This window comes from Schistocerca cancellata, chromosome 4, assembly GCF_023864275.1.
Source record: "Schistocerca cancellata isolate TAMUIC-IGC-003103 chromosome 4, iqSchCanc2.1, whole genome shotgun sequence".
In the NCBI taxonomy this organism is placed as follows: Eukaryota; Metazoa; Arthropoda; class Insecta; order Orthoptera; family Acrididae; genus Schistocerca; species Schistocerca cancellata.
This window is the reverse complement of record NC_064629.1, coordinates 777,418,642-777,553,986: the sequence shown is the minus strand read 5'-3', so window position 1 is coordinate 777,553,986 and position 135,345 is coordinate 777,418,642. Positions and strand designations below refer to the sequence as shown.

At 38.9% G+C, this 135,345-nt stretch overlaps 1 protein-coding gene and 1 non-coding gene across 2 annotated transcripts; one reads left to right on the top strand and one right to left on the bottom strand.

The window, feature by feature from the left end:
* Positions 1-4,132: 4,132 nt before the first annotated feature.
* On the top strand, positions 4,133-4,207 carry Trnat-ugu (transfer RNA threonine (anticodon UGU)). The gene has a single exon. It is a non-coding gene; the product is annotated as a tRNA-Thr (tRNA).
* Positions 4,208-43,940: 39,733 nt separating this feature from the next.
* Positions 43,941-106,807, bottom strand: LOC126184609 (protein Pixie). The gene is made up of 11 exons (XM_049927062.1): positions 106,636-106,807; positions 98,964-99,183; positions 88,703-88,918; positions 82,799-83,006; positions 59,141-59,327; positions 58,916-59,037; positions 58,398-58,682; positions 55,542-55,657; positions 48,488-48,684; positions 46,963-47,197; positions 43,941-45,904 (listed from the first exon to the last, which is right to left on the bottom strand). Exons 2-11 carry the CDS (start codon positions 99,174-99,176, stop codon positions 45,857-45,859), a joined length of 1,827 nt encoding a protein of 608 aa, XP_049783019.1. The 5' UTR covers positions 99,177-99,183; positions 106,636-106,807; the 3' UTR covers positions 43,941-45,856.
* Between the last annotated feature and the right edge of the window lie 28,538 nt (positions 106,808-135,345).

Here is a 135,345-nt window from a genome sequence, read left to right as displayed (position 1 = left end):
TATTAGTGTTGTGTGTGAGATGTAGTCAAAGGCTTTTCTGAGGTCACAGAGTGTCAGTGCCACACTCTCTCTCTTCAAAACTCTGTCGAATCATTTTTAATAAGTCCAGTGTGGTTGTCACTGTTGATCTCCCTTTGCGGAATCCATGCTGTGTGTTTTGGAATAAGTTGTTTTCCTCAAAGTAATTCAGTACCTGGCAGCGCATCACAGACTCAGTAACTTTGGCTGGTACTGGTACCACTGAGATTGGTCTGAAGCTGGACACTTCACATGGATCCTCCTTCTTATATATTGGTACTGTGCGTGCCAGTTTAAGGAAGTCTGGGAAGACACCAGAAGATAGACATTTGTTTATTACTATGGCTAGTGGCTGAGCTAATTCTGCAATAAATTTCTTTAGCAGTGTGCAGGACATGCCATAGATGTCTACACTTTCTGAGTGTTTGTAGGAGTTTACAATTTTTATCATGTCTTCAGGGTGTACTTCCTTCCAGTTTTGAATACTGCAACTATCTGCATTTCTTATGTTTGCAGTCAGATCTAGGTCAGAGTGTGGTATTTAACTCACAGTCTTTTCCACTATTCTGACAAAATATTCATTGCAGTCATCAGGGCTACATGAATTTAAACAGGAGGTAATCTTCTTTCTGTTCTCATTTACAAGATTCCAGGCAGCTTTACAAGGATTTTGGGCCTCTTTAATGTATATATCATTATATTTCTTTTTTGCTTCCTCTACTGCCTTCCTATAAGCTTTTTTGGCTTTTAGGTAGTTGTGGTGATGTAATTCTTTAGCTGAATGTCTAAAGCTGATTTCATTCGGTCCTTACACATTGTTACAATACACTTCAATTTATTGAGCTCGGGTGTGTACCATTGTTTCACATTGATAACTTTCTGCCTGCCTTGTGATTTGTCCACAGGATCCTTCACTGGTCTTACCAGAAACACGTCATCAAATATTGCTTTTAAGGTTTGGAACAGACGTAGGAAAGTATCACTGCCTACTAACTCTGCAATGTTCTGCTGCCAGTTTACGCAATAGATAACTGCTTTGAGATCATTTAGTCTCTCTCTTTTAACAAATCTTCTTTTGAATGTGTAGTTTGAATGCCATGTGCCTATCTGCAGTTTGCTCCTCATACTGGTTTCCATTACTAGCGCACAGTGATCTGCTATCATAGGTTCAACTACACTGAGTTTATAATTCCAGATGATGAAGTTAGTGATTATGGTGTCCAGGCATGCACCACCCCTTGTCGGGAGCTTATTTGCAATAAACAACCCATAACTGGTAATTAATCTCATAAAGACCCTCTGTCTGGCATCTCCATCTCCCCAGTGCCTTGGTCTGATTTCGACGCATCAGTGAACCAGCTACTGTCCTGTGTATGGTGTCGAACTGTTTTTTCCCACTGTATCCTGCTTTCAATTATTATGTTGTAAGGCTTGTTGAAGCAGTTGAGAGTTACTATATAGTCAGCCAGCATTTCCCCAGCCATTCCTATATTTACCTCACTCACCATTTTAGTGTGTGATTCTGGATATCCCAATGAGATCCAGTTTTTACCAGTTTTGAATCTGTAAGCACCAGCTGCTGCCTTCATCTTGACCCAAAGGTATAGTGGAGGCATGTCCAGCATGGCTTCCATCCCAGCAGTGGTGTGCTGCTAATTCTGCCTGTTATGGCTAAGCAGGCCAGTCTCTGCACCTTAGCAAGCTCCGTAGCTGCAACCTGCTGTTCTACCTTCTTCCACCACACTACTGCCCCGTAGGAGATCCTAGGTCTAACCACCATGGTGTATATCCAGTGGCATACCTCTGGGGCTTAGTCCCCACTTTTTGCCATAAGCCCTTCTTTTATTCACTAGAGTACTTTTGCATTGGAGCAGATACTCTTAATGTAGGGGGTCCATGTTAGTTTCTCATCTAAGGTTACCCCTAGATATTTCACTATCGCCTTCACAGGTAGAGTTTCATCGAAGAGCTTTAGATTCCAACTTGAGTGTTGGATATGCTTCTTCATGAATGGTACCACAACAGTCTTCTTAGGATTACCCTTAGATCCTGTTTAATGCACCAGTCTTGCACAATGTCCAATGCATCTTGTGCATATTCCTAACTGCGTCAGTAAATTTGCCAAGTATTTCCACGGCAAGGTCATCTGCATATCCTTGGCAAAAGCACTGTTAGGAATTTACTGCCTCAATGAGTTTGTTCACCACTAGATTCCACAATAATGGGGACAAAATTTCTCCTGTGGACAACCTCTAGTGGTGTTAATTACCATTTTTTCATTCATCACGGTGGCCTCTACCTTCCTTCCACTAAGCATGGCCCTAGTTCACCTACATACAGGGTGTTACAAAAAGGTACGGCCAAACATTCAGGAAACATTCCTCACACACAAATAAAGAAAAGATGTTATGAGGACATGTACCCCGAAACGCTTAATTTCCATGTTATAGCTCATTTTAGTTTTGTCAGTATGTACTGTACTTCCTCGATTCACCGCCAGTTGGCCCAATGGAAGGGAGGTAATGTTGACTTCAGTGCTTGTGTTGACATGCAACTCATTGCTCTACAGTACTAGCATCAAGCACATCAGTACGTAGCATCAAGAGGTTAGTGTTCATCACGAACGTGGCTTTGCAGTCAGTGCAATGTTTACAAATGTGGAGTTGGCAGATGCCCACGGGGCAATAGCCGTGGCGCGGTACATTTGTATCGAGACAGATTTCCAGAACGAAGGTGTCTGGACAGGGGAAGACCAAGAACGACGAGGACACCTGCAATGGACAAGGCAATTCTTCGTGCAGTTGACGATAACCCTAATGTCAGCGTCAGAGAAGTTGCTGCTGTACAAGGTAACGTTGACCACGTCACTGTATGGAGAGTGCTACGGGAGAACAAGTTGTATCTGTACCATGTACAGCATGTGCAGGCACTATCAGCAGCTGATTGGCCTCTACAGGTACACTTCTGCGAATGGTTCATCCAACAATGTGTCAATCCTCATTTCAGTGTAAATGTTCTCTTTATGGATGAGGCTTCATTCCAACGTGATCAAATTGTAAATTTTCACAATCAACATTTGTGGGCTGACGAGAATCCGCACGCAATTGTGCAATCACGTCATCAACACAGATTTTCTGTGAACGTTTGGGCAGGCATTGTTGGTGATGTCTTCATTGGGCCCCATGTTCTTCCACCTACGCTCAATGGAGCACGTTATCATGATTTCATACGGGATACTCTACCTGTGCTGCTAGAACATGTGCCTTTACAAGTACGACACAACATGTGGTTCATGCACGATGGAGTTCCTGCACATTTCAGTCGAAGTGTTCATATGCTTCTCAACAACAGATTCGGTGACCGATGTATTGGTAGAGGCGGACCAATTCCATAGCCTCCACGCTCTCCTGATGTCAACCCTCTTGACTTTCATTTATGGGGGCATTTGAAAGCTCTTGTCTACGCAACCCCGGTACCAAATGTAGAGACTCTTCGTGCTCGTATTGTGGACGGCTGTGATACAATACGCCATTCTCCAGGGCTGCATCAGCACATCAGGGATTCCATGCGACAGAGGGTGGATGCATGTATCCTCGCTAACGGAGGACATTTTGAACATTTCCTGTAACAAAGTGTTTGAAATGATAATTAATTGGACACCCTAGCTGCAAGCAGGCGTTGATATACTTCATTGGGGACATGTTGAAAATGTGTGCCTCGACCGGGACTCGAACCCGGGATCTCCTGCTTACATGGCAGACGCTCTATTCATCTGAGCCACCGCGGGCACAGAGGATAGCGCGTCTGCAGGGACTTATCCCTTGCACGCTCCCCGTGAGATCCACATTCCAAACATGTCCACAACACTACATTCGTAGTGCGCCTAATAGATGTTTGCCCATAATACTCATTACTCGTGGCAGATTAATCTACCAAGTCCCGTACGAGTTCGAGCATAGCGTGTGCGTTCGCACAAGAAGGTCAAAGGCCAGGAACCCATATTTTTAACTATATATTAGGCGCACTACGAATGTAGTGTTGTGGACATGTTTGGAATGAGGATCTCACGGGGAGTGTGCAAGGGATAAGTCCCTGCAGACGCGCTATCCTCTGTGCCCGCGGTGGCTCAGATGGATAGAGCGTCTGCCATGTAAGCAGGAGATCCCGGGTTCGAGTCCCGGTCGGGGCACATATTTTCAACATGTCCCCAATGAAGTATATCAACACCTGCTTGCAGCTAGGGTGTCCAATTAATTATCATTTCATTTCTAGCAAAGCTGCATGGTCATTGACGGTAACTGTTCTTGGGAACAGATACTACCGTCATATATACACTCCTGGAAATTGAAATAAGAACGCCGTGAATTCATTGTCCCAGGAAGGGGAAACTTTATTGACACATTCCTGGGGTCAGATACATCACACGATCACACTGACAGAACCACAGGCACATAGACACAGGCAACAGAGCATGCACAATGTCGGCACTAGTACAGTGTATATCCACCTTTCGCAGCAATGCAGGCTGCTATTCTCCCATGGAGACGATCGTAGAGATGCTGGATGTAGTCCTGTGGAATGGCTTGCCATGCCATTTCCACCTGGCACCTCAGTTGGACCAGCGTTCGTGCTGGACGTGCAGACCGCGTGAGACGACGCTTCATCCAGTCCTAAACATGCTCAATGGGGGACAGATCCGGAGATCTTGCTGGCCAGGGTAGTTGACTTACACCTTCTAGAGCACGTTGGGTGGCACGGGATACATGCGGATGTGCATTGTCCTGTTGGAACAGCAAGTTCCCTTGCCGGTCTAGGAATGGTAGAACGATGGGTTCGATGACGGTTTGGATGAACCGTGCACTATTCAGTGTCCCCTCGACGATCACCAGTGGTGTACGGCCAGTGTAGGAGATCGCTCCCCACACCATGATGCCGGGTGTTGGCCCTGTGTGCCTCGGTTGTATGCAGTCCTGATTGTGGCGCTCACCTGCACGGCGCCAAACACGCATACGACCATCATTGGCACCAAGGCAGAAGCGACTCTCATCGCTGAAGACGACACGTCTCCATTCGTCCCTCCATTCACGCCTGTCGCGACACCACTGGAGGCGGGCTGCACGATGTTGGGGCGTGTGCGGAAGACGGCCTAACGGTGTGCGGGACCGTAGCCCAGCTTCATGGAGACGGTTGCGAATGGTCCTCGCCGATACCCCAGGAGCAACAGTGTCCCTAATTTGCTGGGAAGTGGCGGTGCGGTCCCCTACGGCACTGCGTAGGATCCTACGGTCTTAGCGTGCATCCGTGCGTCGCTGCGGTCCGGTCCCAGGTCGACAGGCACGTGCACCTTCCGCCGACAACTGGCGACAACATCGATGTACTGTGGAGACCTCACGCCCCACGTGTTGAGCAATTCAGCGATACGTCCACCCGGCCTCCCGCATGCCCACTATACGCCCTCGCTCAAAGTCCGTCAACTGCACATACGGTTCACGTCCACGCTGTCGCGGCATGCTACCAGTGTTAAAGACTGCGATGGAGCTCCGTATGCCACGGCAAACTGGCTGACACTGACGGCGGCGGTGCACAAATGCTGCGCAGCTAGCGCCATTCGACGGCCAACACCACGGTTCCTGGTGTGTCCGCTGTGCCGTGCGTGTGATCATTGCTTGTACAGCCCTCTCGCAGTGTCTGGAGCAAGTATGGTGGGTCTGACACACCGGTGTCAATGTGTTCTTTTTTCCATTTCCAGGAGTGTAGTTTAAAAGTGTTTGAAGTCACGCTGGTACGTTCTGTTGCTGTGTGCTTCCATTCCATGATTAATGTGATGTGAAGAGAAGTAATAAAATGAGCTCTAACATGGAAAGTAAGCGTTTCCGGACACATGTCCACATAACATATTTTCTTTCTTTGTGTGTTAGGAATGTTTCCTGAAAGTTTGGGTGTACCTTTTTGTAACACCCTGTATAATGGTCCCTAGGTCATGCACCTCTGCTGTCCTAACCATGGAATTGCACGTTGTGTTACTAAAGGCCCCATCAATGTCCAGGAAGATGCAGAGAGCTATTTTATGAAAGTGAAGTGCTTTCTCCACCCTCCCAGTGAGTTGATGGAGAGCTGTCTCACATGATTTACCTGGTTGATATGTGTGTTGGTTTGAATGTAGAGGAGCCCTAGTTAGCCTCCTCTGCCCAACAGTATATTAACCAGTTTTTCCAATGGTTTAAGAATGAAGGAGGACAGACTGATTGGACTCATATCCTTGGCCTTAGTGTCATCAATTCTCCCTGGCTTTGGAATAAAGACAACCTTCACTGCCCTCCAGGCATTGGGAATGATTTCTGTTGCTAGGCTAACCCTGAATAACCTGCATAGGACTCTTATGAGATTCTCTCCTGCCTGTTGCAGGAGAGCTGGATAGATTCCACATGCGCCAGGTGATGTGAACTGTTGGAATGTTCCCACAACTCATTGGATCTTATTGAAGTCGACACACTCCTTGGCCAATTCCCAGTCCTCTCTTTGAGTATCTGAGAACTATTGTCTCTCAGGGATCCCATTCTGTCTATGTTATCTGCCAGAGCATCTTAAGGAAAGTGAGTTTTGAGAAGCAGTTCCAGCATCTCATGTGCTGTCTTTGTATATCCCCCATCCTCCCTCGACAAGCCTCCTGGATTAGTTGGTACTCTTGTGAGAATTCTGTGACATCTGGCTTGAGCAGCCATGCCATCCACTTCCTCACAGAATGCCTTCTGGGGTGCCTACTTTGCTTGTCTAATTGCATTGTTGTAGTTGACAAGGGCCTCATGGCATTTTGTCTCTTACATTACAATACGTTGTGTTACAATATTTGTCCTTTACGTCTCACAAGATTAAACAGTCTTCATACCTGTTTTCTTTGCATTTCCAAGTTATTGTTCCACCAAGGCACACTCCTATTTGTGCACTTCTTGGTGATTGCACAGTTGTCCTGGTATGAGGTCACTATGGCAGCTTCCTCAAACACTACTGGATTCCTCATCATGGTTATAATTTCTGATAAACTTTAGCCAAGGTCCCTCCTATGAGTCTCCCAGTCTCTTTTCCTGGGATTCCTATAGACTATGGTCTGTCTGATTCCCATTTCAACTTTGAATTTAATTACATGTGGTCTGATGAGGATGCCTCTAATGCCACATGCCATTGTTTGACATAGCTGCCCACCACCACAGAACCAAAGGTTATGTCAATTACTCCTTCCTTTCTGCTATTCCTGAATGTAGGTTCATCACCCCTATTCAGGACCTCCAAGTTGTTGCACAAGAGAAATTCAAGATGGTGATTACTTCTACTGTTGGTGTTTTTGCTGGCCACACTAAGTGTGGTTCGTCACCTTGACGATGGCAAGCTTCTGTCGGTCTCCTCACCTCCAATGGAGGAAGAAAGCTGTCTTCATACGGAAGGTATTCTGAGGCCACAACAATTTATCTCATGCTACCTTCCTCGCATTGCTGCATCCTGATGGTCACCAGGACACTGGAGCAGAAATCCATCATTGGCATTAAAAAAATTCCATTTCTCGCATAGATGCATGTTTTGGAGTTTTTTAAATTTCTAGCATATATCAGTTTACCTCCAGTGCCACTGAGGCCCAATACATCCCCTTTATATAAGTAGGGTTCTTATGTCAGGGCCATGTCCACTTCCTGTCTCTTCGGACAACGGCTCAGGGCAGCAGTGGCCCCTTTACTGTGCTGCAGATTAATCTGCAGCACCTCCAGTCTCCATCTGGCTGCCATCATTGCCTTGTAGATCTTTCATTACCCTGACAGCGACCTGCAAGAACCCTAAAAACAATTTTAGGTCTTCCTCTCGCATCACCTTCAGGGACTTCTCTCCGACCTCCACCACCAGGGTTCGTCCTTCTGGTACAGACCTCTGGTTGATTACTCTTCAATCCTGTGTCGAGACTTTTGGGTTCTGGGCCCCTATTTTCTCAAACAGAGTCTTTGGGGAGATATCCTTAAGGATCTTTGGTACCCATATTGACACATTTGTGGTCTTAAGAAGCTCAGCTGCCATCTTGACTAGCAGCTTCACATCCTCCCACGGGGAATATCATAGGCACCTTGTCCTTGAGCCATTCCACTGTATGCATCCCCTTGCAGACAAAAATGAGGACACCGTGATCTAGATAGACCCTCCTGAAATTGGGTCATGGGCCAGTCTTGCTCCTCCTGCTGCGAGGTGATGCCTACCAGTGGATAGCCTTCCTGGATAATTGCCATCTTAAAAACCAAGACTGCAGTACTATAGGTCTATTTCCTTATTTCTTGCCTTGGCTCTTTCTGGGCTCACTTATCCTGAGAGGAGGGAGTCTTACATTCCTCACTTATCTGCTTGTTACCTGTCTTTGACGTTGTAGGGGTCTGTGTATCCCCTTCAACCTGAGACAGTTTTTTCTTGGGGGTCTTGTGCTCAAGCTATTTTATTTCCCTTCACTTATGTTTGGGAAGCCATTCTTTTCCTTTCTTTTGTTTCTGTTCCCTGAGAAGTTACCTCCTCTGGGTCCCAGACAAGGCTTTAATCTTGATCTGGTCCTACTTCCCAGTCACAGTTCCTACTTCTTGCTCTGGTCTAGAACCAGATTCAGTAGTGGGAGTTCATTCCATCAGTTGTGACCCCAACAATTGGGTGTCTGAGGTCTCAGTTTGCCCCTCAGTTTGTTTTAATTTATTTTCATCTATCGTATCCATCTTGGTCCCATGAGATTTAGGGATCTACGTGGTCCACTCCATGGCAACCTCAAGCTGTGCAAGGCCACTTACTCTGGGAAGTCGTCCAGTATACCTGAGGCTCCATTTGCAACACATCTTCCCATGTGCCACGCACCCCTCGGCTTGGATTGCTTCACACCTTGGGTTGGGGAAGAGAATTAGGTAAGGACTAGGAGTGGATAAGGAAAACAGGACGTTGTGGGACACACATAGTATGATCCATCAGCTAAGGCCTTTTCGTCAGTAGGTCCTCTACCTTCGGCATAGCCTTCAGCTTCCTGCAGATACGCAAGCCTCTCCACCTGCACGGACAGTGCTTTGTCAATGTGCAGCCCAGAGCGGAAGCTGGAAGCTTAAGATATGTGCTTGAAAATGACCAAAGGTCGAAATTGGCCAATCGCATAGATAATAAAAAATAATAACACAGCCTACCTGGATGAAGTTTTCATTCACAAAACTTATTTTCAAGTTAGGATTCCCATGATTATTCCTAGTCATCCAACCACATATGACACTGAAATTGTACACACTATAAGCATCTTTCATTCAGTATTGTATACCTTTACTTAAGTGATGACCTAGATTTCATTCAATAAATCTAGCTGTGATGTAAAGCATCAAAGACTCACTTCCCTTACATGGCACTTATTTTGCTGGAGTTATCAAGTGATTCAAATATTTCTCATTGACCATGTCAAGCTAGTCAGCTCATTAGGTCTCACACAAAGGTCAACAAATTAACAAAGTGTTCCGATTGCATGTGCAACAGTATCAATGTGCCACTTCTTGTGTGGCTAGAATGAGAAGTAAAAGATTACGTATATACACTACTGATTTTTCTTATTTATTTCATGTGTGCTCATTAATTTCATATAATCCCAAAGTAAACTGTTGGGGAAGGGGAAGGGGCAGATAGAATTTGTATGTCATATATTAAAATTATGGTTCTTTGGTTAGGTCAGCTAAAAATGAAAGAGTTTGATTCCTCTAAGTATGATACTTGTCTTATACTTTATAGAAAATCCTTTTGTCTTCTTTTGAAATGTATAAGTGAATTTATGCTTTTTGTAAAATGTGTGCATACATTATGTAAAGAAACTTGAGAACTTTTCACCATTTATTTGTACTTAGTTCTAGTAACTGCTGGAATTCACATCTTGTTTAAAGCCTTTTACTGCCATGAACAATTTTTCCTTTCAAACATTTGTTTAAATCTGCTGAAAAAATGAAACTAGAGGAAGGGACATGTTGAGGGAAATTTGAATACTGAAATGAACACAAAGAAGAAACTCAAAGAGAATGTGGTGAAGGACACCATTACTTTGAATTACAAATGGACCAGAAAGAGGATGAGTAAATGACAGAAGCTTTTATACTGATACTAATAATTATGACATTATTGTTATTAGAATCAGCATACAACTATGGTTAATAACAAAGAAGAAAAGTTTTGGAGACAGGGATCAATGACAAAATTTTGTAATCTTCTATATTTTATTTGTACTAATTTAGGTGAATATAAATGAACACTAATGCATGAACAGTGGCGTGAAAAATGAAAAAATCATAATAATCTTTTTTTATAATGCAAGATAAATTTGCTATACTTTTTTATCTTCCGTGCATGTAAGTTAGGAAAAGTCTAGTTTAAACTTCATATGAGTATGATCTATAGTTGCACAAAGATTAGTAATATCTGTGTTTACTATATAAGTATACCACTATACCACTATCAAGATAATGAAAGTGAAACAGTCAACAATTTATATGGTCAAATATCGCCAGTTTATACTATTCATACAAAAAACTGTTTAAAATCTTGAAAACTGGAATCAAAGAAAAAGTCCATGGGATAAGCAATGCTATTACAATATATTTATGTTCCATAGCCTCACACAACTCCATACATAATTCTGAATAGTAATGTGTGTGTGTGTGGAGGGGGGCAGGGATGCATTGAAAAAAAACTATATTTTTATGATATCTGTGCAGTAGCAGACAATAATATAGCTTTGTTGTATCACTCTCTCGATAGCATTTTACTATAATGACATTTCTTGGCATTGGCAAAATTTATTTTCTCTTGTTTTCAGATCTATTTTGATGTTTGACAGCTATTTTTTGGAATTTCATTTATAATTATTATTTCGGAAATTAATTTCTTCATATGTATATCTTTTTTCTGAAAACATTAATTATCCGATGTGATCGTTGATGGTGGATAGGGGTGTGGACAAATCTAGGGATATGTCTCTATTGCATTTACAAAATTGTAAAAATTCTGTGATGTACATATAATGTTTATATTCAACACTGTTTTGATTTTGATTGTGGTAAAATACAGAGAAGTGTGAAGCTGAAAAAGAGTTTCATTCAAGAGTATTTCTTATTTATCCAAACGTATTATTACAAAAGTGAACAGAACTTGATTACTAACAGTACTGTTGCATCAATCATCAGTTTCAGAAAAGAATTTTGTACATAAAACGATGGAGAGCAGACCCCAGTCTCTTAAAAGATAACAAGCAGAGCTAATTTCTAGAAATCAAGAAAATAAAGATTCCATATTCCATACAGTGAACAATATAACTTTCTGCGTTTGTTTCTCTATGCATAAATGTTGAAAAAATAATTTTTGCTAGTTAATTATCATCAATTTTATTTTATTTTTCTATTTTCTGTTAGGACCATTTGTGGATGGTGATTTTTTTAAAACTTGGTAGTTGCTGCTGAACTTTTATGTTCACTTTAGGTAGAAGAGTTTCACATGGTCCCATTATCAAAATTGACAATCGTGTATCCCACACAGGTTATGACAGATGACTTTCTGAATGAGCTCACAAAATTTTTAAAGGGTTTTCTGCAAATTCTTTAGCACTCCATGTAGATATCACAGGCAAACTGCTGGATGCAACATCCTTAGCAGTGTTGAAGTAAGCATAGAAAATATAGGTTTATCATGGGATTTATTAGTTTATGTGCCACCAGACAGAGCACCAGCCATGCTGGAAAATAAACCAGGATTCGTAGAGTAATGGAATAGCAAAATAAAAAAGCTTTCAATACCCTATGCCCACTTATCTGCAGCTTGAAGTAACTGACATACAGCACAAAACAGCATATAAACATGTTCTAGATTTCTCCAAGCATTTCACTCAGGATTGATTCTCTTGTTTACACAAGTCTCCACACAGCACACCATCCTATTCCCTAAGACAATAGAAGGTATTATAGTGCTCAATACTTGCAGACCTGCACTCACCATCTGCTCGTGGAGCACATTTGCTGTGAAGCCCTGCTTTAGTACATAGCCTTCATTTCCAAGCAGAACATGAAAGTCTCATCTTCGTTCCTGGAATAGTGCAGTGGTGTTAAACACCTAGCAATCTCTCTCTAGTCTTCATGGCAAGGCAACAGTGAAAAAGACTCACCACAACTCTTTTTCAACATATCATACAATTTAAAAGCTAGACCGACAGGTCTAGACCAGCTAAGGCCTGTATGTTAACTGAAGATTAAACCTGTTTATAATTTCTGAACATAATATGTCTATTGTCACATGCTTGCTGTACACACACCCACAAAATTTTGAAACTGCGATGCCTCTCACCACAGCCTTCTACTATTGTTTCAAGTTGAACTTTATGTCACTGACTGATGTCTATGGTCCTCTGGCGGTGTAAAACATTCAACCTTCCAAATCAATGCTATCAAAAGATAGAGCCATTTATGTTACATATTTTGAACTCGTAAACTCTCTCCAAAATAAAACCTATACGATACTTTTCGTTGTATTAGAAGCATTAAATTTGGGAAGAAGTGAGATTTTCCAGTACAAGTAAAAACCCAAAAATTATTACTTTGTAATTATATCACATTAAAAATTATTTCTTCTGTCATTTGTTATGTGAAGTCAAACTTGAAATTAAAATAATCACCGGCCGGTGTGGCTGAACAGTTCTAGGTGCTTCAGTCTGGAACCGCGCAACCACTACAGTCACAGGTTCGGATACTGCCTCGGGCATGGATGTGTGTGATGTCCTTAGGTTATTCAGGTTTAAGTAGTTCTAAGTTCTAGGGGACTGATGACCTCAGATCTTAAGTCCCATAGTGCTCAGAGCCATTTGAACCATTTTTAAAACAATCAGTAATTCTGCATTCAGGCACACTGGGTCACAATGGTAAAAATCAAACATCAGGCGACGAGTGACTTTATTGCCAACATGATTTGTTTTGTAATTTATCCATCATCAAATATATAGCAACTACATGTAGATATGGTGTTACAAACACAACCTTAAAGGCTCCTGGATATCTGATGATGGATAAATTACGAAACATGTCATATGAACAACTAAGTCTTTCCTTGCCTGATATTTGGCTTTTACCATTGTGATCCAGTCCCTGAAAGGAGAAATACTGATTATTATAATCATTATCCACCTCCTGCATGACTTTTTGTCAAATCTATAGTATTGAAATCAAAACCTTCTTGAAAATATTAGAGTCCCTGGGACCAATACCCTGGCAGTAACAGGCAAAATATTAAAGATTCTCAATGCCTGATATGGATGAACTGTCTGTACACATAATTAACTTTGAAAGGAAACCTCAGTGTGTATGTCCTACTCGCATTTGGCCAATTTTTGTGGCATGGGCTTGCTCAACAGTAGTATATTTATGACAATTCTGGACCTAAGAATATATTTAGTCAAAATTCTCAGATTTAAAAACAAGATTTTAGTTTTTCTATTTTCTCCAATTAAAAATTTATTTATATCTGTGAACCAAATTTTCATTTATTTAAAAAATAGAAATATGATATTTTTTCTTTACAAATAACAGACAATTTTGCAGGTGGGGCAAACACAGCTATGAGTATTCACCCTGGATAATAATACCACTTCAGCTGTATTTGGTACTTTATTACTATACCACTGCTGGTTCCATGGCACTAAAAGCCACATCTTCTTGTGTTATATGATTAAAGCAGAAAACCTTGGAATCATTTCTCTCAGTATTTGTTGTCCATCAGAACAAAACACTGCTAAAAGACGGTATATCATGGGTGAAACACTGCCAGATTCCAATAAAGTGAATGGGTCCAAAACAAATTCTGCCCTAGTGATCACTTCTCGGATCTGTATGGAACTGCATACAGGGTTTGTGGCCACATGCTCAGTCATACTCTTATGTTTTAATCATATATCACCTGAAGCTGTGGCTTTTAGTGCCACAAAACTGGTAGTGGTAGAGTAATAATGAACCAAATACAGCTGAAGTGGTTACTAATACCAAAGACTTTCTGAAATAAGCTCTGTAAAACCTAGTCTATCTATATCATTGTTCTAAATATTAATTAAAACTCAAAGTTCCTTTCCATCATAAATGTTTTAATTTTTTTTAAAGTTAAGAGTTAAATTTTTACAATATAAATCAAAACAACACAAATTGTACTCCAAAGATGACCTATTTTATCACTTAGCAAATTATTGTAAAGAAAAACATGGATTAAGTTATACTGATTTAGAAAATTTTTGTAATGAAAAAGGTTAACCAAATGTTACTAAACAAGATCAAGAGGAATTTAGTGACTATTTTAATATGAAAGAAATAAAGAAGAGAGAATAAAGATGTAAAAATATTATATAACAATTACTAAAACAAGAAAATTAAAAAGGTTATTCTAAACTTAATAAAGAAACATAATACCTCTTATTCTAAAAACTGTTAGAAATATTAATAGTAACGATTACTAATTGAATAAAAAAATTTCAAAGGAACATCATGAATTGTGTAGGACAAAAAATTTAAAAAAATTATTCCAGACGTAGTAAACAACAATAATCGCTCATATCAAAGCATCTGAAGACAATATTAATAGTAACTATGATGTACTGAATAAAAAAATCTTTAAAAGAACGTCATTATATCATAAAACGATAAATTTAAAAAATATTCTGAGTGTAATAAACATTAATTAATGGATCTTATCAACAGATCTGAGGGTAATATCATTAATATCAATATCAATAATAATTTTCGAAAACCTCTAGTAAATAAATATCAAGAAATTAAACAAAAAACTATCAGAAAAATTTATCTGCTTTCAATTTTGTAGAAAATGATGATTTTGTTAAATAACCTATACAAATGACATGTGAAATTAATAATGTCAATAATATTACTGAACCACAAGACGTTTTTAATCAAATTAAAAAAGAAGTAATCAGTAAATGTAAGAATATTTTAATACAAAGAAGAGCGATTAACGCTAACAAGAAATTTTATACCCAATTTTGAAAGACAGTGCGAAATACAAGAATCTCATTTTAAAAAAAGTGTGGGAGTCGCCAAAAGAAGATCTGTGAATGCACAATGGGTTGCAGCATTATTCTGTGTCAATCAGCCCACTGACAATCTGCTTTACTCTTTGATTTTTATAAGTATTCTTTGTAGTGACTTAGGCTTCTCAGTTGATTGGTGTTCGAGCTGGAGTAAATAAAAAGTTATTGCTTGACTACCAGGCTGCATCTCTTCAGTAGACAGAGAAAAGTTGTAGTTGACCAAACAAGTAATGAAGGTATCTTTAGAAGACTATTATCAAAAACCAACAAATAAACTATTGACTGAAATGGAAGACCTGCTGAAAACAAAACTCTGGTTGATCTTTATATGTATAAATAGTTTAGAATTAAGTGTTAATAGACACAGTCAAATTCTGGTTTTTCTTATACCCATTTACAAAAAGAAATTAAAAGCTTTTTTAATGCAAAAAAGAACATCAAAATGGTTTGCTTATTCAATACAATCAGCTTTATATCCAGAAAATTGATAATGTGAAAAGAGTTAAAAATTATAAAAGCAAGGATTAGAATTCGGTGAAATTTTTGAAAAAGACAAAATTAATTTTCGTATTCAGTTAACATATATGATAAAAGATTTATCTAGATTAATTAATTCACAAGCAAGTAAACATGATGGAAAAATTTATCCTTGTGATAGATGTTTAAGATATTTTCATTCATACGAAAAATTAGACAGTCATGAAAACGATTCCAAGGAACAAAAAGCAGTATAAATAAATATGCCATAAAGAGAGTAAAAAATGAAATTTGAAAATTATAATAATTTATTATACATGCATATTGTGTTTTATGCAGGTATCAAATGTTTTTTGAAAGAAATTAACGCTTATCAACCAAATCTTGAAAAATCTTATACTTATAAATATCTAAAACATATTCCATTTTGATTTAGTTATAACAGTGATTATAAAAATCCTGTTACGTATACTGGTAAATATCCAGCAAAAAAATTCGTTGAAATATTAAAACGAGAATTTAGTGAAAGCTAAAGAAATATATGATCGAAATATTCCAATAATAAAGAAAAATGAAGAATAAATAAATTTTAAAAGTTAAAAAAATTGCTTTATTTGTGAAAAGAAATTTTCTAAAGCAGAAAGAAAGTCAAAGTTAATTGCCATTTAAGAGGAAATTATCCAGGAAGCTTCCATGAAGACTCTAATCTTAATTATCAAAATCCTAATTTTACTCCTATTTATATTCATTACACTTACAATGTAAAAGATAATCAAGATATTTATGCTATTACAAACAATGAACAAAAATATATTTCGTTTGTAAAAAGGTTGAAGATGGATTAACATCAACATTTTTAGATATGTTTAAATTTATGGATTCAAGTATTGATGAATTACTTAACATCTTCCAAAAGATTAATTTAGAGAGAGAAAAATTATTTGAAAGGTGATAATTACATTTAATAATTAAAAAGGGTCTATCCCTACAAATATATGGATTCTGAAGTAAAATTACAAAAAACAAACTTACCTAAAGAAAGAATGAATAAAAACTGAATAAAGAAAATATTTCTAATGAAGCTTATAATTGTGAGGAAACAGTTTGCAAAAAATTCGATGGTAAAAATTTAGATGTATATACAAGAGTCTATTATAAATCTTACATTTTCATTTTAATGGATATCATCGCTTTTGTTTGCAAAAAATTCGATGGTAAAAATTTAGATGAATATACAAGAGTCTATAATAAATCTTACATTTTCATTTTAATGGATATCATCGCTAATTCTAGAGATACTTGTATTATATCTAATAAACTGAATACATCGTGGCATTTTACAGCACACCTGGTTTATCTTGGTATTCGATGGTAAGAACGAAAAACGGTGAATTAGATTTATTAAACGATTATGATATGGTTTGATTACTTGAAAATGGACTATGAGATGGAATATCATGAGGTATTAGAAGATATGCTACATCAAATAATAAATATGTAAAAAATTGTGAACCAGAAAAACAATGAAATTACATTGCATATTTAGATGAGAACAATTTATACGGTTGAACAATCAATGAACTTTTACCATTCGAAGCTTTCAGTTGGTTAGAACCAAAATATATTAATTCTGAAAAAGTACTCAAAATAACAGACATTAATAAATGGTAATATTTTAGAAGCTGATACAAAAAAATTACATGATTTACACAAAGATTTACCATTATCACCAGAAGGAGGAAATAAATTATTAACAAAATCAGATTAAAAGGTAAAATAATTTACATTATAGAAATCTTAACAATATTTAAAACTCTGATTCAAATTACCAAAATTTCATAGAATCTTAACACAACAACAAACAGATTGGTTGAAAAATCAATTGATTTTAATACAGGAATGAGAAAAATGCTGTTAACGAAAAAGGTTTCTATAAGCTGAATAATTTAATATTTGGTAAACGATGTAAACTGTTAGAAAAAATACTCAATAGTGACAGATCCAGAAATATATACAAAATACACTTCAAAGCCAAATTTTGAACATACTACTGTAATTTCAGGTAATCTAGTTGCAGTTCATTTGAAAAAACAATAGTAAACTTCAATAAAACAATTTATATTGGAATGAGTATTCTAGATATTTCAAAAATAATGATGTATGATTTTCACTGTAAAGATATCAAATCACAGGGTAATATTTATTCATGTCATATGGGTACAGATTAGTTTATTTATGATACAAAAACTAAAGATTTTTATAAAAATGTTAAATAAATGAAAAACGAATTTGATTCAAGTTATTATTCAAAAGATAATATTTATGGAATTCCACAAGTAAACAAAGAAGTAGTAGGAAAAATGAAAGATGAAAATAATGGAGAAATTATGTTATAGCATGTCAGTTTAAGATCCTAAATGTGTGTTTAAAAATCTGGTGATAAAGAAGAGAAAAAATCTAAAGGAGTTAAAAACCTGTTCTAAAATTTGAAATTGGTTTTAGTGATTATAAGAATCATTTAGACAACAGAATAAAAAAATATATATAAATGAATTTTATTAGATCATTTAAATTTGAATTGTATACAGCTGAATGTATATATATTATTTTAAATTCTGGCTTATTATATTTCAAGATGGAATTGATACATTACCATATACTACCTATAAATTAAATTCAATAAAATAATAGATGATTACATTGATTTATTACAAAAATTAAAGAGTTCCATAGAAGAATAACTAAAACAAATAATGACATAAAAATCAATCAATTTTTAATATTTTTTCAAGACATGTTAATTTTTAATGTGTCTTCAGGAATAGTATACAAATTGACAAACTGCCTATCGGCTCCTGTCTCGGGTTCTTCGGCCGACGTGCATCTAATGATTTTTCTGACGTTTCGCCAGCACGAGTGGCTGGGTTTGTCAAAGCGTCACCCTCCATTGCCGGTGGTGAACTGGAGGTGAGATCGCGGCCGCAGACTATATGTACCTGGCGCGCCAATGTCCGAGGGCTTCTCCGCGATCATTTCCGGTGCGGTTCTCCTCTTGCTACCTGCGACGGTCGTTCGCTGCAGTACGGGAAGCCAGGATCCGTTTACCTTAAGGCTTTCCTCTTTCTTGTTGAAACTGTTCGCGTGTTTTTGGATTTCCACAGCTTCTCTGAACAAGCGCGCGTGATAGTGCTTCTCTACAGCCAGAACTTCCGTGTCGACGAATTTTATTACGTGGTCGGTCTCATTCAGTGCGTGCTCTGCCACGGCCGATTTCTCCACCTGCCCCAACCTGCAATGTCGCTTATGCTCTTTGATCCTGGTGTTAATGGATCGTCCAGTCATTCCGACATAAACTTTTCCGCATGTGCAAGGTATACGGTATATTCCCGACATTGCAAGTGGGTCTCTTTTCTCCTTCGCCGCTCTAAGACACTCTTTGATCTTCCTTGTCGGTTTGAAAATCGTCTTTACGCCGTGTTTGCGCAATATACGGCCGATTCTGTCCGTCACTCTGGGAATGTATGGCAGAAAGGCCATACCCGACATTTCTTTTTCTGGTTCCTTACTTCGCCGAGTGTTTGGCTCTGTTACACTTCGAATGTAATTTGTGGAGTACCCATTGCTTCCGACAAGGAAGATCAAAGAGTGTCTTAGATCGGCGAAGGAGAAAAGAGACCCACTTGCAATGTCGGGAATATACCGTATACCTTGCACATGCGGAAAAGTTTAAGTCGGAATGACTGGACGATCCATTAACACCAGGATCAAAGAGCTTAAGCGACATTGCAGGTTGGGGCAGGTGGAGAAATCGGCCGTGGGAGAGCACGCACTGAATGAGACCGACCACGTAATAAAATTCGCCGACACGGAAGTTCTGGCTGTAGAGAAGCACTATCACGCGCGCTTGTTCAGAGAAGCTGTGGAAATCCAAAAACACGTGAACAGTTTCAACAAGAAAGAGGAAAGCCTTAAGGTAAACGGATCCTGGCTTCCCGTACTGCAGCGAACGACCATCGTAGGTAGCAAGAGGAGAACCGCACCGGAAATGACCGCGGAGAAGCCCTCGGACATTGGCGCGCCAGGTACATATAGTCTGCGGCCACGAGCTCACCTCCAGTTCACCACCGGCAATGGAGGTGAAGCTTTGACAATGCCAGCCACTCGTGCTGGCGAAACGTCAGAAAAATCATTAGATGAACGTCGGCCGAAGAACCCGAGACAGAAGCCGATAGGCAGTTTGTCAACAAGTGGCCACGAAAGCCTTAACAATTTTGTATACAAATTAATTTACGACAAAAGTTTTCAACTTTTTCATAATACTTTTCTTTATATTTTTAATTATAGTTAGTGTTATGATTATATTTAGAAGAATTTTTGATTTATTTTTATAATTGTGATAAATAATTCCTTATTGTTTATAAATAATTATTCCTTTCTAATAAGTTCCTTATATGTCTAGATTTATTTTCTCTATATTCCATTTGTTTCTTCTTTATAGAATCAGTACAATCCTTTTTAAAGTGGACTGTCATTTGTAATTGTTATTTCTGTATGAATTACTTTTTATAGTTTGCACAATGGACAAATAATGTTATTTTCATTTTCCATTCATAAAATACGAAATTAATTGGAATTTAAAAAAATAATAGTCTAGTTATTTTAGTATAGATAAATCGAGTTTTTTTAGATCTAAGAAATAACAAACTCGTACATATCAACAAAGAATTTAAAGAAATACTGATGAAAAGAATAATCCATGGTTTAAAGCCAAATATGTGGCTAAAATTTCAGAAAATAAAAAAATAGATAAAATGGTCAAGCATTTTGAAAATGAAGATATTATTACTTTGGAAAAGTCAAACCCCTCCAATTTGGAGGTTTTGAAAGGAAATGAAAAACAAGTATTTTCAGCAGTGTAGGATGTCTTCAAACTTTAGGTGTAACATCTAAGAAAGAAGAAGCAAATCAATTTAAAAAATTTGTTACTCATGTTGTTTGTCCTCAATAACAAAATATGGATAATAAAAATAGAACAAATCTATGAAGGTCAAATAAGCCTTTATAAAGATATAAATAAATTTTATGATAGTTATATAAAAACCAAGTGAAATATATTTTGGAACTCTCGAAATGTTATGTGAAGCAATTGAAAAAATAACAAATTACCACCTGTTGTTTCTCAATTAACTATGAAAATTCAAAACCCACATTTGTCATTATCAGATTAAACAATAATAATTTTAATTATGATTATTATGTTACTCAAACATAGTTTAAAAGTGTTGAAAAACAATTAAATAATACTAGAAATAGACATCCAAATTGTGAAGAATTGTTAAGAATTAATTATGTACCAAATTCAGTAAATTTATATTAACAAATGAAAGAAACTATCAAATTATTCGTTGTGAGTATAAAACAAAACTTTCAAGAATTTTTTTTGTATGTAAAATGTAAATCACATTCATAACGACTTATATACATCTAAAAAACAAAATTCATTAAAACCAATTGATTCAATTACTTACAATTTGGAATTATCAAATAATTTTTGAACCCGCATTTCGTGGTCGTGCGGTAGCGTTCTCCCTTCCCACGCCTGGGTTCTCGGCTTCGATTCCCGGCAGGGTCAGGGATTTTCTCTGCCTCGTGATGGCTGGGTGTTGTGTCATGTCCTTAGGTTAGTTAGGTTTAAGTAGTTCTAAGTTCTAGGGGACTGATGACCATAGATGCTAAGTCCCATAGTGCTCAGAGCCATTCTTGAACTACATCTTCCTAAGACACGACACATATAACAGAGTGGAGTAGGGGCGTCCCATAGTGCTCAGAGCCGTTTGTTTGAAATAATTTTTGTTAACTCTAATTGACATGTAACAGTATACTTTATCTTCTTTAATAAACCAATATGCATAATGAAAAATGAATTATATACCAAACATGTTAAATTTTCAAATACCTAATTCTCTTTATATATAAGTTTTTTATACAAATTCTAAAAAAAGACATCACTTTTATTTACCCAACTAATATAAGAATTATCAAAACCTAACCATTTAACATTTACTTTATTAACTTCGATAATTAAACCTATTTCAAAGAGGTAAACATCAGGAAATATCGTTTTGAATAGTATTTGTTGATAAAATTTTCCTTTTCTTTCGTCAACAATTAATTCATTCAATTTAATTGAGATTTGATCTGAATGAATAACAACTTCAACTTCAGAGATTTCTGTTGACAATCTGCTGAATATCCCTTTTCTAAAATTATTTTCGTTTACTTTTTCTTGCTTTATCACAAATTCTATATTTAGATTTAGAATCTAACGAATTTATTATATAAGAGGTTTTCAATATTTTTTCATTTTCTTTGCTTATATCTTTTGGTTTCCTTTTTACGTATTATGTTGAATGTTTTGGATCTTATATTCATCAGCTAATTTCCTGTCTTGTTCAACCCATTTACATTTTCCCTGTAAGTCAAACAAGTTTCCACATGTTTCCTTTTAACGTTCTATTAAATCTTTCAACAAGAGATGTCCAAAACTAACAAAATGTTGAATAAATACTAATATTAATTTTTTTATTTTTTAAATCCTTTATTATAAAATTCTTTACCATTATCTGTATGTAAATTTTTTGGTTTTCACGACTATTAATATTTTTTCAGAATAATCAACCATATATTCACCTGTTTTATCTTGAACTGAATTACCCAAGCAGATTTTTAAAAAATACATTTATAAAAGCTATTAATTATTTATATCCTTTATTTATTATTGAACTCCCTTTAAATTTTCCAGAAACCATTTTATTAGATCAATTGTCATAAACAATCTATTCCAAAATAAATTACGTTTGCTTCTGAAATTTTTTGTCTTTGGTTTAAGTAATTCATTAAACATTTATTCGTGAATATTTAATACATTGCCTAGAATATTTTAAGACATTTGCTTCTCTCTGTTTTACTAATTAAGCAAAAAGCATCAATTTTTTCCTTTCTAGTTGTTAATCTATAAGTATTGTTTGTTTCAGATAAATTTTCACACTTAAAACAGTAGATGTGACTCTCGATTTATATACTATAAAAATTAATTAAATCATTTCACCAAATATAATTAACTTGACATCACCTTTAAAAGTTTTAAGATGTTGTTTTAAAATTATAATTCAAAAATTTGATTTGCATGCCACTTTTATTGATTCGATATCAGGAGTTCTTTAAAAACTCTCATGACATGATCAAAATCATTAACTTTTAAATCTCTAATAATAAGTTTACCAAAATCTAAGAATAAAACCATATTCCTTGAAAATGTGCATTTTTGTTCACCTCCAGTCATAAAAGGAAATTGAATATTTTATTTATCATGAACTTTATCTTTAAAATTACTTAACTTTTTTAAATATGGAGTTAAATCTTTTCTTGAGAAATAATCTGGAAAAGCTTTATATTTCCTTTTATGTGAAGTAATTATTTAGATTAGTTTTATTGAGTTGATTAATATCCATTTTACTAACATAATTCTTCACCTGCGTTAAAATACTTGAGTGTTCAGTGTTAGTAACAAGATTCATGTTCAGTACATCTTTTACATCAATTGGGTCATTTATATTCTCAATTCTTCTACCTTTAAAACTAATATAACCTCTAGTTATTTTGAAAATGACATTTAATTCAATCGGAAATTATTTAATTGTATTATCTATTTTTGAGTCTACTGAAGACTGAATTTCGATAAATTTTGTTTGTAACAACTATAATGCTGGTTTTATTTTTTTTTAATTCTGACGCTAATTCTTGTTGAATTTTTGGATATATTATTGATTGAATATTTAATATTTTTAATTCTTGACTGCAATTTTGAAGTTAATTCATTATTAAGTTTTGGTTATAATGATTAAAAATCTTTTATCTTTCCTAAATCGTTATTTAGTTTAGCATACAACTCATTTCAAAAAATGTCAACTTTTAAATTTAATATACTACTGTAGTGTGACCTTGAACAGGACTTCAGCCTGTAAAGAAACCTAGTGTAACTGTGTCTTATTATGCCTCTGCAATGCCTTTGTGGCATGGGTACTGTCGCCATTGGCAGTGCAGTGTTTCTGTGTATAAGATACTGAGAGCAATAGACATTGATTTGACTGGACAATTTAATAAGCAACAGCTGATGAGAGGCTCTAATATCTTTTCTGGACTATGAATGCAGTTTACATGTGATGTCCAAGCTGCTTTTTGAGGCAGTACATGGCTGACACTGACGGTTGTATGTGGCAACCACGGAGACTATGGTGGCCTTGAGGCATTTCCCGACGCAAAAATCTTGGCTTGTAAGACATAGACTATAATGGAGAGTACAGGACTGCTTGCCAAGGTTCCCTATGGTAGTTTGGTGCCAGACAAGCTGCTCACACTGACTACAACAAAAAGGAAGAAGCTCAATGCAGACGAGTATCTGTTAATATGGGCCAAAGCAGGGAACAGCAATTGTAAAATAAAGATTACTGGTGACTGTATGTTCTATTATAGACAATAAAAATCCCTTTCTCCTTCCCTTATCTCTCCCATATTCTTTTTTAAAAAAAAGAAATTCACTTATATATGCTCTTTAGCATGTGGTTACAAACTAGGCTTAGAGTGACCTTGAAAAGGACTTAGCCTGTTATACGTATAATTCATATGTAACACTTTTAAAACAAATAACCACAAATAAATTTGTAAAAAATTTTGTATCCTTTCGCTGTTATACGTAATTTACTCCTAAGCAATTTACTAATTTTTAAGAATATTTCCTCCAAAAGAACGAAAAACAAACCTTATATATTTTTTCTTATAATAACAAATCCAATGACAAGCAACATGATCACATGTACCTAAATTTAGATTGTGGAATAGTAAATTTAGATATATCTCATGATGTATTTAAATTTATTGTTCCACATTCTAAATTTTTTGGTTTATCAGGTAACTCAGCATTCATAAAAAGCCACGAAAATATTTAATTTTTTACTCTTTAACTAATTTTTCTATGTAAAAAGCAGATAAAGGTTTATTAAATTTTTAATTATTTCTTTGATTTTTTCATACCTTCCCCATTATTTTCCATTTCTTCACTGTGCATTTTTTGTTCTTCTAATTCTTAATTTTTTTGTAATTCCATTCAGTTTCAACTACATATATTGCAGTCCTAATTTTTGCTCTCCTTACATTATTCCTCTAAATGTAGTTGCAGCTAATTTTTCACTAATTGAAGTGTCTGAAGCATACATTCTTTGTTTTGTACCTGACTGAAGTTTTTTATCAGCTTGACATATTTTTCTAATTCCTTATTATCTCTATAAAAATATCATGTTCTTTACATGCTTCATCTACTGGCTTTCTCCAATTTCCTATTCCTTTTTCATATTCAACTTTCCCTAAATGTACATGGTAAATTATTCAAAATTCTAATAAAATATGGAATATCTTTTCGATTGTTAATTATAAAAATATTAAATTTATTAGTAAATATTTTAGTTATTCCAACTTTTTCATTATAATAATTTTTATTTCCAGCTAATCTTTCTCGAGGGATTACTGTTAAACTATTAATTAATAGATGAACACCATTCATCCAAATATATTCAATGGATTTTTCTATTTTTTTAGTAAACCATCACCAACATTTTCAAATGAGTCATTAAGATTTATTTCGGAAAAACTAGGAAAATATTCTTTAACAATTGTTTTTATCAAATTAGTATATTTATTTCCTATACTTGAGTTTATTTTATTTTGATTATTGTCACAACATACAGCATTTGAGTCGAAAAATATTCTAGAATAATTTTATAATACAAAAGACTCAAATTGTTTTCCTAACTTACATGAAGTAATTTGTTTTTTTGTTAAAAGATACATTAATCCATCAGAACCTTTATATTCTTTTTCACCATGTTTTATTTATCGCCACTTAATACAACAGGATATATATTTATTTTTTAAGAACTTTGTGTCTTATCTTTAACTTCTTCTTATACAATAAATAATATATTTCTGATTCACTTAATGTATAATCTCTTTTATTACTGTCATATTGTTTAATTGTAGGAATATCATTTAATTCTTCTAAATATTTTGATTTTATGGAACCATTTGTTTTCAACTTCTCTATTTTCTTCAATAGCTTTCAAAACATTATCACCTAAACTTTCGAATCCTTCTTTAACTTGTTTGATGCATCAATAACTAGTTAATCTTCTTTTTTAAAATTTTTATAATCTGCTCTTGATTGTTTCTTTCCATTTTTTAAACTCTTCTTTTAATTCTTCTCTTTCTATCGATTTCATTTAGCTTTTGTAACAACTTCTGGGTGGAATTTTTATAAACATTTATTAAGGATAAAAATACAATAATCATTTTTATTTTACATTCAATGTTTTGTTCAATGTCCTTTATGTTTATCATTTTCGTGTTCAACAATCTTATATTTTACGTTTTTCTGTCTAACGCTAGAACCGCCGGAACTAGTACTATACTTAGAACCACCGATGTGGTCAAAGTGACCACTTTCTTTGTAAGTACATGCTGTGCTGTTTAATGTAAATATTAATGACCTTGATAACAATGTATCACTTTAATTATGTTTAATAACAGTATCGTTGCATTTCACACCAACAATGGGAACATAATATTTCTAATATTAAAGAACATAGTTCACAATATTCCTCTGCAACCATACTGATTGTACTGCAGTAGTTTTAAAATTAATAGAAATGAATCTTACTGGAGAAACTAAGTACCCATGAATATGTTAAGAGAAAGACCAATCATACAATATGACCATGTATAGTACCTAATCCTACTTATAAGCATTACAGACTATTGTCTTTATTACTTTATATGTACACGGCCCACAAACATATCTCTAGCATGTACTGCACACTTCATTTGTCTTGTTTCTGCATTTCCTCATTTGGCATAGTTTTCTTACTTTCTCTTTCTTCATCACCATCGTCCTTTTCTTCCTTTTCTTTTCCATTCCTTGGCATCCTTTCCTGATTTATGGTTTCCATATAGGCTCTACGTAATTCTTCTGCTAGATTTAGGATGAAATTCCTCCTACTTATTTTGATCCCTGTCACTAGCTTGAAAATGATCCATACGTTGATGGCTGCTAAATCAAGGATATTGTGAAATCCGTGTACAGGCCATCGACGAGTACCAGAGCAGACACAATATTTTCTCATCATCTGCGCCAAGACATCTACAGCAAATTTTGTGCTATTGTAGAAGCTCACTGTTTCAGGAAGGTGTTTAGAAATATTTTGTATTTCAACATCTGTGTGCATGGCACTACACAGAAGAACATTTTTGTTGTTTTTCCCATTGGCAAACAGTCAGAGTACCACCTTCCCTTTTCAAGAGAACCGACGTATAAAGAGGAGTTTTCATTTTTTTTATAGTGTTCGGAATTTCGTTTCTTGCACGGTTGATAGTGCCGAAAAGACTAGTTCTCTCTTTTTCCAGTCTCTCCCCAAGTGTGACCATAGTGAAAAAATTATCGGTACTCACATTTCGCCCCTTCTTGCGATATGGAGCTACCAACTTCATTACTACTTGTTCTGGAAGTTTCCCATTAGGTGCCCTCTGTTAGTTCTTTCCTACATAAGGGAACCCATTACAAAGATATTTTGTTTCTACATCCGCTAGAAGCCAGAATTTGATTCCAAATTTATCAGGCTTATTCGGCATGTATTGCAAATACAGACACCTGGTTCTGCTGGGGAAAAGTTGTTCATCCACAGTGACATTTGATCCAGGTATGTAATTCAACTGACAGTTTTCTGTAAAATGGTTCCAAGTAGTTGATATAAGTGCAAATTTGTCACTTTTCAAACGTTCTGACCGTGTATTTTTTTCATCAAAACACAGATATTTCAAAATTTCTCGAAACCTGTTTCTGCTCATTGTGTCAGTGAAAAATGGGGCTCCCCACTTTTTCGACCACAACTCATCTACTTCAATACACCTGGCACTTAGTGCACCATGACCATATAATAAAGCAACAAATGCATCTAATTCTTCTAAACGCAAACTCCTGGAATCATTTCCAAGAAGCCATTGTGCCTCTGCATCTGTGCTTTTCTTTATGTGTTTCAACATTGACTGATCAACTAAAAGTCCCCAGGCACTCGAAACATTATCATTTGAGACATGCCGCTTTGCGTGTGGAGTAGGTCCCCGTGTTTCTTTCAATATATTCTGTTGACCTATCCTACCTGGAGTAGTAACACCGAAGTCTGCTACAGTCCACTCCGTGATCCCGTCCGTCCCCAGGAGTTTTGAGCCAGGTTCTGGAAGTGAACCCTCACTTCGTTGTCCTCTTCTACATTGATTCGTATTGGTCCACTTACAGGAGGTGCAGTTCTTTTTTTACAAAGGGTAGGTCCTTCTCTAGCGTTGTTTAAATTACTGCTTGGTCCTGGTTCAGCAACTGCGTGAGGAAAGAGACAATAAGAAAGCTACAACTCATTATAAAGATAACATACCACACAATAAAATAGCAGTAACAGAAGTAGCAGTAGAAGTGTCAGCTCTATTATAATAGTGATCATTATTCATATAGTAACAATAATAATAATAACAATAATAATAATAATAATATAAGTGAATGTAAATTGCCTTCATCTCCAGTCTCGGAGCTGTCACTCTCCACTTTAGCGACAGGTTGGTAATCTTCATCTGTAGAATCTTCCACAAGGTCCTCAACTTCAGGATCATTTTCAACATCCGATTCACACAAAAGTGTGACAATTTCTTCATATGAAAGTGGCCGTGGCCATGGTTTGTATCGCTGTGACATCTGAGCCATGTCTACTGCTCTGAGACCAGTACTCAAATAATCAGTCTTGTTTATGCAAAACCCAATAGCAAACAATAAATGACATCCAGAATGAGATTTTCATTCTGCAACGGAGTGTGTGCTGATATGAAACTTCCTGGCAGATTAAAACTGTGTGCGCGACCGAGACTCGAACTCAGGACCTTTGCCTTTCGTGGACAAGTGCTCTTGCTCCTGAAAGGCAAAGGTCCCGAGTTCGAGTCTTGGTCGGGCACACAGTTTTAATCTGCCGGGAAGTTTCAATAAATGACATATTGCATTGTTGAGCTTTTAAATTCAAACAATGCAAATGAACTTCAGTAACCAACATATTTAGTACATTGTTGACGAGTGCTAAGAATAAATCTGGGGAGTGATGCACAACAATCTTTAAATAATCTGTTTTCAAATATATATGTAATGTGGCCAAAGTGACCACTGGGTGGATTTAAGTATAAGTGGTCATTTAAAGAAAGCTAATGAAGATAAAATTAATATTGGACTATTTATATGATCCAAATAAACATTTAGTTAAAGTCATTAACTCACAACAGCATAGATTACAAATTGACTGAATAATAACAAGTTAAAATATAAAAAGTGGTGAAATTGACCACTCGGTGACCTAGTGTTAGTGCTTTTATGTTAAAAAATCTTATGTCTAACGTTTTATGTTCAACATTTTTATGTTTAAAACTTTGTATATCAATATAAACGTAACTGCAGGTTTCACAGCGAGTCTTCACACTTTTATGTTTGATAATTAAAAAATTCTTAATCTTTTCTCTAAATTTTCCCATTATTAATTTTCATGTCATATCTATTGTCATAAAATTAAAATTGATCTTTATTCCAACATTTTCTACATACTTCTTTACAATCTTCAAATTTTAAATCACCCCCAACAGATTCATGCTAAATATGATTTAAATTTGTATCATCTTGCCTGAAAATATTTAAAAATAAAGTTTACCTCTAACTAATTGTTTTGGTAGTTTTGGTAAAGTTTGATCTGAGTAAAAACATCTATTCCTTTATGCCTACCTCCAATAAAATGATTTCTAACTATATCTTGATTTTAAATAATGAAATCATTAAAAGCAACAAATGAATTATGTTCACATTCATCCAATGCATTAATTTCACCATTATTTTCCATAAAAGTAGCAATTTTTCATTAATTTTATCTCTACATTTCATACCTTTTTATAAATCCCTGATATTTTGGTTGAGCTAAACTTTTTGAATAAACACACAATTTCCAATTTAACCAGTCAGGTGCTAGAATATAATTATGAGTCATTAATGTTTCTTCCACAACCACTTAGTCCTGTTACTGAAAATCAAATAGAATTTGGTACATGTTTACCATGTTTATTTTTTTAAAAATTTTAGGAATTTTTTTGGTTCCCAATCTGTCATTTAAGTACATAATTTTTATTAACATAAATAAGTAGATTACTTCAATTGAGCGATTATTCATCTGCTCTTAAAAGGAGATCAAGTGTTCTAATAAAAGAAACTTATAAAAATGTATCACTAGTCGATCATTATTGAACTTTTTTAACTGCAAACATTACATCAAAAAAATTTAAATTATACACTAATGAAGAAAAGGCAGAAATTCTTGTTGGTCAATGTATTTGGAAAACTAGGAACATTTTATTTAGTGGAAAAAACCTAATATACACGTTAAAGAAGACAAAAATTTTAAAAACATTTGTCATCATAAGTGATGTTTAATTATTTATGAATAAAGACGATTGTATTGGTCAAATTTTAGGATTTAATGATAAAATTAATAAATCTAATGAAAAACAATTGCCAATATTGCTTCTAAAATAACTGCATTTGAATTAATAAATATTAATTTAAGTTTAGCTGATGGAATATCTGTTATACATAATGATTATTTTCATACAGAAACTATTTGTCATCATAAGTGATGTTTAATTATTTATGAATAAAGACGATTGTATTGGTCAAATTTTAGGATTTAATGATAAAATTAATAAATCTAATGAAAAACAATTGCCAATATTGCTTCTAAAATAACTGCATTTGAATTAATAAATATTATTTTAAGTTTAGCTGATGGAATATCTGTTATACATAATGATTATTTTCATACAGAAACTAATATTATTTCTTCATTTAAACTAGATGCTGACTGAGGAGGACCAATAATTTATGAACCAAATGATCCTATAAATATTCCAATTTTTAATACTCTTCAAAATCACTATCACAGACGAAAATGATAATTTCATTGACTTGAATGACAGTTGTGTGACAGTAATTTCAAAAATAAATTCATAACTTTTTCCTGGATACATTATGAACCAATTTTACTCATTTCCTGTTAATAAGAAAAAAATATTAAAATCTTCGTAAGAAAGAAACAGAAATTAATTTTAATTGTTCACAACTTTATATGATATTTGATGTAATTCACACAGATGGGACAGATTGTTCAGCATCAATGGTAATTTGCATATTAAACTATTTGATAATTGTGTGTTGAAATTGTTTGATGTTGTTACAATTAAAAACGGAAACAATATTTTATCTAGAATAGAAGACCCATTTATTTCTTCAGCAACTCTTATTCAGTTAACTTCAACTATATCAAATGAATTTACTATTGAAGGACATATTCTTCACAATGATTAAATTAAAAACAAACAAAATGAAGTACTTTATCTATAAGAATTTTTTGTGGGTATTTTAAAGATCTTTTTTAAAAATAATTTAGAAAGGCGGTTTAACAATAATTTTGAATTTGAGTTCAAGAAAAGATCAAGAAAAATATGTTCTTCAATGGACTACTTATAATGGTAACAGTCTACTTCCAAAAGGGGGGTAAATTTGTTGTAAAAAGTATGGAAATTCGTCATCTTGTTGTTAAATATGAACCTGACTATTTGCCTGAACTAGAAGAAGAAAGACTGAAAAATTAAAAAATTCCAATTTCTTGCTTTGAGCTACAAGCAATTTAATTTGCTGAATTAAATGGAAATAAGAAATTTTGAACTATATATTACTAATTATTATAATTCAAAACGTCTTGGCAGATTAAAACTGTCAGCCGGATCAAGACTCGAACTCAGAACGTTTACCTTTTGTGGGCGAGTGCTCTACCAACTGAGCTACCCAATCATGGCTCACAACCCATCCTCACAGTTACAATTCTGCCAGTACCTCATCTCCTACCTTCCAAATTTCACAGAAGCTCTTCCGTGAATCTTGCAGAACTAGCACTGCCGGAGGAAAGGATATAGTGGAGATATGGCTTAGCCACAGCCTAAGTGATGTTTCCAGATGAAAATTTTCACTCTGCGGCAGAATGTGGACTGGTATGAAACTTCCTGGCAGATTAATTATAATTCTGCTGAATTTGATATAACTTACTTTATATTTGTTGTTTCCAAACTAATCAAAAAGCAATCAGTTCAGTGATTTTTCTTTATTCAATCATGTTAAATTGGAAAATATGTATGTAAGAAAATGGAAGAAAGGAAGTTCTTCCTTAAGAATTATGAAATCTTGATCCCCCAAATAACTTTTTAAAAACTTATGATGCTTTTAGAGATTTTAAAAGAATTACACAACTGAATAGTGATGTAAATATAAATCCATTCAATTTTATTCAAATTTATCCTATTTCATAAATATGACTAGAAGGATGAATGTTTTAATGACTCAAAAAACAGTGAAATATGTGCATTTTTAATAAAAATATTCCTAATGATACAATTACACATATAATAATCTATGGTAAAAAAATGTAACTTATGATTAGCAAACATAGTATTTTAACTGAAAAATTTTAATTACATAAATGAATAAAAAATTTAAAATGTTATATTCAAGAATTAAAACGTTTGATAAACATTTTAATTTTTTAAAATCAAAATTTTTAAAATTTTTGAAAATCTAAATAATTTTTTCTGTACAAGCTGTAAACATATACAAGAAAAAAAAAATTCACGGATTTTTCCCGGGTCTCCCAGTTGAAAACATACTTTTTCCCACATGAAAATATTCTTCTTCCAAGGTGAAAATACACATTAGTCTGTGATAAGCGACGTTGTAGTTCCCTCAGTCCTTTCAATGGTAAAGGTTTTATACATCAGCGCAGATCTTTCTGGCATTTCAGAAAACGGCTCTCTTCAAGAGAAGAAAAAAAAAAAGGAAAGACACATGTTTCGGAAAGATCTTTGCTGTGGAGCAGCATATACGCTGCATATTTTCGTATTATTACAGTATAAATTCGAATTCCACTACCGCACAGCACATTAGTTTCCGAGGATCTGAAAAAGAGATTTCAATGCACTTTTGTAAGCCAATCATAGGTCATGTCACGGGACCTCGCTAGCCAATGACAGCACATTGTCAGAGCATAGGACATGTGATGTAGTCAACCAATAGCAACATTACTGTTTAAGTAGCGTGGTTCAAATGGCTCTGAGCACTATGGGACTCAACTGCTGTGGTCGTAAGTCCCCTAGAACTTAGAACTACTTAAACCTAACTAACCTAAGGACATCACACACATCCATGCCCGAGGCAGGATTCGAACCTGCGACCGTAGCGGTCGTGCGGTTCCAGACTGTAGCGCCTTTAACCGCTCGGCCACTCCAGCCAGCTAAGTAGCGTGAACACACAAACAGGAAAAGTTTATGGTTCAAATTAATGTATATAGTGGAGCTACAAGTAAAGCTAAGCTTTTATATATAATATTGATTCTTTTAGCGTGTGTTACACTTTAGGATATATCACACAAATGTGCTTGTAAAATTTTTAACAATGACATTGATGTCTGGTCTTCTGGGCTCGAAATTATTCTAAGTGGCTGGTCCTCAAAGTGTTAAGTTTTAAATGAGAGTCAAATGCTCTGTGATTTAAGCAATTCATTGCGCTTAACAGAATTCATCTTGCGTAAAAGGAAATTTCCTCTGAAAATAACGCTTTTCAAAGAACCATTCTCAATATTTTCCCGCGACCTCTTAGGCATGGGTTCGTTTCAGCAGTTGCCAGAGAGCAACAAAAAACAGCGTTACTGCACGTGGGCAGTTACAATGACGAGGAAGCCCGTATGTTCGTACACATACAGCATTAAGAGATCTTACATGACGTCATAAAACAGTAGGACATCAGGGGATACTCCAAGAGCATAAGAATTTCGTAAACCATACTAAAATCCATAATTCGGCTTAAAGGACACATTCATATGTCCAGATCCATAATGAAGTGACCCCAACCTGATATTAAGCTTTTCAGTGGGCTTTTCGGCATGCAAACTTTCTTGGATTACCAGTACTGTATTGTCTCATTTTCGTTCTTTGTTCTGGCATAATGCCATACGTGCCAGAAGATGAAAATGTGCACTTGAAATTAAGTGAACAGTTGAAACTAGTCAATAGTGTGAAATGAAACAATTAGTTTCTTGTAAATTGACTGAGTCTGTGGAAAAGATTAATAAAAGCCACATTTATTTAGCAAACAGAAAAATATAACTTCATTGTTGTGCAAGGTGATTACTACTTGACTGCCAAAAACGTGAAAATAAAACATAATCAAAAAACTGAAACTAACAACATATTTTAGCTTTTCATAATTATGTGCATGTATTTTAATTCACTTGATGACTCCCAACGACAGAAATCCATTTTGTTTTCATTTGACGTGTGAACTGTAAACGAAGATGAAACAGCAAAATCGCTAAACATAAACACGGGTCACTATCGCTCTTCCCACTACAAGCCAGACTGCTCTGCGCGAATCGGCAGCTTCGGCGCACCAGAAACATTTTTCTGGGTAGCATGACTGCTTATTGCTACTGCTGCCGCCACACTTCAGAAGCGGCGGAAGGTACTGCTCATACGCAACTCAACTGCTCATGCGCTTGAACCCGCTGGTAACTGCTTGAAACAAACTTAATGTAAACAGTTGTGACATCACGCTCAACGGAAGCAGTTTGCTGTTATGATATGCTGATATTCCATAGCCTTCGCCCTAAAGCCTTTGACACACCTTGCTTTTGACAGGCCCTTGTGTGTTCATTGTGTATTATTGCTGTAAGTGGCGCATTTCCTTTGCAACATAAGTTTTATTTTGGTTTTATTCTCTCGTTTACGTTTTATTGCTGCAATAGTGGAATACAGTAAAATTCTTTGGTAGACCATCAGTTGTTACGAGTCAAAAAGTTACAAAAATTTACCTGAAGATTCAATGAAAAATTCTCAGAATTCAAAAAAAATATCCGTTTTCTCCAGGATAAAAGAATTCCAGGATTTTTCCATTATTTCCCTGTTGTCCCGGAGCGTATACACACTGTTGTATAATTAAAAGCAAAATAAAATGAGCATGAACTACTTCGTTAAAAATTTCATAAGTGAACTTAACAGTTATAGTAATAAATAATGGTTATGCATAAGTGTTCACTACATTATCGGCGATGGAAAAAAAAATCTTACAATATTTCAAAAGCTGAAATTTTGATAACCAAATACGGCCAGAAAGTTTTATTACTTTTAGATGATAAATATAAATATAAACTTACTCTTCCCGATCGATATACCAAAATCTTGTCAGATGATGATAAAATATAGAAAATTGTTGGCTTAAATTTTATTTATCGAAGTAAAAAAATAAACATCGTTCAATTCTTGTTATTGAATTTGCATAAATTTTAGAAGTTTTTTTAAATTAAATTTTTTCAATATTAAATTTTAATTGAATAAATTTATTTTTTAATTAAATGAAAATTTTTAAATAGGGGAAACAGCAAAACTAAAATATTGCTTTTAAATCTGAGAATTTTGAAAAAATATGCTCCAGAATCGTCACAAATATACCACTGTCAACCTACCACATATTTCAAGAGAACAGCTGTCCTTTATCTTTAGGTAATAATGCATTGTCTGGCAACGGTGAGTACATGGCTGGTCAAAATATTGTAAAGTTTATATACAAACACTATGAAATTAAATACCAGATAACCTAATCAATAACAACATGGTTAAATAATGTAATAAACTTATCCACTGGTAAATGTGACACATTTACCTTTAGTGTCTTATGGCCGAGTGATTCTTGGCGCTTCAGTATGGAACCGTGCAGGTTCGAATCCTGCCTTGGATGTGGATGTGTGTGATATCCTTAGGTTAGTTAGGTTTAAGTAGTTCTAAGTTCTAGGAGACTGATGACCTCAGATGTTAAGTCCGATAGTGCTCAGAGCCATTTGAACTTTAGTGTCTTAATGCCCTGTCTTTTCCTATAGAGTAAAAGGGAGTTAAGGACAAATGCAGCAGAATTATTAAAGTAGAGCTCTTCATGTAACTGAGGCCAAGGACAAATACTTTTGGGTTAAGTGGAACAGAATGCAACACCAGTGTTACACCTTCCCTACTGACAACTTTTGAAGAGTTAAATGCGACTAGTAACTGTTTAACTCCATTAGATTAGTCTTCAATTATATGTGACACTTGTGATGGACTTCAATCTACATCTACATCCATACACTGCAAGCCACGATACGGTGAATGACAGAAAGTATCCTGTAGTAGTAGTAGTAGTAGTAGTACTACTACTACTACTACTACTACTACTACTAGTCATTTCCACTTGCAAACAGTGAGGGGGGAAAATGACAATTCATATGAATGCATACAAGTCTTTAATTTCTTGTATATCATCTTCATGGTCCTTACAAAAAATGTATGTTAGCAGCAAAAGAATTTTTCTGCAGTCAGCTTCAAATGCTTATTCTCTAAAGTTTCTCGATAGTGTTCCATGAAACAAACATCTCCTTCCCTCCAGGCAGCCCCATTTGAGTTTTTGAAGTATCTCCATTAATACTTGTATGTTCTTCAGACCTACCCGTAACAAATCTTAACAGCCCACCCTGAACTGCTTAGATGTCTTCTTTTTATTCAGATCTTGTGCAGATCCCAAACACTCAAGGAGTAATCAAGAATAATAGACGGTCTCCTTTACAGATTAATTACACTTTCCCAAGTCTCCCAATAAACCAAAGTCGACCATTCACCTTCCTTGCCGCAATTGTCACATGCACATTCCATTTCATACTGATTTGCAACATTGTGCCCCAATATTTAAATGACATGACCGTGTCCAGCAGGATTGTTGTTTCCGAACATTATAGGTTTGCTTTTTCAATCCATCCGCATTGACTTATATTTTTCCACATTTAAAGTCAGCTGTCATACATCACACCAATTAGATGACAGTCTAGTAACAGCTATATTGCCCCGAGCTCTCGAGCATGCAGTGTGGCATTGTGCTTACTGTCACAGGCTGGCATGCTGTGGGTCACCATTTCAAACCTGACCCTCAGAAATTATTTGATATTTAATATTTATCATTTCTGGAAGGTTCTTGAAATATCTTCTTTGTAATGTTTGTATATTCAGGAATATTCAGTGTCTGTATAATTACCAGCATTCTGGAATATTTGAGGTTTTTGTAGATAGCTGCACACACTGCCAAGACTTCAGTTCTGTTCTGGCTGTATGTTAGTGTTGGTAATAAACATGCTTTCAGTACTAAATGTTGAAGTTCAATGACAATCCTGCCTTCGGATTTGTACTCGATTGTGGTTTAGATGTGACATTGTCTGATGGAGTCAGTGGGTACTTCTAGACATCTACATCACCATAGTGCCAATTGGATAATATAGAAGCAGTCACCTACATGGACAGGAACCGGAATACAAGCAGTACAGTGTTCCTAAGGCAACAGATGGATTCAGCAGTGAGACAGCTGCACATCAGGCATCCAGCAGTGCTTTATCAGGATCTGACAAAATGACAGATTTCAGCCGAGTTACCAAATACAACATGTGAGATGAAATCGTTTTTGGCAAACGAGTACTTTTACTTGGATGGTACACCCCAGAGCAGTTTGACAACAACAAAAAGCAGCTCAATAGCTGGGACAAATTCCAGACTGAACTAAAAGAAAATTTTTGGTAACAATTCACAGCTAGTCCTCTTAGTGGAAGAAAAATTCAAGAACAGGGCATAACGTCATCAGGAAATGACAGCTGTACATACAGGATGTTTTGGCTCTGTGACACATCATGAATCCCAACATGATAGAAGCAGACAAAATCTCACATTTGATAAAAGGAGTCATAAGAGACATGTACCACTCTCTTCTGGTTAAGTATGTCACAGCAGAGGAATTCCCCTACGTCAGTTCTAGAAGACCACCACAAGTTCATCTCTTTCACATGCCTGATAGTAAGAGAAGACAAACAGCAGTGTATGGTACCAAGAAATGTTGGGCAGAGTACACAGGAGATAGTACCCTGAATGTTGACCTGGTAGGAAATAGAGAATGTTAAAGAAGAGGTGATCATTATTTAGCCACAATCTCTGCCATCAGCAGAATGCACCAAGAACAGCCATCAAATGATGGCCCAACACCTGACCAACACAGGTACAACAAACTCCACTGCCAAATATCATGCCCCCACAGAAGAAACAGTGTTAGGAGGGCCGAGGACAAAATGCCAGGTAGTTTCCACAGTGGTCACCCTAAATACGTTGTACACTACTGCAGAAAAAGAAGGGAAGTTTTCAACAACAACTACACAGTCAGATGTCAACCATCTCGATAATTGTAAACATATGCCAGCTGCAGACAATTATTGACCTGCAGGAAGAAGCCCACTGCCATACTCTGTACAAGGTCACTTTGCAGTACACCACAGCCATTTCCTGTCCCTGTACTATGGTACCGGCTGCTCACCTAGCTGCTGAATTCAGGAAAGCTAAGCATGGGGGATCACATATGGATGTGAGGCTGCAAAAGATGAAAATCCTCCGTAGACGATACTTACCATGATGTCAGGAAATCTCGCTAATGTTGTCATTGGTGGCCAACATGTCCACGTGTTAGTCTGATCAGGGGCTTCCTTTTCTTTAGTGTCAGATGCTTATCATCAAATAAAGAAAAATATGCTCCATAATATGAAAGTTATTGTGCAGAAAGTCACAAATGAAAGCATGTCAAGCCAGTAGGAACGTGAATTGCATGAATAACTACCAGTGAATTTGTCGTTTTATCATAAGGTAGTTGTGACATTCTAGATGAGACTTCTTGCAGGCATCACAGGCATAGACAGGTAAATCAGAGCTCCAGACTGATGAAGCTATTCCAAGAAGCTCACGCAACAACTGCTCTGGGCCGTTAGTCACCACTGAAGGCATTATCATCATGCCATCATCAAAACAAGTTCCAATTGATGTAGGTTGATTCTTACGAAGAAGAAGAAGAAGAAGAAGAAGACAGCAACCAACCACTATTAATACTGCTATTTACTTAAATAAATTGCTGTGCCACTGCTATTTACTTAAATAAATAGCAGTATTAATAGTGCCTGGTTGCCGTCTTCTTGTTTCTGTCTGATGATGAACTTGTCAGTTCGAAACCAGTTACAGTGCTATTTACTTAAATAAATAACAGTATTAATAGTGGGTGGTTGCTGTCTTCTTTGTAAGAATCAACCTACATTAACTGTAAACAGCCACAGTCCCACCATGTCAGTTTTAGATAAAATAGCAGTTCCAATTGAGATGTTCAGTTAAATCTTTAAAGCTTCTGTTGATTGCAAGGAGCTGCTGAGGCTCTCAAAACAAATCTGGATGCCACTGACGATCATAAGGATTATAGGCAGCCATGGAGAACTTTGACTCACTGTAATGAGCAGCTCCAACTCTCCCCTCAAGGTACGTGCACAGGGACAGCCAAACAAGTCCAGCAACAGCACCATAGTGTCATCAATTAAGAATTGTGTTTAGCTAGCTCTACAGACAACACAGGAATCAAGCTACTATTGATCTGCCAACAGGATCTGGCCTTACAGAGAAATAACATCATTGAGTGACAGCTGTTCTGTCCCGTCCATTTCCCAGATGTTTTCAAACGAAGAGTGGGGAAAAGACAGAGGAAGTGGTCCATGGAAAAATACACTCCTGGAAATTGAAATAAGAACACCGTGAATTCATTGTCCCAGGAATGTCGGCACTAGTACAGTGTATATCCACCTTTCGCAGCAATGCAGGCTGCTATTCTCCCATGGAGACAATCGTAGAGATGCTGGATGTAGTCCTGTGGAACGGCTTGCCATGCCATTTCCACCTGGCGCCTCAGTTGGACCAGCGTTCGTGCTGGACGTGCAGACCGCGTGAGACGACGCTTCATCCAGTCCCAAACATGCTCAATGGGGGACAGATCCGGAGATCTTGCTGGCCAGGGTAGTTGACTTACAGCTTCTAGAGCACGTTGTGTGGCACGGTTTACATGCGCACGTGCATTGTCCTGTTGGAACAGCAAGTTCCCTTGCCGGTCTAGGAATGGTAGAACGATGGGTTCGATGACGGTTTGGATGTACCGTGCACTATTCAGTGTCCCCTCGACGATCACCAGTGGTGTACGGCCAGTGTAGGAGATCGCTCCACACACCATGATGCCGGGTGTTGGCCCTGTGTGCCTCGGTCGTATGCAGTCCTGATTGTGGCGCTCACCTGCACGGCGCCAAACACGCATACGACCATCATTGGCACCAAGGCAGAAGCGACTCTCATCGCTGAAGACGACACGTCTCCATTCGTCCCTCCATTCACGCCTGTCGCGACACCACTGGAGGCGGGCTGCACGATGTTGGGGCGTGTGCGAAAGACGGCCTAACGGTGTGCGGGACCGTAGCCCAGCTTCATGGAGACGGTTGCGAATGGTCCTCGCCGATACCCCAGGAGCAACAGTGTCCCTAATTTGCTGGGAAGTGGCGGTGCGGTCCCCTACGGCACTGCGTAGGATCCTACGGTCTTTGCGTGCATCCGTGCGTCGCTGCGGTCCGGTCCCAGGTCGACGGGCACGTGCACCTTCCGCCGACCACTGGCGACAACATCGATGTACTGTGGAGACCTCACGCCCCACGTGTTCAGCAATTCGGCGGTACGTCCACCCGGCCTCCCGCATGCCCACTATACGCCCTTGCTCAAAGTCCGTCAACTGCACATACGGTTCACGTCCACGCTGTCGCGGCATGCTACCAGTGTTAAAGACTGCGATGGAGCTCCGTATGCCACGGCAAACTGGCTGACACTGACGGCGGCGGTGCACAAATGCTGCGCAGCTAGCGCCATTCGACGGCCAACACCGCGGTTCCTGGTGTGTCCGCTGTGCCGTGCGTGTGATCATTGCTTGTACAGCCCTCTCGCAGTGTCCGGAGCAAGTATGGTGGGTCTGACACACCGGTGTCAATGTGTTCTTTTTTCCATTTCCAGGAGTGTATATCACCACTTCAAAACATCCACCAATTAGCCAAAACTAGCATGTGCTGTCCCCAGCTGAACAACGGATAATACGGAAGTGAATAAGATGCTGCAAAATGACATCATTGAAACTTGTGAGTCTTCTTGGTCCTCTCCTGTGGTTCTTGTGAAAGGCAGCACATGCAGTTTTTGGGTTGACTACAGACTGAACAAAATCGGGAAGGACGATGACAACCCACTGTCGCACAACCCTCAACTGCTTTACAGAAGCAAAGTATTGCTCGACTGCGGACGTAAAGAAAGGCTACTGGCAAATCGACATTAACAAGGCTGACAGGCAAAAAAACTGTCTTATTAACTCTTGATGGCCTCTAAGAGTTTAAAGTTATGTTGTTTGGAGCACGTACATTCAAAGGTTGCTGGAGCATTACAAAAGACAACCTGCTTCAACACCTTAAATGGATGACACATTTTTGTTATCTGGATGACAATGTCATTCTTTCAAAGACATTTGAAGAACATCTACATCAGCTAACAACCATGTTGAAGTGTGTACACATTGCAAATCTCTGCTCAAGTCCAAAAAAGAGCCTCTTCGTCACAAAAAAATAAAAATCCAGGTGTGGCTAGTGAATGGTGAAGGAGTGCCTTGATACCCAGAAAATAAGGGCAGTCACAGATTTTTCAACTCCTCAGTACATTGATATTGTGTGTTCTCAGAATACTGCATAGAGGTGCCAAATTTTCATGTAAGGATGTACAAGGAAGACATTTCTTTTTCCTTAAAGAGGCACTATAATCAACTCCAATTCTGGCTATGTATGATGAGATAGCTGAGACTACTACACACAGACGCTAGGAGTTTTGGAATAGGAGTCATTCTAGTATAAACTCAGTAGGTGCTGAAAAGGTGGTAGATTATGTCTCCGAAGTATACTCTAAGTCTGACATAAACTTATCCTACAACAGAGAAAAGAGTGCTTTGCAGTTGTTCGAGACATAAACTTCTGACTGTATATATTTTTCAAACCATTCACCACTGTGCATGACCACCAATCTCTATACTTGCTGACTAGCCCAAAACATACGTTCGGTCAAATGGCGAGATGAGCACTGCAGCTTCAGGAGTACAAAGTCCCAATTGTTTACAAAAGTGGACACAACACGCGGACACTGACTACTGTTCTAGGAATCTTTTGGCAGAAAAGCAGAGTGGATTAATTCTCAGTCATCATGCCATTAAACGAGATTATTGCTAAAAAATGGGAAGACACAGCACTGCCAAAAACCATAAAAACCTTAAAGAGAACTAACCAACAACCACAGGAAACTTACAGACAATTAACACAGCATTGTATATGAGGAACTATGATGGAATGGGGCAGAAAAGTTGCTCATCATCCCAGTCCATCTACGGTCAGCTGTCCTGAAGTTTCTCCACAACACTCTTAGCATCTGGTCACCACAGATTCATTAAGATTCTGGACAAAATAAGATGCAGGTAGCACTGGTTGGATCTCTACCAATCCATTAGGCAGTACGTAAGCCACTGTAAGACAGGACAACAAAGGAATCTTGTTACCTCCAGGGCAGCCGATACCAAGCCCATCTACAGCAGCACAATTTTACCAGATTGGAATCTACCCCTTGAGGAGTATCCTGAACTCCACGAACAGGAATCAGTGGATAGTCTACACTGACTACCTAACCCACTACACTAACTGAAGCTGTGCCAACTGTCGAAGCTCCAGAAATTTCAAAGTCCCTTGATGACATTTTGAGGCAAGGAACATCCCGTGTGGTGATCTCCGATTTCAAAAGTTTTCCAGTTGAGATTTTCAAGTTGCATCACCTCCCAAAGAAAGACAACTGCTTACCATCCACAGAGGAATGGTGTCACATAATGTTTTCGTAAGACGTTGGCAGATATGCTCTCTGTGTATGCTGATGTCTACCAGAGAGATTGGAATATCTCACTGCCTGCCGTGACATTTTCATACAACACAATGAAGGAAAACGTCACAAACTTCACACAATTCATTCTGCTCCATGGTTGTGAGGCTGAAATCACAATGGATACACCGTTCCCATTTCAAATGGATGATACCCATAATGACTGTGTGAAACATTTCATCACCAGGACTAAGGCACAACACAGCTGGTTTGTATACGGACCCTGGACGGCCATGAGGACAGAGTGCTACAGAGCCAAGAACCAACCAATGAGATACAGTCCGGGAGACTGAATTTGGATTGCTATGCCTTTCCAGAATGTAGGACTATTCCAAAAGTTACTTAAGTGATACTTTGGACTGTACTGTATTCTCCACAGCTTCTCAGATGTTACATATGAAGTCAAGGATTATGACCCTTTATCAAAAATACAGAAGCACAGAGACAACATCCATCTCCTCCATATGATGCCCTACTACAGTGCTTAGACACAGATTGATTACGGGAGATTCAAAGAACTGAAGCGTCAAACTTTTATGCTCATCATAGCGAAGAAGATGTAACAATGTGACCGAAACGCAAGGATCTGCCAGCACTGCCACACAGAGGACCACTAACGAGATCTAGATACGGGATGCTGTAACTGTCTCCAGTGGACCACATTGAACAGTGGCTCACTGTACTTTCTGGAGAGTAAGCAATGCCCCAGCTGATGTGCACACAGTGTGGCACAGTGGTTAGCATTGCTAGCTGGTGTGCTGTGGGTCGGCAGTGTGAACCCGACAACCAGCATTTATTTAGTATTATCATTTCTGGAAGGTTCTCAAAATGTCTTATGTTTGTGTATTCTGGAATATACGATGTTTCTATAAATACCAGCTTCCTCGAATATTAGGTGTTTGTATATAGAACTGCACACACTGTACGCAAGTTGAGCTCTGTTCTGGCTGTACATTGGTGTCAGTAATAAATGTGCTCTCAGTGCAAGTGTTTAATTTCACCAACGACCCTGCCTTCGAATATGAACACACTTGTAGTTTACATGTGACAATATACCACTACATTTTAAATTTAAACAGAATTATAATGTAAATCAATATTAATAAAACTCTCCGCTGAACTTGTGCTTTATATCACACTTAAATATCTCCAATTAGATGAATATGATAAGGAAGAGGGTTTTATTATTTCTAGCACAAAAAACAAACTCTACCAACGATTACATTTTTATGAACAGAATACTTTATTCCACTGTATTTTAAAAAATCTTAACAGTTCAATTTCGTACATTCAGACACATCACAAGTAGTTACAAACCTAATACAGCACATATTCTGGATCATTTTCCAGGGCTCTTGCTGACAAATCTCTCAACATTTCTTCTCTATTTTAATACCATACAGCAATAAACCGTAAGTCTTTAACATCAAGAGTTTTAGAGTTATATCGATAACCAACTGACGAAATCATTTCCAAACTAGTACATTGGTATGATCGACTGTAAATTACACATGACAAAGGCTTGTTGGAAAGCTCTAAACCTGCTAATGTGACAGTATAAAGGACAGCTGCAGACAGCTGTGCCACTTATACCTTTATGGACCAAACTGTTGATAACGGTAGTGACAAGTAAGAGAGATCAGTGGACTGTAAATAAATGATATCATTTGAAATCTCCTTACCTTACATGAGAAATATATAATTAATACATTGCACATGCTTCTTACTAACAAACATGTGAGAAAACTGTGCTTTGTGAATTGTGAAATGCTTCCACGCAGATGAAAAAAGAACATGAAAGTGTTGATAGAGAAGGTCTAAATAAACAAAAAAATATAAAGAGAGGAGCAAATCAGACACTTATTCAACATACTTTCAATACAAGAACCAGTGAAGATTAAAGAAACAATACAAAGTGGCAAGGGGTGCCGCAAATAGAACAATACTATGCAAGTAAGCGAGAAAGAACATTAACAAAAAAATAAAAAAAAAAACGAGGTGGCTGAACAGTACACCCTAAGAATAATACAGAAAAACAATATAAATTCAATGTAACCCGTCATAACGCCAATTTGAATGAAGTGGCAATATATAGTCTGCTGTGCCACAAGATGTGCACTTTGTGAATTATTCCAATCAAACTTTCATTACATTTTGATAAAATTTCAAGCTTTCAAAAATATTCTCCTTTTCCTTTGCTAATAATACAATATTATTGCGATCAATAGATACAAATGACATACTGATAGCACCTGTATGCCGAGTTTACACTGAAATCTGTCTTGTGAATAAGCACCAGGTACTGCCTGGCAGAGAGATTTTGATTAACACTCAAATTACTGGTGCCCAGTCATCAACAATGTTACAGAAATTTAGAATGTGCATTAATGACATTAATAGACACACAGTTTATGTATTTCGCTGCACTCCATTTCACTCATTTACACTGATGCTGCAGGTGACATAGTTTGTGCCAGTCTAATCTCTTCACAACAGCCACCACTACATTTTTTACATATGTGGATTCTCATTATCTCCCAAAGTTTCTTTCTGGACAAAGACAATCGAGGATATTGTTTGAAGCTTGGCATCTTGCCTACATGTAATATACTCTTTCCTCAAGAACCTTCTATTCAAAATAAATCTGTTATGAAGTACCACATGTTTAACATGTGCACATTTTGATTACAGGATACAAGTAGATTTAGGTTTTATTTATTTTCATACTATAAGGAAATAGGATGTCGTCACACCCACCGAAAACTTCGCTACAGTGACATGCCTTCCAGAACTAATACATCTCCTGAATATCTCCACAAAATTAAGATTGTCATACTGTGGAAGACGCACAATCAAAACTTAAATATTCAGAGAGAAATAGTTCAGAGGCAGCAGCAATTCAGAAGGAAGAAGAAGGAAGCAGGCTGAAGATATTTTCATTATTCAGTTACTTCACAGCAGTGGTTGGCCTCTCTTTGTTATGATGATGATTTTTGGATCTGTCTGCAGAATCTGCTTTCCAACAAACCCTCAGAACTAATATTACAAAGCATTAAGTCAGTTCACAATGCATGTACTAGTCAAGCGTTCTGCCATTGCCATCTGTAGTGCTGATTCCAACATACTGTATAGCTGCTAATCTTCTAAGAAGAAATACTGACCAGCTCGCTTTTGTTCAGTGTCCTGAAAGTCAAAAGAAACACCTCTTAGAAAAAACTTTAGTTTCAACATACACAATTTTTTTCATTAATAAACAAACCAGTAATTAATCAGCTGTTTTATGGAAAAGATTAGCAATAGACTGTAACTAAATGTAAACAGCCTTTTCCGCTAACATACAATTAACATATCTGAACCAGTATCGCAGGACATAAACCAAGCATATGGACACTCTGATCAATGGAGGAAGACAGCTCTCAAATACAGTGCTTCCTTAGTCCAGTCAATGATTTTCTGGACATTTCTCAAACTCACAGCCACAGTTTAACCTTTTTGTTGCTAGAGATGTTCTCTTTGTATTACATGCTGAGGCAGCTTTTGTTACAGCTGCTCCACTCACCAAATGCTTGTGCCTGCACCAAGAGACAGCATTCTGGCCAGTATAAAATACTTATCATCCGGTTTTTTGAAAAGTATTAGGTGAAAAAAATGTGATTTTTGCACACTTTAAAGTCTGATATTTTCACCTGATAAAGAACTTAATTTCTTTTCGTTATTCATCATACGTACTGCGCTGCATCAAATTAAGTAAAACACTGCACAAAATTCTAAAGAGTTTGCAGAGGTAAAAACGCATTGCATAAACATTGCTTTCCTCATACAGTGCAGTGAATGAAATTTTATTTAAAACTGAGAATAGAATCTCACTTCATTTTTGAGTTAGTGGGTTTTATATCCCAAGGATAGTCCTGCGTGTCATGCCCATTCACGTTAGTCTAATCAATTCAAGTTAATCTAATCAATGTACCATTTTAAATTCTCTCTCTCTCTCTCTCTCTCTCTCTCTCTTTCACACACACACACACACACACACACACACACACACACACACACACACTAGCCACAAGTTAGTCTAATCAATGTACCATTTTAAATTTCAGTGAAGAATGAAGAAAGTAAATTACATTAAATTCAACTTATGTAAGAATTTGTTTTATAACGAGATACAACCAAAATCGGTACAGACAACCCAGGTTAACAGCATTTTACTCCTTTAGTTATGATCAACTCTCAACACATACCTTCACAGAGTTGTTTTTATTGATTCGAGGTCTGTAGTTATTTGGATCTCTCCTAAATGTGATGCCTAAAAGTTCCAGGAATCTGTTCATTCCAGCCAATAAGTTTTGTGGACTGTGTGCTACAGTTTCAATCGATGGTGCTCCTTCAAATACAATGACTCTGTCAGCCAAGTAAGTGGCCATGATGAAATCGTGTTCAACCACAAAACCAGTTTTCTTAGCATGGAGTATGAACCTGCAGAAAACAAAAGAGAAATCAGTGCTGCTGATTTCATAGTTTAAAACTATGGCAACTGCCGTACTAGACTCAGTTAAGCATTAAAAACATAGTGTTAAGGAGTAGTTATAACCACTTAACAATGAATAGAATTTTGCGCGTGTGCGAGGGTGCGTGCGCGCACATGCGCGTTTTTTTTTTTTTTTTTTTATTATTAACCCTTCAGAGAACAATCCATGCACAAAGTGACATTTTATATTGCACAACTAATACACCTCTGGTCTCAAAAATGATAAGGTCATTTTATTACAACTACAGCAAGTACATCCACATCGATACTCCAGAAGCCACCATACAGTGCATGGCGGAGAGTACTCTGCACCACTACTAGTCATTTCCTTTCCTATTACACTCACAAACAGAACAAGGGTAAAACGACTATCTATATGCCTCCATACAAGCCCTAATTTTTCCTATCTTATTTTCAGGGTCCGTACACGCAACGTACACGCAATGTATGTTGGTGGCAGTAAAATTGTTTGGCAGTCAGATTCAAAGTCTGGTTATCTACATTGACTCAATAGAATTTTTCACAAAGAATGTCATGTTCCCTTAGGGATTCCCATTTGAGTTCCCCATGCTTCTCCAAAACATTTGCATGTTGTTCTAACCTACCGATAATAAATCTAGCAGTCTGTTTCTGAATTGTTTCGATGTCTTCCTTCAATCCGACCTGGTACGGATCCCAAACACTCAAGCAGTACTCAAGAACAGGTCGCACCAGTGTCCTAAATGCGGTCTCCTTTACAGGTGACCCACTTTTTCCTAAAATTCTCCAAATAAACCAAAGTGTACCATTCACCTTACCTACCACAGTTCCCACATTCTCATTACATTTCATATCGCTTTGCAATGTTACGCCCAGATATTTAAACAACTTTACTGTGTCACGCAGGACACTCTTAATACTGTACCAGAACATTACGTGTTTGTCTTTCCTACTCATCCACATTAACTTACATTTTTCCACATTTAGAGCTAGCTACCATTAATCACACAAACCAGAAATTTTGTCTAAGTTGTCTTGTATCTTCCAACAGTCACTCAACTTTGACACCTTACCGTACGCCACAGCATCATCAGCAAACAATTGCATATTGCTGCCCACCCTGTCCACCAAATCATTTGTGTATATAGACAACGACAGCACTCATATCACCCTTCCCCAGGGCAGTCTTGATGATACCATTGTCTGATGAAAATGGCACTATTCTGTTCCTAACGAAGTGGTTCTATAGAAACATTTACCTTTTTATAACTTTTGCAGCCACAAGACGTTGCTCAGAATCTAGATATGCTGATGGTTCATCTATGAGATAAACATCAGCAGGTTTACCAAGACAAAGTGCTAGAGCAACACGCTGCAGTTCTCCTCCCGACAAGTTCTGAACTTCCTGATCCATTATATCATCCATTCTCAAAGGCTTCATGACGTCAGTCACAAACTGCATGAACAAAAAGTACACAATTATAAACTTGAAGTTCAAAATATGTAAGGAGAAATTAGCTGTAAATATGTAAGAATCAATATAAACACTATTTAGAACACAAAAGCACATGCCATATTTATTTGACAATATCAGACAATCCCTTTTTTTAAAGGGACTCCTTGACAAATTTTTATTTTTTGTGTGTTATGACAAATCAAATTTAAAATGTGTAATTAAAGTATCTTAACATCTGCCTAAAAAGTTAACATTGCCCATAATAAACATCTGTGTTTTCCTAGATAGATTATATGATGATGATACGCAATGGTTTTTCATCGAAAGCCACAGTAAATCATTGGGCTAGCGTTGTTCTGCACCAGTATATAAGTCCCATCCTCTTCATTGTCAAACATCAGCTTGTACTCGCTTTGAACTCTGGTAAGTATGCAGTCAGAAAATTCTTCTTTACCTCCAGCAACTTTATTCACATTATTTCTTGAATAACTTGGAATCATTAAGGATTGTGTCTCTCGCTGACTTAATGAACAACCAGGTGCTCTAATTAATGAAATCTTTCCCAATTTGGTCCCCTGAAAGTTTCACATGTAGAACTAACTTTCTTCATTTGACAGCACCTTCACTTTGTGACATCAAATTTGCTTCATGCTGCACAGTTGTGACCTCTGCATCATGAATAACCATTAAGTTAAAGTTAGTTTTGTATTGTCTGCATGAGCCATTTGTCAGCAACATATGCTTGGCTCTATGTTTCTCAACAGAGTCACTGCTGTGATTTACATCCATGATAAAATGCTACAACTTCCCATTCTTGCAACATTATGCAAACTGAATAACAATAATAATACGTTACCCTCTGGGAGCCTCTGCTGAACTGGCAGAAGTCTGACCACTTTGGGCTAACAGTGCTCTTCATCATTGGTCACAAACCTTGGAAACTAACAATGCTGTCTAGCAGTGGCTGGTTTAGTGCTATTGTTGTACTTCTTGTTTCATTTGTTATGCCACATTTTGGGCATATGAACATATTCATGTTAGAATTGATTTGTCCACTGTTGAAATGTATACCATTGCTGAGTATCTGTTCATTCACAAAGTCAGTTCAGTTCAGACTACATTTAGATTCAAGTGAACAGCAGTTTAAATGTGTAGATGTTCACAAAAAGCTAGGTACATAGGATGCATCATAGTTAGCAGCATGACAAAATTTTCTGCACCTTCACCACTACCCTCCTCACATTCAGCCATGCTGGTGCCACTGCACCCCTCCAACCCTTCTGAAATGGCCAAACCTGCATGTGACAGCAACCAAAGCTTCATCTGTGAATGTAAGACAACCCCTACATTAAGCTATTACACAACATAAGAACACTGACCTCAGCAACCAAATATTTGTCAGCAAATATACAATGAGCCCGTATTTTTGAAATGATGAATTTAGGAAGAAACCTCATAATAGCTGGGTAAATATAGTATTTATCTTCAGCCAAGAAACTACTTAAGATTAAAGCAAATAACTTTCTGAATTTTTTACAATACCTGTTTCAACCAATGGGAGGGGAGGGGGGGGGGGGGGGGGGGGAGAAAAACAGGAAATCTAATACAATACACAAAGTGACCAAAAATTATAATAATTTCAAATCCTGAATCACAGAACACACAGGTTGCAAGTTAGGAGTTCACTACCAACCCTCTTACACAATTTGTACCTTGGCAAGATGCACCATAATACGTCTGTACAGCCCACTACCCACACGCAAAACATCAAAATTGAGAGAGAGAGAGAGAGAGAGAGAGAGAGAGAGAGAGAGAGAGAGAGAGAGAAGAGAGAGGAACAGCACAGTTATTATTATATTAAAAGAATCCCAAAGTTAACACTTACCAACAAATTACAGCATATTTCTGTTAACTTGTCAGGAAAGTTCTAGAATGTATTGAAATTTAATCACGAGATAGCTGGCATATAACGGTGGTCAAGATACATAACTATAAAAGTTCTGAACTCCAAAACAGTTTTTAAAATATAATAGAACAGGAAAGTATATTCAACAGTAAAAGACTAAGTACAGGAATTAAGCCTATCTTCCATATTATCTGCACAACATGATCCAAAAGCTATTTGCACGATGAATCTAATGAGAAGATGCTGAGCATCTGTTCTGTACCAGCTAACAACCTGCAACTCATATCCCCAAGGGGTCCCAAATATGCTCTACAATTTTTAGATCCAGTTACCTTGCTGGTCAGACCAAGCAGTCAACAGCTGGAGGCCTGCATGTAAGACTCATTAAACTTAACACCTCAATGTGGACAGGCATTAAGAGCCTGCAGTAAGCCATCCTTGACCTATGACACACACACACACACACACACACACACACACACACACACAGAATTATTTGCAAGCACTTTGCAGAAGATGTGCAAGCACTCTAAGTGGAACAATCTCATCTAGACATTTGATGCAATCTTACAAGACACCCCTTGAGTGCGAGGTCACAATCTCAATCTTTCATAAGCCTCCTACAAAAGCGCTGTGTAAACAACGACGACAGGAAAAATATTAGCTGCTAGTGATTCATCACGTGCATCAGGAGGGCGACAGAAAATGTGCCTGGGAGGTGCAGAGATCAACCTCCTATGGGAAGAATGTATTACACTTCACAAAATGGATACAGCTGACATTCAAGAAATGTTCAAAATAGAGCATTAACTTGTACTACGAAGAACAAATAACAAATAGCATGCCACAGGAATCACAAAGGTTCACACCATCACAATTGATGGGGAACTTCTTGGGAGTTACAAACCTTGCAGGACTCTCCACTTTTAAAGAATGCAGATAGAATTGTATGGGTGTAACAGGGTGATGAGAACTGATGGAACGTGATGACATGCAACCAAATGCGAAACACTGTCATGAGCTTATCCTGAAACTGGCTACCCTTTAAGGTGTAGTTGCAGATACTGCAATAATATATTTTATAGACACGGAGGGGAAAAAAAAAAGGACATCCAGAAGCTGAATTTGTCTAGTGGTTCCAGGAATCAAGCAAAAGTAAGTTATTTTGGCCAGCTATTGGCCAAAATCAGTGCCTATACCATAGTAGTAGTTATATTACACCCATTTTCCCACTCATACTTGCTGTGACATACAAATTCCGTACTGCCCTTGCAAGATCATGCACACGAGAAAGAATCTATGAGCGCAATACCTCCAACTTCTCACAGCACAATAAATAACTTACCAGCCACTTTACTACCCAGATTAACAGTCGGCATAATTTTATACAAAATGTGTTTAAGGCACTAATGTTAAGTTTATTTTGAAATAGCTCTCTTGGTACCTCTAATTCCCAGGGTTCCTTTCATATGCACTTCCTCTTCAAATCAAGATCAGTCAGAGTGGAAAACAAATTTCTTACTGAATGATAGTATAATTTTGTTTATCTCATCTAAAAATTTTTGGGCCGATTCAACAGTTTCCTGTGCATAGTCAAGTTAATGCTTTGTTTGCAATTTCGTTGTCTTAGTTTTCGTAATCTGTATCACTGTTTGAAGTTATGCAAGTATCCACTGGTTCCCTTGAAATCACTGTAACCTATGTCACATGCAATTTGATGTGCATAACGTAGTATGTCAGTATCATGCATATGCTGTAAATTTTATCGAGCATCCTTAAAATCCACAAACACCAGTTTTATAACAAGTGCACCTTGTCTTCCCTTTAATATCCATCATTCTTCTTATGCACTACATGGTCATGTTGCTGTGGACTTATTCAAAATCTGTTCGTAAATGTTTTTTACTATGCTGCATGTGATCTTCCATGTACATAATTATGTTTATGTACACACTTTTTGAACAACTATTGCCCTTCACTACCTTTCATTGCAGACCAGATTTGTGGCTCCCTGTCCAACAAGGATGATAAACTGCATTGCTCAACCCCTGTTTCAATATCATTTTCACTTGTTAACCACATCATCATCATCATCATCATCATCATCATCATCCTCATCCTCATCCTCATCATCATCATCCTCATCATCATCCTCATCCTACTCCTCATGTACAATGTACGCACTGTGTATACACCACCACACATTGCACAGAGTCATCTTACAGAAACACTAATCTTTCATCTGCCAATTATTTCTCACTCTGAAAAATTCCTTGGGTTCCTTTCTGACAAAATGTGAACTTCAGAACTGTTGTTGTTGTTGATATAATGCAATGTTTGCTTTGTTTGTCATTGCCATTGCTCTGCTTTGTAACAGCACCACTAGCACTGTAACACTGTTGTGGGTTACACATCGACTAAGCAGTTGAACTACGCTCCATATTCTCACAATAGGGTATCTCCAGTCCCACCTCCATGTTGCTATTACCAGCCAATATTTGGTTGCATGGGGACATTGAATGTCATAAACACCACTGGTCTTTTGCGACCTTGCACTCAAGGGTTTCTTTGTTAGTAGCCACACTGTCCCCTTTCACGTCTTTGCAACATGGAGAATGTTTACACCACAAGCATTTCATTGAGACAAACACTGAGTAGACAAAAGTCATGGGATACCTCTTAATAATGTGTCGGACCTCTTTCTCCCTGGTGTAGTGCAGAAACTCTGTGTGTCATGGACTCAACAAGTCGCTGGAAGGCCCCTGCAGAAATACTGAGCCATGATGCCTCTACTGCCGTCCACAATTGTGAAAGTGTTGCCAGTGCAGGACTGTGTGCACAAACTGATCTCTTAATTGATGATGAGGTCCCATACTCCGAGGAGCATAGGGGACGATGCGGGAGACCCGCACCGCCGTACTAGGCAAGGTCCTAGCGGAGGCGGTAGATTAAGACTACACAGCAACATTCAGTCATCTCTAGGCAGGAAAAATCCCTGACCCCGTCGGGAATCGAACCCGGGACCCCGTGCGCGGGAAGCAAGAATGCTACCACAAGACCACAAACTGTGGATGACCTCTTGATTAAGTCCCATAAATGTCTGATGGGATTCGTGTCAGGCAATCTGGGTGGCCAAACCATTTGCTCAATCTGTCCATAATGTTCTTCAAACCAACTATGAAAAATTTTGGCCTGGCAACATTGCGCATTGTCATCTACAAAAATTTGATTGATGTTTGGGAGCACTGAGTCTATGAATGGCTGCAAATGGTCTCCAGTAGCTGAACATTACCGAAGACCCACTCAATTCCATGTAAAAATAGCCATAGCTGGTGCCACCATCAGCTTGCACAGTGCCTTACTGACTACCTAGGTCCATGGCTTCTTGGGGTCTGCACCACACACTAACCATACCAACTGAAATTGGGACTCATCTGACCACATCACAGTTTTCCAGTTGTCTTGGGTCCAACACGTATGGTCACGAGCGCAGGAGAGGCACTGCAGGCAATGTCGTGCTGTTAGCAAAGACATTCATGTCAGTCATCCGCTGCCCAATTCATTAATGCCATATTTCGCTGCATTGTTCTTAACAGATATGTTTATCGTACGTCCCACATTTACTTCTGCAATTACTTCACACATTGTTACCCTTCTGTTGGCATTAACAACTTTACGTAAATGCCGCTGTCTTCCGTCATTAAGTAAAGGCCATTGGTCTCTATGTTGTCTGTGGTGAGGTGTAATGCCTAACTTTGGTATTATTGGCACACTGTGTTGATCTCAGAATATTGAATTCCTGAATGATTTCTGAAGTAGAATGTCTCTGGCATCTAACTCCAACTACCATTCTCTGTTCAACATCTGTTAATTCCCATCATGCAGCCATAACCATCTCTAAAATCTTTCCACATGAATCACCTGGGTACAAATGACAGCTCTGCCAATACACTGCCCTTTTATACATTGTGTACACAATACTATCACCATATGTATACGTGCATACCATTATCCCATGACTTTAGTCACCTCAGTTGAATACAGTGAAAGGAAGCTCTTTACAAGTGAACAGTACAACAATTTTAATGAAGATCAATTTGTCTGTTTGTTTGTAAAGGAGGAATTTACTGAGAAACATAGTTGTCATTATTTTAATAATGTAGTAAAGATTATATGCTGGCAGTAAATTAGGCCCAAAACGGCTGATGTCTACATAAAAAAGGTGCACAACCTTACAGTGTGGGGTCACAGTTTTCACTTAAGTCATGGCAAGTTATTTGTATCAAGATTGGTATAATATTTGTCAGTGAACAAAACTGTTCACAGCACACACTACCTATTGTCTTTAAGAGAACCAGGACTTCCTCTTGAAAAGAGGATCAGTAGTATGTGTATACAACACTACCAACAAGAATATAAATAGAAAATTTGCACCAGAAGAGGGACTGATGACCTCAAAAGTTAAGTCCCATAGTGCTCAGAGCCATTTTGCACCAGAAGAATATAGTCCCCCTCCCCTCCCCTCCCCTCCCAGATGGAAGAGAGGGGTAGGAGGAATCGTTACTTATTCCTCATACAGATTCAGGATTATTATCTTTACGAGTTCCCAGTTTTGTTTCACAATGGAACAAATGCCTCAAAACCCGTAAGATGTGTGAACACATGTAACTTACGTGTGAGTTCCACATTCACTTGCCTAATTGTACAGTTCACTATATTAAAAACTATTCTCTTGCCAGCAAGGATGAAAAAATACTTCAACAGCAAGTGTTGAGAAATTGGTATTACAACAAGAAATAATAATACCATGACAAAGTTTTACTGGAGCCACCCAACACCACCCACCACCATTTTGAATTTATTCCATATTATGCTTTTTACTTGTTAAAAGTTACTGCACAGTGTCAAACTACTGAGGATAAAACTAACAGCGACTGGAATTTAAACTAACCTGTGGGTGAACGTATGAATCTCTTATTTTTTCATGAAGAAGTTGACGAACAATTCCCTGTGATTTTGGACTGATTTTTTGAGGTTTGTAACTTATATGTAGCTGGGGCACTGAACCTGAAAGAAAATTAATGAAATGCACAAGGTAAATTAAATAATTTTGGGTGTAAGGAACTTAGTTATTTTGTCAATTTAAATGTAATTATTCTACACTGAAACAATGTTAACATACACATTTCCAGAAGATTTTAGTACTTTAATGCGTACAAAGAGGAAAGTAAAACTAGTATTGTGGTGATATAACTAACTGTAGTACTCTTATCAAATTAGAGAGAGCCACGAGGACCCTAAGAGTAGTGCATCATACCTCCAAGAATACGCACTAATTACCGACAGAAATAGCCACTATATAAAATTTGTGTATTGGCACTGGTTTAATATTTTACATGGTTCTGTGTGAAAGCAATCAGAAACTACCTTTTCACCTCGTTTAGCAGTTTTCCTATATTTTCATCATTGCAAGGGCTAGTTATAGAAGTATCTTTCACCAGGTACATGTGGCTATGGAGTGTGGCAGTTTTGGGATCTTTTTTCTTACTGTCATGTGGTCTCATAAGATTCCCAATCTAGCATCAAACAGTCACTTGGTGGTGAGTGGCTAGGGTGTTGTAAATGGTCAAAAGGCTAAACCGATACTTTTAATGAATAGGTTTGAGGCATTCCCTTCCACTGATAATCCAATTGCTCCACAGGTGAAACATAAGGCTGTTAGCTGTAGGAAACTTATGTTAGGCTGACAAGAGTGCATCCTAGGGAAATAGGATCAGTAGAGGACTGGGAAGGAGATTCGGGTTTGACATACAGTCAAGAATGAGGCCATTGAAGATTGAGTATTGTTGGAGGGAAACAAATAAAATGTGCACTCTGTCTGTATCCCACAAGGAGTTGTCTGCCAGATGGAAGAGGCCAACCAAAGAGGAATTGAGGGAGGCTTGTCACTGCTCTCATACGTAGAAAAAATGTGTTACTGAGATCTGAGACCACTGTGTGTTCTTTCCATAGACACAGAAGCGATGACAACTACCCTCACTATTGGGGCTTCAGTCAGCACAGCTGTTTATTGGCAGCACCATTCCAAGAAATGATCACGGTCTACTGGCACTGAGCCAAGTGGAGCATCAAAGCCAGAAACTGCCAGTTCTGTGTTGAACTCAACTGTATGTTTCTCAGTCTGCACTACAGTGTGGAGACTGGTCACGTCAAATGTGTGCTATACAGTGAAAAGGCCAGTTGGAATGCACACTGCATTTTTGTTTTTTAAGACCAAATTCCAAAAGCTACATACAAATACATATATTTTAATATTTACACTCTCCAAATTTGCTGCCCAATATGTTCTAACAAATGTTTCTCTAACAGTGGGCTAGAGAACAATTTATTAGAACATATTGCACAGCAAATATGGAAAGTGTAAATATTGAAACGTTAGATGTTAACTGTTGGAAAGTTTTCAGCAAAAACTCAACAAAGAAGCTGAATCTACATTATACTAGACATTTCATTGGTTGAAAACTCAATCTATTCATTATTAGGATTTTCAACAAGCCATGGAACACATACTGGGGAGATAGATTAGATTCCACTGTAGCAGAAGCATTTATAGCAACGAGTAGGAAAATTTCTGAAAAATGACATTCTGTAAAATTAAGGCATAAATGACACACACAAAGAAATAAATTGAGCCTCAAGAGAAGGTGCCATGTAGGTGTCAAACAAATGCATAAAAAATGTTTACTTCATGGAAGGCACATTTGTAAAAACCAAATTTATTAAACTTACAGAACAACAGCTACAACATTCAACACAACAGCTTTGTGCATGCATTCACTTGTAATTTGAGGAAAGCACTACCTTTTTTCTTTTCTTTTCTTTTTTTTTGAAAAAAAAAAAAAAAAAAAAAAAAACAATTTCCAACTGCCAGAAACGAAGTTTCATTTTAGTTAAACCACAGCCTGAACACTGCTTCCTCTGCATATGTATGAGCTTGTACTAAATTGGTGGTAGAGCACACACTAACTATATTTAATGGGTCAGATGTGACATTACATAATTAATAATGTTAAAGTGTTGCCACAGCGCCAAAGTAAACCACTTATTTTTTTCCCAGGGCACATGATTTCATGTAGTCAAACTTATCCCTTCTGCAACCTTACACACTATTACAACTGCATTAGATGAAGTAAAACCCCATTGTCTTTACACAAAAATATAATATGGCACACTTTCTAAACGCATGATAGAAATTGCTCTTCATTTCTGTCATTCGTGTAATACATTTCACTGCAACATCTCTTATACCACTTAAATTAAACAACACAGTAAAAGTCAGTCAAATTATGACTGAAATGTACATTTGTCATCAATCTCGGTGATAAGTAACAAGTGTACTGACACCAAAACTAAATTGGCATTTGTGGAGTATCTTCTCTACAAAAATACAAACGTAGGAGAATATATTATTTGTACTGTAAGAAAATTATCTGACCAGAGTCAAATGACCTCTTACTCCATTTCTTTCACCTGTTTACTCATCAGTCACTATTTCTGCCTGCAATAAAATTTTTCCGGTGTATGACTACACCTTGACACTAGATCAACATTTTGGCCACTTTCAGCAGTTGCCAAAATGATGGTCTAGACAACAATATGACAATATTGTCATGTATCCAGAACAGTTTTACTCAATATGACAACAGACACATAAGCCTAGAGTTGGACAGCATTCTCATGTTCACGAGGAGTTCATTTAATGTTTGATGCACAAATCAATGTTGCAATCACAGTATTAAGTACTAACCTGAACCATTATCAGGCTGAAGCTTTCCTGCCAACAACCTGATAAATGTAGTTTTACCAGTTCCATTCTCCCCAAGTAGCACTAGAATTTCTGAATCTGAGAATTGCCCTCCTTCAATACTTAAATGAAAGTTTCCCATTCTCATATACATTGGTGGATATTCATAATGGTTCATCCGTTTAACTTCCTCCTCTGTTGCAGATTCTGCCACTTTGAAGACAAGTGACTCATCCCGAAAACGTAAGTTCTCCGTTGGCACAAAACCATCAAGGAAAATATTTATTCCTGCAATGAAACAGCATAAAATGGAATATGAAGACGTCAAACACTTTAAAGACATTAAGGAATGGAGACTCCAGGTTGGAATATAAACAATTTAAGGAGAAGATGATACAGTAAGTTGAAGACAGACACAATTAAAAGGCACACATTCGTTTTCCGCCACTGTACAAACATTATTCCTTATGTAAATAAAACATACAGAAACACCTAAAACAAATTACAACTAATATATTCACCTTCCCTCACCGAAAATGGCATTGTAACCACACCATATGCTCCTGGCACACCATACAAACAACAAATGAAGTCAGATAGATAATCCAGGACTGACAGGTCGTGCTCCACAACAATTATGAATCTGGAATGCAATCCAACTAATGCAATGAACATACATACATTTGAGTAAAATAGTTTAAGCAACATTTTAGTTGAAGACAATGACACACACTACATAAACTTACTTATCAGGATGCATAAGAGAGCGTATTGTAACAGCAGCATTCAAGCGCTGTTTTACATCCAAGTAACTAGATGGCTCATCAAACATAAATATATCACCTTTCTGTATGCACACCATGGCACACGCAAATCGCTGAAGCTCCCCTCCAGAAAGTGCATCAATTGCCCTGGTTCGTATGTTATTCAAATCTGTCAAAATTAAAAACAAATGCAATTTACACTAGAAATACCAACTGCTTCAAAGTTGCATTAACAAAGAGAGAGCTTTAATTACAAACAAAGTATATAGAGAATTCCACAGAACCTTAGAAAGTGGAGACTTCAGATTTTTATGTACAAATTATATGAGGACCAAGCAGTCTGCAATCATTCAACTACCGCATTTACTCGAATCTAAGCCGCACTTGAATCTAAGCCGCACCTGAAAAATGAGACTCAAAATAAAATCCCCGAATCTAAGCCGCACCTGAAATTTGAGACTCTAAATTCAAGGGGAGAGAAAAGTTTTAGGCCGCACCTCCAAATCGAAACAAAGTTGGTCCATTGTAATATGAGACATGATTTAGGTTGAATGAATGCCGATACAGCTACAGTAGTTTGGTTCAAGTCGTAAGCTTAGCAGTTAAGCTTTACCAGGTAGCCATTGCTATGCGTCAGGCGCTCCATCCGTATTTATACGGGTACCCTTTCTTTTTCACGTGCTTCATCTGGTTTGATCTGATAAGTGCGTTTTCTTTAATATAGGCGTTTATGTCACTCTAAGCTGAAAATGCATTAGTGTACTGTGTCATGCATTGTTTGTCGCATTCTGATAGCGAGTGTTTACGGCCTGTCGCTGCTCGTGGCATGGCTTTCTTTTGTGCACGCTACCACCGCTTACAATTAAAAAAAGAAAGAAAGAAAGAAAGAGCGAGAGGAATCGTCTCATTAGCGAAACAATGGCAAGAGACTGCTATTTGTTGTTACTTACACAGCTGCTTTCTTTGATAATGATCAACAAGAACCAAATAATAGACTGAGTATGATAGAACATGTTCTGAACGAGAGTTAGGCAAAAATTTTTCTCCATTTGAAAATCTCTGCGGCCGCTTCTTTAGTACATCAAATTCTGCACAGAAATTACAGTCATCTTAGATTTAAAAAACTAGTCAGTTGCCGTGCTTCATTTCTGGCTGTATCACTATTAGGCATAAGAATAATACGAATATAAACATGACACGATACGTATATTCTTCCGCGTTTGTGTTGTCTCACTCTAGTTTCGTAGTTTATTAGACAGACAGGATTTAAACGAGACAGCAGCAAACACGAAAGAATACATGGCAAAATGTTTATATTCGTATTATTCTCATGGGGAAGAGAATAATGCATGTGATTCACATTTCATCAGGTTCCTATTAGCAACCATCTCTTCTCACAGGTAGGAAAAAATTCAGAACGTAAGAGTTGAACATATTGACAAACATCCTAAACAGTCTTGCCAGTCGGATTTTCATAGTACATTGAAATTCTGCTACATTCGTAGATGAGCAATACGGAATTTGTATTTACTTCATTGGATAATGTATGAAAATGCAGTGGTCGAAACTCGGGGCAGAGAAAAAAAGCTCGTCTTCCACATTTTTTTTTTATTTATTTACTGACGCAGAGGTTTTGGCGCCAGTATTTATCTTTGTGCCTACAAAGCATGCCTGTGTAGCGCTACATGTATTCGACGACAGAAGTTAGTTGTGGCGGCACCTATCGACATTTTTCAGAACTTCAGCTTGCTTTGCACTCGATTCTAAGCCGCAGGCGGTTTTTTGGATTACAAAAACCAGAAAAAAAGTGCGGCTTAGATTCGAGTAAATACGGTAAATACAGAAAACTCAACAACACTTGACATCTGAATGCCTCCCCCCCCCCCACCCCCCAAGTGTGTGTAATGGGAGAGTAGACCCAATACAGAAATCTCAGGAGACGTGAAGTAGGTCAAAAAGTGATCACCTGGACTCACTGATCACTGGCTATGGAAATGCACCAGGTGCAGAACATGTTGATGCATGCAAATGAACTTTCTGTGGAACATCAGGCCTTCCACATTATGCACCGAAGGTGACAGTGTAGATGGTCATGGGTAACTGAGAAGGACAAATTATGACCATGTCACATGAAAAGGTACATTCACAATACATAAGCATGGAGCATCTGATGGTGGAGAGATACTTAGCATCTGGTAGTTTAATTATTGAAAAGTAAACACACATAAGAAAAGTAAAGGCTCTAGGAACTTTGTCAGGGTGCATACGCACACAAGGAAATATAATTCCTGGATTTTCCCCAGATTTCCCAGTTAAAACTACACTTACTCCTGGGTGAAAATACACTTTTTCCATGTTAAGTGACAGTATACATTTCCTTGGAACTGTAAAACTTATCGATTCGTTGAATCGTTATGGTTTTATATGCCGGTGCAGAATTTCCCAGCACTTTACAAAATGAAACTTACGTGGGGGTGGACAGGTGGGTGGGGGTGGGGTGGAACCACACATTTTGGAAAGATCTATAATGTGCAGCAACATGTACCCTGCACAGTTTCATATGCCAGCCGATGATGGCAGATATTCAGTGCATAGGACACGCGATGTAGTCAGCCAATAGCAAACACCACTGTCAAGAAGTGTGGCCACACAAATAGGAAAAGTTAATGGTTTAAATTAATACACATAGCTTGCTACAAGAAAAGAAAAGCTTTCACATATAATATTGGCCTCTACGCTTAATAAGCTTTAAGAGAATCTAAGCTTTCACACACAATTTTGATCTTTTTTACACATGTTACACAGATACATCACACAGATGTGCCAAAATTTTTTTAATAATGACATAAATTTCTGAACTTCTGGCCTTGAAATTTTTCTAAATGGTAAAGAGTTTTTTGAAAAAAAGAGTCAAGCACACTGTGATTTAAGAAGTTCATCTTACATTCTCGCACATAGTTCATCTTGCATAACAGAAATTTACTTTGAAAGTAACACTATTCAAATCATCATATGAAATATTTTCCCGTGACCTGTTAGAAACAGGTTCATTTCAGCAGTTGCCAGAGAGAGCCAGATAATGCGCGTCACCACGCCTGTACGGCTACAATGACGCAGGAAGCCCATGTTCTTACGTCTAAAACATAAAAAGATCTTAAGTTATGTCATACAAGAAACAAGACATCAGAGGATACTCCAAGAGCATTGAAATTTCATGAACCATGCTAAACTGCACGATTCGGCTTAAAGTGCACACTCGTATGTCCAGATTCGGATGTAAATTTGCTTAGAGTACCAGTACTGCATTATCTAATATTTTGATTCTTTAGTATGGCATAATGCTATACGTGCTAGAAGATGAAAACATGCACTTGAAACTCAGCAAACAATTGAAACTACCAATAATGTGGAATGAAACACTTCGTTTCAAATAAATGGACTGCCCTCAGCAGGAAAGGTTAATAAAAGCCAAATTTCTTTAGCAAACTGACAAAAATAACTTCACTGTTCTGCAAGACAAATAATGCTCGACTGTCAGAAAGGTGGAAATAAAATAAAATCTGAAACTAATAACTTATTTTAACCTACCATAATTACGTGAATGTATTTTAATTCACTTTATAGCTCCCGGCTACAGAAATCCGTCGTTTCCATTCAATGTGAGAGCAATAAACGAAGAGGAAACAGCATGATAACTAAACGTAAGCACAGGTCACGTGGAGACTACCCATCTCTCCACTACAACTCAGACTGCTGTTTATCAGTCTCGGATCTACAGTATTTCCGAACCGTGGCTGCCAAAAATTAAACAGCCTTTTCAAAAAACGTTCATTTCGTAATGCACATCTTTCTGAAGAGTCTCATGCATAAAACCTACATCTTCGAGGAAATGTAAGCCATGTTATTTGGTGTTAAGTTTTCTGAAGTGCAGTGCCATGCCTCTTCACACAGCATTCTTCAAACCGCACGTCAGGATCACATTCATGTTACTTAAGGTATTTGCAAAGCTTGATTTCAGGTATCTTATTCCACAGCAGCTTTTACTGAGCCTGACAATCCCACCTTTGTGATAATAAACACATCAATTATCATAACATCAGCCCTTGAGGCTACTCTTCATCTCTAATTGTACCAGTCTCTCTCTTTCATTGTATTTGATGGTGTCTATTTTGTCACATGATGGGACTTACTTGTAATTGCGCATTTGCTTTGATGTCTGGATTATTTTCAACAATGGTTGGCAGTACACATTGTAATGAGCTGTCATTTCAACATCAGCACTCTTCCTGACAGACAATTAGGTTTTTTGCTATGCAGAATACTCTGCACAATTTTCCAGCTCACACTGTTCTAACATGCATTATTTTGGGGTTGTTCTTGAGCAGTTAGCTATTTTAATCGGAAAGTTTACATCAGTAACTGACAGTAGTAAATTCTTAATGGAAGTGCTTTAAAGGTACTCAATATTAAATTCACCATCAGCTAATCGTGTTACACAGGCCAATAGGGATTCAAAATGATTTACAAGGTTAACATTTTATGTTGGAACTCAGTTATAAGTAGCTTTTATACAGAATTTGTTACAAATTTTACTTATACACATTTTCAGATGCTGCTGAAAGCAAAATTTATTAATATCAACATTCTCAAATGTACGCCAATTTCTGAAGAATGTTACAACTTACTTTTTCCATATCTCCTCAACAGAAGTAAGACACTAACATGAAACCTGTAGAATTGCACATACCTAGTCCAGCAATGATAAGATGCCCACAGAGCAATAAGAATGGTTGACATTTTATAATGACAGATTATAGTTGGGTGGGGGTAAAATCTTATCACATCTGCTACATGTTTTTAATCAACAGCTGGTTACACAAAATGCAGTATGATACATTACAGCTTTTTAGTAACCTTCTGATACTGAATGTTTTGTTTCTTGCTGATCTCTGTAACCTAATTAAGGCACTGCTGTGACGTCTGTAACTGCCGATCATGATAGTGTTTAGTTTGTAACCTAGTAATTTTTTCTTTAATTTTCTTACCGTGTTGAAGATATAATTTTCCTGTAATGAAAGAACTATCTGCAACTACATCAATATGCAAGTTCTTTCTTCAAATTAACTTTATTTAGAGACGAGGCCAAGTAAAGTTTATTGTAGCTGCTCAGAGCAAACTCAACAATGGCATGCCTCAATGAATATGCAATATTTACAAGATAACTATAATACTTATAATCTCTGCCAACACCACTGCCCAACCACAATGGCTTCCTTTGTAAAATCTTTAGGCAGTGTATCTATATCCTCTTATAATTTGACAAGAAACAGGACTAGGCAAAAAAGGTCTTCTAGATCCAGCATTGTCATCTTAGTTCACCCAGCAACAGTAGGCCTCTCTTTCTAGCAAGATACCATCTACCAACAAACTGCTCTATTGCTGTTTACTTATAGTCTTACTTTTTAAATTCTTACTGAAAAATACTTGTGCACTGCCTACCCTTACATTTGAACAAGATTCACCCATTTTTAATTGGAGCAACCAGTTAACTTATTTTCCACATTTACCACAAAGCTGTCGACAAAAGTTTGTGACTGTTTCTTATAACAATTGTTGCCACTATTCGCCATCCTCTACCCTTTTTCCTCCTTAATCCATGTATTCACTCATGTGCAGCATTCTTCCATTTACATTCCAATGTTGTCCTATCTCAAGTTCATTTTTTACAAAACTACTGATGAACAGCCATATATGCACCACTACTTGTATTCAATGGAAGAAACTATACCAATCATCACATCAAACCTAAGCAGATAATTAACTTAAGTCAGGCACTTTTCAGTCATGATAAGTAACAACAAATTAGTAAGAATAAATTAGATTTCCAAACATATAGGGAAACATTTACAAACATTAGATTGGACTGGACTGATGGGGTTAGTGGGAACAAACTATGAGGTCTTCAGTCCCTCCACCCTATATGCATCAAGTTGGGAAGAGCCCTCAGCGAGGAACAACACAGAAAACAAATACAAATGAAAGCAACTGTAACAGAGGATCAAGAAAACCAAAAGACTGAAGCAAGTAGAAGATAGAGAGAGGGCGGGGGGGGGGGGGGGGGGGGGGGGGGGGGGGGGGTTTAAGAGGAAGAATGTGGAAGTCCCTGGGACATAAGTGATGGGAGGCACACCCACAGAAGCAGACCTGTGTTTCTTCACTCTCCATTATCAAAAGAAAACTAGCAATGCAGACAAGTTGATAAAATCTCAGGAAAGATAAGACAATGAGACAGTACATCAACGACAGATGTAAAAAAAAAAAAATTTTAAATGAGAACAATTAAAAAGGTGGGAATTGCAGGAGCCAACCTGGACCACCAAGCAAGGGCAGGGCAGCCACACCCCCTGCCCTCTAATACCTCACGTGGCTCACGAGGCCAATGTGCCCTACCTCACAGAGAGGAGTATAAACCACCCTCACGAGTAAAATGTAAACCAGATCAGACGCTTTGGTTCGTCTGCTACCACCAGATTCAGGCATGTCAGCAAGTTTAATGTTTCACTGGAAAGTGGCCACACTGGAGCAGTCCAGCAGGATGTGGACCACTGTCAGATAGGCACCAGTGGGGTGGATTCTCACGTGATAGGATGTGACAATGTGTCAGCCAAGTGTAGCCAATGCAAAGCAGACATAACGGTAGATTCCCTGTGAAAAGCATTAACGGAAGACAGCCCCATCGTCATGGTCCCCTTTATTGTTCGCAGTTAGTTTGGGGAAAGCAGGGTACACCAATCTGTGCCAATGAGTCAACCAAAGGTCCAGTTTCAGTACCCCCATATCCAAAGTTGGCATTCTGGTAGCCAACTTGGCCTACAGTTCAGCATATTTGCTCCCTTGGATCCGAATATGACCCAGGGTCCACACAGACAACAGCCGATCCAGTTCGACAGAGGTGACAAGAGAGCTCTGGACAGTTACAACTAGTGTTAAGGGTAGTACTGGCCGACAGCCCAAAGACTACTCCGAGACTGTGGATTCAGAAAGTCTCGGCAGTGCAAGAACAAATGTGACGGACAGCTCAAGCAATGGCCAACAACTCTGCAGTGAATACACTGCATCTGTTTGGCAAGAAGCCTAGTTCATTGCACCGGGCACGTGTGCAAGCAAAACCGGTTCATCAATCAGGCATAGAGCCATCTGTGTAAACCACTTCAAAATCCGGAAATGCATCGAGAATGGCCAGGAACAGATGGTGAAAAACCACGACGTCGACAGTCTTTTGGTCCAAAGGACAGGTCTAGACAGGTCCGAGGAAAGGGCAGACATCATGGGTGCGTATATTATTGTTCCCTAACAAGAGGAGGCAGTTGGGGAAGTTGGAGTTCAGAGCGGCGACACTTTATGTGAACTGCAATTGCAAATAGTCCTGGCATCTGTTGTGCGAAGTGGGTCTCCCTACCAGAAGATAGGACACAGTAGTTAGGATGCACAGGGGAGCATCAAATATGTATCTCAGAGTTAAGCAGCAGTTGGCCGCACCTGGTTTGTTGCGGGTAGGACCCAGCCTCTGCAAGTAGGCTGCTCACAGGGCTGGTTCGAAAGGGAGTTCTTCCAAGTCAGACCCCACAATGATTTATCGAGTTCAGGTGATGCCAAATCATATGCCAGACTCCTATAATCAAGAAAGGACAGGATCAAACCTCTGTAGAGCATCAAGCATGTAGAGCGGTCTGCAGGCTGGTGTTGCTGAGGCAGTGAAGGGTATTAAGGTGTGACCAGTGTGTTTGCTTATGTTGGCAAAGCTGGGGAAGCCATGTCAACCAGGCATCTAAGACCAGTCCCAAAAAGTGCCAAGACTCCACCACACTGAGCAATTGGTCATTGAGGTACAGTTCTGGGCATGGAGGGACAGCACTACAGTGACAAAGCGTATGAAGCATATTTTGGTGGCTTAAAACCATGGGTGAGAGCCCAGGACTACATATTTCATATGGCACCCTGTAGTCAGTGTTCATCAACACCCATAGTTGAGGAGCAATGGTGATAGCAAAAACCATCAGTATACAGTAGGGATGACACTGTGCATCCCACAGCTGCAACTAGACCATTGACAGCCACCAGACAAAGGGGCACACACTGTACAGAGCCCTGTGGGACACCATTCTTTTGTTGATGTGGGAGGGAGGGGGGGGGGGGGGGGGGGCACCAACTTGATCCCATGATGTATGGTGAGACAAGAAGTTCCAGACAAAAATCAGGAGCAGGCCCTGGAGAGACTGCTCGTGCTCGGTAACAAGGTTGTAGTGAATGGTGTCATGAGCCTTTTGCACATCAAAGAAGACAGCTATAAGTTTTTGACGCAGGGCAAAGGCTGATCGAGTAGCAGTCTCCATGCAAACAAAATTGTCAGCGGTAGAATGGCCTAGGCAAAAACCAGCCTGTAGACTCAAGGTAACAACACAGCCCCCAGCTAACCTTACATTTGCACAGCTTGTAGAGAACATTTGTGAAACTTATTGAGCGACAGCTGCCCATCTCAATGGGGTGGTTACCTGGTTTCAGTAACAGGACAATTACACTTTCCCACCAATGACATGGGAACTCATCCCTCACTCTGCATACAGTTGAAAATGGCAGGGATGCGACATTGGCAATCCACAGATAGGTGTTTTGAGCATTTGACTATGGATAAGGTCTGGCCTTTAAGTTGTGTCAGGGCAAAGGGCTTGGGCACTGAGTAATATTCACTAATTGAACACAGCTTTACACGACTCCAGGTGACATGAAGTGAAAGGTAAAAGGTAAGTGAATTCACTCGACTCACTGTTTGAGGATACGAAATACAGGCTGGTAATTCTCAGACTCAGAACCCTGAGTAACGCAAAGCAAAATGTTTGAGGCAGTGCCGCACACAATGAGGAAGGGTGGCATGTGTTTGTTGTAGACTGAATCCAGACTGTACATGCAAACTTGCCTGACACACTGTCCTTGTCAGCTCAATTCTTAAAATAGCTCCAAATAGTCATGGAGTGTAAGGTTTCGCAATACATGGAACCCGGTTTCCTGGAGGTCAACACCGAAAGCAGAGAAAATGAGTGAGACACATCACAACTCAATCAGGTGGTGGAAAAAAATAACTGGAACAGTCCCACTGAAAAATCACACTATCAATATCTCGTGGGGCCATGAAGGGACCCAGAAGGCAGGTCACGCCCCAGGGTCACCTGCTGCTACCGGTTATGTACACATTGATTCTGAAGAAGACTGTGTGGGTATCCAATGATACAGTGGCCACACAGTAGGCCCCTCTGGTACAGAGTCTGAACACATGGAAACCGGTGGCATGGGGACCATGAAACCACCTTTATGCCTGAGGTCATTTTTATGTCCCTCATCTCATTGGGCAATTTTGAGGTCCAAGAAGGCTTATCTGCCCCAGCTGCAAGACAGAGGAGGAATGCAAAGCCCTATTTACAGTAACCTGTGGTTCCTTGAACTACTGGCTGCTATCCAGTTGCAGATCAGCAGAATCCTGGGACGGGAGTGTCCCTAGGGACCCTTCCTGGTGTGAGATGACAGAGAAAGGGGTGTTGCTTCTCCAGCTGGAGACTGGGGACTGACATAGCCAATGGACAGGGAGTCAATGCTCCCAAAGTGGGTGTGGGTGACGGTTGCCAACCTCCAGGGGAGCAGGTGTAGTTAATACAGCACTGAGGGCCTGACACAAAAGACACAAAGGGTGAGGGTACCGTCATTAGGGAGGATGAAATAATCATAACCACATCATCATAAATCATCATCCTCCTCCTTTCATCCATCCATCACGCAAACAACCCTGTTTCTTCTTGGCCTCCTGACACAAGAGTCTATCAAGAGTCTTGTATTCTTGAATTTTTCTTTTCTCTCTGAAAGACTGTGCACTCCAGTGAACAGGGGGAATGGCGCTACCTGCAGCTGACACCGATGGGCGAGGGGCACAGGGAGTGTTTGTGTGCAACTAATGTCCACAATCCTGGAAGATGGGGCTAGCATTACAATGTGAAGACATGTGTCCGAACCTCATACATTTGAAGCACCATGTGGGAGCGGTAACATCGGATTTCACTTCACACTGATACTTCACCACCTTTATCTCTTCAGGCAACAAGTCATCATCCAAGGCCAAGATGAAGGCCCCAGTATCAAACACATTGTCCTTTGGTCCCTACTTGATAGGACATCATCCAATTGCTCCAAGCTGATGTAACTCATCATCAGTCTGTAAAAGGGGGCCGCCATGTTCAGACTGTTATGGAGAGGGTGATACTTGCAAGAATGTCATACAGCTTGTCACAGGCAGGCAGTGCCAGTGACCGTAACTGAACCACTTCTCACTTTTGAAACTGCTGCTACTTCCCTAAACCTGTCGTTAAGCTGTTCAACACAGGGTAATGGCTTTGTGGCCAAAAAGTATCTCTCACAGGTCCTAGAGTGAAATAAGTATTGTGAGGAGTATTTCTCCCCATGTGGCCATCAGCAGAAGAAAGTTTGAGCTGCTGTAGTTACAAGTTATGTGCCTTGGTGCTACCCACTCCGAATGGAAGCTCTCCCCATGGGCACTACCCAGCCATAACAACAGCTACCTGGCTGGGTAACCGTTGCTGGGAGTCCCCATGCCACAGTCTGATGGGCACATACTGCTTGGCACACATGGGGGGGGATTCCAGCAAAGGCACAACCCCCTCTCCCATCTCACAGGGATGGCTACTGTGTTGGGTTTTGGGTTTATTTAATTTTGCCAAAAACGATGGCTGCAAAAGATAGAAATGCACAAAAAGTGGAATGTACAACACACTAAGCCACCCTCCCCGCACAATGCACATTTCTGTAAAATTTGGAAGGGGAATGGCACAGCAGACCTGACAATGGGGACCACGTAAGGATGACAAGTTGTATAAAACAACGGAAAAGAAAAAAAATAAACTTGTGTCCAACGTGACAAACCAAATCCATGCATGGTTAGCATCAAGAAGACCATCCAATGGAAAGGCAGAGGGGAGAAAAGAATAGTAGAAGGATTGATTTGCAGCAAGAAAACTGAAGTAGTGCTGTGCTGCAACAGCTGTGGCCCTGCATCGGCCAAGCACATACTTACAAAAGAAATGCGAGCCCCCTAGATGTGGGGGGGGGATTAGACTTTTATGCGGTGGTATGTAGATACCTTAGGTTCTACGCTAATTTGCTGAACAGACACACATTTTACACGATCCTCTGTACACATCAAACAGGCAGCAACGGGTAAGTTCTTTTTACTTACTTCAAAACAAAAAACAATTTCATGTACAAGTATGTTTTTCTGTGCCAAAAATGTGACGAGTAAGACTTCCAACAGAAGGCCTAGGGTAAACACTAACGGACGACTTTTCTCTTTAGTACTGACTAACATAACTGTGGTTTTAACTTAACTCTGGCGTATGCAAGGCTGGCAACAAGGAATAATAAGAAAAATACAAATAAAGAGTGACACGAAATAGTAAAAACTAGTCATAACTCTATCACGTGAACAAAAACAAGCAATACCAGCATGTAACTCAAGATAAATTTGTGTAGTTACTGATGTGCCACAATACACTGCATTGTGCTCACATAGACCATGACCTTGCTCAAAGTATGAGCTTTGGATATTGCAAAACCCATATCAAAGAATCAATTATAAACATAACTATTGTGATAAACTCCAAATTGCCCTTCTGCACATTAATTCCATGGTGGCTGAAGGGTGTATCCTGAATTGCAGAGGAAGTAATGATGTAAAATACTCCGCTACTAACCACACAATTTCTCCAAATGTTTTTTACCCACAACAGCAATAAGTGCAATTTGTATTTTGAATATTCAGAATGTTACCAATCTGCATCCAATTGCAGAGTGACTATCGTTGCTCCATCAGGAAAGAGCCTGTCTTCTCAGCTGGCATGAAGAATTTAATACAGATGCATCAGAAATTGTGGTTCACACTAGTCAATCCACTTCGGTAACTTCCTTTCAGAGACTATTCTGCTTGACCAATGGACCCACTCAAGCAACTGGCCACTCAAATTGATATCGGCGCCAGCTTCCAGAGAGCAGGGTCTGTGAAGGGAGGAGAGCAACATGACAGAAAATGACACCACAGCATTGCTGAAATGAGTCATGTAGTCATTGGTTGAATGTACGGGACAAGTTGTTTACCATATGGCATGTTAAGTAGTCTTGCTCTTCAAACCAGATATCTGAATAACTAAACACAGATCAATCATGGTTCTACATCAGCATCACCAAGTCACATCTCTGAGACTCTATTTTGTCTTCGTCTACCAAGGGGTGTCTGGGGATGGAGGAGAGGGGGGATGGAGGAGAGGGGGGATGGAGGAGAGGGGGGAGGGAGGAGAGGGGGAGGGAGGGAGGAGAGGGGGAGGGAGGGAGGAGAGGGGGAGGGAGGGAGGAGAGGGGGAGGGAGGGAGTGTTGAGCTGTTTTAATATGCTGAGCCTTATTTCTGATGTAACAATAAGGATTTAAATACATTGTCAATGAAAAGAGTAACCGCATCATGAGTAAATTCACCAAACAAGAATGTGTGTAAAAAAAATTACAAAAAGACAAATGTTAGACCGATGCAACCACATCAATATTTTGTGAACTAGTACATGTTACAGCATCAGCATCAGATACTGCAGAATTCCACTGAAGATGAGATGTACGATAGCCCAGTTGCTTGGTGATTATCACCCTGTAGGTAACAATCAATGACATTTAGCATAAACAGGTAGAAAATAAGACATTTCTGCTGTCATATACAATCAGTTTGGACACTGAAGGTTATGTGCTTGGTTGCTTATTTATGGTGATGTGGGTGTGCTTAGAGGTGGTCATAATGTAAATCTAAGATACTGCTCTTACGTGAAGGTTGTTTTAAGAGGTACTCAATCAGTAAAAACAGAGGTCAACATACATACAATGTGACGCTCAACAGCAACATATTTTTCACATGCCCATAATCTATTATAGCACAAAATGTTTTAGCTACATATGTTCAAATACAAACTACAGTGCATGGGTTTGCTGACAAATCAAATCTTTGAGGAAAGCAAGATTTATCCAGACTGAGTACATGTGTAATTGAAGATAAGATATCGATACTGGACAGGTGGCGAGTACGACTGCATGGGCTATTATGAGGTAGACATAGGAATATCTCTTACTGTGAAATTGAATGGTCTACGGTCTTAACTCCCTTTGAGATATTCTAGATGTAAAAACCCTCAACATTTCAATTTTAAGACAAGTCCAAAGCATTTTATCCATAGTAACTTTCCTTTCCAGCACAGAACACTTCACACTTTTCTCGGCCAGCTTGTTTCTCCCACACATCAACTGAACCTGCCTTGTATAAGATGCAAAGACTTTCAGGAACTAATGATCCGAATTGACATCTGCCAAAATTTATTAGTCTCTGAACAAAGTGTGACAAGCCATAAAGGTTTCTATATAAATTACTTACAACCTTATTTTGACTGGTTTCAATGATCCAGAAATTTCTTCCTAATGTATACAAAGACTGAACATGTTATCAACCACTAAGTGAGAATGAGGAGCTATGGTAAGGTAAATTTAGAATTCAACCACAGTGCACCTCACTGAACACATTATGTGAAAATTAATAACATGCCTATCTCAAGATCACTACTAAAATAGCCAATAGCAATCTTCAAAAAAGGGTGTTACAGAATAGGTACGAGAATTACATTGCAATCTGAGGTATGATAACATAAAAGGAAAAGTAAACTAAATGCAACAATTCTCACCTTCACTATTTTTCAATGAAGTTGCTACTTTTTATCACCAATACCAAATACTAACCAACAAATAAGTTTACTAGGAGAGACTGGGCCCTGTGAGCCATCTATTTTTATGAGCTTTGGCATACTAAGCAGACACCACTCAAAACTAGCTCCTGCTAAATGGTATAGTTCACTATGGACATTACTGGAAAAAAGAAACAGGAATCTTTAGGACAGTTGAAAAAGAGGAAACTGTATTGTACATGATCCCCATAAGTTACATGCTTAAGAGACGCCAAAGAATTAGTGATTTCAATCCATTATATATAATAATGAGTGCCTGTGCTAAGTGGCCCAGTGGCTAAGGGATTTAAAATACACATTCTGGTCAAAGTCAACACATTGCATGCAATAAACTGCATCATATTCTTTGGTCTAAGGCAAGAGAGTGCAAGCTGCCACGAAATCAATATACTGTTACTTTGAATTAAAGAACGGTGTGTGTGTGTGTGTGTGTGTGTGTGTGTGTGTGTGTGTGTGTGGGGGGGGGGGGGGGGGGGGGGTGCGCGCGCGCGCTTATCAGTATCATTTTCACAAAGTGCAATCAAAATCACGTACACAGATTGTTATCTGAATGTAGGCTTTTTGTAACATTGGACCACTGGTCGCAGTGTCACCAGAAATCCCCCTCATGAATATCTGCAATGGAGTGAAGCCAATAATTCCTCAGTTTGTCAGAAACTATTAGATTGTAGGCTTTGTTGAACCCTGGAATAGTATCGCACGCTAACACTAAAAATTGAAAATTGATTTAAGTTCTTCACTGCTGACACCAGAAGTAAAACGACCGGTGTCAATGAGTGGCTCACTGCCAACTAGAAGGCAATCTTGAGCAGGCAGAGGCAAACGCTGAAGCAATTGCGACATGTGGGACCAGCCGAATGCCTCAGTCCGCAAGTGAAGCACAGTGACATCATGGCAGTACAGGTATCAGCACACTGGTGAAAGAGCAGAATGTGACAAGAAAGCCAAGTTATAACCCAACAATAATTATTCAACCACTCATTCAGCAGAAAAGTGCATCTGAAATATGAAGCTACTAAAGTCTGAAGCCGCTAGAAGAGCTGACCACATTAGAAAACTAGTACGCACAATGTCACTGCTAAACCCTCCAACCTCCCACCATCACAGCAGAGTGCACAGGAAAGCACCAGCATAAATACTACACTATCAGTTGCAGAGCAGCCCCGTGGTACAGTAAGGGCTATGTCAGTCGACCTTCTGCACACCTAATAATCTACAGATTCTCAAGTCTCGCTAGAGAGACTGCCACTGCAAGATTGAGCACTTCAGTCAGTCATTCACTGATAGATTGTATTTCTGCCTCCAGTCTCCTGGCTTACTGGAAGCTTGACCAGCAGGTTCAGGATGCTGTACGCCATCCATCACGATGAAGGGGACTCACTGCTGCTGTTCCGCCCATTCCTGCAGACGACACTGATGTCACTAGCCTCCATTTCCTAACTGGAGGCCACAGGTCGGACTTTATACGACAACATGTACACAAGGACGGGCTGCAGAGCGAGTCTCCTGGGCACAAGTGTTCAACAAGAACACTTCAGAGTTAAGCCCACAGAGGCTGCTGTCCACCGCTGTCCAGCGAGGGCCACAGCTGCCGGTACCTAGTGGCCATCAATTGAACCGAGATGTGATGGTTGCCACATGAGCCTTCCGCGACGTAGCAGAACTGTTGTTTGCTTCTGCTGACTTGAGTCCACACACTGTTGATCCGACGGAGCAGCCAGTGCCTGGGGAAGACAACCTTGTATGTCTGATTAATAAACGTTTTGTTGTGAATAATGTTTTTTGACACTTGTGGGCATGAACAGATTCTTCTCATCACATCCCTACTCTGTTACATCCTGAGAAGTGTAGGTACCTGTGTCTGAACCCCTATAGCTTGATATGCAAAATACAATTAATTTATTGTAGGGCCCAAAATGGATCTGCATTATCACCTTTGCTCTCTCTCTCTCTCTCTCTCTCTCTCTCTCTCTCTCTCTCTCTCTCTCCCCCACCCCCACCCCCTTTTTTATAAATCTAAGCATAGTGAACTAAACCCTCTCACAGAAGTTACTCATTAATATTCCACTGACTAACATACCAAAGTCGAGTCAAACTGGGTCACTGGATCTGCTCTCTCCTTGTTAGCAATAATATGTAATTACCAATTCAGTTTTTTTTTTTTTAATTTGCTTGGCCCACAGAGCTGAGAGAATATTTATTTACAATGTCCTGACCCAACAACTGAGTCACCTAGAGTGCTAGTGTTAAAGTTAAACATGTACTACAGATACACTACAGGTTACATTGCTTGATTTTTTAACAATACAGCTTCCATGTATCTACCAACAGTATTCATGGAAGATGTTTCGTAGAAGCTGAATGTGTACACTAATTTTTTTATATCCAATTGTTGTTCTCCTCCCAAAATATCTCATCCCTGAAGGTTCTCCATGCTTGCTAACTGATTGTTCTTGACAACTGTTCTGAGAGCAGCTCTATCCTGCATCATACCACTTGTCATGTTTATTTGCTACAGATATCTTTCAGTTTCCAGCAGTCAAGTAGTCATAATTTTAGTTGAAATTACAAGAATGAAAATTCTATTAGTTAACCTGTCCTCATTCATTCTGAGAATTTATCATATGATTACAGGAGAACCACTGAACAACTACTTACAATAAATATGTACGTCTCTACACAGATATACACAATACCCAGTTCATAACTGGTTCATAGCTCTGAGTCCAGGTTTTAAATCAAACAAGAAGCTTCTGCAGACAAATTGTGCAGGTCTGCCACTGTCCCTTTGAATGCTGTCAGGTAACATTCAAATGTTATGGGATATACTGTTTGCTGCTCTTCACTGCAAATCACATTCAGGGGAGGACTTCCATCCTCATTGGTAAAGCCAATGCTCCAGATACACCCCCCAGTTGTAATCCGATTCAATATACACCAGTGCTGTCAAGGTAGACGAAAAACTTTCTGGTCATTCTCGGGAAGTTTTGATTAACTGTTCATGCTTCATGGAAGATTGCTCTTGCCTCTGACTGTTTCAGGTTCCTTGCATCTTGAAGTTACTGCCCTGCAGTTATGCAAACATTCACTGCTTCCCTAGAAATCACTATAATTGCTGTGCACCATGATGGTTTTCTAGACCTAAGTTGCTAGGGTACTGTGATAAAATTTCTGAATAAACTGGTAATTCTGGGTTGTTTTCTATTATTGTCAGACTGGGATGAATTGTACAGCGAACCCGATGCTAATTTAAGATATAGCGTATTTCACGAGACCTTTGTGAGTATATTTGAAAACAGTTTCCCTAAGAAAACAGTGAAATAATATTCTAAGAAACCATCTAAAAAGCCATGGCTTGTTAAAGGGATAAAAATAACTTTTAAACAGAAAAGGGAAATTTATTGTATAGGTAGGAGTAATGATTCAGAAACAGTGAAACATCATAAAAACTAATGCACTGTATTAAGAAAAGTTATTAAAAAGTCAAGAAGTATGAGCATTATGTCCGAGATTAGTACATCCTGGTAATAAAAGTAAGATGATTTGGAATATTGTTTAAAGGGAAACAGGGCAACCAAGAGCACAGGAAGACTGTGTATTTCTATGAAACTCAATGAAAAGTTTGTTAACAACAAGTTAGAAGTATAAAAAATTTAATAATCTTTTTTGAAGTGTTGTAGAGTAAATAAGATCCAGCTATTCATTAGAAAGTGCAAGGCAGTATATGGAAGAGGCAATACCTATGCAATTTGGTAACACTGAAATTCAATCCACCTCTCCTACTGAAATAAGGCAAACAATGAAGTCACTCAAAAGTAAAAGCTCACATGGAATTGATGACTTTTTAACGGAGTATTAAATGCTTGTTCCCAACAGGTAAGTAGGATTCTCAACCACATATGTAGTAACTCACTGTAACAGGGCATTTTTCCAGATAGACTGAAATATGCTATTGTTAAACCACTGCATGGAAAAGGGGATAGGTTTGATGCTAGAAACTACCACTCTAACCACTGCATAAAAAAGGGGATAGGTTTGATGCTAGAAACTACCACCCTGTCTCACTTCTGACAGCTTTATTCAAAATTCTTGAAAAAGTAATGTATTCAAGAGTAGCATCACATATTTGTAAAAATGAAGTACCAACAAAATGAAAATTTGGTTTTCAGAAAGGCTTTTCAGCAGAAAACGCTATGTATGCTTTCACTGATCAAATATTAAATGCATTGAATGACCGAATATAACCTATTGAGAAATTTTGTGATCTATCAAAGGTTCAAAAAAATGGCTCTGAGCACTATGGGACTCAACATCTTAGGTCATAAATCCCCTAGAACTTAGAACTACTTAAACCTAACTAACCTAAGGACATCACACACACCCATGCCCGAGGCAGGATTCGAACCTGCGACCGTAGCAGTCCCGCGGTTCCGGACGGCAGCGCCAGAACCGCTAGACCACCGCGGCCGGCGATCTATCAAAGGTTTTTGACTGTGTGAATCATGAAATTATTCTAGGTAAGTGTTAAGTATTGTGGCATGAGTCAGACAGTGCACAATAGGTTTAATTCATATTTACCTGGAAATATGCAGACGGTAGAAATTAACAGTATAGATAGTCTGCAAAAAAATCAGCAGAATCCTCTAACTGAGGAGGTATGAAGAATGGTGTCCCACAGGGTTCAGTCTTGGGTCCCTTACTGTTCTTAATATACATATTAATGACTTGCCACTCTACAGTAATGAAGATGCAAAGCTAGTTCTTTTTGCTGAAGACATAAATATAGTAATCACAGCCCAACAAACAAGAATCAGTTGAGGAATTTGTAAATAATGTCTTTCAGAAAATTATTAAGTGGTTCTTTGCAAATGGACTCTCACTAAATTTTGAGAAAACACAGTATATACAATTCTGTACAGTAAATGGCATAACACCATTGAAAAATATAGACTTTGAACGGAAGTCTGTTGCTAAGGCTGAATATTCAAAATTTCTGGGTGTGTGCAATGATGAGAAATTGAATTGGAAGAAACACATTGGTAATCTGCTGAAACAGGTATGTTCAGCTACTTACGTTATTAGGGTTGTTGCAAATTTTGGTGCTAAACATATCAGTAAATTAGCCTACTATGCCTATTTTAATTCACTGATATCATATGGCATCATATTTTGCGGTAATTCGTCACTGAGAGAAAAAGTATTCATTGCACAAAAGCGTGTAATCAGAATAATGGCTGGAGCCCACCCAAGATCACCTTGCAGACATTTATTTAAGGAACTCGGGATATTACATGGTACCTTCACAATACATATATTCACTTATGAAATTTGTTATTAATAACCCATTCCAATTCAGAAATAACAGCGAAGCGCATAGCTACAACACCAGAAGAAAGGATGATATTCACTATTCTGGGTTAAATCTGACTTTGGCACAGAAAGGGGTGAATTATGCTGCCACAACAATATTTGGTTATCTGCCAAACAGCATTAAAAGTCTGACAGATAACCAATCAAAATTTAAAAAAAAAATTTAAAAGAATTTCTGAATCACAATTACTCCTACTCTACTCAATACATGAATTTTTAGATATGAAGCAGTAACTACAAAATAATAATAATAATAATAATAATGATGTAAAGAAAACTTATGTTAAAGTGACATGTTCCACATCGTTACAAAATGTCATATTCATGATCTATGGAAGAAGTATTAATGTATGTATGTATGTATGTACATTCAGTCATTGTTGACATTCTTTTGGATGGTGGTGAAATGTTACTAATGCCCAGTAGCCAGTGTGTGTGTGTGTGTGTGTGTGTGTGTGTGTGTGTGTGTGTGAGAGAGAGAGAGAGAGAGAGAGAGAGAGAGAGAGAGAGAGCTGTAGCTGATGATCTGAGAACCGTCGTAGCTGCACCCCAGGCAGTTCCTGTTAATTTAGTTTAGACTCTAAATGGTGTTAGTTTCATAGTTGGCTTGTTTACTCCTATGGTGGAAAGTTGATACAAAGGTCTTTTGAGGATTCAGAGGAGAGAATTATGTTTAAGAATTTATCCATTGTCATCTCGTCTGATGCTGGTATTGCTTCAGCTTTGCTAAAACTTTGATCCACAGCGATCAGAGCAATATCATCAGCATAAATGAAAATCCTGTACTGTTTCTGGAAGGTTCTATGAATACAAATTAAAAAGAAAAGGGGAAAAAATTGGAACCTTGTGTGATACCATCATTTATTTTGTGAACTCTGCTTTTAGAGTTCTCAGAGAATTCCCGCAAATTAATTTTCGGCATGTTGTTGAGGGGTTAGTTTCGAACACAAAATGACACTGATGAATTTCAACAAAACCTTCAAGCCAGGTGGTATTGTAGGCTGCAGTAAGATCTAAGAAGACCCCAGTGTTTATCTTCCGCTACTCAAAGCTCTTTATGGTCGAAACCCAGCATGCTCTTTGGGGACATGTTTGTTGATAGCTGAGCATTCTGTTACAAATGAGCCTCTCCAGGAGCTTGAACATGACACTAAGGAGAGCAAAGGGGTGGTTGTTTTCGTCCTTGAGGGATCTTTGTTTGGCTCTAGTATGGCTATTATCCTAGTTTTGTTGAAGAGAGGTAGCAGATGACCTAACTAAGATATTTGAAAAGAAGGCATAGCAGTGGCACAATGCAACAGAAACTCAGGGTAAATAGCATAAATGCAGTAAATACCATAAATGCCTGCTGCTTTTCTAAGTTTCATTTTCTTTACAGCTTCTATCATCTGTTCCAATTGAAATGGAATGCAAAACTGATTGTAGAGGCCGACAGTTTTTTTGAGATATCTAATTTCTCTTCTGATGATGCTGAGAATGAGAAATTTTAATAATCTCTTCCTGGTAGTGTCATTTCTCAGAATTGTGATATTATAATTCCCAGGATTTCTGTTACAATTTCATCTAAGCAGACTGGATCAAAATTTTCTTTAGAATCTTTCCTTTTCTTCTTTTCTAGGTCCTGAATTAGTAATTCAATTATCATGGTTTCCAATGCATAAAACTTTATTTCTAATTATTTTACTTTTTATTTAAGAGATTCACTTTCTTTACTTCGCTATTTAATCCTGAAGGTCAAATGATTCTCTCTAGGTATCCGAAATTAGTAGGGACCACAAAAATTCACATTTTGCAATAAATGCAAAATATTTAGATGCAAATTCTGCCTCAAAATTTGAAACTGCTTAATAGACGCTGTTTCATAGCAAACTGTATCCGTAAGAATTATTTATCAGAGATAGTTTGAAACAGCTTTATTTTTCATGTACAATATTGAAAATGTAAGCAGTTACAGGGTGAAACCCAATTTGGAAAGATAATGTGCACAAGAACCTACTTGCAAAAGAAAATAAATGAACACAACATCCTCAATGTGCCATGCCAATTGTGGACAGCTGAATGGTCTGTTTAAGATGCAAGTCCCATAATGGAATGTAGTACTCAGTCATGGGACCTAGCATTTTATGAGAAAGAAATGTGTTATTTATGTTTGTTAGCCAAAGCTCAAAAGACAGTATAATGTAGGCAGTTTAACATGACAAATTAGGTGGCTGATGTTTTGAAGTGTAGTTTCATCGAATACTGATGGAGGTTGGGCCTGAAATACATTGTTAACAATACTCCGCTAACGCGAACAAGCAACTGCATGTTAGCTGTCCACAAATGCTTTGAGTTGTTCTTTTTTCTCCTTCTCCTTCTCCTTCTCCTCCTCCTCCTTCTCCTTCTCCTTCTGAAATAAGTGAAGCAATTACTCCTGCTCAATCACGGATTTCAATTATTACCCTTACAATACCAGAAGTGATCGGCGATCCCTGTGACAATGTGTCAATTCTGCTGTAGGCTACCGCCCAGCAAAATGGATGCAGGGTTTCTTCCCCTGTTCCTCCCCTGAGGCCGTCAAAATTCTAGTCTATTTACGCTCATGGACACAACACCCGCCCTCTGTGCTATAGTGACTGGAAAACAAAATCTGTAATGTTTTTCAACATTGCCGAAATTCTTCCCCTAATGTTAAAACTGAATTGCTGTACATTCGGTTCTATTTCTACACAGTGTGCCTTGTCAGTTCTACCTGTAGTGACAATCATGGGTTGTAGGATATGAATGCCCACAAAAGGTTGAAATTAGTAGTCTGCAGATTTTTTAAATCTTCAAATTGGGTGGGGAAAAGACAAATAATGCCCAGAAACACCTTATATTGGAGACTGATTCACTTACCTGACAGGAAAATACTGCTGCTTTTCAACAGAACTATCATTTTTGAACGTTTAAATACAGAAAAATGATTGAAACAAAGGCCATTTCCAGAGGGAAAGGTGTTGAAGTTATCGCAAAAGCAAACATTCCATCAAAAGGTTCCCAGTCAGTACTTTTTTTTAACAATCAGTTTTAAAGAACTGATAATTTGTGTCTTCATTCATGTAGTGTGACAACATTTTAAATTTGTGCGTCTAATCATTTACAAACAAAGAAAATAGATGTAAATTTTGACAAAAATAGACAAAAATTTTGCCAAAAGTAGATGCCACGTTTTCCGATCCCTAGAAATTAGGTACCTGATGATGATATTTGTTTGTGAGGCACTCAACCATGTGGTTATCAGTGCCCGTGCAACGTCCCAATTTTTTCACTGTCCAATTTTGCCACTTTCCCCTAATGATGATGAAATGGTTAGGACAACACAAACACCCAGTCGAACTCAGTACCCAGAGGTGGCAGCGCTAGCCACGAGACAACGAGCTGTGGACTAGAGATTGTCCATCAACATACTGAGGAGTTCCTTCTATAGTTTTTACATTTGAAATTTGGAGTCTAGTTCAGACTGCAATTTCATGTAACTTTTATCACCTCTTTACTATTAATTAAGTAATCTCAGAAGAATGAACACTGTACATGAATTTGTCATTTTCACATAGTCTGCCAACTAGTTCTTTTCCTAAAGATCTTTATTCCTTTTTCAGCCTTTTTAAATACTGTCTGATATTCACAATAATTAGACAGTTGATTATGCTTCAAGTAAGACTTAACAATTTTTTAAGCAACTGGTAGCAGATATTCCTATATAATCTATGTCTTACACCATTTCTTATGTGAACAGCAGATTAGGGCACACTGCCAATAACAAGCAATTTTTTTCCACTTGAAAATATCTATAGGAATCTGAGAAATAATTGAGCCACTTATTTTCCACATTTTGGTGGTGGTATCACCTCCCCACAGGTCTTGCTATGTTTGCTTCAGCTACTATTTCCTCAACTTCTTCTAGTGTGGGGGATTCTGAATCGCAATTCAATTCAGATTATGCAAATATATGAGTAGGTTTTTCTGCGACTCATAGTTTAATTGGTCTTAGAAGTTATTTATAGTGCCATTCACTATGAATGTAGAATGTTCTATTGGACATTAAAACAGATTGGGACCCTTGTAATCTGACAGCCTCATTACATGTTCTGCAAAAGTTCCACGCATTTTTTTTTCCCTTGAAATCTTGTTAAATTTCTGCATACTTGCTTTCATCAAATGGCACTTTTGAGATATCTTTTTAGTCTTTCTGGATTTCGGTTAACTACTGTCATTATGCTGAATGGAAAGTGAACACGTTAGTAGAAACACCACCACAAATCATGAAGAGGCACACCAGTAACTGCTGACTCTTGGACAAGCACCTACATAAAGCAGGACAAGAGTCATCCTGAAACAAAGATATTTTAATGGGAATAACCTTACCTAAGAAGTTGCATATCTCTGCCTGGTTTCCTCGATCATCTTTTTTATTTAGTAGTTCATCTACTGTGCCTTTAACTGCTTTTGGTATCTGATCAACATACTGAGGTTTAATAAGTGCCTTCAAATGATCTTCTAGAATTTTTGTGAAGTAATTCTGTAATTCTGAACCTCTAAAATGATTCAGTATCTCAGTCCAGTCAGGTGGATCCTGAAAAATATTCATCGTGTACAACAAACACTTTTCATTCGACCATCTAAATTTCAGAACAAAAAAGAAATTACCATTCAATCAACCAAAGAACAATGTAGCGGGGATAGGAGAAGTGACAAGTGAAATAGTAACTCTGTTACAACAACTTGCAGTCAGTAGGGCTGAGGCCCAAAAGTCCTTAAATAGATAAAAATGTCTATTATCTTTCATTTACAATCTGGTAAAGGTTTACTGTATTGGCAAGTGAGGTATTCTGCAAACAACAGGAAGAAACTGGCAAAAAAAAAAACCTTTTAGGTTGCACTAATTTTGAACTACAACACATTTCACAATTAATGACACTAATCACCTCAGCTGAGGACACTAGCACACGCTAGTGAAATTGTGGTCGACATTGAGGGGGTGGCTGGTCTGAATGTCACAGGTGGTAGATATTTTCATCACTAGTATGTGGTAAGAAAAGGTGGTGATTTTACATCATTAAGCACTGGACTTTGTACCTATGACTTTGATTAAAATCCAAATCTCTCCACAGTGAGTGTGGTGTTGATGGCGCAGACATTAAGGTCAGTAAATGTGCTATTCATGAGTGGAGGCTGTGGAGTAGCATAATCAGGTTCCATCTTCTACTGTCCATTTCTCAATGTTCTCACTTTACACTGTACACATGCGCATCAATCACCTACACTACAACAGTTACACTTGAGGGCACATGTAGGGAAAAACTGGAAAATTATTCATTTTTTTATTGCGTAATTTATTAGAATGATTCTTTAAGAACAACATTGCAAAGTTTCATAATCAAATTCTGGCTAGAAATATATTTAAAAAAAATTAGTTGGGGCATTTGCACCTGCCACACCCCCTCTTTATGTCGTGATCCACATCTTTTCTACATTAGAAATTTTTTGTGCATTAATTTTCGTTCGCACACTGAACATTAAGTGCTGCAAACTCATTTCAGTTTTTAGTTTCACATACATATCAACCCACTTTGTTCAAAATGGTTCGGAACAGTGGATGCATAAACAAAAAACGGTGTAAATGTCAAATTTCATGTGTAAAAGGTACAGGAAAATTAAATAACTGTGTTGCAGATGTTGCTCCTAAGTGTGAAGAACAATTTTTGACAAAGTCACCAAGTTCATGATTATGTGTACAGTGTCAAAGATGAGTTTTCCAGTGGATTTAGGTTAACTGGCCTAGAAATACTTGCCCATATGATTAATGTTTCCATGTGCATGTGGTAATTGTGGGTCAAAGGGTCTTAGACTGTATGATAATGTCCTCAATTGTTGTGAAGATAGCTGCACGTGATGCCTGTCTAGTGTTCAATAGTGGAAATGTAGGTATGACTAAGTTTCTGCAGCGACTAAGCTTCCATCCAGGTGTGTTCACACTGAAGATACTCAGAAGCATCGATGAAGGGCGACTGGACAAAGCTCAGGCGGCAGAAGAAAAAATGCAAACTTTGACTGTGCAAAGGAGGCAGAGGAAGAGATTACTCCAGGAAGGTGAGAAAGAGAATAAAGATCATGGATATGAATAACATTAGTCTTGAGTTATAGCAATATTGTCAAAAATTTAAATAAAAACATCAAATGCAAATTGCTGCAAAAGGGACTTTTTGAGCTATAATTTAACTTTTCTCAGGAACTGTAAAAGCTAACACCCTGAAATTTGGCATAGTTCTTCAGAGTTGCTTCCTAAATAATTCTGTGCAGCACTTTTCCATTATCTTTTCTCTGAGAAAAGTTTTCCTTTACACTTTGACAAAAATAGAGCAGTCCTGGATAAGACAAAACTGAAAAATTAATTTCAAAGCTACTGTGACAAACACAAATCTATTCCACACATTTTATTAGCCTCTTATGCAGATGTAAACTATGAAATTCCCATTTATTGCTTGAATAGTTTACAAGAATAGATAAGTTATAGAAACAATGGTAATTAAAAATTCTAATCCTTATAAAATTTATGTCTGTGCAGGCTTTCAAACAAAAATTGCACAGAATATCAAGTATTGTTGTACATAACAGCCTCAAGTTTTACTATTTTAACTGTAATATTTCTGGATATATATGTCTTTTGCCCTGCGTCTGGCCTTAAGATACTGACACAGAAGTTACTGAAACAGCACACGCAAGAAAGTCTCATACCAAACCGTGAGGAGACAAATAAATGAACTAACAAATAATGCACAGTATTCATATGCAAATATACAGGATGAATCACCTAAAACTTGCACTGCATATATTCCAGAAATGGAAAGTGCTATTGACTTGGGATTTTCACAGACTGGATCGGTAGCAGGGGCTCGTATTGTTAGCCAGTCAACAGATTGTAATAATGCTTGGAGAAAGCACATTTTTTTGTGCAAACACACTTTTTAAATGGAACAATGCCTATTGACATAAACAAACTAAAAGTAGGGTCGATTGGAATGTCACTTGTGTTTGTTGCAGGATTCCAATGCGAGTCGTTTACAAGATATTGTATTTTGACAAGTCCCCACACCAACACTTTTACAATACCTATGGTAGCACACACTAAATAGCAACACAATTGCATACACTAGTTATGTGATTCTAACCAGTAACGAGACAATTGACCATCACAGGTTTTGTTCAAAATGACAACCAGTCAAGGCAATACATGCTTCCAGTCTGGTATGGAACGACTGCTGCACATGTGCTAGCATTTCAGCAGAGATGTCCGAGCAATCTGCGGTAATACATCATCGCACATTATCAGGTGTAGTTGGTATGTTCTTGTAGACAGCATCTTTCAGCTTTCCCCACAGAAAAAAAAGCCTACAGGCATCAAATCCAGGGAATAGGCCAGCCAAGGTGCAAGTCCAGCGTCCAGTCCAGTGTCCAATCCCACAATTGGAAAACAATTCGTGAAGACATGCTGTAGTACTTGTGCACTATGATCTGGACAGCCTCTTAGTCTGCAGAGGAACATCGTTTAGCATCCGTGGAAGATGGTCTGTTAGCAGGCTGCGATACTTGGGCACATTCGGACATTAAAAGCAAGCCTATGAGCTGGTGGTTCACTATCCCACACCACATATTTACACTCCATGGACACTGACGTTCCAACTCTATATCTACATTGATAAACCACAAGCCACAGTAAGGCGCATGGCAGAGGGTACACTGTACCACCACTACTCATTCCCTTTTATGTTCCTCTTGCTAATAGAGCGAGGAAGAAACTACTATCTATGTGGCTCCATATGAGCCCTAATTTCTCATATCTCATCTTCATGGTCCTCACACGCAATGTACGTTGGCAGCAGTAGAATCGTACGGCAGTCAGCTTCAAATGCCAGTTCTCTAAATTTTCTCTATTGTGTTTCTCTAAAAGAACGTCGTCTTCCTCCAGGGATTCCCATTTGAGTTTCCAAAGCATCTCCGTAACACTTTAGTTTTTTTCGAATCTACCACTAACAAATCTAACAGCTCACCTCTGAATTGCTTTGATGTCGTCCTTCAATATGATCCGGTATGGATTCCAAACACTTGAGCAGTACTCAAGAATGGGTTGCACCAGTGCCCTATATGTTGTCTCCTTTACAGGTGAATCACTCTTTCCCAAAATTCTCCCAATAAACCAAAGCTGACCATTCACCTTCTCTACACAGTTCTCAAATTCTCATTCCAGAAATCTAGAAATACAGAATCTGCCTGTTGTTCTTCACCCATAGTTCGCAGTATGTATCACATGAGAAAATGGCAAGATGAGTTTCACACAAGTGATGCTCTCTAAAACCATGCTGATTTGTGGACATAAGCTTCTCAGTCTCAAGTAAGTTTATTATATTTGAACTGAGACTACGTTGAAGGATACTGCAGCAAACAGAAGTTAGGGATATAGGTCTGCAACTTTGTGGGTACATTATTTTACCCTTCTTATAGACTGGAGACACCTGTGCTTTTTTCCAGTCGCTTGGGACTTGGCACTGGAAGCGAGATTCGTGATAAATGCAGGTTGGGTAAGGAGCCAATGCCATAGAGTACTCTTTAAAAAATTGAACTGGGATTCCATCCAGATCTGGTGATTTTTTTACATTCATATCTTCAGCCAGGGATGTTTATTACTATGTTGTCCATACGGGAGTCTGTCCGATGGTCAAATGACAGTATGTCTTGATGAAGCAAATGGGGATTCTCAACAGATCAATGGTGCACACTTCAGCAGTTTATCTAGCCACGGTCAGAAACGGTGGCTTCATCACTAAACAAGATGCACAATTCATCTGGAGTCTCCTGACTTAATGGCCATGTACAGGAGTTGACACAGTTCTCCTAATTGTTTCCATGCAGCTATTGATAGAGAGAGATGCGATGGGATGGACCTATATCGATGGAGACTGTGTAGGACACATGCCTGACTCATGCCACTTCCTCGTGCAATTGCATGGGAGCTAACATGCGTCACTCGTTTTCTCCTGCTACATTGTCTAGGTGTTACACTACCACTTCCACATGGTTGAAGAGGTTGATTAATAATTGCTGAGATGGTTGACATCTATTGCAATATCTTGCCACATACACGATACGAGAACAAACGGCATTCTTCTTCTCTCTCCATACTCCACAATAATGTTGGCTTTATCTGCATTGGTAAATCCCATCGTCTGCTCACTAGCTACTGCTTTGACAGACACACACTGACGAACAAGTCACAACGTACTCAAGGAATACGCAAGGACTCTGTAAAAAAACTTAAAGCGTATCTAGCAACTATGCATGTTGAATGGTACAAGCAAATGTTGGTGTGGAAACATTTCAAAATTCAATATCTGTTGAACAAATTACACTAAAATCCTTCAACAAACGCCACTGGAATTCTAATTTGCCCTACTTTTCACACAAAAATACTCTTCCTAAGCATCATTACAATCTGTTTATTGTCTAACAATACTAGCCCAATTACCAACCTGTTCTGTGAAAACCGCACACCAATAACACTTTCCATTTCCCCAATATTTATGATGGAAGTTTTAGGTGACTCACCCTGTATAAAACACACATTTACATATGAGAAGTTACACAAGGAAGACATTTATTTCTCTTCATCAAACAAAGCTTTATAATCAGAAGACTGTGAATGTGTGAACTCTGACATAAGAGGACAAGAAAAATTAATTTCTTTGCTCTTGCCAAGGAAGTGGGAAGCAAAATGATTTAAACCACCACATTACTAAGCAGATCTAAATAGTAGAGGCTCGAAAGTCATTGTTGTAACTAATGCAAAGTTGTGTCATAATCTCTTAGTTTTAACTACATGTAGACTTTTGAACTCAAAACTAGAAGCCAAATACTGCTGCACCATTTTTGGAAGGATTATATCCATAATCAACAATGAATAATGTGGGGCCAAAAGTTCATCACTGAACTTGTATAAAAGAATTACCACATAATCTGCACTGACGGAGTAAGTACTTTGTTCAGGTCAAGACATTAAACAGACATCAAAGTAAATTATTTCCAGAAAATCAATATTAAAGAAGCAAGAAGCAACTAATCAATTTAATAACAACCAACATCGCAGAACTAAATATATAAAATTCTATAAATAAGACAGTGTGGAATAATGAGTATTCATTTTGTTCCTTCAGTTCAGCATGACTAATTCTAGTTCATTATAAACATTCATATCACTAATTACAAAATTATACATACTGAGTACCGTCCCAAGTTTGGTTTCTGTTTTCCAGCCAATATTTTTAATGCTGTTGATTTCCCGATTCCATTTGTACCCACTAATCCAAGAACTTCTCCTGGGCGAGGAATTGGAAGTCTGTGTAACTTGAAGGAATTCTGAGAGTAACGATGTGTTGTGTCCTTTTCTAAGTTACTTGGCAAATTAATGATGTTGATAGCCTCAAATGGGCATTTCTGAAAATAAATAATTGAATATTTAAGTTACACTCTTTGTAACAGTACTGATCACTGCAAATTACGACTTCAACACTTGAAAATACAACACACAGTCATATCTGGTGCCAACTTAAAAATACAATTTACTTCCGTGACATAACAATCTGACTCTTTCCTGATTGACACAAAACACAATGTAATATAATTTTGTTTGCTGGACTACTTTATTTTCTGGGAACGCCAAATAAATTACAGAAGTTGTGAAATTATTTCAGTCAACTCCTTACTTACCTGGCCACCAAACAGTAAGAAACTCATTTTGTATCCAGTTTCCTAATCATTATTTGCCAGCACACAGTTTCAAGACTTTAAAAAGAACAGATTTTGTGCCTACACTCTACATCAATGTTTCATATTATACAAAATTCCTGGTAATGTGAAAGTAGTATAACATTTTTACATGATAAGTTAATGTCATTTGAAATTCATTTATCCAAAAGAGGTGTGCATGATGTGGTTCTGAAGTTGACCAAGCTCGGCACTCAATGTTCAAATTCAGCCATTCATTTAACTAGAATAGTTTCAACACAAAATTCACTTTGCAATAAAAACATCGCCTTTCTAACATATGTAACACTATCTGCCGGCAAAGACTCATATTACCAGTACATTGGTAGCTGCAGAAATAACAACCATTGCAACCGTGTCTAATAAAAATCCACTTGCAGATACTAAATAAAAATTTTTAAAATGTAAAATTTATAATGTGTTAAGGGTTTCATCACATTTGCATATAACTACTTTTATTGCTGACTAGTTTCAAATGCTTGTGTTCATTTCTAAACCATTACCTGCTTCTCTAATGTCTACTCTTACATACTGTAATTTCAATGGAACATTCGAAAGATTTGTTTATACATTAGATCATAACAACAAATGTTATTTGATTGTAATATAATTCCAATGGCACAATTTAAAACTTTACCACTATCTACAGTTGTTCATACGTTCAAAATTATACAGTTGCTCATGCTTAAGCCAATGTAACATTGGAATTAATTTTAAAAAATTGATCTTTCATTATACAATGAATGAAATAATCACATCCAAGCTTGCTTGTTGGCACAGTTCATGAAAATCCTAAGGATCTTATTAATTTATGGCACCCCACACCAGACTTTAAATAATACACTGCAAAAAATACATAAATATACACACTACTTTGTTTCTGTCAGTCTTGTCTATATTAGTCTACTTTTGACAAGTAATTAGCAGATTTATCTAGATTTTGTTATAACTGCAATGTACAATATTAAAATTTCAATTACATTAACTCCTTTCAATTTTTCTAAAAGATTATTTTCATAAAGAATGACTAATATACAGATCAGAACAACATTCATTACTGCTGATTTTATACAGCTCTCTGCTCAGATTAAATGGGCCCAACAACATTGAAGTATACTTGACCCAAAAACAAACAAAAGGAAACATTATACTTTTCTCAGCAAACTTTAAATGGCTCTGAGCACTATGGGACTTAACAGCTATGGTCATCAGTCAGCAAACTTTAGATGAGAACACTTACAACATTCCCCCCCCCCCCCCGAGTCTCAAATTACATGCTCTTCAGAAAATTGACAGTTTCACGTCACCAAACATTATGGGTATATATGCGCATTTTAAATGTGGCAATGAGTGGAATACAGCAACACTTGCCACATGTTCAAATGAAGAAAAATACTTCTAGAAAACAGTCAACTCTTAACACACTGTCAGCTGTCCTATCATTCTACTGATTTATTTTTAACCAGAAAACTGGTCACTAACATTGTGAAACTGCAGTACTTTTACACGTCTGAGGGGCGAACTGGTGTTGCACCAAGAGAACTACTCTTCTACAAGGTGTACAACTTTGTTTCTACCGTTTTCTCCCAACATTTGAGACTTTAATGAAACAAATTGGTTACACATGTATCATTTGAAGTATTTTCCATCACTGGCCACTACTTTCTCCCATCTTTTGAGCAGTACAAATGCTGCGTCGAAAAAAAAATTGTTCACCTTTTGGAGCAATCCACAAATCGATCCGATTTGTGACTTCTTCATGAGATCGGAAGTGTTGGTTAGCCAGGCCATGCACGATTGATCTAAGCAGGTGATAGTCAGAGGGAGCAATGTCTGGAGAGTACGGTGGGTGGGGTAGGACTTCCCATTTTAACTTTTCCAAGTAGGTTTTGACCTCTTCTGCAACGCGTGGTTGAGTGTTGTCGTGCTGCAAAATCACTTTATTGTGCCTCTCGCTGTATTGCGGCCATTTCTTTTAATGCTCTGCTCAAATGCATTAACTGCGTTCAATAATGAACACCTGTGATTGTTTCACTTGGTTTTAACATCTCATAGTACACGACGCCAAGCTGGTCCCACCAAATGCATCTTGGAGCCGTGAATATTCGGTTTGGCCGTTGACGTGGAAGCATGGCTGGGACACCCCCACCATTTTGTGCATTTAGGGTTATCGTAATGAACCCATTTTTCATCCCCAGTCACAATGTGTTGCAGATATTCCTTTTGTTTTTGCCTCTGAAGCAACTGTTCACAAACACGCAAACACCATTCAACATCTCTTGGTTTCAGCTCACACGTGACCCAAGTTCCTTCTTTCTGAATCATGCCCATAGCCTTGAGACATTTTGAAATGGCTTAGCCTTGAGACATTTTGAAATGGCTTGCTGTGTCACTCCCACTAATCATACCAATTCTTCTTGAGATTGATGCGAGTCTTCACTCAGCAATGTCTCCTATTCTGCATCCTCAAAAAATTCTCTCTTCCACCACTATGCCGGTCTACGACGTTAAAATCACCATTCTTGAAGCGTTGAAAGCACTCGCGACACATTCTTTCACTAACAGCGTCCTCACCATACATACTTGAGAGCATTCGATGAGACTCGGCTGCTTCATACTGAAACAAAACAGTAACACCTCCCGCAAATGACAAGAATTAGGCTCGTAAACTGACATTTTCAATCAAGAACAACTTTATGATACAGATACAAATCGACTAATGTTTAGATGAGGTTATGTTGACCGAGGTCCAAGCTAAATGCCTGACATATGCAATCTGTTTCTTTCAACCGCTACTTACCGTTGTCGCCACCTATCGGGAAACGGCGGAAGAAAAGTTGTACCCCTTGTAGTATTACAGTAACTGCTTCCAAGTCATTACCACTGCACTGTCTTCACAATTTATGCTTTACTTATGTAATATTTTGTTAGTAATCTTCACAAGGAGAAATTTACTATGTTCTGCAAAATGAGGCATTCTGATATTCACAGAACACACATTGCTGCTACCCTAGTAAATGAAATATTATACTAAAGAGTTGATTGCTATCAAGAATACTCCTGGTAAAGCAACCCTTAAGAAAAGTATACAGTAACATACCATAAGAGGGCTTCAGAAAATGAAGGACGCTGTTACAGGCTAGCAAACTACATGTTTAGAATAGTTAATCACAGCCTGTATGAGAAAGTCACTGCCAATGGAAGATTTTGGCACTCGTTTGACAGTAAACAATATGCCATATGATTTGAGGAAAACAATCTTGTTCCAGCAGCAGTTTTCTTTCAGAAACTACAGCTAGTGTAGTTACAAAGTTAAAGATTCCTAATTTGAGAAGTGAACTGTTACGAACCAATGTTTTGAAATCTGGTCTGTAATGTCTGTCGTCTCCTGCAAGACCCAATCTTCTACTCATTGAAGAAAACTGCTGGGTATTATAATGTTTGTAAAGTATAGATATTTAATTAAAATATATGGGCAAGAGCAACACTACTTAAATTTACAATCTCCACCTTAATATTCGTAACAGTATTGAAGTCTATCTATGAAACTTAACTTTCTAACTGCAGAGCTTATTTCATATGTGGTGCAACTAATCATTGAAACACAGCACAGCTGCATTATGGAACCAGGTTCAGATAACAAAATCAAAATATCTTGGTAAATATCAAATATTTTTTCCAGGCTTAGGTTAGCTTGGCTCAAGCTCCAAGTACTGTCCATAAATTACGAAAGTGTTACCACAAACAACCCACAGGCACAAGTGAACAACAACAGAAGTGAATAGTTAAATTATCAGTAGATGAATGTGCCAGTTTTGCCTGAAAGATAACTAGTCTTCTCAAACTGCTCGACGGAGAGTTTCACCTCTGAAGCAGCCTCTTCAAACACTTTGTGAAGGTTTGAAGATTTTCTTTCAAACTATGCTCACAAGTATAGCTTTGGGGTGAAGATCTGTCATGAATGGCAGGTATCGAAGTATCCATATTTAGGTCCTCTCAAGAACCGCTCAAACTGAAGTTTTTTTTCACAATACTGAAGTATGCTGAAAATGCATATCACTACGTGTTTTCTCTGCAACAGTCACCCACCCAGTCCCTATGGCACAATGAATATGCTGATATTACAGCTGGTACTCCATTTTCTTCAAAACAAGAAAATTTCGTGGCAATTGTTGAGGGGACAAATCTGATTTCATCTTCAATATTATTTCTTTTGTATATGAATCTATTGCGTCATAGAGAGACTGTAACAAAGAAAGTAGAATCCACTATTTGCAGAATTCCTAAATAATTACACAGTGTTTTAAGTTGGATCATTATATTAGAGATGATGATGATACAGCACACCTGCTTTGGAATTGCAACTCCAGCCACTCTCCAAGTTTTCAGAATTAAACAATTACTTTCTCAGTAAACAACCATACTCTGTTCAGTCCCTAACCAAGTTTCATTTGGAATTCTACACATTTACATTTGAAAATGTTTTTGAATATACAAAGAACTAATCCTGGCAAAAATATAGTTGAACCAAACAACTGCTACAGCACCCCCAATGACCATGATAGTCTGAAATTTTCTTCTCAAGGTTTACATATCACATTATTATTATTTCTTTCCTTTCTCAGACGTTATGTCTGGTTAAAAATGGAAAGTGACGCGGACCTTGAAAAAGCGTGACTTCCTTTTAACTGTACGGTATATGTTACATTGCATTTAGGAACTTTTGGGTTATTGAACATTTATCAATAATTACAGATTTCTGTAGTTGTATATATACGTTTGGCTGTAGCTGTATTGCGTTGATATACTGGTGGATATTGTGTGGTATGACTCCTGCAGTTGATAGTATAATTTGTATACTGTCAACTTTATCCTGATGCCACATGTCCTTGACTTCCTCAGTCAGTTGGATGTATTTTTCAATTTTTTCTCCTGTTTTCTTCTGTATATTTGTTGTATTGTGTATGGATATTTCGATTAGTTGTGTTAATTTCTTCTTTTTATTGGTGAGTATAATGTCAGGTTTGTTATGGTGTTGTTTTATCTGTTATAATGGTTCTGTTCTAGTATAATTTGTATGCATCATTCTCCAGTACATTTTGTGGTGCATACTTGTATGTGTGAATGTGTTGTTTTATTAGTTTATGTTGTATGGCATGTTGTTGATGTATTATTTTTGCTACATTGTTATGTCTTCTGGTGTATTCTGTATTTGCTAGTATTGTACATATGCTTGTGATATGGTCTACTGTTTCTATTTGTTGTTTGCAAAGTCTGCATTTATCTGTTGTGGTATTGGGATCTTTAATAATATGCTTGCTGTAATATCTGATGTTTATTGTTTGATGCTGTATTGCAATCATGAATCCTTCTGTCTCACTGTATATATTGCCTTTTCTTAGCAATGTCTTGGATGCATCTTGATCGATGTGTAGCTGTGTTAGACGATACGGGTGCTTGCCATGTAGTGTTTTCTTTTTCCAATTTACTTTCTTCGTATCTGTTGATGTTATGTGATCTAAAGGGTTGTAGAAGTGGTTATGAAATTGCAATGGTGTAGCCGATGTATTTATATGAGTGATTGCTTTGTGTATTTTGCTAGTTTCTGCTCGTTCTAGAAAGAATTTTCTTAAATTGTCTACCTGTCCATAATGTAGGTTTTTTATGTCGATAAATCCCCTTCCACCTTCCTTTCTGCTTAATGTGAATCTTTCTGTTGCTGAATGTATGTGATGTATTCTATATTTGTGGCATTGTGATCGTGTAAGTGTATCGAGTGCTTCTAGGTCTGTGTTACTCCATTTCACTACTCCGAATGAGTAGGCCAATATTGGTACAGCATAAGTATTTATAGCTTTTGTTTTGCTTCTTGTTGCCAATTCTGTTTTCCGTATTTTTGTTAGTCTTTGTCTATATTTTTCTTTTAGTTCTTTAATATTTGTATTATCTATTCCTATTTTTTGTCTGTATCCTAGATATTTATAGGCATCTGTTTCTTCCATCACTTCTATGCAGTTGCTGTGGTTATCCAATATGTGACCTTCTTGTTTAGTGTGTTTTCCCATGACTATGCTATTTTTCTTACATTTGTCTGTTCCAAAAGCCATATTTATCATTGCTGAATACTTCTGTTATCTTTAGTAATCGGTTGAGTTGTTGCTGCCAGTAGTTTTAGATCATCCATGTGTAGCAAATGTGTGATTTTGTGTGGGTATGTTCCAGTAATATTATATCCATAATTTGTATTATTTAGCATGTTGGATAGTGGGTTCAGAGCAAGGCAGAACCAGAAAGGACTGAATGAGTCTCCTTGGTATATTCCACACTTAATCTGTATTGGCTGTGATGTGATATTATCTGAATTTGTTTGGATATTAAGTGTGGTTTTCCAGTTTTTCATTACTATGTTTAGGAACTGTATCAATTTAGGATCTACTTTGTATATTTCCAATATCTGTAGTAACCATGAGTGGGGTACACTATCAAAAGCTTTTTGGTAATCAATTTATGTGTAGTATAGTGACCTTTGTTTAGTTTTAGCTTGATATGTCACCTCTGTATCTATTATCAGTTGCTCTTTACATCCTTATGCTCCTTTGCAGCAGCCTTTTTGTTCTTCATTTATAATTTTGTTCTGTGTTGTATGTGTAATTAATTTCTGTGTAATGACTGAAATTAATATTTTGTAGATTGTTGGTAGGCATGTTATGGGGCGATATTTAGCTAGGTTTGCTGTGTCTGCTTGATCTTTAGGTTTCAGATAGGTTATTCCATGTGTATCAGGGAATGTGTATGGGTCTGCAATGTAACTGTTAAATAATTTATTTAGATGTGAATGTGTTGAGGTGAACTTCTTTAGCCAGAAATTTGCTATTTTATCATTTCCAGGGGCTTTCCAATTGTGCGTAGAATTAATTGCTCGGGTGACTTCATGTTGCAAAATTATCACTTCAGGCATTTGTGGTATCATCTTGTATGAGTCTGTTTCTGCTTGTATCCACCGTGCATGTCTATTATGTTGTACCGGGTTAGACCATATGTTGCTCCAGAAGTGTTCCATGTCTGTTATGTTTGGTGGATTGTCTATTTTAATGTGTTATCTATTGTCTGGTAAAATTTCTTTTGGTTTGTGTTGAATGTTTGGTTTTGTTTCCTTCTATTTTCACTTTTTTTGTATCTTCTAAGTTGTTTGGCCAATGCTTGTAATTTCTGCTTCTTTACATCTAATTGCTCTATTGCTTCTTGTTGTGAGATTTTACCTAACCTTTTTCGTTTTTTGTCTGATATTTCATTTCTTATAAATTGTGTTAGCTGTCCGATGTCTTTTCTCAGCTTTTCTATTCTGATCTGTAGCCTGTGTTGCCATGCTGGTTTTGTGGGTTTCTTCTGTGTGTTGGTTGCTTCTGATCTCTGCCTAGTGTGTATATTTATTGTAGTGAGTGCTACTACATAAACCAGTAGCTGTAACTCTTCCATAGTTGTATTTTCACTTATTTTGTTGTGTATGATTGTGTTGATAGTTTTTATTGTTGTTTCGACTTGTGGGTTATTTGGTGGTCTATGCAAGAATGGTCTAATGTCTGTATTTGTGTCTTTGTATTCTATATATGTCAGCTGAAATTTTTCTTCTATATCTAACATGTGTGTCACTTCGTGTTCTATTTGTGCTTGTTCTGGTGGCTGTCTTAAGATTTCATTTTCCTCTGATTGTTTAATTGATGCCTGTTGTTCTTGGTTTGTTTGCTCTGGGATGTTTGATTCCATTACTGTATTTTCTTCTTCTTCTTCTTCTTCTTCTTCTTCTTCTTCTTCTTCTTCTTCTAATTGCACATTATTTAGTTCCAGTATTTGTTGTACTTGTTGTTTGATGTTTTCTAATTCTGACTGGGGTATCCTGCTATTTTTTATTATTACACGGATCTGATGAGCTAGTCGTTGTTCTGTTAAAAATTTTGATTCTGGGTATCTGGTAATAAATGTTGTGTATACTTGTGATCTGTATCCAGTTGTGTTGGTTCCTAGGTTTGTTGCTTGATAATACCAGAACATGAGGTGTCGATTAACTTCATCTGACCATCTCATCCTCTGTCTTTGTTTTCCTTTTAGGGTGGTTGCAGGAAGCATATCCTGCAAAACACCTCTATTTGGATTTAAATCATTTTCCAGTTGGCTAGCAGTGTCGTTAGCATTGTGGGTGGGCATAGGGTTCAAACGTCATCCCCGACCATGACGGCGCTTGTTCGAGGCTTCTTTAGTTCTGTCCTGAACCAACTAATCACACTAAAAGGGGGGTTAGCCCTATTAGTGGTTTGTTCTTTTCGTCGCCTTTTACGACTGGCAGAACATACCGGAGGCCTATTCTTTTCCCGGGCCTCCACGGGGTTTATTATTATTATTATTATTATTATTATTATTATTATTATTATTACTTACTTACTTAATTTACATGTAATCTGTTTCCAGGAGTATGTGATTTTGTGTTGCTCAGCCAATGTAACACGGGTGGGGGCTAAGGCAGCAGGGATGGCCCCTGCACTAAATTTTTCCATGTAAATTTTACCATACGATTTTTCATAGATATTGAAAAAATACTGTAATTAGATTTGTTTTATGTTTATTTCCTCTATTTTATAATATCTATATTTAACATGCTGCATTTCCTTGTGTTTTAAGCAAATATGATGCCTTAATGAATTTTCAATTAGTGTTTCAAACCATTTGTGCTGCAGGTGCAAAGAGTCTTCTGTAACAGTCTTCTTAGACTTATAAAATGACATCGGCTTCTCCTGGTAGCTCACCACACAAAGAAATCATTTTTACATTTCTCCTGTGGGGTAGGTTTACAAACAAAACTGGAACCAAATTACCCTCATACAGGTTGATTTTAAACATATTATTCTACAACCCAGGAGTCAAAGATTCCAACAATGGAAAACAACACAATGTGTATTCAAAGAGTTCTTTCTTGTAGAAAGCACTAATTCCCAAAACAGCTACTACTTATAGCAGGGTTGATGAGTTATTCCAAATAGGATAAATGGAATGGTTTATAGAAACTCAGCAAGAACTTAAGACATGGAAAAAAAAAGATATTTTTATGGGGAATATGGAAGACTACTTGACATAGGTCACTCAGATAATCTGAACACATGAAAAAAGGTAAGAGGATAAGCATAACTTGGTGCTACAACAGCAAGAGGATGACTGACCCACAGCTGATGTGGGTAAAAAACTGAAAGATGAGGAAGAAAAATCACTGAAATCCACTCCAACAGAAACTGCATGGTAGAATATTACTTCTGAAGAAATGTTTGTTCACGTTTTCTGACAGTAGAAGTTTTAAATAAAATCACAGTTTCTATAAAAGTGGTGCAATTTACTTATTTGAGGTGGCATTTGTGTGTCTCCACAATACTTCTCTTCAAATAAAAACAGGAAATGGCAGATATGTGGAAGATGATACCACTTTTGAACCAAATTAAACCATACACTATTTTCCACTATCAGGCAATTAGGGGTCACCCAGCAGATGACCAACTGATCAGAGATTTTCACGTACTTTTTGTTGTAGATTTAAACAGGATTAGTGAGCAGGAACAGCAAAATTTTATCTTTCAGAAAGTTACCTATGGCTTATGACAACCCTACGGCAAAGCACAACTACAGATATAAAATCACTGTAACAAATTATTCTTAATCCTTACTTACGTCGTACCTTTACACAGATTCCACACCCAATACATAATTCTTCAGAAATTGATGCAATTTTGTCATTGGATGTCACCTCAATACATAATTTCCCCATTCGCACAACAGGACACGACTTCTTGCATTCTTGACGACAGCGTTTAGGCTTACACTTATCAGCTGTTACAATAGCAATTCTTGTAAGTTTGTCAGTTTCTTCTGTAGCTTTGCTTCTTGGCATATTTGTTCTGTAAAATAAAAATATTTAAAATTTCACTGAAATTCATTATAATCATCCTGCACTTTTCTATTGGCATCAATATATAAGGGGCGTTCAAAAAGAAACGAGCCAGAGGCATAATTACGGAAACCAGTACCTGTATGTTAGAAGTATTGACCCTGGCTGTTGAGACACTTGTCCCACTGTGACAAGGCAGTGAATGGTTTCTCATAAAATTCCTAGGGCTGAGATGTTAACCAGTTCCGCACACAAAGCTGGATGTCGTCGTCCGAGATGAATCGTTTGACCCCTCAGAGCCTTTTTAAGGGGACCAAAAATTCATTCCTTCTGATTCACTTCCTGCAGCATGGGACAACAGTGAATGCCCAGTGTTACTCGCAAACCTTGACCACCCTTCGCCAAGTGACCAAATGAAAACAACCAGACAATCTCACCCATGGGGTCATTCTGCTCCACAACAATGCAAAACCTCATACGGCCAATACAGTCGCGTCACTCCTGCAGAAATTCAAATCTGAGGTTCTAGGCCATCCTCCATACTGTCTGAACCTCTCTCCCTGTCATTACGCCATTTTTGGTCCCCTTCACAAGACTCTGAGGGGGCAAACAATTCACCTCGGACGACAAGGTCCAGCTGTACGTGCTATGAGACAGCAATTCCCCACCATGTGTAAAAGTGGGACAAGTGTCTCAACAGCCAGGGTCAATACTTCTAACATACAGGTACTGGTTTCCGTAATTATGCCTCTGGCTCGTTTCTTTTTGAATGCCCCTTATATAACACCATTTATCAATTTAAAGATAAAACAAGAAACTATATTATTAAATATATGGAAACTGATTATTAAAGCTGTACATTAAATATTTTCATGATTCTGTGGACTGCAATGGCAATACTAATTTAATTGTTCGTGATCCCATACTGTCATTCATCTATGATCAATCTACAATCTAAAACTCAAGCGAGAGTTTATTTCTAATATCTCAGGCACTTGCCACTATGTTAAAACTCAGTTCTGTTTTACTACTACAATTTTGTTACCTAACTTTCCTGCCACAAGGCAGAATATCAGGACAAGTCACAAGGCGGTGTCGTGTATAACACTGAACTAAAAGAACTGTTATTCCCTTCATAAATAAGGTGCATCTGGTTTACGTGCATAACACACACTAAGCACACACTAGCGCTGTCTCCTGTGCAAACAACAACAAACAAGACATCTTGGATCCAACACCACCTTGTGGTGGGAAGTTTAATATTGATTGAGGTATATGTGTTTTATTAACTCATTTACATGACTCTTCAATAAATATACTATAAACCATTTGAAAACACTTTTCCAAGACAAGTAACAATGTAACCTTAATGGCATGATATGGGGAAGGTTTCAATGGACCCATGAGGAAGGACCTGAAAACTTTTAATGTAGCCCCAGCCCATGGAAATAATATACTTCACCAAGAATGTATTACTATATGCAACACTAGGAATAAGTGAGAAAGTAAATGTAAAGGCCACAAAAGAAGTAAAAAGTGTCATAACTGTTAGAACTGCTGCAGATCTATACAGATGTATTATACTGCTTATTTTACAGATAAGTAATGCAGTCCATATTCAGACAATTGCATTCAGACACCAACACAGCCAAATTGTTACCACTCAAATTATACAAATCAAGCAAGCTGTCACTGCCGATGAAAAATGTAAACTTATGATTACAGTACTCAAAGTTAATATAAATTATGGACTAACAGACAAGTTGGCAGTTTGCACATAACTAAACAAAATGGTTGGGCTCTAGCATACAAAGTAGATGGGATATAAAGAACATCACTAAAATTAACCTTGTCAAATGTTTCACAAGTCAGCATAAGCAGCTTATCTTACGAAAACTTAAAAAAACACTATCCTACCACAAAACAACTTTTTATACAACAAAATTTGCATTTTTTGACATTTATGAATTATATATCCATCTCTCAAGTTTTCGAAGGAAATCTAATATACAGACTGGATGTTTTAGTTGGTTCTTTGTCTGTTGAAGTGAACCCCACAACAAAACAGGAAACTAGCACAAGGACAGATAATTCAGCTGTTTAGAACTTTAGTCTCAGTCCTATACCAGGAATGTGAAAAAAATTCAATGTTTTTCCAAAAGCAGCCATAAGAAGTAAAACTTGAAGAAAGAGGAAAATCATGTTAATTGAGATTCAAGGAGGGAGGGAAAGGGGGGCTGGGGAATGAGTTGAACAGGAAATCTTTAAAAGGTTAGAATACAAAGTGAAAAGCAGGTTCAAAGGAAATTAAACCGAGGGAATTGAGGGGGGATTGGGGGAAAGGAGAAAATGGAATGTAAGGCTGCAAAGAACGTTTACATTTGATTTCTGGCAGCGAAGTTCTTTTACCAGATGAGTAATTGCGAAGATTTTGTTAAACTCTTGATTTATTTCCCCAAATATCACAGTCTGAAGGAAACACAGACTTAAAAATGATGCCGATGTATGAATAAGAACAAATTATTTTATTCCTGTGGAGTCTGCAGGGAAGGAGGAGGCAAATGTCAGACACTTAAATTCATGCAGATGGAAGATTCTTGGAATCCCTGTTGAAAAGGCCCCTTCAGTAATATGTACATTCATTTTTTGTTCAAATAGTTTTAGTTCACAAAAGACTAGGGATAATAGTGTTGAAACAGCTTTGAGCACAACAGTGTCCTCACAGTTATATAAATATTTATGAAGAAATTTCAGAATTGCATTACTTTGCTTGCTTGCAGCCATAACTAGGCTCCATCTCAATAAACAGTGAGTATGCATGTTCCAGTTTGACAGGAGTACAGAAAAATGATTCAATAGTGTTCAATGAGAACTCTATGAGAGTGAGTACCTTGATCTCAAATGTCTTATCTACTAGTAATTTCAATGTTATTCGTCCACCTTTACTAAATAGAGATAACAGTGAGGAAACCTCTGATAAGCCTAACCAGCACATGTGCTTACTGAAATAAGGTGCACATTTGTTACACAAATACCTGACTATAGCTTGTCATTTGTCAACTCTATTCACTCACTGTCCTTGCCCAATGTGATACCCAGTAGAATAGCACCACCTCCTCCAGTTTCTGGAGGGGGAAACATATGTCATAAATTTTTTGAACTAGATTATCCAATGGATACATTTGTTGAAGTTCCCACAGCGAGTAGGATTGCCCCCAATTTAATACCAACCAATCTTATGATCAAGATTATGATAATTCCCTTATGTGATAATGGTTGCAGACAAAATAAATACACCAAGAAACAATTTCCATACTTTTCTTAATTTGATCAGCATCTACAATCTGAGGTTAAGAATGGCTCTGAGCACTATGCGACTTAACTTCGCCTAGAAATTAGAACTAATTAAACCTAACTAACCTAAGGACATCACACACATCCATGCCCAAGGCAGGATTCGAACCTGCGACCACTGTAGCGCCTAGAACCGCACGGCCACTCCGGCCGGCTCTGAGGTTAAGAGTAAATAGTTCAACAAATTATAGAATGTCATCAGATGTACTATACACAATAGCAATGAAAATGGCAGGGAGGAGGGGTTGTTCAGCTCCCTTACCCTTCATCTTCCTTTTGCTTCTAAGTGCAAATGGGATACCTTTGGCCTGCGTCAGTGACAGGGCAAACTGTTGCCACTGCATCATTTCTGTCATGGGTCCCATCCAAGTATCACTGCCAGCAGCAACAACTATTAAATGAAACCCTACTATTAACAGGATTTATATGGTTTCACTCATGCTATTGCCAGGACAGTTATGTAATAGTTTGCTGGGTGCAACTTTACATGTGGGCTGAGGACTTCCTGTTTGTCATGACTGGGGTGTCAAGCAAGAACATTATTGGGGGAAGTGCGCAGAAAAGTTGAATGGGGCACCTTCTATAGTTGTCAGTTTCACTGCTCCCTAGATCATATAATAACAAATTATAAATACAGCCACTGGAGTCTCCTATAGACAAAAGTTTGAAATATTTGTTAACAACAACAGTGTGGGGTGAAGTGTTTGTTGTGTTAGGGAGGGGGGGGGGGGGGGGAGGAGTGGGAAGGAAGTAAATTGAAAGCAGACTAGAAGCATTATTAAAATTTGAAAAACTAATAAAATGTACCCAGCTAAAAATACAGAGGAGACCTGGGAATATTTAAACTAAACTTTATGTTATTACATAAATATAACTTGGTCAGTTGTCCATACAATCATAACCAGTAATTATAGTGAGAAATGGATTGCAACCACCACTTTCTAGTTCAGGGAAGAATTCTTACACATGAAAATTACCAAATAAGCAACTCGCATGCTAGTCATAATGGTTACAAAGTAAAGAAAAATATGTATAGTGCATTGGTAAGAGAAACTAAAGCTATCCTGGGTGACTTTTGGTATACAGGCATCAGATGTGGTGTAAGGCATTATCTGTGCCAAATGTTCTGTCTCCTAATGCTGGAGATATCAGGCACTAGATTTTACCAAACTAAATCACTACTTCAAATAACACCTCTAAAACAATGTGACACAAATAAAAGAAGGTACAATAGTCAAAGTAGAGCAGGTAGTGTTAACATGATATTGCAAGAGGAAGTGAAGGGATACAGAGATCCAAATGAAGTCAACAATAATTTTAATCAGCATTATGTTACAGTAGTAAAAATTAAATTAAAAGGACAACAGTAAAAAGTTCAAACAACATCCCCAGAGTGATAAATGACTTCATGTTCCCAACAAATTAAACACAGAGTGCAATAACAATTAATATTCTTAAAAACAAAAACACTGAATGACTGTGTATCTGCTAGAATAATTAAATACTGTAGTCACTGGTTGATGCAACCATTGACTTTTCATGTAGGCTAAATTAAATAATAGTGGAAGTAATACTTCCAGAATGCTTCAAAAAGGTAAGTTAAGGTAGGGCCCCCAGGTTTGAAGCTGGAGTTACAAAAGATCCTGGGAATTACCACTATATTACTATAACCTTTCACATATCTAAAATATTACAAACTCTGTGTGAAGAGGTAAAACAGTACACTAGTCGTGACACAGAATTTATTTTAAGAAGTGCAGATCAAAGAAACAAAATAGGAAATTTTGAAGCTTATGCAGCAGAATCAGTACATAAATTATTGGTTTACTGCTTGACTGCTCCATGGAATTTGATTCTATAGGTCACAGATTCAATACAAAAAAAACTTAACTAGGGCACAGTAAAAAGCCACAAATGTTCTAGAAATCATAACATATTTCAGAACAAAGAACGATGTGTGCAGATAAATTACAATACTGGCAGTACCAATAAAAGCTTCTACTCTGATCTCCCTAGGAAAGAGAGAGGTACTAAGCTATCAAGCATTGCAGCCAACCAGCTGTCCTTATCCCGTAGGCTACATGTCCTATCAACTTAAAGAATGCTGCATGTTACATTTTGCCCTACAGTGAACACTGCATTACCTTGGCAAATCTTATATCATTGTGAGATGATCCTTGGATGAATATAGAGATGGATACATAGATAAATAAATGATCCAACTATGCCAAGTACTTTTTGTTTATTGATGACAGAAAAATGGTAGTAAACAGCAGATCAAATTTGGTACCAGAAAGATCAGTTATTGAAACTTTCCTAGACATTAATAACTGTATCCTAGGCTATCTTTTGTCATTAACCTGTGAAAAAGTACTACATGCCATTCAGAACTTTTAAGAGGTTTCTCACCAGGATATGCCTAAAATGTGACAGCAAACAGGTAAAAGAAGTTGGCAGTGTTACATTCTTGGGATTGAAGCATGATTATACATGTAACTTTGATGAGCACACCACAGAGTTGCTCTCTATTTGCAATGTGAATGTTGTCAGACATAGGTGATATAAAAATATCAAAGCTGGCATACCATGCTTACTTTCATTAGATGTCGTGCAGAATTATTTTTTGTGATAACTCATCAAACCAAACTAATGTTTTATGAGTCCAAAAACATGTAATAAAAATTATTTGTGGTGACTACTCAAGAGCACCCTACAGAGTAAGTTTAGAGAACTGGGGTTATTAAATGATGATTATTCCATAATAAAATTCGTCATTCAAACCAACAGCTTAGTTCATGTAAAAAAAAGTAATCTTGACAAAGATTTTAAGTCACTTACTTTGGTCCAGAAAGGTGTCAATTATCGAGAACATATTTTCAATAACTTGCCAGCCTCAAGGAAAAAAAAAAAGTTTAATTAGTGATGAAGTTCCGTTTAAGAAGTGCCTAAAGCATTTATTGGTCACCAATTCCTAATCCACTGTTTAATTTCTTAGTAGAACCAACTGCTTTGTGTATATTACTAATATGAAATATTGAATGTAGTAGTAAGCACTCACTTTTGTACAGTCAGTGCAGTAAGGTTATCATTTTAAATAAATGTTGTAAAATGGGTTTTATATTTAATGAAACATTGTTACAGTAACCCAAGATTTATCATATACTCCTCAGTGTGTTGAACATTTGCCTGTTTTGTGAAAAGTCTCCCCCCCCCCCCCCCCCATTGTGTATTCTTGTTTTCATCTCGTGTTCTGCATCTAAGAGGCTCTCCTCACTGCAGATCTATTGAAACAAATTTAATCTAATGTATAGCCAAAAATTCTGATATATGTACATTCTTGTATATATGACTCATATCTATGGAACATTATCACATGGTGACCCTAGCTATCTGAAATCCTAAGAGTCAATTAGGCTTGCTTCCTCTTCCCTCCTACATCTAAGAAAACAGTTTCACATTCTGCTTTCGTAATAACAACACTGTGCATGTGATAAATATTGTCAGGATAAAACTATTTTATAGACCATCTTTTCACCAACAGCCATTGCAACACAAAGTGGATCATTATTATTTTAAACATTATTTTAAAAAAAGCACGATTATGCAACCTAACACGGCTGATGGGCTTCCTCAGTACAATAATCCCTGGCATTTTCACATCGTGCAATTGTTTTAAATCATCCTGTGTAAAAGTGGGAATGGAACTGACACATTCGAGTTGAGGTGCCGTTATTTTGGGCTTGTCGTCTGCAAGAACAGAAAGTACTACCTTAAGGGTAAGTGTTACAATAAGGAACATACTACCGTGCCCTCCATTGCACGAGTAATTACTTAAATAATTACAAGCATTAGGCAACAGAAAAGTACGTTCCCCGCACCAAGAATTTGAGAGACAGCGTGAGTGTCCTTTCCGTAACACAACACAGCAGCGCAAGGATGAAGTTACAAGCTTCAGTCATGTGTTATGTTTGAACAAAGCAAAATATCATATTTCTGGATAAATTAAAGCTAGTGACACACTTAAATATAACATAAACGCGATATGCAGTACAATTACAGACAAAAATGTGTTTACAGTATGGTTATGCAATTCGTGTATAATACGTACCACAGAATGTCCCGTATCGATTTTCACTTCCTGCACACAGTTGTGCCTACAATTTAACACTGACCCACAAACCCTACACACACTATACAATACACTCACTCGAAAAACGTGTTCACAAAACTTACACCATGCACTCTGACATCCATTCGTGGGTAAAAGGCTTGCCAACACACGCGTTTAGAAAGTCCGCCGCCTCCAAAGATTAACGCTTTGTCCATGTGCTTAGGCGGCCGACATTTGCGTACTTAAACGTTGAATTATTAACTGTATACCGCACATGTTTTTGATTGAAAAAAATACAATTGTTGAAACCGAAAAATATAGGAAATTATGTTCTGGAGAGAAGCAATTCGTCGTAGCCACTTCGTTGACTCCGTACTGCATTAAAACACGAAACGTTCATTTTCCTGCACACAATTCAGTTCGCGATGGCATTCCTCTCTCTTTAAGTGGTTGCACGATTAATGAAATAATACACCAGATTTCTGGTATTCAGGGTGGGTGGTAAGCTCTCATGGAAACCACATAAAAACCCTATAGCTACTGGATCCAGCTACCTTTACTTTTATTCGGGCCTCAGTCTAATAAGCTGAGGATTTTTATACATCTACAAACATTTTCAGTAAGCCTTCACGACACACAAAGCCTGTTACAGCCAATTATTAAGTTTACAACGCAAGCTGGAGGTTTTCTTCCAGACAAAGTCCTTTTGTATCCTTCAGGAATACACTAGGTTTACTTCACTGTGTTTATTTCAGTATCACTCACTGAAATTAATGGAACAGCTTCAGTACTATTCATATTTGAATGCCTTAGGATCGCGTGATAGTGATATTACCGTATGACTTGAAGTTACTAAAATCTGTTGAGTTTCCTGATTTGCATTTTCCCAAAGCACTCCAGTAATTTTCAATGTTACTTTGATTGCGACACTTCAAGTTTACGTTATTTTTTATTATTATCCATTGTTCGATAAGTTTTGTATGTGATAGGGCATTTTCTATGACACTATCATGGGCAAGATACCATGCCAGTACGGAATATAAATTCTATAAATGGATTAGAAAAAATACACAACTTACAGGTTAGGTCTATATAATCTGCCACACACAAGTTATATTTCCGTACTCCAAATTACACCCATGAGCAACTTAATTACTCACCCAAACTTAGTAACGCATACTGTATGTCGAACTGATCGCTGAGCTCCCGTGTTCCGAAACTGTAGTGAGTAACAGTCGAAAGACTTCGGGGCCTTGCATTTTCTGTACGGTCACAACCACGATCCAATTCTAAGAATAGTATTACTGTGTATAGTATTGTAGGCACTAAATGTCATATTGAGATGCCGGGTATATTTCAGATGAAATGCGCGATGACGCTACTTAAGACTTCTCAGAGAATTTAATCAATAATGTCGCCGAATGTTGCTTTTGCGAACTGACACAGAAGTTACACAATTATTTGCTAATGAATATGCCAATGCACGTTTACTTGGTATTCTGGCAATCGTGACAATCTCTCTCTCTCTCTCTCTCTCTCTCTCTATATATATATATATATATATATATATATATATATATATATATATATATATATGGTGTTTCAAAAATGACCGGTATATTTGAAACGGCAATAAAAACTAAATGAGCAGCGATAGAAATACACCGTTTGTTGCAATATGCTTGGGACAACAGTACATTTTCAGGCGGACAAACTTTCGAAATTACAGTAGTTACAATTTTCAACAACAGATGGCGCTGCAAGTGATGTGAAAGACATAGAAGACAACGCAGTCTGTGGGTGCGCCATTCTGTACGTCGTCTTTCTGCTGTAAGCGTGTGCTGTTCACAACGTGCAAGTGTGCTGTGAACAGAGGATTTTTCTGGTGTTGGAATTCCACCGCCTAGAACACAGTGTTGTTGCAACAAGACGAAGTTTTCAACAGAGGTTTAATGTAACCAAAGGACCGAAAAGCGATACAATAAAGGATCTGTTTGAAAAATTTCAACGGACTGGGAACGTGACGGATGAACGTGCTGGAAAGGTAGGGCGACCGCATACGGCAACCACAGAGGGCAACGCGCAGCTAGTGCAGCAGGTGATCCAACAGCGGCCTCGGGTTTCCGTTCGCCGTGTTGCAGCTGCGGTCCAAATGACGCCAACGTCCACGTATCGTCTCATGTGCCAGAGTTGACACCTCTATCCATACAAAATTCAAACGCGGCAACCCCTCAGCGCCGCTACCATTGCTGCACGAGAGACATTCGCTAACGATATAGTGCACAGGATTGATGACGGCGATATGCATGTGGGCAGCATTTGGTTTACTGACGAAGCTTATTTTTACCTGGACGGCTTTGTCAATAAACAGAACTGACGCATATGGGGAACCGAAAAGCCCCATGTTGCAGTCCCATCGTCCCTGCATCCTCAAAAAGTACTGGTCTGGGCCGCCATTTCTTCCAAAGGAATCATTGGCCCATTTTTCAGATGCAAAACGATTACTGCATCACGCTATCTGGACATTCTTCGTGAATTTGTGGCGGTACAAACTGCCTTAGACGACACTGCGAACACCTCGTGGTTTATGCAAGATGGTGCCCGGCCACATCGCACGGCCGACGTCTTTAATTTCCTGAATGAATATTTCGATGATCGTGTGATTGCTTTGGGCTATCCGAAACATACAGGAGGCGGCGTGGATTGGCCTCCCTATTCGCCAGACATGAACCCCTGTGACTTCTTTCTGTGGGGACACTTGAAAGACCAGGTGTACCGCCAGAATCCAGAAACAATTGAACAGCTGAAGCAGTACATCTCATCTGCATGTGAAGCCATTCCGCCAGACACGCTGTCAAAGGTTTCGGGTAATTTCATTCAGACTACGCCATATTATTGCTACGCATGGTGGATATGTGGAAATTATCCTACTATAGAGTTTCCCAGACCGCAGCGCCATCTGTTGTTGACAATTGTAACTACTGTAATTTCGAAAGTTTGTCTGCCTGAAAATGTACTGTTGTCCCAAGCATATTGCAACAAACGGTGTATTTCTATCGCTGCTCGTTTAGTTTTTATTACCGTTTCAAATATACCGGTCATTTTTGAAACACCCTGTGTAATATATATATATATATATATATATCCGTAAAAGTTTGACAAATGGTAGCACCCCCTTGCATGCTGGTGAAGGTGATGCACTGTGGTATGGCTACAATGAAAGACGCCGCTAAAAGCGTTGCGGAACTCTTCTGATCCATGACCATTCAACCGCCGCCCAGTCATGGTGAGTGTTCCGAGATGGTTTTGCGGCTAACGTCACACACGGCAATTTTTTTCCCGTTCGATGATATTCGCGGTTGAAACAGTCGCCGAAGGGTGCCACATTTGAAACTATTGTAATCGAGGCAAATGAAGCGGCCCGAAAATAAAAATCGGGTATCACACTTGCGACAAAAATCTGTGGTTTGTGTAGCGTAGTACAGCCAGCCGAGTGGGCAAACCTTGCAAGATGAGCTGTCATTCTAAACTAAAACATGTAGGTGCAGGAACGTACATGTTTTTCATCGGTGTAGAAGACGTGACTGCCTACTAAAATGATTAGATTCATCCAGTATTTGTGAATCGCCCAAGTGAAGGGAAGTATATGTTATTACACAAGAAACTTGAGGTTTTTGTGGTAAAATTCTTTGATTACTAGCGTATGTTTGTAGCAGCTTTCGATTTACTGTTGTCTAATATTAAAACTAACTCACATAAAAAGAAACTTAAGCAATGTGATTGTGTCGGTGCAGCAGTAAAACAATGAGATAAGTAAAACACTGAGGTAAGATTTTGTTATTAAATAGTGTGAGTAATTCATTAACATAAACAAGAACTAGGTTGTAATTAACGAGTTTATGTTAAAAGATCACTTCTAATATTCTTCAGACAACTATATACACTTTTGAGATACAACGATACACAGAGGAAACGAAGCAGTATGGTACACTGTATCGCAACTGGCGAAGCAAGCAGGGCGGCGACGCAAACGAAAAGCGCCCATTTAAAAAAAATAACGAGACAGAGAGAGAGAGAGAGAGAGAGAGAGAGAGAGAGAGAGAGAGAGAGAGAGAGAGAGGCAGGCCCTGACCCATTTCACAGCGACAATCGCGGGCGGCAACTTCACTGTTCACTGAGTGAGAAATTCCAGCACAGTGTGGCACTTTCCGTTTGAATCAGTTGGTTCTGATCCTTCGTCGACAAGAATCGTTTAACTTCATTGAGTAAATCGCCTAGTGTGGCATTAGCTTAAGGGTGCACACTTAATTATTACGAGGGTCTAACCTGGAGCAGGGACGTTACACAAGCACAAATAGGTTTGTCGTTGGGTGACTTGGAGCACCACTTAAGCTTCTGTAAACCAATAAATGTTCCTCAAACTAGTATGACAATTCAGGAGGAATAGGATGCTGCATCACCTTCCCGAAGGTACCATCATCTGCAGACTTATATATGAATGTATATGGTCAGACAGTCTGCTTCTGTATCATTTGACATAACGGTAGATGTACCAGGGGCCTCATTTAAATTGCCACTTGATAATATCTCAACCAGCTGCCTGAACAATGTGCCGTTGGCAACTAGGATGCATTGATTCGTCCAATTTTTGAAGTATCCATAACCTAGCCATCAGTGTATGCCAACTTATCAGTCCAGGTGCTCTTTTATCATGCTTTAAAGTGTGCCATGGAGGTAGTCCTGTCCTGCACCCTGTGACATAATATGTAGTGAGGAAGTGGTTCTGGTTCGTACAGTGCTTGTTGTTCCTTGTTAGGCAACTGAATTGGCGAGTGATTTGCTGCACTACAATTCATCTAATCACTGTCGCAATCTAAGATAGTAGATGCCGACCACTTTCATCAACACTTTGCTGTCCACTGCAGTTGACTCTAGTGGTGAGCTTTTCTTTAAATCAAAATTCACATGTTTCACTCCAGGGCGACAGCACATGAAAATCCCTGCCCTTGCACAACCACAAAGATGGAGTATCCCATACATCAGGATACCAGGATATGACTGCATCCAAAATATGTATTGATGCCGTGCATCTTGCCCGTCTTGCAAACGCCTCTTGTGCTGATGGCTAGTACAAGATCTGACTATATCACAGCGAACTATTTGATCTACAATGCCAAGATATATATATATATATATCACACATCCATCTTCGATTGAGTTACTCATGAGAGTATTGAGTGTACACAGGGTGTCCCAAAGAACACAGATGAACTTCAGGGAGAGGTTTCTTATACAGAAACAAGTAAAAGATATCCAACATCGACTCTCAAATGCATAACTTAAGAGGTATAAGCACTTGTCAGATTAGGTTGGAGATTAGATAGGCCAGCAGTTGTGCCCGTGCGGTTCTAGGCGCTTCAGTCTGGAACCAAGTGACCACTATGGTCGCAGGTTCGAATACTGCCTCGGGCATGGATGTGTGCGATGTCCTTAGGTTAGCTAGGTTTAAGTAGTTGTAAGTTCTAGGGGACTGATGACCACAGATGTGGTCCCATAGTGCTCAGAGCCATGTTTTAGAGATTAGATATACTTTTCGTTCCAACTGTTCCATAGTGAGGAGATCCTTCGTGACGCAGAACATGCCAGAAGAACAAGAATACACAATAAATATTTACAATGAAAAACAAATATACTATTGTACCTTCCACTGATCCAAAGTGGAATGATCGCCATGTATATGGAATAATTCAAAAAATTTTTGAACATATTTTCATTTATAAGGTAATAAACACTGAACAGAAGAATCATTTTACAACACTTATTTTCAATGATTGTATTACTCTGAATTTGCACATAAGTCAGAATGCATTAAGTAGGAATGGCCGTCAATAAATCTTTAAGGAGCCTTTTAAACTGAAATTTATTGGTAGCTGAAAATGTGTGTTGTGGGGTAACGGACACCTTTATGGTGACTTTAAATAGCTGTGAATATTATTCTTATTTCTAGTATTGACACCCAGAACGGAGCTGTTGGTTTGAGAAAAGAGATATATTTTTCATGACAAATGTCATTAGGCAATAAATACACTGACTGAAAAAAGACGCAACACCAGGGAGGAGTTGTGCAGCATATGCGAAAGTTGGTAGCTGTGTTTTAGCTTCTGAAAAATGACATCTATTCAAATTTCGCACCAGTGGCATAACAGTCGCGATAATAGCGCCACTATCAGGGTGAAAATCATGTTTCTTTAGATAACGCTATAACCTCGTGAGCGTTACTTCCATTTGAGACTGGACGTGGTGAGTTGATGTTAGTCAAGAAAGCCCTCAAGGTGACAAAGGCGCCATTATCAACAGCTCATTGAGTTTGAATGAGGTCATAATGACACAATTACGAGAACCTGGGTGTTCCTTCTGCAATATTTCAGAACGACTTAGTAGGAATGTATCATCTGTATGTAACATTACCGAGAGGGAAGCCCATCGTGTTCGGCGTATTGCTCTGGCGCATCTTACTGCATCTGCAGCAGCAATTTGAGCAGCAGTTGGGTCCACAGTGGCACAACGAACTGTTACAGATCGGTTACTTTAAGGACAGCTTCGAGCCAGATGAGATGCCCTGTAGCGTGCCTTCCACTTACCCCAAACCACCGCCATTTGCGACTTCAGTGGTGTCAAGCGAGAGTTCACTGGATGGCAGGATGGAGGTCTGTTGTTTTTTTTTTTCTGATGAAAGCTGATTCTGGCTCGATGCCAGTGCTGGCTGTGTGTTGGTTCTCAGGCGCTGCAGTCATGGACTGTGCGGCTGGTCCCGGCGGAGGTTCGAGTCTTTCCTTGGGCATGGGTGTGTGTGTTTGTCCTTAGGATAATTTAGGTTAAGTAGTGTGTAAGCTTAGGGACTGATGTCCTTAGCAGTTATGTCCCATAAGATTTCACACCTCATTTTTGTATGACAGCAGGAGCACTCTCGTGGTCATCTCATACACTCTGACCGCAAATTTACAGACAATCCGTTGATTTGACTTTTTGAGCTTCCATTCATGAATTACATTACAGGGGGCGTTTTCCAACAGGACAACGCTCGGCCACACAGCTGTAGTAACCCAAAATGCTCTACAGTGTGTCGATAAGTTACATTGGCCTGCTCACTCACCAGCTCGGTCTCCAATGGCGCACATATGGGACGTCGTCGAACGACAACTCTAACGTTATTCACAACCAGCAGTAACGGCCCCTGTATTGACCGACATAGTGCAACAGGCGTGTAACTCCACCCCGCAAACTAACATCTAGCACCTATAAAACACGATTCATGCACATTTGCATGCTTCCATTCAAAATGCTTCTGGTTGCACAGGTTTTTCATGCTGTAGCATTTCACATTTGCAATGGATTATCTCGCGCTTACATTAACCTACGATCATGCATTGTTAATCACTTAAATATGATACCTAGACAAATGCATTCCAGAAATTTTATTACTCTATATTAATTGTGTTTTGGTCTTGCGATTTTTTTTCCGTCAGTGTATTTTGCGAAGCAGCAGTTTATATCCCCAGTTTCCTAAACAGGCCTCTGCAGGATGTTCTCGGTTTCACACAACAAATAATTCTTATTACCCGTTTCGTTTTAGTACCTGGAGAAGTTTAGCTTGACTTGGTGAGTACCCCCATGGAAGAATCCCATACATTATGGATGAGAGAAGCATAGCAGGTCAGCTTTTCACCTTTTATATCTTCTATGTCTGACAACATTTGCATTGCAAACAGAGATTTGTTTAGACACTTTAGCGGTTCTGTAGAGTGCTGCTCCCAGTTGGATTTATTATTAAGCTGTAATCCGAAGAATTTAACACCTTCCACTACTTCTATATGTCATCACATTTTAGGCATGTCCTGGTGGAAAACCTCTTACAAGTTCGGAATTGCATGTAGGGTGTATTTTCAAAGTTTGCTGACAAAGAATTGGTTGGTTTGGTTTGTGGGATTAAAGGGACCAGACTGGTATGGTCATCGGTCCCTTTTTCTAAATACTAAAACAACCACAGAGAATAAAAAACGGACAACAGAATAGATGACAGACGATACAGAACAAGAGAAACTTAGACAAACACCACACAAGACGAACTAAAATCACACAGAGTGTGATGATGGTTGGCCGACCATAGAAACAAAAAAGGAAAAGCCAACCACCTAGAAACACATTAAAAAAAAACACACTAAAATCGTAGGCCATGGGCCAGAATCAACACAAAATGACAAACACTTACATTAAGCGATAAAAGCCCCCTGCCCGAATAAAACGCAAAACTAAGTTCGCTATGGCAGAGTCGCCAGTTAAAAGGGCAGGGAGCGTATCAGGCAGCGCAAGCGTCTGCCTGAGCACAGGTAAAAGGGCGCACTCCAACAGAATATGGACCACCGTCAAGGCTGCCCCACAACGACAAAGAGGTGGGTCCTCACGACACAGTAAATAACTGTGTGTCAGTCGGGTGTGGCCAATGCAGAGCCGACAAAGGATGACTGAGTCCCTGCGGTTAGCTCGCATGGAAGACCGCCACACAGTCGTCGTCTCCTTTATGGCACGGAGTTTATTGGGCATTATCCGAACGCGCCATGCAGCGTCCCAATGCGCAAAAACTTTTCGGCGGAGGACTGCTCGCAAATCAGTCTCTGGGAGGCCAATCTCCAGAGATGGCCTGGTGGCCTCTTTCGCCAGGCGGTCAACACTTTCATTGCCGGTATCCCAACATGGCCTGAGGCCCAAACAAAGACCACAGAGCGGCCGCAACGGGCAAGAATATGCAGGGACTCCTGGATAGCCATCACCAGACGAGAACGAGGGAAACACTGGTCGAGAGCTCGTAAACCGCTCAGGGAATCGCTACAGATAACGAAGGACTCAACTGAGCAGGAGTGGATATACTCTAGGGAACGAAAGATGGCGACCAGCTCAGCAGTGAAAACGCTGCAGCCAGCCGGCAATGAACGTTGTTTGGAATGGTCCCCTAGAGTTAGAGCAAAACCAACACGACCAGCAACCATCGAACCGTCAGTGTAAACAATGCCAGAGCCCTGATACGAGGATGGAGTAAAAGCGGCGTCGGAAGGCCACCGAAGGGACTGAGGCCTTCCGGCCCTGTGCCAAGTCGAGCCGAAGGCAAGGGCGGGACACACACAACGGGGGTGTACGCAGAGGGGCCCGGAAAGGAGGTGGAGCTGGGAAAAGCCCAAGCCCGGAGAGAGGCTCTCGGATGCGGACTGCAATCGTGCAACCCGATCGGGGCCGACGTTCTGGGAGATGGACGACTGACTGCGGGAACAGAAGACGATAATTTGGGTGCCCCAGGAAGCTACAAACATGGGCAGCATAAGCAGCCAGCAAACGTTGGCGCCGTAACTGCAGTGGAGGGACACCTGCCTCCACTAGTATGCCGTCCACAGGGCTGGTACGGAAAGCACCAGTGGCAAGGCGTATCCCGCTGTGGAGGATTGGGTCCAGCACCCGCAACGCACACGGGGATGCTGAGCTATAAGCGAGGCTCCCATAATCCAGACGGGACTGGATTAACGCATGGTAGAGCCGTAACAGGGTAGATCGGTCGGCGCCCCAGCTGGTGTGGCTCAAGCATCGCAGAGCATTTAGATGCCGCCAACACTTCTGTTTAAGCTGCCGAATATGAGGCAGCCAAGTCAACCGGGCATCAAAAACTACACCCAAAAACCTGTGTGTCTCCACCACAGCAAGAAGTTCGCCGTCAAGATAAAGCCGCGGCTCCGGGTGAACAGTGCGTCGCCGGCAGAAATGCATAACGCAGGTCTTGGCTGCCAAAAACTGGAACCCATGAGCTACAGCCCTAGACTGCGCCTTACAGATAGCGCCCTGTAGCTGATGTTCAGCAGCTGCAATGCCAATAGAGCTGTAGTAAAGGCAGAAGTCATCAGCATACCGGGATGCGGAGACAGAATTTCCCACCGCTTCAGCGAGCCCGTTTATTGCAATTAAAAAGAGGTAGACACTGAGGACAGATCCCTGTGGTACCCCGTTCTCCTGGACTCGGGAGGGAACTATGGGAGGCCGCGACTTGCACGCGGAAGGTACGATACGGCAGAAAATTTCGGATAAAGATCGGCAGAGGGCCCCGAAGACCCCATCCATGAAGCGTAGAAAGGATGTGGTGACGCCATGTCGTATCGTACGCTTTGGCGGATATGGCGGCAGGCCCGCGCACGCAGCCGTTTGAAGGTGATCAGGTGTTCAATGCAGGGATGTCGCTTGTGACGCTGTAGCGCCCGCCGGCGATCTTTAATCGCTTCAGCGATCTCAGGCGACCACCAAGGCACAGTCCTCCGCCGAGGGGACCCAGAAGAACGGGGAATGGCCGATTCTGAGGCAGTAACGATGCTGGTGGTGACTGACTGAACCACCGCATCAATGTCGTCATTAGATAGAGGCTCAATAGCGGCAATGGAGGAGAACAAGTCCCAGTCAGCCTTATTCATAGCCCATCTGCTGGGGCGCCCAGAAGAGGGATGCCATGGCAGTGACAGAAAGATCGGAAAGTGGTCACTACCACACAGGTCGTCATGCACACTCCATTGGACAGACGGTAAGAGGCTAGGGCTGCAGATCGAAAGGTCAATGGCGGAGTATGTGCCATGCGCCACACTGAAGTGTGCGAAGGCACCATCATTTAAAATCGAAAGATCGAGCTGCGCCAATAAATGCTCGACGGTGGCGCTTCGACCTGTTGCCACTGACCGACCCCACAGAGGGTTATGGGCATTGAAGTCGCCCAGTAACAAGAAAGGTGGTGGCAATTGGGCTATCAGCGCAGCCAGGATATGCTGCGCAACATCACCATCCGGTGGAAGGTAAAGACTGCAGACGGTAACAGCCTGTGGCGTCCTCACCCAAACAGCAACAGCCTCTAAAGCTGTCTGTAGAGGGACAGACTCGCTGTGAAGAGAGTTAAGGACATAGATGCAGACGCCGCCAGACACCCTTTCATAAGCTGCCCGGTTCTTATAATAACCCCGATAGCCACGGAGGGCGGGGGTTCGCATTGCGTGAAACCAAGTTTCCTGAAGAGCAATGCAGAAGAAAGGGTGAAGGCTGATAAGTTGTCGGAGCTCAGCTAGATGGTGGAAGAAACCGCTGCAGTTCCACTGGAGGATGATATTGTCCATGTCTGAGAAAGGCGTGACGGGACTTGGAAGGCAGATTACGCCGCTGGGTCACCTGCTGCCTCCAAGTGAACACCTGTGCTAGTGCTATCCATTGTGTCTGAGGGACCGGCGAAATTGAGGTCCTCAGCGGACGCCAGAATCTCCACCTCATTCTCAGACGCAGAGTGGGAGGGTTGCGGTGGGGTGGGTGCCACCGCGAGTTCCTTGGGCTTAGAGCTCTTCTTCTTAGATTTCTCACGCTGCTCCTTGGGTTTCACTGGCTGGGAGGGCTTCACCGATTCAGTCTCGGGGACTGAGGAGGATCGCGAAGCCCTACGACCAGCCGATTGTAGGCACTTACGCCACTGTCGGTCGTCAGCCTTCCCGCTGGTGGAATCCTGGGAAGGGAGGGACCCAAGGGACCCCTTGCGAGCGTGAGAAGAAGCCGAAGAAGTTGGAAACTTCTCCGGCTTAGAAGCAGGAATGGACGTCCCCGATGGGTGGTATGGTGTTGCTCCTGAGGTAGGTGGCGCAGGAGCAACCCGGTGGGTAGAGCCCCCCACTGGCAAGGGGGCAGGAGGAGTTTTACTACTCGTTGAGCCGGCCGGAATTCGCGAAACTGATGGGGCTAGCACAGGAGTCGTAGCAGCGGCGTAGGAAGATGTCAGCCTCACAGGATGTAATCAGTCGTACTTCCTTTTGGCCTCAGTATAGGTCAGTCGGTCCAGGGTCTTGTATTCCATGATTTTGCGTTCTTTCTGCAAGATTCTGCAGTCTGGCGAGCAAGGTGAATGAGGCTCTCCACAGTTAACACAGATGGGATGCGGGGCACATGGCGTATCGGGATGAGATGAGCGTCCGCAATCTCGACATGTGAGGCTGGAAGTACAGCGGGAAGACATATGGCCGAACTTCCAACACTTAAAGCACCGCATCGGGGGAGGGATATAAGGCTTGACATCACAACGGTAGACCATCACCTTGACCTTCTCTGGTAATGTATCACCCTCGAAGGCCAGGATGAAGGCACCGGTAGCAACTTGATTGTCCCTTGGACCCCGATGAACCCGCCGGACGAAATGAACACCTCTACGCTCGTAGTTGGCGCGCAGCTCGTCATCAGACTGCAGAAGAAGGCCCCTATGGAAAATAATAACCTGGACCATATTTAAACTCTTATGTGGCGTGATGGTAACGTTAACATCCCCCAATTTGTCACAAGCAAGTAACCTGCGTGACTGGGCAGAGGATGCCGTTTGTATCAGGACTGACCCAGAGCGCATTTTGAACAGGCCCTCCACCTTCCCAAACTTGTCCTCTAAATGAAGAACTGAGGATTTGTGGAGAGAAAAGACTCCCCATCAGATCTCATACATACTAGGAACCGGAGCGAATAACTGTCACTGCCATTCTGGGACTTACGCTCCTCCCACGGTGTGGCCAGAGAGAGGAACGTTTTCGGATCGTACTTCTGAGCATTATATTGAGCCCGAGAACGCTTAGAGACTGCTGGCGGCTGGCCGCCAGAGAGAGATGATGTACCACGCTTCATTGCGGGTCATCCGCCCTGATGCCACCTACTCCAACCAAGGGCCCTCCCCACGGGCGCCACCCAGCCTCAGCAAGAGCCACCTGGCAGGGTGGCCGTTGCCGGGAGTCCCGATACCCCAGTAGGATAGGCATCTACTCCTTGGCATACATGGGGAGTTAACGGCGCAGGCATCAGTAGAGCGATCCCTGTGTTGTCAGGGGGCTCAACCAACAGGGTACATGGCGGCCCCACCACAACGGACTGGCTACCGTGCTGGATGTTAGGTGACATGTGGTCCATTGTCGTCGTCAGTGCAGAAAGTGGCACTGCACAGCTCAAGGTGGAAAGTGCACACGGGAACTTACCCATGCCCAAAAGATGGAGAGCGGGCAGCATTGCAACGCAACGACAAATAAGGTGGCGAAAGGTCTGATCGCAAGATCGACACAATGCATCAAGTAAGGCGTCCTTCCCCAATCGGCTCGCTCTTCGGAAGAATTTTGAGATATGGAGGTCAAACCCAACAGGGGACCATCACATAAGGCCGGAACGTTTGAGACTCCTTTTAGTCGCCTCGTACGACAGGCAGGAATACCGCGGGCCTATTCTTACCCCCAAACCCGCAGGGGGGGACAAAGAATTGGCTAGGAACCATTTATTAATGTCCATGAAAATTCTAAGACTACAATTGATTTGCTATTTATTGCAATGCTGGTAACAACTGCAAACAAAATAAACTTGGCATCTGGCAATGTTACTGACGAAAGGGCCCTCAGTCGTTTGTTCTCGGATGGACAAGACGTTAACTGTATATTACCCTTCCTAAACTTTTGAGAATGCTTTCAAAAGTGAAACTTGACAATATTTCTTTCTCTCTTTTCTGAAACAAAGGCTTAGCTCCAGTCTATTTCGACCACTCACTATATGTTCCACTGATAAATGACTGGTTATTAGTTTAATATGTTACTAAACTCAGAAGCAGAACAACTTTACTGAAATTTTACCATATCCACTTGATTTTTTTTTTATTTTAAAGATTTTATGATGGACATTACTTCTGCTTGGGTAGCGAGGTTGATACGTTAGTGAAGTTGTGAGTGCTGTCTTTGTTTGGGATACTCCATGCCAACATCTACTGAACCTTTCAAACCCATCTTTTCAGTAACAGTTGTGAAATTTCTGTTAAAAAGCTTTTCAACACTGCAACCATCTGTTACCAATATATCGTTCACTCTTAATGCTATTTACCCCTCTTCATGTGCTTCTAGGCACTTCAGTCCGGAACAGCGCGACTGCTACAGTCGCAGGTTCGAATCCTGCCTCGGGCATGGATGTGTGTGATGTCATTACGTTAGTTAGGTTTAAGTAGTTCTAAGTTCTAGGGGACTGGTGACCTCAGATGTTAAGTCCCATAGTGCTCAGAGCCATCTGAACCACCCCTCTTCATGTCTGGCTCTACCAGTCTCCTCCTTCACTATATTCCAAATGTCTTTATTTCGAGATGTTACACAGTATCTAAGACGAATTACTAAAGAAATAAATATATCTTTATTTCGATATCTGGTGTAATCATCTTGTCCTTGTAGTGTATTTCCTTTGATGTCCGTATTACTAGCTTTAATATTTTGCAGAATGTCTTAACGTGCAACAGAATGAGCACATCCACATGAGAACAGTTTCTGACTAACAAATGAAGTTTCCTTTTTGTTTTATGTGATACATTTATTTCTTTAGTAATTCGTCTTAGATACTGTGTAACACCTCTTCTACTGCAAAGTCTTTGCTTTCCATATTTTGGGAGGAGGTCTAGTAAAGATCCATACTTTAAGAGCTATGAGCACGTTTTCATCTTCACTAGAGTGAAACATCCCTTCTACTGAACAATGCTCATGGCTCTAAAGGTATGCATTTTAGAGCCATTGTTTATTAGTCTTTTTTTTCTTAGGAACCTGTTCCCAAATATCGTCAGTGTGTTTTTGGGACACCTTCTGTATCACAGACAATTTTTAAATTACGTCTACTGATGTGAAAGATGTAGCAGTGCTTATGTGTAATGACTACTCGATACCATAAAACAGATAAACGTTTAACATACTTACTTACAAGCTGGCAAAAGGAAATATGACACCAGTTTACACACGCGTGTATGAAAAGCCTGTACATATTGTGGATGCTTCATCTGAATTACAGGGTCTCTGTATATAACAAATATCCTATGCTGTATCTGTCTTTGAATATTCAACAGTACGCCTGAAACCTATAGGCTCAAACTTATAAAGAGGGTATAGGATCCTAACTTGAGTATTTTTAGGTAAGAAACAAACGGGAATGAATGTTTTTTGTTGACATAGGCATCATACATTTCATAACAATATCTTGAGCTCACAACAACTCTTCGAAGTGATAAACGGCGGTCTAAATGTATGATTACAACATAGTCCACAACAAAACTGAACTCTTGGTTGAAAACTATTTGGCCCAAGTGCTTTCATACGTTTAGTATTTGGTTACAACTGCTGCTACAACAGCGCTCTCTAGGAGGTATGCTTCAAAAATGGATATTTCGCAGGCCGGTACAATACCATAATTCAAATTCTATTATGTAAAATATTCTTATTCGGGAAACGTGGCCCAGTCTCTGTAGCTTCAACGACCAAATACCTCGTCAATTTTTTTCACACTGTAAAATTCTTGCAGTTTTGATGATGCTTATTGTGGTTGTCTGCACATGTTTGGTTTTCTGGGCTCTAAACCTAGCTGCACCATATATTAAATGCAAGTTCCATCTTTGATAATTAGTCATGAACTGTTAATAGAGGCAAACTCCATCATGGACCCATGACATGATTATGTACTATTTTTTAATGTAGCACCTCCAACGTCAATGCGGCAGGCACGAATTTGTAATGAAACAAAGAAGTGACTCAAACACACCTCATAACCACTGAAATTGCTTTTGCTGACCAAAGGTTCTATATATCGAAAGTTTTAGTTGCCGACTATCAACTACCTGTATGGTTTTGACACGAAACGCAAATTTATGGACGCAATGATTTATTCGTAACATGCCAAATCAAAAATGTGCCCAGTGAACAAAGACCAACACAGGTTTAGGGAATAAAATTGTGTAGTCGTAAATTTTTGCGCAATGTTAGCAGGAAATGTCCTGAACATATTAAAAATCCTGACCAGTGAGGTGTGACCGTTGGGGTGGAAGGTGTTCAAAGGTCACTTTATGTTTTTCTCGAATAACTCGAAAACCGCGGCTTTTGGCGAAAATATTTCACAGAACAAAATTAAACTACACTAAATTTATACATTTTTTTTTCTCTAGGACTAGTTTCGCCGGATGGAAAAATCGTAGATTAAAGTTTTGTTTTAACAGTATAAAATTAATGGTTAAAAACAAATATTAAATGTGTATATAGCTTTTAAGAGTAGTCGAGCCGTTTTAATGGATAAGTTATGTTCTGGGGGAGTAACAGGGTTAAGGAGGGGATATATGGAGTAGAAGCACAACGTTCGCCCAATTGTGTTCATGCACTTCCCTCCTCAAACAGTCTGCAAACTCAGGATCGAACAGCTGATTTTCCACTCTATCTATACCACTACACCACAAGAAGCAACTGCAGGGTATCTTGCAAAGTTATGCCGACCCTCCACGTCACGCCTTACGAATCACTGGTGTAACAATACACAGATATGCCTACAGCATGTTTATTTTCCATAAAATGCGTTAACTCTACATGAAATGCCGTTATGATTTACTATAGTTCAATTCTTTAATCTTGGCGGCTCGCGCATACCCGCCCAGACGCGGGAGATTGCTGCGTTGCCAGTTGCACACGACGCACGCGCCAATAGAAGCAGCGCCATAGTATAGCATAGTTCGCAAGCTTACGTGTAGGGGGGAGCGCGCAGTTCATGAAGTAAAGCCACCACGGCCGCATTAACTCTTTCGCTGCTGCAAAGACGTGCTCCCTGCATTCCGCGCTGTGCGCGATTTTGTCACTGCACTGCTCGCCTGTGCAGACACATCGTGTTCCGACTGCTTTGACACTCTTATCAATCGATTCCACAAAAACTATTTGGCCCAAAAATTAGATTTTTACACATCTTCTTGACTGATACCTTCCACCCATAAATGACTTAATTTTGTTTCGATGTTCAACGCAGTTGTTATGCAGCATTAAATATAGTAAACCATTGCACGAAATTTTGAAGAGTTTGCAGAGGTAAAAGTCCATAGAGTATACTTTCCGTATGGTCGATTTTAGTTGCCACAATGTTGAGAATGAAATGTGGACAAGATACCTAAATTTCATATAAAATTTACTGTATAACAATATCTCATTTAATTTAAGTACAACATAGGTGTCATATGTAATATTGAGAAATATTCCATCTTTCGCGACTGTAACAAAAGTTTTATTTACACTGAGCACGTTTGGCTTTATTTTAAAGCACTTCAATCAATCAAAAGGAAGTAGACAAAATACATTAAACAAAACTGTGGACTTACAAAAACATTAGGACTTGAATGTACCGTCTATCAGTGAAGTGCTCTGAGCTATGTCAAATATAATTTTTGTGTGTGGCACACACAAACATCACTTATTTGCTAAAACACTGATCTGCCAACACAAACGTTGAATATTGTATTACCGCAGCACAAAACTACGAAAGGTGACTTGGCAATGGCGGAGACAAAATACTGTCCACTGAAGATGCTTCAAAAGAGAGAAACGCGTCTGGTCTAAATAAGTCCCTTATTACAGTTGCAGAAGAGGAATATATTTCAGTACCATTGGTAAAACTGCGACTGTGGAACAAAAACAAGAAAGAGAACATGAGTACCATTGTGTATGTGCCATACCTTTCCTTGATTGAAGTGTCCGGTGTAAATAATACTTTTATTACAGTCGCGAAAGACGGAATATTTCTCAATATTACATACAACACCTATGTCGTACTTAAATTAAATGAGATATTGTTATACAGTAAATTTTATATGAAATTTAGGTATCTTGTCCACATTTCATTCTCAACATTGTGGCAACTAAAATCGAACATACGGAAAGTATACGCTATGGACTTCTACCTCTGCAAACTCTTCAAAATTTCGTGCAATGGTTTACTACATTTAATGCTGCATAATAACTGCGTTGAACATCGAAACAAAATTAAGTCATTTATGGGGGGTAGGTATCAGTCAAGAAGACGTGTAAAAATCAAATTTTTAGGCCAAATAGTTTTTGTGAAATCGAATGATAAGTGTGTCAAAGCAGTGGGAACACCATGTGTCTGCACAGCCGAGCAGTGCAGTGATGACAAAATCGCGCACAGCGCGGAATGCGGGGAGCACGTGTCTGCAGCAGCGAAAGGGTTAATGAAGAGACAAAGCACTAGAAATTTCAAAAAATTGCATTCAAACGAATATAATTCGTGATGTAAGGCACTTCGATATTGTTTTTAAATAATGAAAATAGTAAGCACCGCACGAGGTTTGAACACAGAATCTTTTACGTAGCAGACCACCACCTTAACCGTTACGCTAACGCACCTCGTCTACCTACCTAATGCCATGAGGACTATAACACGTCACGCAAATACTGACAAACACTGTTGGTATGACTATGAATTACTCACGCTTCGTCGAAGTACAATAGGAAATAAACAATTACCGCTGTTCTTTATTGCAAAAAAGCGGTTCGTGAGAGTGATACAAACACCTTTCCTTGCTATCGCGTCAATGAGGAGTCTTATTGCTTGTTTGGTTTAATTAATTCATAGAATATGAAGCAATTGGTATAAAGAATGCTTTTTCCAAACTTTCTATAAAAGAATGTCTGCTATCAAGACATTGCTTTTGTTCTATTACTTTATTTATGACTGAACGTTTCTAAAACTGAAGACACTCGTCCATGCTCTGCACTGCAGTCGAGATGTGACAACGTCGTTCTCTGTTCATTAGCTGACTGTGTTTTGTGACGTCAGATGCGCAGAACGAACCTAAACTCGGCCGCCAACATAAATGACGCGCACTTTAGTAACACTAACACAAGAAACTCATATGGGCAGAATCTATGTGTTTTAAAAAAAAAACAAAAAAAACAAAACAAAAAAAAACAAAACAAAAAACATAAAAAAACACAAAAAACAAAAAACAAAACACAAAAAACTGCACGCTGTTCTACATTGCCACAGGGAAAATTTATTCTTACTCATCCTGTGAGGTAGCTGTATTATTCTTCTGGGAAAGGTAACTTCTTCCCTCACTACTGCTCAATTTTCGGTTTACAGAAAATATATCATCCAAGTAGGTGTGAATGTGTCTTTTGTGAGTAAACAAAATAACTTCAGTGAGCTCATGTTTATATAGTGGAGTTATTTTCAGCTTATTGAGTGAGTGCTTATTTGCAGTTGTTAAGTGAACTATCATATAAAATAGTTCAACAACTGGAACTGAAGTGTCCGTGCCACGTTAACTTAGTGTCAATGTGTGCTCAGCAATGTCTATGTCACTGTCTCCAATATCACAGTCTGGAAACTTTTCACAGCATGATAGATATATAGTGCATCATCCCAGTCTCAGGTTTTTCAACATCTGAAGAGAAACAGAGGCTTAAATTGGATGCCTCTACAAAGTAAGTAGGTTACCTAGGTGTTATACAACTTCAGAGACTTCAACACAAGTCAATCCCATTCCATCAGACACATTCACACCCACTTGGATGATATATTGTGGATGTGTGGCAAGGGTCTCCTCTCAGTGCAGCCCACTCTACAAGTACCAGCAGTTCCTGAATGGAGAGTAGGTATGCAGCCTACCAGTAACAATGGTGAAAGAAGTGCGTTAACTTTCCGATCATTCATTAATTCACCACCAAGTTACAACAAAATTATCTGCCTTTACAACATGCTGTCAACGATAGACAGCAGCAATGCGTCATTTACCAGCCCAGTCCCTTTCCCAACAACACAATGAAGGTCACTGACTTCATCACACAAAATAAACACTTCTCAGATATTGTTTAAAGGAACTTATTTTACATCAAATCTCACTTAACAGCTGCAAAAAGTACACAGGGGATAAACTGAAAATGACTCCACTTCATGAAAACCAGCCCAGTAAAGCTATTTTGTCTTCTCATCTAAAAGAACTGGACGGGAAATGCTGGGGCTCTGTACTGAAAATCGAGCAGCACACATAGTGGGGAAAGTTGCCTTTCCCAGAAGAACACTACAGCTGTCATACAGGATGGCTAAAAATCAATTTTCCCTCTAGCAAAGCAGAACAGTGAGCAGAGATTTAAGCCAAGTTCACGCATGCAAAAAGTTTCCCCAAGTGAAATTCCCTAATATTTCCCTGATTTCCAGACATGTTTTAGCATTTTTCCCTGACAAATTCTGAGATCTCAGAAATATGTAAGGACTCCTGTATTTCTCCCCATGTGAGCAACGATCTTAAGTACTAAAATCAACAACTTTTGTAAAGAACTGTTTTTAGATGGAGAAAGCAAGCCAAATGGTTTGTGCATTTCGTTAAGACCACTGTTGTTTTATTTCAATAAAACGAAACACATCCGGTTACGAAAACACACATTTCCTTGGAGTTGCAAGACAGATTTAAAATACCTTCACTGTTTTCATAAAGAACACGAAAAAGTCTCTTCAAAGAAGTGTATAAGGCACGGAAGAATTGTGTAAACCGACACTATAGGTGACTGCCAACAAAATATTTGTTCTACCATGTTTGTTTTTGTTGGATATTACCCACTGTGTTATGTGCAATATTTTGCAGGTATTGTGCGATTTTACTTTGAAGAAATATATGAGTACATAGCATACAAAACCGCCCGCGATTGCCACAATTCTTTTCTTATCGTCCATACATATATGTACACTACTTTCGAAGCGCTAAAATGTACTACAATAAATAAAATGTGTATAAAATGTCGCACTGTACAATGTACTTGTGGTGTGAGAGTCTTAATTCCTGAAACCCATCGCCCGTGGCCTCTGGCGTGCCGAGGAGCCACGGAGTTCTGGCTCCACGGATAAACTAAGAAAATCCGCCGTATTACGCCACACATGGGCTGACCGGGCATGGAGACAGATCGGCGAGACTAGATCCGACGCGCAGGTCCTGCACATTAGGCTAGTTTCACACTAGGCGATTTTCTCCACTGAAGGTCAATGATTTTTGTCGCGCCAGAATTGGAACTCCACGTTGCAAACGGAAGGTGCCACACTGGGCTGTAATTGTCGCTCCATTAAGTTTCCGCGCGCGACTCTCGCTGTCGAATGGGTCTGGCCACAAGGATACTGCACTCATTTCTGTTTCGTCTGTGTGTGGCAATGTCCAAAAACTCTGTAGACATCGTTCCAAAGGATCATTTGGACAGTGAACTGACAATAATTGAGGTGGAGAAATATTCCTGTCTCTAAAACACAAAATCGCAAGATTATAATGAGCGTCTGCTGACGACAGAAGCATGGAAGAAGGTGTGTGCAGATGTTGTTGGGGGCTGAGAAGTGAAACTCGTTATCACTGGATGCACAAAATGTAATAGGTAAGAAGATAGAAGTGCATACTTGTATATAGGAGCATGCAAAGTTTCATAACAATCGGCACAACTTTTGGCTTTTGGCTACTAAAAAAGTAATTTATTCTTTTTCCTTCCCCCTCTAATAGTTTGACATACATACAAACCTGTTGCGCCAAAAGAATTTAATTGTCTTTGCATGATTAAATATGTTTTTAATAGGCACTTTCAGACTATTTTCAGTATTTAAAATGTCAAAAATAAATACTCTGAATTTGTACAAATTTTTCTTACTAATATCTTAAAGTAATATTACCTAAGGTTAAAAAAATAAGTTATGAGGATACAGTTGGAAAAAAATCGAAAACTTACGGTCTTATGGAGTAAGTTATTTCAAAAGTTAAAAGGAAAACTACAAAGAGTTGTTTGAAAGAACAAATAGTGTAACATGACAATGTGAACATGAAATGTATCAGCTATTAAGTACAGCTTATGACAAAAATGACATCCCCATCAGACGTCTAGTTATCTTTGCCGACAATGCATGCGATCACTTCCACAGAGCATAAGTAGTTGCAAAACGTATCTCTAATGTCACAACCACGGTTGCTACCTCGTTTTTCAACGTTTTCTATTGATTCCAGAGAACAAGTTAAATCTTCAAACCAATAGCTATCATGTTTCCGCACAAAGTTAAGCACCACGCAACAAGTTCTTATAATACTTTCAGCCATCTATGGCCCAGTGGAAAATTCTCATCCTATAGTTAAACACACTCATCGAGAATGTGAGTGATTTTCTAGCAAAAGACCGCAAGCAAGTGTTTATTAAGAGCAAAACCTTTGTCACCAATAAATACGAGAGGCACATTTTCATTGTTCGGTTCATTTGTCAAATATTTGGCGTCTGGAAAAGGTAACCTTCCATTATAAAGTGCTCTTCCGAAGTTAGTTCCTTTTATAATATTTGAATCATCATCGTGTCCATATCATCCTATATTAATGTATCGGAAGCAAGTCACAATTCGCAACTGCAATACGCACTACGGAATGAATCTGTTTATGATACAAAATTCACTTCCTCTATTCCAGGGCTTCACCAACCGCACGTGCTTACCGTCAATAGCACATATGCAATGAGGAAAATTTGGAAGTTTTCTCAAAATTCAGAGCCATTTCTTGTAAGTCCTTTTTCGTTAGCATTGGCAGTTCCACATTTCTCTGCATATATCTTCAATTATAGATGCAATAGTTGAGCGTCCTAGTATAAACTCATAGCGCAGAGACTTCATGGAGCATCACGTTCCAAGATACATGTTACAAATGAGTATAAAACACAATATTAGGTAAATGGAAATAAATTAATTTCAGCGAGCAGGTGAAAGAATAATTATTTTTAACATTCCTACAGGAAAAGTACAAAAACGGTGGAAAAACATGCCAGAAATACAGTGGAAGCCTGAAAGAATTACAAAAAAATAAAAACAGTGGCAGCGCAAAGGCTACAAAAAAAAAAAAAAATTACTACTATAGACGGATGTCTTTCCTGCAAAAAGGCCGGGAATTGAAGCAGTAAGTAAAAACTTTCTTCTGCAGTTTTGTAACAAATGTATTTACAATGGATATGGTAGTTAATTACCTACTCAACACAGACTTACTATATACTTATCACATCACACACATTTGCACAGTACAAAGTGACGTGGGTTTTTCCAAAAATGTTTCTTTTAATTTTAGGACCTCACAAAATATGAATGATGCCTCTATTCCTGAGGATGATGAAGCGGAAAAGCATCATGAAGACAGTGCACCGCCACCTAGCACTGCTGCTAAGCCTTCCTCTGCTAGAGCAAATAAAAGGAAACTTCAGAACCCATTTGAAAGAAAGTTGGTATGAGTATTGGCGCACAGTTCAACTTGTGCTGTACCACAAAAGGATCCTGTTGACTTGTTTTTGACCTTTCTTTTGCCTTACTTAAAAGTAATGACTACCGACGATAATCTAGACTTTCAAACCAAAACATTACAATTAACAAAATCTTACAGCCGAAAGACTGCAGAGAGCAGCACTGCTACTGACTACTCCATAAATACTGCGTCGTCAAGTACGTCGACATCGACAAGCACACAAAGCCCTAAACTTGAGAGTCCAATAACGTAGTATTCACCAAGATACAGGAATGCCGGATGAAGACTCGATCTTGTCATTTGAAGAATGTAAAAAGTGATTAGGCAGCACACATGAGCTTGTATGTAAACTCTTTCATTCTAACCTAGTTTATGTTAACGTTAAGTATATGTTCATGTCCATAAATTACTTTATTTAATTAAAAAAGTACCTCAATGTTACTGCAAGTTTTTCATCTGCACCAACCCAGTCATGTAACTTGGTATCCGTCTTTTGTAAGTTAGTTTCTATATTCGAGAGCAGTAAGTCGAAAGTTGCTACGAACATGTGGTAATAACCAATGAATTTCTCCCGAAAACTCCTAAGTTTCTTGTGCAACAAAAACTTTCCTTCACTTGGACGATTCATAATAATTGGATGAATCCATTTTCGTTACGGTTACGCCTTTAGCAGTGCCGAACCACATATAATACTACTGCAGCTAAATATTTCAGTTTTGAATGACAGGTCATCATGCATGGTGTTTCTGGTGGCTGGTTGCAACCCAACTGCAGGGACCACCGATTTTTATCGCTTGTGCGGTACACAGTTACGTCGGCGCGATTATAATCGCGTGAAGTGTGGCACCCTAGGCGACTTTTTCAGCCGCGATTATTATCGAGGGGAGAAAATCGCCTAGTGTGGCATTAGCCTTAGTGGGAAACGACGGGCTTCAGACGGACAGGCCCGATCCGTTAAGACATAACCGCAGAAATAGCCTGCTGTTTTCGTCTGTTGCGGAAATCCACTCGTGTGGTGTTTCACAGACATCATGTTGATGAAATGAGACCTCTGTTATCAATCCGTACGACAGATAACTTGCACAAATACTCTGAGAATGAATACTATTGACGATAAGTAGCAAATCACCGTGAAGATGATTGCTTAGCCACAGACAGGCACGTAGAAAAGACAATTACACTCTCACAACTAAATTTTCAGCTGTAGCTTTTGAGTGATTGTGTGAATGTATGTACTTTCGATTTGTGACAGACAACTCGTGCTCACATGGCCCGCATCTCGTGGTCGTGCGGTAGCGTTCTCGCTTCCCACGCCCGGGTTCGATTCCCGGCGGAGTCAGGGATTTTCTCTGCCTCTTGATGGCTGGGTGTTGTGTGCTGTCCTTAGGTTAGTTAGGTTTACGTAGTTCTAAGTTCTAGGGGACTGATGACCATAGATGTTAAGTCCCATAGTGCTCAGAGCCATTTGAACCATTTTTTTCGTGCTCACATGACCGCCGTCTCCGGTCGCTGCGTCAACAATCTCTGAGAATGAGATCCAAACAAATCACTCCTCACGCCTCCCTGCCACTCGTCCGCAGCTGCTAGGCTAATGGCAAGAAGTGGTCGCAGCACTGACTGCGAGCTGACGGGGAGTGATAGGAAGGAAAAAGGGGGGGGGGGGGGGCAGTAGGAATGTGAGACCACGGAAGCGGCGCGCACATACTGGACTACGCCCTGCCAGCGACAACGCATGGCATCTCAGTAAACAAACTATTTCATCTACTGAGACAAAAACGAGATTTTTTCCAGTGCTTTTATTTCGAAACTTCCCTGACACGTTTGAAAGTCCCTGGTATTTCCAGAATTTGTGGCAACCTTTAACTAATGCCACGTCACAGCTTGTGGCTTTCTGCAGAAGCACCGTGAGCTATCGTTCACACAGGACGACACAGATTCTATGTAATTTTACGACTTTCAACACAGCGTCAATTGAAATTATATGGGCTGGTATTGATGTTATAGTGCACGTTATGGCATTGGAGCTGCGACAAGAGTTAAATACAAGAAAGACGAAATCCAAATGTTAAATGCGAAAATAGATTTCACGCAGGGATAAATCAGGCTCCAAAAACACATTTATAGAAGAAATAACACAACTCGAAAATGCTGAATGCTATGGCAAATTAACATCTGTCGTGCATAAACAACATCTGCACACACGTCACTCTTCCAGAACTTTAGAATCTTATTGTTTTCGTTGATCTAGGTATCTCCAATAACATTTTTATTTCAGCAGCTTCCACATCAAACTCCAGGGCTGTTTCCCGCATAAAATCCACAATTTCTACAGTACTTGGTCCCACAAATCATGAAGTTTATCACACAGATTTCAGGAGCTGCTGAAGTGTACCTGCCGACCACTGTTTTGACTTTTTCATCAAAAAACGAAAACCCACTGAAATCGAATGGAGTACAGCAGCAATTACACCATAACTGCGACAGAGTGCTCATGTTTCTAAATACAGCCACCTGCGCGCAGTGGTGGAAGAAAAGTGGCGTAACGAAGTACAGCCAAGTTGAACTTGTGGCATGACAAAATCTCTCAAGTTCTGCCAATGAAAACTGGGAGTTCACACATGCAATTTCATTGCAGTTTCACCATAGCACACTTTTGTTGCATGTGTGAACTCGGCTTTACATAGATTCTGTCCATACGTGTTGCTTGTATTAGTGTTACTAGTAACTCATATCTGCATTCCGCCGGCTGAAGTGGCCGAGCGGTTCTAGGCGCTTCAGTCTGGAACCGCGCGACCGCCACGGAAACAGGTTCCAATTCTGCCTCGGGCATGGATGTGTGTGATGTCCTTAGGTTAGTTACGTTTAAGTTGTTCTAAGTTCTAGGGGGCTGATGACCTCAGATGTTAAGTCCCATAGTGCTTAGAGCCATTTGAATCATTTGAGCATCTGCATTCCATATAGTGTTAACGCATTTTGTGGAAAATAAACATACCCTAGGCATGTCTGCACATTATGTCACCAGTGGTTTGTAAGGCATGCTGTGGAGGTTGGTACGACTATGTGAGACACACTGTAGTTGCTTCTTGTGACATTAGTGGGGTACATAATGTCGAGAATCATGTGCTCGATATTCAGTTTACAGACCTATGAAGGAGAAAAGTGCACGAACACAACCCGGCGACCCTTGGGCTTCTACACCACACATCCCTCTGTTCCCTCCCTCCCTTCCTGCCCTGGTACCTTCAGCCTGTTACACCCCCAGAACAAAATTTATCCCGTAATACGCCTCTACTGCATTTAGATGTGGCACCCACTTAATATTTGTTTTTAGCACAATTCATGTAAAGAAACAATTTTATATCGCTAATACGAAATTTTTTATAACCTGCAATGTGCAAACTATTTGTCTTAGCGGATAAAATGGATACGGCCTGTTTTTTAGGAAATTTAATATAGTTCGAGTTAATACTGCGAAAAATTTTCGGTAGGAGCCGCTGTTTTCCGAGTAGAATATAAAAAATGACCTTTAAACGCCCCTCCATCCCAACATTCAAACCCCATTGGTCAGAATTTTTAGTATGTTGTTCACGATACTACCTCCTAGCACTATGAAAAAAAGTGAGAGTATACACATTTTTCCAATAATTTTCCTCTGTTGACTGGACTAAGAACACATGTAGATCCATACATCCATCACATACAGACAGAAGTTATTCCCATCACAGCAGAGCACCAATCCACTCTCTTTCATGACACTAGAGTGCATTAGAAAATTGCAGCGAAATGCAGGAAGATCTGCAGCGGATAGGCACTTGGTGCAGGGAGTGGCAACTGACCCTTAACATAGACAAATGTAATGTATTGCGAATACATAGGAAGAAGGATCCTTTATTGTATGATTATATGACAGCGGAACAAACACTGGTAGCAGTTACTTCTGTAAAATATCTGGGGGTATGCGTACGGAACGATTTGAAGTGGAATGATCATATAAAATAAATTGTTGGTAAGGCGGGTGCCAGGTCGAGATTCATTGGGAGAGTCCTTAGAAAATGTAGTCCATCAACAAAGGAGTTGGCTTACATAACACTCGTTCGACCTATACTTGAGTATTGCTCATCAGTATGGTATCCGTACCAGGTCGGGTTGACGGAGGAGATCCAAAGAAGAGCGGCGCGTTTCGTCACAGGGTTATTTGGTAAGCGTGACAGCGTTACGGAAATGTTTAGCAAACTCAAGTGGCAGACTCTGCAAGAGAGGCGCTCTGCATCGCGGTGTAGTTTGCTGGCCAGGTTTCGAAAGGGTGCGTTTCTGGATGAGGTATCGAATATATTGCTTCCCCCTACTTATACCTCCTGAGGAGATCACGAATGTAAAATTAGAGAGATTCGAGCGCGCACGGAGGCTTTCTGGCACTCGTTTTTCCAGCAAACCATACACAACTGGAACAGGAAAGGGAGGTAACGACAGTGGCACGTAAAGTGCCCTCAGCCACACACCGTTGGGTGGCTTGCGGAGTATAAATGTAGATGTAGAGTGGCGTTATGTCAGTGGTAGCCTGGCCACAGGCACACGTGATCTGAATCTTGCTGCAAGCATCCTGTTCCCAATGGTCGCTGATGACACAGCAGGTGCAACATATGAACATATTTTGTCCCTGGATGATCATCGGTCGGTCATAGCTGCTCGCACAATGCTTTGATCTTGGCGTGCGTCTGTACTATGTGGACGTCCAGACCATGGTCTACACGAGCCCAACATGTGCAGCAATCCGTCAACACATCCATCCAGCTTTCCGTAGGCCGACAATGCGCCCCACTGAAATGACTGAAGTTGTTTAACATCAGTATGCACGTGTTGGTGTGGCATAGTTGTACCCCAGAATGTATGCTGCAACCACTGTTCACCTCAACTCAGCACAGTTACTGCCTACAGAGCCCAAAACAGGGAAGCCTCGTGAGAACCATCTGATTGCCGATGACCATGAGAGAGAAATCACTAGCACTACAAACCCACCCAGTACGCACGTATTATGCCTTGGTGTCACGTAAGTCTGAGGTTGTTGCATTTTTTTCCTGCAATGTATGTTTTTCCAATAGCGCTTCAGCAAGCACTGTATGTAACCTATACAAAGAATCGATGTATTCTATGAGCATAAAAAGTTCTGCATTCATGCGGACTGCGCTGTGGACAACGGAAAGAAAGTGTTCGCAAGAATCAACTCAAACTTACTTAAAAAAACTGTACTCTTTTTCGTAGTATGGCTTCATTAATGTCAAAAGTGAGATGTACTGCTGACTTACATGAGGAAAAAAAAAAACTGAAGCCAGCTAGCGTTGAATGGAATAACGTACACATTCAACCGTGTTCATTAAAGTCACTCAACAACGCTAAGTTTATTTTCAGACAAACTAGTTTCAGAAATTGGTCGCTTCATTAAAAATGGCAGGTAGCCATTCCAGCAGACGAATTAAAGCAGCAGCTCTTTCATATTATGTCCTATGAATAAATGTTTCAAAACTCCCAGTAATTTCGAGAACCTCTCGAAAACG

Bases quoted from the DNA above. Each gene is read 5' to 3' on its own strand.
- LOC126184609 (XM_049927062.1), bottom strand. From the start codon at position 99,176: ATGCCAAGAAGCAAAGCTACAGAAGAAACTGACAAACTTACAAGAATT. The intron at 59,038-59,140 runs GTAAGTTTATGT...ATTGCATTCCAG, and splicing joins TCTCTTATGCATCCTGATAA to ATTCATAATTGTTGTGGAGC. The intron at 48,685-55,541 runs GTTAGTTTAAAT...TTGTTCATGCAG, and splicing joins ATTCATACGTTCACCCACAG to TTTGTGACTGACGTCATGAA.